Raw genomic sequence first — 140467 nt, 5'->3', positions numbered from 1 at the left:
ATCTTACCAATTACTGGAATTATAATTTGTATCCAAAATTCTGGGGCTGGAGAGATGACTAAGCAGTTAAGAGCTTTTGTTCTTACAGGGCGCCGGGGTTTGGCTCCCAGCACCCCTATAGTAACTCACAACTGCCTACGACTCCAGTTGCAGGGACTAAACACACTCTTGAACCTCTGAGGACTCTAGGCATGCATGTGGTGAACGTACATACATGCAGGCAAAACACAGGGTAAGTCTTTAAAGTCTACTCCAAGTCTGTCACATCTGTTTCTACGTCTCTATTCTTGAAGGAAAAGTGTCCCGTTGTCAGACTTGGGAAATGCAATGAAGAGCATGGCTGTCTATAGACACTGTTGAGAGAGCAAATACTAGGTGATTGGTGGATGGATTTAGTGCTGGCTTATCCAAATCTCATATAGACTTGGCCCTTTTGATTTTTCTTGACAGCGTTTTCTCTATGGCCTTGGCTGGCCTGGAACTTGCTCTGTAGACCAGGCTGACCTGGAAGTCAGATATCAGCCTGCCTCTGTCTTTCCAGTGCTGGGATTAAAGGCATGTACCACCACCACCCCACCTTTCTTATCACTCGGTAGATGTGAACATCTGGTATCCCCTTTTGTGGCCAACTTCATTTCACCTGCATTTCAACACTTGAATATGATAACATTCAAGATGATAATTAGGGTCAGTAGAGCTGTGAGGGGGGCCTAGAAGGCAGCCCAAGCCTGGTGTTCCTGTTTGTACAACTTGACAAGCTGATGTGAAACCCTGGACCCAACTTCCATAAGGCATCAGTTTTCTTTTTTGTTTTAAATGCTATTTTTGTTTTGTCTGGGACAATAGCCAAGACTTGACAGCTTGTCCAGAAATCAGACATGGGACCTTCAACAATCTCAGCAGATAAGTCACCAATGAGCTGCAGCTGAGTCTCTGGTAGCTATATTCTTGACACAGTGTCTTGTTAAGCATTCTTAAGGCTGCAGATAGGTGGTTCCTGCTTTACCAGATTAAGGTGGTACATTCTAAAAACATTATTACTATTGTGTATATAACTGGGGATCAAGGGCAGATGTGTGTCATAGCATGAATGTGGAAGTCAGAGGACAAACAGGATGTCTGTGTCTGCAGTTTTCATGTGGGTTCTGGAGATTGAGTTCCTAGACTTTTGTGTTTGAGCCATCTTGCCTACCCGCTTTATCATGGTTTTGATACATCCTCTTTATGGGTTTTTCTAGAGAATCATGGGAAAGTGCACCTAAAAGGAAGATGTGGCCTACCATGATTTGGGCATATTCATGAATATGCCTCTTACTTAAGTGTTTTATACAACTTTAGAAATCCACAATGCAGAACTTGCTATTCTCCTTAGGGATAGCCCACCTCAATTTCTGGAGTGCTTGCTTTACTCAGTAAATCAGCTTAGCCAGTGTTGACGGTGCACGCCTTTAATTTCAGCAAGGCACAGCAAGTGGATCTCTGAGTTCAAGGCCAGCCTGGTCTACAAAGCAAGTCCCAGGACAGCCGAACCTACACAGAGGAATCCTGTCTCTGGGGAATGGGGAGATGGCTCAGAAAATCAATTCTGCTCAAACATGAAGGCCAAACATTCTTCAGAACCCACACAAAAGCCCCTCAATGTGACCTGTGATCCCAGCACTGGAGAGGCAGAGACAGGTTTCCTGGGACTTATTGACTAGCCAGTCTACTCAGAGTGGCAAGCTCCAGGTTCATTAAGACACTATCTCAAAAAATGAAAAATTAAGGAATCTTTTTTTTTGTCCAACAAGTAGAATATTTAATGAACATTTCTTTAAAATATTTTTTTTTTATTTCCACTTAGTCAACCCTAAAAACAAGGAGATCTAAGTGTAATGATCTGCTCTGACCCTTTAAGAGACAAGCCATGCCCACTCCCCTGTCCGCCAAGGCAAGCTGATCTTCAGCTTCCAGCCCAAGTCCCTTTTCTTTTCCATCTCTCACCTGAAGAGGCAGCTTCTACCTTGTTCCATTCTCCCCCACTTCTCCCCTTCCCCTGTCTCTATCTCTATCTGTCTCTCTGTATTTCCTCTGCTCTTCCCCCTTCTTCCCTTACACCCTCTCCATCCCTTCCATAATCCACTAAATAAATATCCAGCCTCACTCTGCATGGCGTGTCTCTCACCGCCACGCGGCTCCCTGCCTGGGACCAGCCGCCTTCGGAGACCTGCGGCGTATTCTCATGGCATGCCCATCTGTCTGTTTCTCCTCATGGGACTCGCCCCTCCTGGCCCACTGCAGCCACTTGGGAACTGTGCCATCCCTGCCTGGGACTGGCAGCTCTCAGGACCTGCCCACTGCCACCACTTAGGGACCAGCGGCATTTCTGCCACTGTAGCCACTCGGATCCGCAGCATTTTACTTAATCCATTACATTGGTGCTGTGAGACTTGGGAGGCTCTCCTGCCCCAAGTCATTATCCCGGGATCAGGATCCAGAACCAGGTATTTTTTTCCACAACAACCACGTGTTCCATATGCCTGAGTGTAATTTCTATACAAACACCGGCTTCAATTGGTGAGTTTCCCCCATTCTGGTCACTTTAACCATTTCTCTGAACCTGAGGAATTGACCATTGAGCTCCCAGAAATCTTCTGGTGTTCCTAGAAATGGGGGACAGTCCCCAACCATGGTCTTTGGGCTATGGTTGCACCCTTCGCCAACATTCATCTGTGTATTGCTTCCCTTAACCTAAAATCGTCTTTGGATAGCCCGGGGTTGGTCCTCCCGTGACTGGGGGATCCAGGGTCCCTCAGATTCTTCTTTCTCTCTTTTTCTTTTTTTCTCCCCTGCCGTGAAAGGTCACTCGGAGCAGACTCTGGCCTCTCTGGCTTCTAAGTCACCCTGAGCAGATCCAGTCAGGCTGTAGCACTCCACCTGTAGGCAGAGGATACTCCTACAGGTCCTGAGGTGTTCACTGCCAATTTACACCCTGCCTATAAGGGGAGACATCCTGTTATAGGCCTTGTGGTGTCGCTGTTTTGCGGGTTTTCACGGTTTCAGCTATGGGTAGCAAGCCATCCAAGCCCATTAATCCAGCCTCCTCCCTGGGATGCCTTTTAGAGGCCCTAAAACCCCACGCCTTAATGCCCTACTTCTTCAGTTCCTACCCTCAATCCACTGGTGTCCCGCTAGCTCCGCTTTTACGGGAGCTTTCTAACTACTGTAAGCACACAGGCAAATGGAGGGAGTTTCCTTAAACTGTCCCTGTCACCACTGCTGCTGCCAACAAGATTGGTCGGATCTACAAGGCAACTGTTTCCAGTTCCAGCCTTTTGCTCCCCACCATGGCTTGTGGCAAGGTGACTCAGCAACAGGGCAGATCATGCCTCTATGTTTCTCTTATTAAACTTAAAATCCCTGCAGCTCAAAAATTGTGGCTTTTCCATACGTGTAACCACTGCCATTTTGTCTGAGATCAGGTGACCTTACCACCATCTTAAATGAGGTCAGGTGATTTCACTGCCATCTTAACTGGGTGGATTTTCCATATAACATGTGACCACTGCCATTTTGACTGAGGTCAGGTGACATTACCACCATTTTAACTGAGGTTAGATGACTTCACTGCCATCTTGGCTGAGAGCCAGGTCAGATAACCAAGTTCTGCCCTCTTTACTAAGGTATTCCCTGCCTGGTTCCCCAGTGTTAATTCTGTTACATGGGTAACTTTACCACCATCTTAACTAAGGTCAGGTGATTTCACTGCTATCTTAACTCAGAGCCAGGTCAGGTGACCAAGTCCTGCCATCTTTACTAAAATATACCCTGCCTGGTCCCCCAGTTTACTCATGTTTTTGTCTCTAAATTCCTCTTGTTGACTCTGTTGCATCTGTTTTGTGCAGTGGCATGCCTTTGGTAGGGCCCACCAAAAGCATCCCCTTCATCCAATTCCTGTTCACTCTGTGTGTGTGTGTGTTCATACATGTAACTTAAATGCACATGTTTACTGTTAAATGTTATAATGACTGTTCATTGTATCTCATTCCAGACTACAAAGCAATAAGTTTCATGTTTTAAATTGGTATGTACTTTTAAGTCTCTTACAACATTACAGTATATTTAATCATACCCTGCTTTAAAATATATTAAGATGTTCTCTACTATTGTCAGTTCTGCCGTTAACCTTCTATTGCATGCAGTGTTTTCTTTCTATCTTTTAACGAGTGTAAATCTTACCTGTTAAGTTGAGAGCCAGTACAGTCAAGCTTGGATCCAGATCTCCAGGCAAATTCTATACTGTAGCTGTACCTGATAAACAGCCCTCAACTGCTCAGAGATCTGGGGAATATGGCATTTAAATATTTGACTAGTAAAAGACTTTTTATAACAAAGAGAGACAGGTTGGCTTCAGCAGCAACCCTCTATTTCTTCCAAAGAAGACAGAAGACAAATAGGCACAAAACAACATTCATCTGCACTTTTCTTCAACTGCCAAGTGCTGACCATTGGACAAAACTGCCTTTCATCCAAACTGAAGCTCACCTGACAGTGAACAGAATCACTGGAATTGACAACCTCACTGCTCAGGTCAAGGTAGGCTTGTGTTCCTATAGATATCTTAGCCCACAGGATCTGCTGGAGCCTTGCAGACCCTGCGCTAAACAGCAAAAGGCAAATACAACCTTCAGCGACCATGGAGGACCCTGAGGAGTAGCTCTAGGTGCCAGCCAAAGAAATGTTCTGTCGTTTTTAATCAGTAACTCAATAAAAATTTTATCCTTCCCAAAGATCTCTGATGCAGTTTGACAGCTGAGAGGTTTTGTCAGTTTAAAAGGACAGCCTCACCAAACAAATTTTATTAGATTACAAATACAAGTTATTAAGGTGTGTACCTGCAAGTTATAAAGGTGTGAGGACAAGTGCATGCTATCAAATTCCTTTTCCCGCTGCCTTTCATAGTCTTAAAGATACTTTTCAATCTGCAAAAATATCTGTCACAATCATTCTGACATAAATATGCTACTGTTTATTATATATATAATTTCTGTTTTCACAAACCCAAAAAATTCTTGTGAGTTCCAGGTTGCCGAATTGAAGGATTAACCATAAACAAGTCAGGTACATTCCCCTCAATTCCCTGGTCCTCAAAATTTTTTTTTTCCTAAACTTAACTTTGTCCTCTGTTCTACCAATTCCTTAACCAGGTGTAAGATACACTAGACATTTCCATACTACAAACACCAGACAGGAACAAACAGATCAGCAACACCAGGATGTGACCAGTATCCAACTTTCTCAGGTCCCCCCAAGGCGACACCCACAAATAAACAGGAAGCAGTTTTAAGAATCTGCTACCCCAATTCCTTTAACCTGTTGTGCCTAAACTCCTGTCTTTTTATTATTAAAAAAGAGAGATGGGAGTGTAATGATCTGCTATCTTTTTATTATAAAAAAGAAATGGGAATGTAATGGCCTCTGATAGAATGCATTTTTATTTCTGGTCCCTAGAGTACATGGGCAGCTAACTGGAATGGAATGCCTAACATGAGTTCTACAGTCCTGGCACATGTACATTAGTAACACTTGTTTTCATACACTACACATCATATGATCAGTGCTTGCTCTATAGTGTATCTTTTGTTACTACATTTCTATTTATTTGCTGTGGAGGTCAGAGGACAACTTGTAGAAGCCTGTTCTCTCTTCCACAATGTAGGTCCAAATGTTCAAACACATGCTGTTGTGCTTGGCAGCAAGTGCTTTTAGCTGCTGAACCATCTTGCAGGCCTGTGGTGTTTAATCTTCTCATAGTTTTTTTTTTAAACAGGGGCTCTCCTGGAGTTAGAGGAAAGGGTCACACAAGAGCTTTCCCCACAAGACCAGGCTCCAGAGATTGAAGTTCAGTTGTCTTATCAGTGCACAAGAGGAAAACAACTAGCTAATTTACTTTTAGGAGATAAAGAAAGCTGTGCTTTTTGAGATTCAAACAATAGACAAAAAGTCTCTTCCATAGACTTAATAACAGATGGATGATTGGTTGGTATTTGTGGTCATCTACCTTGAATCAGTTTGAGGTGGTATCTTGGTTGCTATTCTATTGCTGAGAGAAACATGAGCAAGGTAACTCTTCAAAAAAAGAATGCAGTTGGGGACTTGCTGACAGTTTTAGAAGGTGAGTCCATGACCACCATGGCAGGGAACAGATAAGCATGACACTGGAGCAATAGCTGAGACCTTTACATCCTAATCTGCTAATAGGCAGGAAGGAGGAAGCCCGTTCCTCCCCAGTCCTGTCCCAACCACAGAAGGAAGCTGTGATTACCCCACTGAAAAAGGTACTGAGCCATGTGGCTAATATAGATTTTAAAAATGGGTTAATATAAGTTCAAACAGTTAATAAGAAGCCTGAGCTAATGGGCCAATCAGTTTATAACTAATATAGATCTCTGTGTGATTTCTTTGGGACTTAACGACTGCAGGACAGAAACCTCAGCCAACAAATGGCACCCAATGTGTGGACAACTGCATCCACATAAAGCCTGACAGCTTGGAAACTAATTCTAGACATAAAATAATAGAGTTAAGCACAGCATATTGATAGTAACACTCTCTTGGGTGGGCTCTTCTTGCTTGAGGCAAATGCTTTCATTTAAGAGAGGCTTCCTGACTCAGTTTTAGCTGTAAAACCTTGCAGCTATACAGAGAACCTGTCTCAAAAAGTAAAAGTAAAAGAAATAGAGGTTAAAGTAAAGCCACATACAGATGGAAAATACACAGAGAATCTGGATACTCTATGCTATTATGCTCTCTTTGAATTGTTTGAATGGTGAGAAAGGAGCAACAGCTTCTAAAAGATACTTGCTTATAAATGCTGCTGAATTAATCCAAGATTGGTATTTTGAAAATACCATGACTTCAAAATTGAAGTCAAAAGATACGTTACTTTGGAGAAGAGATCTTGCTTTTGTTTCCAAAGGAAAATGAGAGGCTGTGGATTCATTCTGAGTTAAGGAAAATCGGGTTTTATCAAGGAAGACCACCTGAGAAATCTCCAGTAGGAACAGATGTCCTAGGATGTCTGAGTTCTACATCCAGAACAGATTCAAGACTGCTGCCTGAGATGATCAAGACTCACAGGATACTCCAGTCATGACTTGATCATAATTCTAAATTTTCTTTAGGTCCCCATAAGATTATCAGTGCCCCTAACCAGCAGGAATTAGCCTGGAAAACTATGCCCACATTCCCAAAAAATGGACTATGGATTTTTTTTTTTAAAAAAAAGGGTGGGTGCAGGAGAATTGTCTGTATTCTGTCAATTATGTTTTAAATAAATGCTGATTGGCCAGTAGTTGGGCAGGAAGTATAGGCAGGACAACCAGACAGGAAGTAGGGATGGGTCAAGGAGAACAGGAGAATTCTGGGAAAAGGGAAGCTCCTTCTGCAGGCCTGCCCAGACACAGAAGAAGGAAGATGTGGCCTGCCCTGCTAAAAAAAGGTACTGAGCCATATGGCTAACATATACTAGAATAATGGGCTAATATAAGTTATAAGAGTTAATAAGAAACCTGAGCTAATGGGCCAATCAGCTTATCATTAATATAGACTTCTGTGTGATTTCTTTGGGGCTAAATGGCTGTGGGACCTGGTGGGAGGACAGAAACCAGGCAGGACAGAAACCCAGACAACAGGCAGTAATCAGAGAAAGGGAAAGACTGGGCATGGCTGTGGGCTTTTGAAACCTCAAAGCCTACTCCCAGTGACACACCTTTTTCAACAAGGCCACAACTCCTAATTTTTCCCAAACAGTTCCACTAAGGGGACTAAGCATTCAAGCATATGAGCCTATAGGGGTCATTTTCAAACCACCACAGTGGTAAGTACTTCATCTCTTAATAGTCCTTAATCACAGTATTTGCAATTTGTCATTAACACTGAAATTCTGAAATCATAAATGTATAGGTATATGAGAAACTAAATGTACACAGTAATATACATACACACGTGTGTGACAAATAAACTAAGGAAACCATTTGCAGCATAGTGAAGAAATGTGGATTTGGTAAGATCAGAATCCATGGCAAAAGGGCAATAGAAAATACTTCATTTTTGTACACCCAGGAAAATCAGGGTAGGTTACAGGAGGCCTTAAAATCTGGGCATGGAAATTCTTAGCCACTTGACTGGCCCAATTTTTCTTTCTTTTTTTTTTTTTTTTTGCCCCCTTTGATGGAGAATCTAGGTCCCTATGTAGACCCCTGGCTGGCCTGAAGCTTGGTATGTAGACCAGGCTGACCTTGAACTCACAGAAATTCTCCTGCCTCTGCCACATAAGTGTTGGAATTTACAGGTGTACCTCACCACACATTTGGTGTGTGCACATTTAGGGCACATATGCGTATGTAAGTATCCCAGTGCATGTTCATACAGATGTGTGCATGTGTATGTACTCCAGTGCATGTTCATAAAGAGGCCAGAGGAGTTAAAATGACATACCCTAGCTTCCTCCACCTTGTTCCCATGAGTGCTTGCTGAACCGTAAGCACTCTGTTTTTCCCAGACTCCCCAGATCTGTCTGTCTCTATGCAAAACCTGGTCCTCTAACCCATCTCCCTAGACACTGCACACCCAACTCATCATGGAGCCATTTAATGGTCTTTGTGGCTAAGAACTACAAAGAACAAAGCAGAAATATTCAAGAAAGGTATTTTTTTTATAAAACATTCAGATAAGATCTCAAATTAGGTTTAGGAGAATAGTTATAGGAATGAGAGAATCCCTGCTCAGGTACTCTTCCATGAAAAATCAACAGAGTCTGAAGTTCAGACTGCTAACAAATATGCCACCATTAATCAGAACCAATAATCAGCTCATGGTCACTGATGGGGTTCACAGATCAGCAGCGTTCAAGGCTGATGACACTCACAAATGGATCCAAATTCTTCATTCAAGTGCATGGGAAAAAGTAAAACCCTGATAGGAGTCTACTTTTATGACCAGAAATTTAGTTGGGAAGAAAACTGGCTGTGTAACTTCAACAGCTAAAAATGAATGAATGAAAATATACCAGCTATCCTTTGTGGCATTGCTAATTATGGAAGCATTTTAAATCCCTGCTGCTATGGGACATACTGTATGGAATAAAGTGAGAATCCACTGTGCTGTGGGAGCTCCTTCAGCCAATAGCCTTTAAGAAACCAGCCCATCCTGTAAATGCAGCTGTAAAGCGTGTGCTCACTCTCTCACTTTCAGCTCTTGCTCTGGCTGCTAGATTCAGTTCCTGTTCTCCATTCATACCGAGGACTGTGATATTAAACTATGATCTGTGAGTCTACCCCTAAATAAATAACCCTTTATTATATGCAATTCTGAACTAGTGTGGGATTATTTTGTAACTTCCATCATCATCTGTCACCCAAACGTGGGGACCAACTGTGTGGTGCATTGGGCACTGACTCTCCTGCCCTTGGCTCTAGCCAGCACTCAGACACAGCTGGCTGCTGCTCAGCAATCTCTGGCTCGTGGCCCACACGCTGCTGCTCAGTGCATTATATGCCAGCCTACATGCTGCTGCCTGCAGTTCCCTCAGTACACACAGTCCACAACTTACACTATGGAAAACTTTGGGTTTTCTCTTTATCCTAGGCCCCAACTCTCAGAATTGTTTGATTACCTTAATAACTGCTCTCAATTTGTTAAACAAAGCATATGTTCAGTACCTGAGTAAGCAGCACATGCTGTTCACTGCTGCTAGCGGCTCTTGGCCACACAGCTGGAACTGAGACACCTGCTGGTCAATAATGATCATTACACCTACTCCAATTCATTGTAATTGCCTTATGATAGGCAAGATCTGAAAAACTACAAAAATTACTGATAGCATAACTATCCAGGAGTTCAATAATTATTTTGCTTATATTATGGATGGTATTCTACAAGGCTTATGTGATTTTCCTTCTATATTCTTTTATTTGATTCTAGAAATTAGTTTTTTTCATATTATCTCATTAAAAATGGTTTGATAACAGGGCCAAGAATGAGGCATTTTAGAAATAATACAGTTTTAACAAACTAATAATGAACAGCTAGTTGAGAAGATCAATACTACAGCGAGGACTAGCACCAATTTGACAGAATTATCTGAAAGAATTTGTGCTGTTGAATTGAACAATCAGAATCTGTTGGAAAGTTAAGACAAATTATTGGATAAGGTATCTCTCCAGGAAGGTAATATGCACACCATCAAAATTTTTGTCCAAGGATGAGATGTTATCTTTACTGGGCAAGTTTCATACCTTGGAATCATCAATTAGGGCATTAAAACAGAACACTGAACAGGAGATTCAGACTTCACAAAAGGCAGTAGTAAAAAGAATTGAAAAGATTGAGGAATTTACTGAAATTGATGAGCAGGGACAGAAGGTACAAGGACAGAATTTAGCCTCATTAGTACATGCCAGACCCCAGGATGACTTACACAGAGTTTTAACTGCATATCCTGTAATTTCCTCAGAAAGAGCATCTGGCACAAAGTACCCTAAGATAGTCAAAGAATATACATGGGAACCAATACTTATGAGTGATCTAAAAGAAATTAAACAAGCAATAATTTCTTATGGACTATGATGGAGGAAGGTCATTGGTTAAAAAATAAAGAAACTGCTTGGCCCTGATAGGTTAGAAAATAGGAGGGTGGAGTAAACAGAACAGAATGCTGGGAGGAAGAGGAAGTGAGCTCGGACGCCATGCTCTCCTCTCTGGGGCAAACGCGATGAAGCTCCAACCCAGGATGGACGTAGGTTAAGATCTTCCCTGGTAAGCCACCTCGTGGGCTACACAGATTATTAGAAATGGGCTAGTCCAGGTGCGAGAGTTAGCCGAGAAGAGGCTAGATATAATGGGCCAAGCAGTGTTTAAATGAATACAGTTTGTGTGTTTTATTTTGGGGTATAAGCTAGCCAGGCGGCTGGGAGCCGGGTGGAACACAACCCGCAGCTCCTACTACAGGACTACATTCACCTTTTCTCAGGTAAATGGTGAAAACATGGGCTTCAAGCAATAGGGCTACCCCACACAATTGGCTTCAGTTAATCTCAGTGGTCTTAGAAGATGAACCTCAGCTGCTCTGGAAGTGTTATTGGAGAGAAGAGGCAAAAATTTTAGAAGAACGGGAAAGCAAAAGGATTTGAGACTGCCCAAGATCAAATTCTTGTTGAGGGTCATTACTTTGATCCTCAGGAACAGGCTCACTATGATGAATGCACCTTGTTCCTTTGTAGCACAGCAACTTTAAATGTTTGAGAAAGGATTCAGGAATTAGGAAAGAGACTAAGTCATATATTAGGGTTAAACAGGGCCAGAGAGAACCCTTTACTGACTTCTTACAAAGATTAACTAAGACTGTATAAGTAGGAGTGACAGACCCTGAAGCTAGACATGTACTTATTGAGTCTTTGGGTTTGAAAATGACAACTGAGAATGCAAGAAGATCCTTGGGCCTTTAAAGGGCAGATCAGCACCCATAGATGAATGGATCTTGCATACAATGAATGTTGAAATATTTGACTATAGTACTAAGGCTTGGGTAGGAGAAACGATTTCCAGTGGTATGAGAAGACACCAAAATGCCAAATGTTTTAATTGTGGTAGACTAGGACATCTAAGAAGGGACTGTAGACAAGGAATTCCTAGGAATAATGTCTCCTCTAAGAATGGCAAGAATAGGAGGACTCAGCCTCCTGGATTTGTTGTTAAAAAGAAATCTGGAAAATGGAGAATGATGACAGATCTAAGAGTTGTCGGCAAGGTTATTCAACCTATGGGCCCTCTACAATCTGGAATTCCTCTGCCTTCTCTATTACCAAAAGAATGACTTCTTATAGTTATTGATTTAAAAGATTGTTTCTTCACTACACCTTTACAAGAAAAGGACAGAAAAAAATGCTTTCACAGTTTCTACTTATAATTCTTAGCTTACTGGGAGATACCAGTGGACTATCCTCCCACAAGGGATGCTCAATAGCCCCACCCTGTGTCAATACTTTGTAATTTGTAAGTTGGCAATTGGAAATAATATGTAATCAATTTCCTAAGTGTGTAATTTAGCATTACATGGATGACATTTTGTTATCTGACTCAAATGCAGATACTTTAGAAAGAATGTTTGAAGAAGTAAAGAAAGTTTTGCCTAAATGGGGACTATAAATTGCTCCTGAAAAAAATACAGAGAGGAGATCCTCTCAATTACATAGGTTACAAAATAGGTTTACAGAAAATTAGAACACAAAAGGTACAAATTAGGAGAGACTGAATGCAGACTCTTAATGACTTTCAAAGATTTTTTTTGAGACATTTTCAGTCTATGACTGGCTGTTGGGATAACACCTGATCTAATAGTTCATTTAAACAAACTCTTAGATGATGACAAAGACTTGAATATTCCCAGGGAATTAACAGCTGAAGCGAAAAAAGAATTGACAGTTGTTGAAGAAAAATTACAGAGGCATATGTAGATAGAATGAATCCAAATCTTAATTGTATTCTAGTCATACTGCCTTCCAGAATTTCCCCTATAGGAATTTTAATGCAGAGGGAAGATATTATCTTAGAATGGATCTTTTTACCACATAAACCAAGTAAAAAAAATAAAAACTTATGGGGAAAAAGTCTCTGAATTAATTATAAAAGGAAAATTGAGACTTTGTCAACTAGCAGGTATAGACCCAGCAGAGATTATAATGCCTTTTACTATGGATGAAATTTAAAAATTATAGGAAGACAATGAGCCATGGCAAAGAGCTTGTGCTAATTTTGGGGGGAGAAATTAATAGCAATTATCCCAAAAGTGATAGAATTAACCTTATAACGAGAACTACTTGGATTCTTCCCCAAACTGTACATGATATACCAATAACTGGAGCAGGTACATTTTATACTGATACAAATAAATCAGGAAATGCAGGTTACAAATCAGAAGAATTAAGTAAGGTGGAACAAAGCCCTTATAATTCTGTCCGGAAGGCAGAATTATATGCTATTCTCAAAGTACTAAGGTATTTTAAAGAACCTCTCAATATAGTTACTGATTTGCAATATGAAGAAAGAGTTGTCTTGCATATTTAAACTATTGAATTTATACCAGATGATACAGAATTGACTTCATTATCCATTCAGGTTCAAGACATAATCAGGAATAGGCTTTGTCCCATATACATAACACACATCCGACCCCATACTGGTCTGCCAGGTCCTATAGCTCAAGATAATGCAGAAATTGACCAAAAATTGACTAGAAGTGTGCTGAAGGCCTCAGAGTTTCATAAGAAAAATCAGGTCAATAACAAAAGTTTAAAGAAAGAGCTTTCTATTACATGGTAATAAGCTAAGGAGATTATAAGGAGATGCCATACTTGCTCTTTCTATAACCAAACACCGCTATCTGCAGGGAGTAACCCAAAGGGTATTCAAAGAAATGAGATCTGGCAGATGGATGTGTTCCACTTTACAGAATTTTGAAAATTAAAATATGTACACCACACCATTGACATGTATTCAGGTTTTTTAATGGGCCACTGCCTTGAGCTCAGAAAAGACTAATTCAGTAAGCACACATTTATTAGAAGTTATTGCCATCGTGGGTATACCTGCATGAATAGACAGACAATGATCCAGCATATGTCTAAGAAAATGAAACAGTTTTTTGCTTATTATACAGGTCAGGCAGTTATAGAAAGTTCAAATCAAACTATAAAGAATATGCTAAACAAACAGAAAAAGATGGGAAATACTCCCAGAAATAGATTGCATAATGCTTTATTAACCTACAATTTTCTTAACACTAATGAGAGAGGAACAACAGCAGTGGAGAGACATTGCATAATAGAATAAAAACTTCTGAATTAAACCAGCCAGTATGTTTCAAGGATGTGTTGACCTCACAATAGAAACCTGGAAATTTGCTATGTTGGGGAAGGGGTTTCACTCTTGTTTCCACAGGAGAAGAAAAGCTATGGATACCATCAAAATGAATAAAAATTCAGTTTGAAAAAGAGAAACCTCTTGAGAAAGAAATATGACAGCTCACACAGAGGTGATGATCATGCAGGTGGTAAGAATACCTCATAAGGGTTAGGGCAGGAAAATATTTATCTTCAAAGAGCTGAGAGACCTTCAACATCTAGATACCTAAAGATGAAAAGATAACTATCTAGAAAGAATCGCCAAGCAAAGAGAAATCTGCCTTATGACACTATATCATCTACATGGTAAAATTTGATTATCTGGACATGTATACATCTCTACTTAAAAATCAGAGCTGGCTTTGGAGTTGGACAATGGCTATCCTTCTCTAAATCCAAGCATGTTGTTAAAAGAAAAATTCTGAATTTCTGTCTCATGTCAGTAGCCATCTGGTATGGGACAGAAAGAAGATAGATTTTAAGGAAATATTCTACTTTTCTCCATGTCCATTTTGTCTATATCATATCTTTTGTTGAATATATGTCTATATGAATAATGTTAAATATATGTTTATATGAATAATTAATTGTTTTCAACAATGAAGAGTAGATTTTCCTGCAGTAATCTTTGAAACTTCCAGGAAGTAGATGGGATCCCACAACAACAACTCCACCTGGTTGATATGATGTCATGATGCTGATAGCGCTACCATGAGACTGGTTTTTGGGTGTCAGCTGTAGAAATGGTGCACCTTTTTACAACATTCTGGTCAGAACTTCAAATAAGAACTTCAGAAAAACCCTATCGACTACTCAGAGACCATTTGCAATTATACAAAACAGCAATCTTGAAACTTAACCATCATTTTACTTTCACAGGATCCCATAGAAAGAACATCACCCCCATGACAACTGGAAGCAATTCTAAAAGACGATGTCCCCTCTCCCAACAAAGTTTGTCCTCATGGTTAGAGACACCATTTAGGGGTTGATTATTACTCGTATAGGATTGGGGGTTGAGGTAGAAATTATATAGGCCCAGAGAAATAAAAAAAAAAGAGGAAAACTGAATGGGATAAGAGGTAGATTAGGGTAAACTTACATTAATAATAATAGAATGAATATATGTAAACTATTATTTATGGACAATTTTCATTGGTATAGATTTTTGTATATTGATACAAGTTCAAATTATATTTGTTATTGTATTGAATATGCTCCTATTTCTGTTTACAATATTTGTACACCTAAGCAAAGTTATTTTGTCAGATTTTTTGCATGCATGTTTCTATCTCTGTTTAAGACATTTTGTATACTGATACAATTTTAGGATATATTTATCATATTGCATTATATATTTCTACCTCTGATCAAGATATTTATACATTGTGAGGTCATTGTCCTCCTTTACTGCACAGTTGTTTAAAGATTATTTAATATTATGATATGAAGCCTTAATCTTTAAGTTATATAGGTATTAAGTATTATAGGTCAATATTCATGTTTGTTATACTTTTAATCAGACTAATTATGTTTTTTTAGATACATAGAGATTGCATTCTGCATAGATAGGTAACCTTTAACCACTTCAAAGGTCTGTAGAACATGGCATTTAAATAACTCAGGATTCTGTTGATGTGAGTTATGTCTGCTCCTGACATCACCAATCTATTCCCAAGAGAGTGTTGAGCACCAAAGACACACTCCACTTGGAGTTTTATTTCTTCTTGGCACAACTGGCCTTTGGGCAAGGAACTACCCATGCCTCAACTACTGACAAAGTGCCTGATGTCCAGACTTGACAAGCAGGATACAAGAAAAGAACTGCCAAATCTTGCCAAGACAGGGTAAGATGGTTCTGGAAATTTTCCTGCCTCTGAAAATGGCCTGTCAGTTATATATAATTCTGAACTAGTATGGGATTATTTCATAACTTCTGTCATCACCACTAGATTACCATATGCTCTTACTACTAATTTTTTTAAGATGTAGCATCTACCATTTCAGAAAACATAAAAGATGAGGAATGGATATTAAAACTGACCATTAATTGATAGTTGTTGAAATGGTAATAAGTACATGGAATTCACCATACTCATTAAACTCTTTCAGCACTTTTTTTTTTACAGTCTCTTGTAGTCCAGGCTGGCCTGAAACTAGGCATGTAGCAGAGAATGACCCTGATCTGCACCTTCTCCCTTCACTTCCCAAGTGGCAGGAGTGCAGCACCACGCCGGGTTTATGTAATCCTGGGAAAGGAAGGATGGAGGTCAGATGTTGTGGTGTGCACCTATCATCCCAGCACTGGAGAAGCAGAGACAGAAGGCTCCCTGGGGGCTGATGGTTATCCAGCCTAGCAAAACATCTCTGGTGGTTTCTTCTGTGTTTACTCCTTTGTGGTCTTGTCATGGTTTGAGTGTGTCACTCATTTGTTCACGTGTTGCAAAATCGGTCCCCAGTGTGGTGATATAAAGGGCAGTGGATGCTGTGAGAGGTGGAGCACTGGCTCCCTCCCATCAGGAGAAATTGATGTCATTTATGAGGCCTCTGTTAAGCCTAGAAAAGGCTTGTTATAAAGATTGGCCCATGTCCCTCGCTCTGGCTTCCTGTCTCACCATCTGTTCTCCCCCTCTGCGGTCCCACCATGATGCTATCCATCACGATCTGATGCAGCCAGGAAGACCCTCCCCAGAGACCAAATTGATGAGGCTGCTCAATTGCTAAACTAATAAATCCCTTTTCTTTATAAGGTATCCAAACCGTCTTCCTCTCCATCCCATGAAAATTAGCTTCCTTGATGTTCTGAAATTTGGCAAGTGTGTTTCTGCTGCAAGGCCTTGCAAGGCTCTCCTCTTGATCTACAATGTTCTTCTTTCATTAATCCCCATGACTCACTCCATTGCCTCCTTCAGACCTCTTCCAGAAAGTGCCATTTTCACTGGGGGCCTCCTTGATTACCTTGTAAACTATTAAACAGCCTCACACTACTGCACCCTACTTTCCCTAGGTCTCCATCACTTCCTTCAGTTTTTCTCTAGCACTTTTGATAATGAATAATGAGAGTGTGGGGATTTTTACATTTTGCTAACTGCTGTATTCCCAGTGTCATTAACCATATGAGGCCCAGCATGATGACTAAGCAGGTCTTGCCACAAAGCCTAGTAACCTGAGTTCAGTCCTATTCCCCAAAATTGTCTCCTAACCACCTCACCGAAGCCATGGCATGTGTGTGTCCCACCACCCTTCCCTCCACACGTAAATGAATAAATGCAATAAAAAATTCAATAACAATGTGTGATAAATAAAAAGAACTCTGTTCATATGTTTGGAATGAATTATTTTATTGGTTGTCAGTACATCAAGATTTATAAAAATGAGAATCATAACTTATTCACCTTTGCAATAAATAATGACTAAGTGGAACACATAAGGAGAGATCTTTGGTTTACTCAGTGAAGATACTTTAAATAGACAAGATATTAGTCTCTCCATTCCTAAACAGCTTACCTCCAACTAAACTATATGCCCCAAAGTTAGCAACTGCTTTTTCTTCTCTCAGTAAAGTTTCATTAAACCAAGAACAAATGCAATGAGCAGGCACATGCAACAAAGACCCAGTTATTAGAATATAGCTCAGTGATAACCAAACAATCGGAGTGGGGAGGGAATGTAAGCCTTGGAAGTTGGCACAAGCATAATAGCTCAATTCATTTACGAGGCTTTTTCTTTCCGGAGAAAGGTTAAAGAAACAGATAAGACTCAAAAAGGAAAAATGAACAGATGTGCTAGCTTTCCCATATGACCTTGAAAGTCCACTAGGCAAGGTGAAGTTTGTTTCTTCTGGTTTGATGACCTCATCAAACAAACAAAACAAACAAATAAAAATCGTATTTCCATCCACTTAACTCATCCATTTTCTAGAGAAAATTTTAATCCTGGAAAATTCTAGAAACTTGTTCCCCCGGAATTGACAAGTCCACAGACCAATAGCTTGAATAAATTTCTATGAAAAGCTACAGCTCAGTTATATGAAAGCTTTTAGAGAATCTTGGCCATGAAGACTTGTGTCTTCTGTGAGGTGTTCCTACACACATCCCACAGGGCTACAGCCCCTCTTCCTTCCTCCTCCGGGAAGGGCCAGGAATAGTCACTGCTGACAACAGATTTCACCAAGCTTGTAACCACCCACCAGTCACCTTTGAGGTAAGGCTGGGAGCAAGAGGCAAAGGACTCAATATTACAGTGTTGGCTAAGTTTGTAGTGACAATACCCATTACCCAGGGAAGTCAATCTTTTTTTTTTTTTTAAGGAAATTGATTGCTCACTTTGAAATAGAAAATTCCACCAGCATGGTGATGCATCCCTTCCAGCACTGGGGAGCAAGAGGCAGGTGGATCTCAAGGCCAGCCTAGACTACAGAGCTAGTTCCGGGACACCAGGGCTGTGTGGACAAACCCTGCCTCAAAACCAAAAGAAGAAAAGAAATTCCAGTCACACACTAACTGTTAAGAGATGTGGGCTACAGTAAACGCTGGCTGAGGAGAGAAAGCCTTAACTGGATCAAGACTTGTTATAAACAGACAAGTTAACCATTGTAACATATTGATGAGAGCCTCATTCAAATGTCACGAGTTAACTTGTATATGATTACCTCTTCTGGGGACAGCTACACAGAAAGTCAGCTACACCACAGTCAAAGGTTCTGCCTATCGTTTTTAGTGCCCCTTGGTCATTACAGACTAGAATAACGCTGGGTCTTCAGAGAGGAAGAGGTTGCATAGGGGAGTGTATGCCTGTAAATTTACATACTTCAGCATTTATACATGTATATTTACACACGTTCCTGTGTCCCCCACAAGGAAATGCATGACCGACAGAGTGGCACACAGTGAGCCTGATGCTCCCGTCATGAAACAAAGCAGCTTTGATTCACAAGGTTTAAGCACAGTACACTCAGGCATCTTGGTTTAGCAAGACAGAGCTTACTTTCACTTCCCAGCCTAATCATTAACAGGGCAGCCTCTCCCCCACCAAAATGTGCTCCAGCAGAAAGGCCGCAGGTACAGGGTGGTAAGCCTTGGCCGTGACGCTACCATGCGTTTCTCCTAAAGACAATAGTGGTCGAGCAAGTTAATCACTCTGTCCTTCCCCTTATGGAAAAGTCAGGATGTGCCAATGTAAACAAAATTAGAAAGGCTTTCTATAATGAGAGCTCTGTGATTCAGTTTGCCATCTACACGGCTTGCCGTGGAGACGTTCCTGCCAGCCGCTAGAGACCGTCCTCAACATACGAAAAAAGTCTCACCCATTTAGATTGTTTCTGGATTCACAGATAACACTGTAGGGATGGGACTTTTTGGTTTGGATACTATTTATTTTAAGTTAACAGTACAAAAGGAGAGGGCTCTTTCCACTAAAGTTCCCTTCCAATGACAAACCCCAGGAATATTTCAAACAGTCTCAGGAGAGAGTCTCACAGGAAACCTCCACCCAAAATCTAGAGTTCCTGGCCATGTGTTCCTATCTTATTCTCCCAAATAACAGTAGTTCTTGTTCTGGTTCTGAGGAAGCAAGCCGAAGAGGGGCTCTTGGGGAGAATATGGCTGGAGAAGAGCCACATTCGCCAGCAGCAGCTCACAGTGGGCAGAGATCTACTTACCCAGGCTCCAATAGCAGCCCCCTCACTCTATTGGGCAATGGAGTCTAGGGCCCCAGGTGCCTCCCCCACCTTGCCCCAGTAAGTCCTGGCATTTTCCCGCCATACAGGCAGCAACTGTCTTGCAGTCTGTCTCACAGTTCAGTCCCATAGATGGCTTTGTGACGTAAATATTCCTCTAAACACTGAAGAACATTATCATCCACCTTTGGGTCAAACTTGTTGGCCAAGAGGTGATGGTTCTGAAGTATCCAGTGCAGGTCCCCAGACCCATAAATACAGACAGCCCGCTGGTGGACTCCTGAACAAGGTGTGTACGGCGCCCCATCCTCGATGTCTCCCTCATGGTCCTGCCACTTGGTTAGCCTTGCAATAGCTCTCATATCTGAGAGGTCAAATTTAGGGTGCAAGGGAGCTGATCCAGGCATCCAGGAGGCACGCTGGAGGGTGGCCCAAAGGTGCTCATCAGGACTGTAGGTGTCTTTTGCCCATTCGATTAGTTGTTGGGCTTTGGTGTTGTTTAATACATGTTCAATGAAGTCTCGAGAAGCCACCATGTAGGCATTTCCAGTAAACATGGTTATGTTATAAGGCGGAGGGGTCTTTCTCTTGCCGGTATTGTACAATGTGTCTTTTATCTCATAGTGATATTCCCAGCGAAACCTTTTATGTGGGGGTGGTACCTCTGACTCCATACTGTTCTGCCCATTCAATAGCTTGAGGGCCTGGACCATCTCAGCATTGGTCTTGATGGGAAAATCTGTCCCACAGGTGTTCAGGAGGTATTTCCATGGCACGGAGCTCTGGACTAAGTCTTCCATGCAGTTCAGGTCAGCCTGCACCCTGGACCAGGAAGCATAGACCACTGACACCAGCTTACTAGCTATAAAGACATTTGGGAAGCATGACACAATGGCCCTGACTGCCTGCTTGAAAGTTTCTGGGGACTTCTGATCCACGTGGACACAGTATATGTTTTGAGGGGTGTACACCGCGCGCAGCAGCCTTTCAAAGTTCTCGATCTTCTCATGAACCACCATGGAATACGCGATGGGGAAGTCGGCCTCTTCTTTACTCAGCGAGAACTGTATGAATTTCCTTTTGGTCTTGAATTGCTCACAGTCTGCTGTCATGCTAAGGTAGTCGGCCTCTGTGAGAGGCTGCCGCTTCTTCTTAATTTCCAGGTTATTCAGCAAAGCCTGGATCACTGCGTTCTGCTCCCCTCGAGTGACCCCGGAACAGTTGATGGACCTTTTTGCTGGCAGCTTCAGGGTCTTGTACAGGAAGTCCCTGCAGTGCTGGCTTTGAAATTCCTTCGAGTTAAGATCCACGACATCAAAGTCACACTTCAGTCTGAGGGACAGTTTCAGAGCAATGACGGCCAGCAGCATGTAGCAGCCCAGGGTCCACACATGATAGCGCCAACAGAGCTTCCTACATGAGATCATCTTCGCAGGGGGGGGACCGTCCAGCCTTGCCCAGCAGAGGAGGTCGGAGGACTTGCTGAACAGAACAAAGAACTTCTGATTAAAAACTAACTAAACATCTTCCCAGCAATGTCCAAACTGGTGGCAGAAGAGATTGCTTCTTTGGAGAAACAGCTTAGCAAAGATCAGGCAAGGATCCCATCCACCACGCTTGCTGAGGGAGACTTAGAATAGCCCTAAAAAAGCCAGACTGCCACCAGAACCGGCTCTACCCTTACCTCTGGGGAGAGGGAAGCCAGAGCCAGGCCCTCTGAGTTAAAGGTGCAGTTAGCTGGAGGAAGTCCCCACCCTTCATCCCTTTTCCTTCTTCCCAACCCTTGAAGCCGTAGAGAGAAATTTTATCTGGGGTCTAGAATTTCTGGGCTTGGAAACAAACGTGAAATTGACTCTATCATCAGGTTCTAGAATCAAGTCTCTTGAAAAGGCAACCCTTGCTTCTGTTTGTTAATCTCTGTGTTAAGACTCCCCTCACCCTTTAGCATTCAATACTCAGATACTATTAAATAGTCGGACAAGGCAGCACACACCTTTAATCCTAACACTCAAGAGACAGAGGCAGGCAGACTTCTGAGTTTGAGGCCAGCCTATCTACATAATGAATTTCAGACTAGCCTGGGATACATAAAGAGACCCTGTCTTCAAAAAGGCAGTGGGGTGGGGGAGATATAAAGCAACTCAATGTTATCCAAACATTAACAGCAGTCAGTCAAATTCTACATCAGGTTTAAATATATCTCTCCACAGACGTGAGCATGATTGTGCACACAGATCATTTACTGTTGTCTGTGAACGAGATTTACACTGTCCCATTTAATCTTCACAACCAACTAGATCACTGGGCTTATTTTATGACAGAAAAACAGAAACCGAGTATCTAGCAAATATCACAGGTTAAAAGACTAGAGAGATCCCTCCACTCTGCCTTCCTGAGTCTTTCTCTCTCTGAGCCTAATGCTTATTGCACAAACCATACTTGCCTTTTAAATACAACACAAGGTATTGAATACCATCAAAGAAAACCAGACTTACAAGGGAAGAAAATCTCAAAAAAAAAATTGAAAATATAACACATCCTTCCAGCAGGTTATTCTCCTCTGTCTCCTCTCTTTGTGAACATAAGATTGTACCCTCTTCAGTAATAACTTTTTAGGGTAAGATTTAGGAAGAAAGAAATGAAGGACACCCACCTTTTCTAGCTTCTTGGCTGCTCAGGGGAGCATTCTCCAACGCTGTGAGTCTGTGGACTGAAGGCTAGCTTGGTTCTGTGTAGATAAATATTAACAGTACAACCCTTCCCTCCTTACCTTCCAGTATGTATTTGTTGATGTTCACCAGACATCCAAAGAGCGCATCCAGCCTCCTCTTAAACCTATGCGAAGGAGAGAGCACCAGGTGCTTCTGTCACTCACCTTTGGACTTCCTGATTTCAGAAAGGGGAGTGAACTTAGGTAAACCATTCAGGTCTGTATTCTCAAGCACGAATCATTCTGGGAGGTGAAGAAGGCAGGGGGAAAAAACCTGGCTGCATCTGAGAAAGCAAGAAAATATTTCAGCCGGAAGAGCCCAGTTTCTGCCAATGCATGCCTGCCCTGACACTATTCACCAATGCAAGAACTGCCAGCCCTTTTCTCTCCCACCCAACACACAGATGTACCAGGCTTCTTTGATTTGGAAGTAAAAATGTCACTCTTCGTGTGCCTGCAACATCTCAGGAGGCAAAGACACTAAAAATAAACAAAGACTTTTTTTTCTTATTTTACACACACACACACACACACACACACACACACACACACACATGCACACCCGAAAACCAGTTCACCCTTGAAAACAGTTCCTGCTTAGTCAAGAGGAAGAAATAAAAAGATACAAATTAAAAAAGAAATCAAATTTCCTGTTTTCAAGTGATGCCCCCCTACACATTCAAGACCTGAAACTCACAAAGGAGTAAGACACAAAATCAACAACAAATCAGGGGCTTTTCTATGCACCAACAACTCATTGTGCAAAGGAAGCCAGTACCAATCATAACAGCCTCAAAAACAAACAAATCAGTGCAGAGGCAGAAGCTGTGGAGCTCTATGAGTGCAAGGCCAGCATGGGGAGGGGAAAAGGAGGGGGGGGAGGGAGAGGATGGGGGAGGGAGGGAGGGAGGGAGAGAGAGAGAGAGAGAGAGAGAGAGGGGGGGGGGGGGCTAGGGTTTCAGCACCAGATGTATGCGAGAGGGCACAGTTAAGAAACTGCAGATAGGCTGGAGAGATGGCTCAGTGATTAAGAGCACCGACTGCTCTTCCAGAGGACCCAGGTTCAATTCTCAGCACCCACATGGCGGCTCACAGCTGACTGTAACTCCAGAGTCCAACACCCTCCCTCACACATACATGCAGGCAAAACACCAATGCACATAAAAGTAGAAATAAGTTATTAAATTTTAAAAATAGAATTACTTCTTTTGTAAAAAGGAAGGAAGAAAGAAAAGGAGGGAGGGAGGGAGGGAGGGAGGAAGGAAGGAAGGAAGGGAGAAGAAAAACTGCTGCCATGACAGCTCCATGGTGTGGTTAAGGGGAAGGCTTTTTATTGTACATAAGAGAAAGAGAAAACCTCCAAAATCCAGAGCAGAGAGAAAAGAAAGCAGTCTGGACATGGCCATGACAAAGGAAATAATTAGATACATTTGGAAGAATTCAGAGCTAAGAAAAACTAACAGACTTTTTGTAGAGAAAGGTGAATAGCAGGGCAGAAGAGAAAATCTTGTTCCTTTTTAAAGAGGAGGGAAGCCTGGGGAGATGAGAAGAGAATATATAACACGTCCTTGTGAACAGCGACCTAGAGCCTGGAAGCCAGCATGGGCTTGGATATGCAACCACGGGTATGTCCTTTCTGCAGAAGTAAGGGGAAAGACTCCTGTTGGCAGATTTGAATCAGGCTTCACAAGTTTCTGAGGGATGCTGGCTTTTTAACTAACCATCAGGAATTCTTCTGTAGTCCATCCAGCTTGTGCTCAATTCTAGACACGGGATAGGCTGACGCCTACATATGGGCTGACTGAGACCTAACACTGAAGAAAGAAAGACACTTGGAAATAGAAAGAAATACTTCACATGTTTAGCAGAATATCGACAAAATGGCTCTTTAGAAAAATGATCTACAAATTCTTTGAAATCTTCATCTAAACCTGAATGGAATCCTAAAGAGAAATGGGGGAGAGCTCTAAAATTTATATAGAAATACAGAATACTCCAAATAGCCAAAGCAATCCCACAGTGAGGAATAGAAAGCTGTACTAGAAGTCTCGAGTACACGGCTTCAAAGAACACTACAGAACATTGTGACAAACCTAGCATGCTCCTAGCATGAAAACAGACACACAAAGCAAGGGAACAGAAGACTTAAAAATAAATCTACATTGATCTGGGTGTGATGGACACACCTTTAATCCCAGAGCACTGGAGGCGGAGGCAGGTGGACCAGCTTGGTCTACATAGCAAGTCCCAGTACAATCAGGGCTAGATAGAGAGACCCTGTCTCAAAACAAAACAAAAAAAAAAAACAATAAAAACAACACTAAAATTATAATCTGATTCTTGATAAAGGGGCCAAACACATGCACTGCAGAGAAGACAACCTCTTTCACAAGCAGCACTGTGCAAATACCATCCCCCTGTGCAAAAGCCACCTCCTGTGCAAAAACCATTCCATCTCAAAGCAGGTCAGATGCCTTCCTGCGAGACCTGAAACTCTGGAACTACTAGGGGAAAACACAAGAGCACCCCTTCAAGGTTTTGGAAATAAGACCAGAAACTGACAAACAGGACTACATTAAAAAGCTTCTTCGTGGGGTCTGGAAAGTTGGCTCAGTTGTTAAGACTACTTGCTATTCCTGAAGAGGACCAGAGTTTGGTTTGGATTCCAGCACCCACAGCTGCTTGTAACTTCAGCTCCACGGGATCCACTGCCTTCTTCTGGCCTCCAAGGGTACCTGTACTTACATGACTTACACTCACACAAACACACACATATACATAAAAGAAAAATAAAACTTTAAAGGGGTTGCAGAGATAGCACTGGGTGCTATTCCAGAAGTCCTGAGTTCAATTCCCAGCAACCACATCATGATTCACAGCCATCTATAATGAGATATGGCGCCCTGTTCTGGCCTGCAGGCATACGTGCAGGCAGAACACTATACATAATATATAAATAAATCTTTAAAAATAAAATAAATCTTTAAAAAGAAATTCAGCAATAAATAATTCCATCAACAGATGGGCAAATGAACTTAACAATTTTTAATTAAGAAACACAAATAGCCAATAAATGCATGAGAAAATGTAGCCATTCCTTAGCTATCAGAGAACTGCAAGGCTTTTGAGATTCAATCTTACTCCAGTCAGCATAGATAGCTATTTAAAAAACAAAAAGGCAAATGTTGGTAGGGATGGTGAACCCTTGTACATTTATAGTGGGAATTAGTCCAGCCACTATGGGAATGAGTATGCTGATTTCTCAAAAGAATAAAATGGAACCTCTATGTGACCTAGTTATACCATTTCTGAGTATCCACCCGAAGGTACCCAAGTCAGCTTACCATGGAGATACTTGCAGACTCATGTTTATTGTAGCACAGTTTACAACAGCCAACATAAGGGATCCACCTAGATGCCTATCGATAGATGAACAGAAAAAGAGTTGGGTACAGCATGTTTAGTCTGTGTACTCGGGCACGGGGAGGGGCTGCAGAACAGGGGTTTATGATTGTGACAAGGGGCTATAAGGAATTGGAAGGGGAAAGAGAATGTGGGGGAAACATGGAGTAATACATGAATAGGATCGAAATACATTATAGATACATGAATTGTCATAATAAAACTCTGTACCTCGCACAATGCTCAGTAATTTGAAAATATTATTTGTTCAAAGTCAGAAGTCCCTTCTGTGTGCCTGTGGTGGCCGTAGGAACCTGTAGGTCACAGAACTACCCACAGCCACCCAGAGTAGATCTCCATCACTATGACATCTGACAACAGTGCTGCTCACAGTCTGGAGAACGGGTCACACTATGGGATGTTGTGGTTTTTGCAATAAAGGGTGGGCGACATCTCCGAACTGCTGACATTTGCGCCACCCCCAGCTACCCCTAACAAAGGTTCCCTGGCAAATATACGAAGAAAACAACTGAATGTAAGGAATTTATCTAGGACGTGGGGAGTACAGATCTGCGGTGGAGTGCTTGCGTGGCATATGTGAAGTTCTGGGTTCGATCACCAGTACCCCCAACCCCAAAGGATCTAGGTTTAAAGTAATAACGAATATGGGGGTGATATTCAGGCAGGCGCCATTGGAAGTAGCGACTGCTTTACCAACTCCTTGGCTGGAGAAATCAAGAAACGGAAATTTGCCAAAACTGAAATTTGGATAGAGAGCTCCTAGAAGCTTAAACTCAGACCTCCGAGAAAGGGCCATTGCTCAGCTAGAGCTGAGGTTGCTGTCTAAGCTCAGGGACCCTAGACTGAGATCCAGACCTCTTAGAGGCAGTGGGAGTCGTTCCTGTGAACTGGTCATAGTGCAGGCACAAAAATAAAACGAACAGCCTCTAAGAGGTCAGCAGGCGTTGACATGGTGATGCTCACAGAAACAGGAACTAGGAAGAGAACCGGAAGTCCCTCCTCCGGTCTGGCTAGTTCAGCGCCTCCTACTGGCAGAAGCTGCCAAGCTGCTACTGGCAAACCAGACTGACTTCTGACCTGCCGCCAGCATCATAAAAAAAGGTCTGGAGATACTCACCTCATCTGAGAAGATAAATTGTACATTTCCACTACTTTAGATGCAGGGAACATATCTTTGTATGTTTGCTTTTTCTGGTCTCCTTGCACTTTATGACTGGTGATGGAAACCCACCAGAAGCTACAGAGGTGTGTAGGGCTCCCAGTGCCCCTCCTATCACTGGCCTGGTTCTCTGGGGTCTGTCTTCTTCCAGCTTCTGGGGTCTTTATTCTCATGATGTTCTACTGTTGGCCTGTGGAAATCTCTGGGGCAAAAAATACTAAAACATAAACATCTGGCTCCAAAATCCAAGTCTAGAAAAATCTCTCCAATATCTGTGTAGATGTTTTTTTCTCCGATAGTCAGTCTCCTCTAGTTCCTTCTCTCCCATAAAAACTTGCATTATAGAGTCAATAAAGGGGACATAATTTATTCTTAAAAAGGTATCCTTGTTTGTAAAATGTATGTGAGAATCTTGTTAGCCAGTTTTGGGTATATTTTGTAGAAATAATCTGCATGTTAATGGCCCCACGTGCAGAGTAGTTAAAATAAGTGTAGGCCTTGGCTGAAGAGGCTGGGTCTGAAGCGTTCTGCTGCTCTCTGCCTGCAGGAAATGCCTGTGCTCTGGTGACAGCTCCCTACAGCAGGTACTAACATCTGAATTTTAGCCTTGATGTTATGACTTATTTTTTTTTTAGATTTTCTTTTCTATGTGTGCATGTGTTAGGGGTGTGTAGTTGAGTGTAAGTGTCCAAGGAAGTCAAAAGAGGGTGTCAGAGTCCCCCCGGAGCTGAGTTCCAGGCAGTGGTGAGCTCCCAAGCCTGAGTGCCGGAAGCTGAACTCAGGACTTAAGCCAGAGCACTGTCTGCTTTTAACTGCGGAGTCATCTCTCCATCCCCTAAAGATTTTTTTTTGTAATTAAGTGTATGTACGCATGTCTGTGTGTGTGTGTGTGTGTGTGTGTGTGTGTGCACTCACATGTGGGCGCAAGTGCCCTGAGAAGCCAGGGAAGGGTGTTAGAATCACTCCTCTGCAGTGGGAGTTACAGGTTGTTCTAAGATACCTGACGTGGCTGCTGGGAACTGAACTTGGTTCCTCTGTAAGTGTACGCTCTAACCACTGAGCCATCTCTCCAGCCCCTGCTGTAAAGATAACACGTGTCAAGAGCTTGGTAGAGGAAGCCTGACACTGGCAATCCCTTCTTTATCAGTAAACTGGCTTCATTGTCAGCCCACAAAGACCAAATTTAAGCATAGAATTAGTCAAGAAGGGTACAAGCAGCATTTGTGAGTTGAGACCAGTGGTTCTCAACCTATGGGTTGCAATACCTCTGGGATTCAACCAGCCCTTTCACGGGGGGTCAAATAATCAGATATCCTGAATATCAGATATTTATGTTATGATCCATAGCAACAGCAAAATTACAGTTATGTCATAGCAACAAAAGTAGTTTTAGCGTGAGGATCACCCCACTATGAGGAACTGTATTAAAGAGACACGGCATTTGGAAGAACCACCACTCTAGACCAAGCTATAGTACTGGAAGTTGTGATGGTGAGGGAAAAGACCCAGAATTCACCTCCCTAAATGAGCCTGGAGGGAGTCTTTTAAGGTCCAGAATGACATGAAGGGACTTAGGATCTTTTCAAAAATACGATGGCACTTACCGCTCTAGAGTGTCTGAAATGGAAGCTGCGTGTGCTGAGTGTAAGGGCAGGGGCTAAGTTCCCCACTGGATTGCCACTCTGGTCCTGGTTATTGTTGTTGGTTTGGTGTTTCAAGACATAGTTTCTCTGTGTAGCCCTGGCTATCCTGGATCTCTCTCTGTGGACCAGGCTGACCTCGACTCACAGAGACCTGCCTTCTGGGATTAAAGGCGTGAGCCACCACGCCTAGCCTGGGGCTGTTTTTTGAGACTCTTCCTAGTCAGACTCCAAACTCTTACCTCTCCTTCCTCAATTCAGTCTGTGTGTCAGGGAAATGGCTTTGAATCCACATGTGATGTATTTCATCAGTCTATTTCCATGAGAGTTCAAGTTCCAGTTGTAAAACGCAGGGCCAATGGGCCAGGAGCATTATGGGGGATCCAGAAAGACAGTGAAGTTTAGTGCTAAGCTCCTTAGGGTCTTAGGAGACACCACAATACCAACAGAACAGCAGCCAAGAAGGGCCTAGGCACCAGGATCTAAGCAGTTGGAACTGAATTTATATATCAGCAATTGAGCTTTATATTTATTTTGTTATAACAGCATTTATGTTGGCCAGATGTGAGTTTCAGGGTCATGGTCCTTGTTTCCTTCTGTTCCCTCTCAGAACTTAGTCATAGGCAATAGAATTCTGAGGCTTTTCCGAACAAAACGGATGTTTGCAGGGTGGGTCCTGAGGGTCAAGGGTCATAAGTAGCAAGGGGAATTGCGCTTGTCTTTACAGAGGAGACTGTGACTCAGAGAGGCAGTACCTCAAGCCAGAGAATCGGCAAAACCAAGTTCGAGTGTTGCTGATTACACTGGAGCTGGAATTTTCAAGAGGGGACGGATGATGAAAAAGATGCTTTGAGCTCAGATCATAATGTCTCAGGGCAGAATCCCTAGCCAGAGAAGTACGTAAGAGACCCAGTGAGATCTACTTTGTTTTAGGTGGAAAGGCAAGATGTAAAAGTCCTAGCTCGGGGCTGGAATGGTGGCTCAGTGGTTGAGAGCGCTGGTTGATCTTTCAGGGGACCTAGGATCGATTCCCAGTATCCCCATAACAGCTCCCAAATTGGCTGTATAACTCCAGCTATGGGGATCCAGCGTCCTCTTCTGCCCTCTTTGGGCACTGCACACAAATGGTGCACAGACATATATTGAGGCAAAATACCCGTACACTTAACATTTTTTAAAAGAAAAAAGAAAAAAAATTAAAAAGAGCATGCCCAGTTGCCCTTTACTCAACATCAAGGGCGCCTGGCTTCTGCCCCACCCTCCACCCTCTGTAGGCACTCAACTCTCTCCACTCCTAACACGCCACGCCTAGGGTGAAACAGGAAGCGCGTGTTCATCTCAAAGAGCACACAAGAGGAGCCAGGGAAGCAAGAGAGTGGTTTTGGGTGGCACGATCCAACCAGCTCCTTCTTGCTGTGTTCTCTCCAGGGCCACGTGTTTCCTGGGTCACAAAGGGCCTGTTTTCTCCTCTCCATCTTCCTCCCATGCTGCTCTGCACCCTTCCCAGCAGCGCCTGTTGTTCTTGCATCGTATCCGGTGGCCGCTACAGTCCTGCTCTTCCTGCCCTCTCGTACCCCTCCTCGTACTCTCAGGGGCTTCCCAGGACAGTGACCTTGTGACCCTGTTTTGCCTTCCCCACTAGAGACCAAGAACTTGGTGGTGATGGATTTGCCTTGACTGTCTTGGGCAGCTGTGTCAGCACCCTGGGAGAATAAGCAACATTTTAAGGCCTGGAAGCGTAGCTTGTTGGGAGCTCTAGGAATTCAGAGACAGAGGCTCCCCGAAGCAAGCCATTCTTCAAAAACTTGGAGCCAAACTAATTGTAACTAACGCAACATTTAAGGGATCCACTTTGTTTAACAGACTTTTGTTTTGTTTTGTTTTTCGAGACAGGGTTTCTCTGTGTAGCCTTGGCTGTCCTGGAACACCCTCTGTAGATCAGGCTGGCCTCAAACTCACCGAGATCCACCTGCCTCTGCCTCCTGAGTGCTGGGATTAAAGGCATGTGCCACCTCCTAAGCCCTCCACCACCTCCCTACTTAACAGACTTTAAAAGACAGGGTCTCTCTCTTTCTCTTTGTAGCTGAGGCTACCCTAGAATGTTCCACCCTCCTTCTTTACTTCTGAGTACCGGGACCACAGGTGTGTACCTCAATGCCTGGTTCTGAACCAGCGTTTTCGGAAATCTCCTGAAATGGGATTTGAAGCCTTGTTAATACTGACACGAAGTTGACTTCTCTGGGGAAGCAACCTTCTGAACAGAAGCAATAGCAGGTGATGTGGACTGTGGATCCCTGCTCCGTCCCTTTGTCCACACCTGTGGCCTGTAGTGCTACTTGTGGAGGAAGCTGACAAGTTTGGCAGAGCTAAAAGACTGATGAAGACAGTCCTTGTCCCAAAGGAGCTCGGAGTCTTTCTTGCAAAGCAGAAACACTTGGAAACAGATCATCGCAATGCCATGTTTGCAGAGATGTGCACCGGGTAGGATGGAAGCCCAGAGGTGAAGAGTGAAGGGATATGTGAAAACATAAGTGCAGGGAGGGCAAGATGGCTCAGTGGTAAAGAGGCTTGCCTGACACCTGAGCTTGACTCCTGGGGCACACATGACTGAAGCAGAGAACTGATCCCGGAAAGCTGTCCTCTGACCTCCACCCAGGCACCATGGCAGAAGCATGTGTACACACACACACACACACACACACACAACATCATCTTTGTTGAGCAAAACTGACCGCTGTGCCAACTATTACATGGACAGAGAAAAATACATTAAATGAAATAATATACAGTACACTTTAGTCCTGTTTTCATTTTTTTAATTACTATAATAAAATTCTGCTAATGAGCTGGGGAGATGGCTCAGATTGCTATGCAGACAGGAAGACTTTAGTTCAAGTCCCACATGGAAAAGCCAAGCATGGCCGTGTGTTCCTGCAACCCTACTATTGTGGGTCAGAGGCGGGTAGTCCTGGGAATTCACTGGTCACCCAGTCCAGCCAAAACGGTGTCTGGTTCAATGAGAGAACGTGTCTTAAGGATAAAGGGCAGAGAGTGATAGAGGAAGGCACTATTGTCTCCCTCTGTCCTTCATGTGCATGCACACAGCTGAACACATCTGTGTGCTGCACCACACACACACACACAGTCACACACACACACTCACACACATGCACACACACTCACACAATGCATACACACACAGTCACACACATGCACACACACACATGCACACGCAAGTCACACACATGCACACAGTCACACATATGCACACACACATGCACACAGTCACACACACACATTCACACACATGCGCACACACAGTCACACATGCACACACACACATGCACACACACACAGTCACACACATACACACACACTCACACACACAGTCACACACATGTACACACTCACATGCACACATGCTCACACACATATGCACACTCACATGCACACACACACGCGCGTACGCACACACACATACAATCTTTTCAGTAGCCAATGAAGGAGGTATTTCTAGCGCTCTCTGGGGTCATGGGTCCAGCCTGCGAGGCACCATCACGGAACCCTCCCGGTCCCTGGACAGGCTGTAGTTACGGCAGGTGTGCTGTTATAGTGAGGACAAACAAAGCCTGGCCTCGGGTCCACACAGGACAATCTTGTTATGTCTGGGTGGGGTGCAGAGGGAAGGGGAGCTGGGAGCGGGAAGAACTGGCCCCCTCTCTCATCCTCTACACACCTGTCAAGGAGGTACAGGGTGGACTTGTGCTGGGGGAGAGGTCACGCACACTGACCAAAGTCCTTTTGTTAGTTTCTTTTCTCAATGCTGACACAAAATACCTAACAAAAGTAACCTAAGGAAGGAAGGGTTGTTTGGGCCACCAGTTCAAGGGTACAGCCCATCACTATAGGGGGTATGGCAGTGGAGCGGGAGGCAGTCAGTCATGTTATATCCGTGACCAGAGAGCAGAGAGATGGCGCTCAGCTCACTTCCTCTTTTATTCCGTTCAGGACTCTAGCGTATGGGATGGTGTCCCCCACATTTAGGATGGGTCTTCCCAACGCATTTAGCTTCATCTAAAATCCCTTTCACGGATGTGCCCAGACATTTGTCTCCTTAATGATCCTACATCGTGTCAGGCTGACAATCCATATTACCCATTAGAGATTTTGTCTCCAACTTGCCTTCAAGTACTAGAGCTTCAGATCAGGAGCTGTGAGCCTGACCTTGGAGCCACAGTCCCTGCTGCAGGCCTCTCAGGAACCTCTGGAGAGTCAACTGACATGTGACCATGGTGGGAAGCTAGAGCTCTGGTCATGGCCCCTGGGCAGCTCAGGACACTCTTCCTGCATTGGTCACCTTACTTATTTATGGCTTGCAGGAATGTGGTGATAAACATGCCACTGGGTTATAATAGCCCGCAGAGTGGCGGCAGGCAGAGAGGCAAGGAGCAATGAACAAACAATTTGGGGGCATATGTGTATTGGTGACTTTTCTTACCTCTGTGACAGACATTTGTTTAGGCTTCCAGTTTGGAAACTATAACTGACTTGGACAGGAAGGCATGGTGGCTGGGTTGGCTCCACCTGTGGTGGTGGGAGCTTGGGCACCACTTGTTCACATCTCGGTGGATCCCAGAAGAACCCAGGTCAGAACCAGAGGTAGATAACACCTTTCAGGCCAGCCCCTGGAGGACCACTTCAGAACATTTCTGCCAGCTGTTGAGACACATGCAGAGGCGAGGAGGGGCACAGTTCACAGTCAAACCAGAATGGTGTGGGTAGTATCAAAAGGACCAAGAATTCCTGTAACCAGGTGACCTCCATGGGGAACTAGAGATCCTGAAGGGCATCCAGGCAAAAGGAGGTCCGTACCTGACAGGGAAGCAGATGGCAGCCAGGCAGAGTGGGGAAAGGACCACCAGACTGCAGGCCTAGTCACACTCCCTTGCCCTCAAAGCCACTCTTCCTTTCTTTGCCCCCATGGGTACTACTGCCTTTTGTCAGTTTCCGGAAGTAACCAGGCTCTTTCTCAATACTGACCCTCATTTTGGACCAGTCTGCCTCCTCTGAGCCCCAGGGTAGGTTGTATTTCCACTGGTGGCCCTGTCGGTGTTTCCTAGGCTATAGGCTGTCTCTTTCCAGGGCTTCTGACTCTACCAATAAAGGTTGAATTGTATAACAGTGTGTGTGTGTGTGTGTGTGTGTGTGTGTGTGTGTGTGTGTGTGTTTGTCAGAGAGAAAGGGGGGGGGGCTGGGGATCAAATCCAGGGCCTCTAAGTGCTCTGTCCATAAACTTCACCTGCTGCCTACAGGTCAGTTTGGAGGCATCTTGTTGTCTCTCCCTCCCCCAGTGGTCTTGGGCTGTGCCCTGCCTGACTCTGTAGAAAGAAAGATCAAAATGTGGCATCTTGCACTACAGCCCCTGCATTTGGGAGGCTGTATCAGGATTGCTGTTATTTCTAGGCCAGCCTGGGCCAGACAGCAAGTTCCAGGGGAGTTTGAACTATAGCTGGAGAGCCTATCTCAAAGGAGAATGAGCAAGGCCTGGCAAGATGGCTCAGTGAGTAAGGGAGCTTGGCTTAAGTTTAATCTCCAGGACCCACCTGGAGGAAGAAGAGAAGAGACATCTGCCACCAGGGACCTAGTGGGGGACGTATAACCCTGCCCATAGCAAAGAAAGCAAACAAATCTGTCTTAATTGACATAAAAGATTTTATTTCCTCATTAGGAACTAGTTTATCTTGACCAAACTGAAACAGCACCTTGTATGTTATTTAAGCAAGATATTCTTTGGGCTCTATGTTCCTGCTCGCAACGAGGCTGACACAAACTTACTGTGACCTGCGTAATCACTCCAGAAGTGAATGGCACAAAGCAAGTACTGAGCTGTTATGACATAAGTTGGGTGGAAGTTTTTAATTAAGGATTAACTTGCTTGTTCTCTGTGGGAGAATAATAAAGGAGAGGGGAAAGGAGGAGGAAGAGAAAGAGGAGAAAAGCTAGGCAGTACTGTTAGTAAAGGAAGACAGAGTGTGACTGGGAGGTCAGAGGGAAGGGAGGGAAGCAGAAACACAGATGAAGGGCAAACAGGATTAAGGATGGGAGTACTGGGAAAGACCAGCCGCAGGAACAAAAGAGCCAAAGCTTTCCAAGCCGGAAGCAGGAAGGAGCCTGGGGTCGAGCAATGGGGGCCTGCCCTGCAGGATGTTGACTGGAGTCAGAAAGCCCCTAGCTGTTGGCACCCCTTTCTTCAGGCCTGTTAATGAGAATCTTGCTTATTGTGTACTTCCCAAAAGGAAACGAATAAGGAACCAGGTAATATCCAAGCCCAGTGTCACTCCAGGAGACCCTCTGCCTGCCGTGATTGGTCACCTCTGAAAACCTGCATTCTCGGACTGGGGATAAAGTGCAAGGCTAGATCGCTCCCATGGCGTCTGCAAGGCCATGAAAGGTCCAGCCTTAGGGTCTGTAGAAAGAAAACTGCTGAGCTCGTTCAAGATTTCCACTCCCTCCATGTGCAAAACCAAACTTCTACCTGTGAGCTGGAGGGACTGCTTCCTTCTCCTCACGCTTTGATCCTGCTATCCTACATCTTTGTCCCAGCCACAGTTTTAGAATCCTTACGTGACCTCAGAGAAAGAAAATGTGAAGGACCAGAACCGAGAGGTCTCCTGGGGAGCTAGTGCTAGTGCCGTAATCAGCATGGGCATGAAAGAGTGAGCATAAACAGATGAGCCATCCTGAGGATGAGAAGGGGGAGGGCTGGGAGAGGAGGACTTGTGCGAAAGCACTGCCCGGGCCTTGAGATCAGTGCCCAGCCAGAAATAAAAAGACACTTGTAAAATGTGACTTTCCCCAAAGTTAAAGCTATGACTTCCTGCATATTTACACCGGGCATGCCAAAGGCTGACTCAACTTACTAAGGAATGAAACAAGTAGTTAGCTGGTAGGACTGGTTTCAAAGCATGCTGAGAAACTGGATGTCTGTGGACAGTTATAGAGGAAAGTTCCTAGGTCAGATCCCAAACTGATAAATCTCCCGCAGGGTGACACAAAGGCAATGCTATCTGGTGAAATCTCTTCCGCTGGGCGGAAACCATTTGCTTCCCTAGCAAACAAGATTTAGAAGTTAACATGGAATTTTACTAAGTGTGAGCCTCAGTGTTAGTCAAAACTAACAGCAAATACCAAGTCATACAAAAGCATGTCTTCCAAGGTCAGTGGCTTCCCACGTGGGCAACTGCACCTCCCTAAGTACATGAGACGGAGACATTTTGTGTCCCAACTGGGGACTGGAGGGGTTATCTAGTGAGTGGCCCCCATGGATGATACTAAACATCACACAACAAAGGGGACAGCCCTGACAACGAAGAATTTTCCAGTACAAAAAATTCCACTAGTGTAATGACTGAGAAGCCAAGCCCTGGGCAATCAAATTATCTTTCAGGGATTTTTTTTATACCTTTCTTTTTAATTATGTGTCTGTGTATAGATATGTGCATGTGAGCATGGATGCCTGAGAAGGCCAAAAAAGGGTGCCGGATTGTAACTGGAGTTCCAGTGCTTGTGAGCCACCTGATGTGGGTGCTGGGAACCAGGCTTGAGTACTTACAAGACCAGGTCTTAACTGCTGAGATGTCTCTCAAGCAACCCTAAGGGACTAGGAAAGACCACCTCTGGGGGCCAGTGAGATGGCTCAGTGGGCAAAAGATCTTGCTGCCAAGCCTGACAACCTGAGCTAGATCCCCAGACTCCGTCTGGTAGAAGGAAACAACTGACTCCTATGAGTTAGTTGGGTGTTTCTAGGTTCTTGGCTTCTGTCTTAGGGTTTTATTGCCATGACACCATGGCCACAGCAGTTCTTATAAATGAAAACATTCATTGGGGCCGGCTTCCCATGGAGAGGTTTAGTCCATTGTCATCGTGGTAGGAAGAATGGCTTCCCACAGGCAGACATGGTACAGGAGAGTAGCTGGGAGTTCTACATTTGGATAAGCAGGCAGCAGGAAGAGAGTGTGGCACTGGGCCTGGCTTGGTCTTCTGAAACCTTTGAGGTCCACCACCAGTGATACACTTCCTTCAACAAGGCCATATCTCCTAATAGTGCCACTCCCAGTGGGCCTATTGGGGCCATTTTCATTCAAACTACTGCAGCCTCTTAGCCAAAGAATTGAAAATAAGTGTTGGAGGGAGAGGGCCTGCTTGTTCGTCCTGGTCGCCAGGCTAACTTAGCCCTGAAATAACCACACAGAAACTGTATTATTTAAAACACTGCTTGGCCATTAGTTTTAACTTCTTATTGGCTAACTCTTACATCTTAGTTTAACCCATTTCTATTAATCTGTGTATTGCCACGTGTCAGTGGCTTACCGGCTAAGTTTTGACAGCATGACTTACTCTGGCAACGGATCCATGGCGTCTCCTAACTCTGCCCTTCTTCCTCCCAGCATTCAGTTCAGTTTTCCCTGCCTACCAAGTTCTGCCCTATCAATAGGCCAAGGAAGTTTCTTTATTCATTAACCAATGAAAGCAACACATAGACAGAAAGACCTCCTACACCAAATAAAGTTTCACACAGATTGGTGAAAGAAGCAGAATAACGTTATAAATGATAATACAGATGAGAGAGGAGTACTCTCTCAAGATTGAAAGGGGTCATGTGAGTAAGAATGTTCAAGGGCTCCAGGCTATAACCTGGGATCTCCTTTTACGGGGTCTAAAGCAAGAGGGGGGGCTGGTTGCTAAGGGCCATAGTGGGAACAGCTTCTATTTTGATTGACATATTAAATAATATATTCACTTTTCCTACTGGGCATGTTCCTTCCCATATTGCATCTGATTTTAATCATTCACACACATAATCATCATAGGCCTAGATGGTAAATAGGGAATACTCCCTAAAAGGTGACTTAGAGGACATGGTTTTGCCTCACTGCGTATGCAGAAAAACTATTTTATGCCAGATCAGCCTGCCTGTTCTTTATACTTTTGAATGGAAAATGACTAAATTTTATTGTTACCAAGGACAGAGAAACTTATACTGTTTTTCAGAGATGGAAGTACGTATAATTGGATGCCTGTTGGGGTAGAGGAGGTTCTGAGGTTGTTAGGTGCATTGTTTAGAGAAGGGTGTGCATGCATATACACGCAGGTGAAGGAACTAGGTTTCCAATGCATTGTTATAAGGTGTATGGGTGTGTGTATGTCTATGAGACCCAGACTCAATAGGGTCCCAGTCTAAACTATGCACACAAGCACACACACATACACACACACACACACACAAAAAAAAAATTTTTAAAAAAGAATATTCTTGGGTTGTAGAGATGTCTTCTTTTAGAGCCCTAGAAACTATGGTAAAACACCAGGTGGATCTGGTGACCTGCCTGTAATCCCAGCACTTGGGAAGTGGAGAAAGGTCATCCCCTGTAGTTGTTTGTGTTTGGTTGGGGGCTTCACCCCAGCTCCTAGCATCCATTTTGGAATGTTGGGTGGAAAGCTCCATTTCAAGCCCCCTTCCCTGGGAGTTGCCTCAGTCCAAACTCTACTTCTGAGAAAGCCCTCCCCAGGGAGGGTCAAGACCACTCCCACAGGATATTTAAACTGCTCCCCCCAGAGACTGGTCTTTTTCAGTTCTCCTTCCCTCCTCTCCGTGTTTTCCTGGAGGACCACCCAGGAGCGCTGGCATCCATTAAACCTGCACTTTCCCATTATGCAGAGACTAGACAACAAATGATACAGCTACCTCTCCAAGGACTTGAACATTACACCAAATTTTTCTTTACAGAATCCCTTAAAGATGCCTTCACCCCCAGACAGCAGGAAGTAAATTTAAGAACACAAGACTCACATTCCCAAGAGGTGGAGCATCCGGTTTTTAGTCATTCAATAGGTTATGGATATTTGTCATCATTTAGGGGGGTTGGTTACAAGTTGTTATTGGTAATGGCCAAAAAAAAAAAAGCTGAACAAAGGAGTTTAGATTAAAGTTCTTGATTTTAAAAGGAATACTGGAATAGAGATATGATAGGATATAAGAATAGATTATTGAATCCACTCTAAAAAGAAATAAGGGTGATATAAAAATAGGATTAAAAGGTAGATTATTGAATCTATTTTTAAACCAGAAAAGCAATTACTAGTTTTAAGTATTTTACATTGATATGGATTTTTGTATGTTGATACAAATTTAAGATTATTTTGTTAGAACATATTGTACATACATTTCTGATCTTGTTCAAGGTATTGTACCTATACAGCTTTTTAACAATGTAATGCAAATTTCTAATACTTGATAGTTATTATTACCAACTGCTTAGGATAATAAGAAAATGCAGGTTAGTAATTAGTCAACTATTACAATTAAACTTGTAGTCACACCAGGTATGTTTTCAAGGTCAAACAGAGATATATTTTAGATAGACAGGTCATCTTCAAACACTACAGAGATAAAGAGAATATGGCATTTAAGATGTTAAAATAACATAGGTTCTTCTTTTTCTTTTTTTTTTTTAATGACAATGAGACATGTTTATTCCTGGCAGCACCAATTTACTTCAGAGAAGATGATGGACATTGAAAAAACACCACACGGGTTTACTTTCTTTGTAGCAAAAGTAAACCACTGGGAAAGAAAGGGCCCTTGCCTTGACTGCTGACAGCATGCTGTCATAATTGGACAAGCAGGACACAAAAGAGAGTGACTGCCAAATCTTGCCAAGACAATGCATGACAGTCCTTTAAAAATTCTGCTTCATAGACAAGTCTGTCAAATATTCTATGCTTTTAAGCCAAAGATGGATGCCCCCAAATTGCAGAGGAACCTTGGGTGACTGTCCAGACAATGATTTCTCACATTTTTTAGAAGTCACTCGTTTGCACTTCCTGCTTACTCAGTTAATATTATTTCCTTCTTGGGTCTCTGAGGGAGTTAAAGACTAGATAGTTAAAGTTTTCTTTGTTTATCAGACCCAGAAAAGAAACTCACTAAAGAGGTGTAAAGTGTATAAGATTGAGAGATATCAAAAGGTAGCTTGGGATGGTAATGCAAGTTATAGAAAGTGGATTGGGTACAAGACTTTGAACTAAGATAGGATAGATAATGGAGTATTTTCTCTGAATTTGTCAAATGCAAATGGACTAAACATTGATATATTTATTGCATGTATATATTATATATAGTTACTGTACCTACTGTATACATTTTTCTTTTATTAGTTATAGTCTTTTTTATTTTAGACAAAAAGGGGGACATGTGATATTTTGTTTGTGCTCTAACAACTAAAGCTTACCTGATGATCAAAGTGTGGAGCTAGCTGCACTAGTTAGCCATAGTGGCCAAGCAGTGGTGGTACACACCTTTAAATCCCAGCACTCAGGAGATAGAGGCAGAAGGATCTCTGTGAGTTCAAGGCCACCCTGGGTTACACAAGATTGAATCAGTCTAAAAGATAAATAGAGATCATATCTTTGATCCCAACACTTGGGTGTCACACCTTTAATTACAGTACTAGGGACATGGAGTCAGGAGTGATATGGCTGGACAGAAAGAGAAATATAAGGCAGGAGGAGACAGGAGCTCAGAGCATTAGGTCTGAGGATTCTTGGAGACAAGATCTTGCCCACTTTGGTCTGAGGATTCAGTAGAGATAAAAGGTCTCTCTAGTGCTGGCTCTTTTACTTCTCAGATCTTTCAGCATTTACCCCGAGAGCTGACTCTGGGTTTTTATTAAGACCAATTAGAATTTGTGCAACACCACCCTTTACATCTCAGCGCTCCTGGGTAATAATAAGAAGCATTATTGTTATCTAAGACAAGTGCTGCTGAGGAAAGTTTTCTAGCCACTGAGTATGGTTACTTTCTGCTTCCATGCATTCTTAGGTACCAATGGCCCAGAACCTGCTTGTGCTCGCTCACTCACTCGGCCTCTCCCTCTCTTCTCTCTCTCTCTCTCTCTCTCTCTCTCTCTCTCTCTCTCATCTATCTATCATCTATCTATCTATCATCTCCTCTTGACATCAGCAGTGTGATTTGGGGGTCTTAATAATACCTGGATCAACCTTACTAGACCTGGATGGAAGTGGGTGGTCCTTGGACTTCCCACAGGGCAGGGAACCCTGATTGCTCTTTGGGCTGACGAGGGAGGTGGACTTGATTGGAGGAGGGGGAGGGAAATGGGAGGCAGTGGCAGGGAAGAGACAGAAATCTTTAATAAATAAATAAATAATACCTGGAGCATAGTCAGAATTTTCTATTTGGTTGCACTTGGAATAGCCTTGAAAACAGCCTCCTGCTAGAAGTCAGTGGGCGTGTCTAACAAACTCATGACCAACTCCTTGGTGATGGCCTCTCCCAGTACGTAAATCAGCTGGTGGGAATGTCATCTTTCTTGCAGTTCTAGGGACTGTACATGTTCAGCAAAGCATGACCAGTGGGCTACTTTTCCAGAACTATGGAGTTTGATGGATTAAATGTTTTTGCTTTAGTAGGTAGTGCTGGCTATGTGCTGAGTTTTATGGCCTGAATGGAACTTCCATCATGGAGTCAGTTGTGCTAAGGCCTGGAGGCTTACTAAGGTCTGGGGGCCTGCTACCTTCTCCACACTTCTCAAGGATAACCCGTTCCCAAGTATGTCAACCTTCAGCTAACACGAGTTGTCCTGACCCGAAGCCTCAGAAGCTTACCCTTGTCCTGTGTTACTTGGGTTATGTCCTCTAGGCTGCCTTGGGGAACCACAATCTCCCATCTTTACCAGCTCTTCTGAATCTTTCACTAGCTAAAGAGCTGCTGAAGAGAGCCGTGCCCAGAAGAAGCACTACTTATATTTGGTGGTAAAGATGCAACCTCTGTTCTGGAATCCTTCCTAGTTACTTGGGAGTTGGGAAAATGAAGGTCAAATCCCTTTCTGAGTGGGGAAGGTCAAGTCTGAAAAGCCATCTTTCTTGAGAGGAAGCTGTAAGTCAGAGAGGATGCTGATGTGGAGAGGCAAGGATTTCTTCCTTCAGAGCAAAGGAGAGGAGAGACCTGGGCATCTGTGGAAGCAGAACAGGGAGGGAGGAAGCCTTTCTGTAATCCTCTGGCTAACCCCAAGGCTGTCTTTATTGGCTAAAGAGCTTATGTCTTTGTGTGGGGCAGGGATGTTTGCTGCTTAGAATGAGTGTTTCATGAAACATCCTTCCTGGAAAAGTCTGGAGTGGGAGGGCTCCCAGAGGAAAATCTAATGCCAGGATGGACAAGCAGGCCTGAGAAGACTCCATATACACAGGGAAAGCCTGGCAAAACATTTATTTTCCATATACAGCCACAGATGATAGCATCTAGGTGAAATAAGATGAGTGACTCCTACCACCTGGAGAGCTTAGGGGCTTCTGGGTACCATGCACCTTTATCTCAGACACCTGCCCTTTTAAAGCTGCAACGGGATCCTGTTTCAGGATTTCTATCCCCGGCCCCTGAACCCCCATTGCATGTTATAGAATCTGGATCGCCTTAGGTGGTTCTTTTAGTTTGCTTTCTGTGATAAACACCATGACCAACAGTTATGTAGGAGAAGAAAGATAGGTTTGTTCCAGATTATAGTTCCAGGTCCACACTGAGGGAATCAGAGCAGGACTCAAGCAGAAACTACAGCAGAAGCTATGGAGGAATGCTGCTTCCTGACTTGCTTGCTTCCAGGTTCACATTCAGTTAGCGTTTTTATACAGCCTAGGACCACCTACCCAGAGACGGCTCTACCCACGGAGAGCTGGGCCCTCCCATATCAATCAATCAAGAAAACTCCTTTTAGATGTGGATACAAGCCAATTTGATCTGGGTAATTCCCCAGTTGAGACTCCCTCAATAACTGTAGACTGTGTCAACTTTACAGCAGAAGCTAACTACGATATTGGTGTTCTTAACTTACCCGGAGTGTCTTTGTATAGGTTCATTGCCTAAGAATGATGCATGGATGGATGGATGGATGGATAGAATGATGATAGATGGTAGATAGACAGATAGATAGATAGATGATAGAAAGATGAGATAGAGAGACAGGCAGATAGATGGATGAATGGAGGGTTTATGGATGAATGGACAGATGGGTGGGTAAAAAAAGAAAGGAAAAAGGTAGATAATTAGATGATAGATAGATAGATAGATAGATAGATAGATAGATAGATAGATAGATAGAAAAATAGATGAGATAGGGAGACATATAGATGGATGAACAAATGGATGGACAGATGGGTGGGTGGGAAGGAAGAAAGGAAAAGAAAAAAGAAAAAGGGAAAGAAGAAATAAAGAAAGGTAGCTAGGTAGATAGATATATGATATGATATGATATGATATGATATGATATGATATATGATAGACAGACATAAGCCAGGGAGATAGCTTAGCAAATAAAGCATTTGTCACCAAACGTGATGACATGAGTTTGAACCTCATAGTAGAAGGAGAGAATGGACTCTTCATAGCTGTCCTCTACTTTCCACACACCTGATATGACAGGCAGGTGTCCCCTGCACATATCCATGCAAGCACACACAATAAATAAATAAATCTTTTAAAATTAGACAGTTGAGATGGAGCAGGGGAAAGGTGGAGGAGAAAACAGGGAGAGAGGGACTTACTCTAAAACCTTGGAACACTCATTAAGGACAGAGAAATAGAAAACTTCACCCACTTTCTCATGACCACAAATCATTTTTGTCTTTTTTTGATCCACAAAGAGAAACATCTCCCTGCATATCATAGCATGAAGACTATGCAGGTTTGACCAGAGTGGATCACAAGGAGCTCAGCCTGAAGCTATCCCTGTTCACGTTGCTCACCCTTAGACACACTCCTGGACATTGAACAGGTGAAAGTCTTGTCTTCTGGGCAATGAGAACTTTGGAATGGATTGGTTTTAACTTATAATATGCTGAGGAAGAAAAGCCATAGAAAGCCTACATTTAGTTACTTCAAGATGCCAATTTGTTTATTTGGTTTCTAGACTTCTGCCTTCCTTACTGTTCTATTGCTGTCACAAAACGCTACTTATAAAAGAAAGCAGTTAATAATTTGAATTATGGTTCCAGAGAGTTAGAGTCATGATGGAGAAACAAAGACATGGTGGCAGGGACAGTTGAGGGCTCACATCTCAAAACCGCACACAGAAAGTAGAGAGCACATTGGGAATGGCCTAAGTCTTTAGTGATCTCAAAGCCCACCTTCAGTGACATACTTTCTCCAGTGAAGCCATACCTCATAATTCTCCCCCAACAGTCGCCAACTGGGCACCAAGTATACAAATGCTTGAGATATATGGGGACATCTTATTAAAAACACCACAGCTTTCTAGGACACCTGTTGTTTGTTTACCTTGTCTTCCTCCACAGCCTTGGCCCGGCTGAGGATCTGCACAGACAAAATTGTTCCTCTTCGGTGCCTTGAGCAAATATATCAGCCTTAATGATCTCCTCTTGGTCAATAGGAAAGAACTAGACAACCAGGGCATGGCCCAATCAACTAGTAAATTATAAGAGCAACCGTCTGCAGCTGCTGCAGAATTCTTCCTCTCAGCCCTGCCATAAAAACATAAAGGAAAGGAAAAGGGAGTAAGACTAAGCCAACACACACAGCATCCCTCTTAATCACTCCAGCTTGCTGACCTAGTACAACACTCTAAGCCGTCCTTCCTGATCTCCTTGCTTCATACGGCATGCCTCTCCTCCCAGCCAGTGTCAGTCCTTCCAATGTGGAATTCCCAACCCCAAACTAAATCTAATCTTTTCTTCTTTTTTAAAGAAAGGTTTATCTGTTTTTATTTTTTATGGTGTTTTGCCTGCACGTGCACGAGCCACATGCTTTTCACGTCTGTAGAGGCCATAAGAGGGCATTGAGACTCCTGGAACTGGAATTGCACACTGTTGTGAGCTGCCATGTAGGTGTGGTGAATTGAACCCGAAGATCCTCAGAAAAAATCTTAGTTGCTGTGAAGAAACAGCACGGCAAAGGCAGCTTGTTAAAGAAAGCATTTGATTGGGGGCTTGCTTAGTGTTTCAGAGGTTAAGTTCATCACCGTCATGACTGCGAGCATGAAAGCGGGCAGGTAGGCACGGTGCTGAAGCAGTAGCTGAGAGCTTACATTGTATCTGGGCCCTTGAAACTTCAAAGCCCGCCCCAAGTGGCATACCTTCTCCAACAAGACCACATCTCCTAATCCTTCCCCAAACAGTTCCATCAAGTAGGGACCAAGCATTCAATTATATGAGCCTATGGACGCCTTTCTCATTCATACCACCATAAGCAACAAATTCCATTAGCTGCTGACCCATCTCTCTAGCCCATACTTTAGAGTCCTTTTCTTTTCTTTTTTTTTCTTTTCTTTTCTTTTCTTTTCTTCTAACAAAGGATTTATTCTTACTTTATGTGTATGAATGTTTTATCTGTATGTGTATATGTGCGCCATGTACATACATGTCTGGTGCATACAGAAGTCAGCAAATGGCATCAGATTCCCTGGAACTAGAGTTACAGAGGGTTGTGAGCTGCCACATAAGTGATGGGAACCAAACCCTGGGGCTCTACAAGAGTAGTAAGTGATCTTAACCCCTAAGCCATCCTTCCAGCCTAAATTGTATTCATTACTAGGGAATCTACCATTAGCTTCTTAAGTATCTATGTGATGGGAAGAAGATTAGCTAGCTGTTGAGATTCATGATAATATTCCTCCAAAATGTTGTGGGATGATCTTTCTGTATGCTGTGAATATGTATTCCTCTCATTGGTTAATAATAAAAGTTGCTTTGGCCTATAGCAAGGCAGAATATAGCTAGGCAGGAAAGCCAACAATATAAAGAGAAAGAAGGGCAGAATCAAGAGGGATGCAAGTCAGGCACACAAAAAACAAGATGCCAGTAGACCAGTAAAAGCCAAGGCCACATGGCAATACATAGATTAATAGAAATAGGCTCATTTAAATGTGAGAAGTAGTTAGTAAAAAGCCTGAGATATAGGCCAAGCATTCTGTAATTAATATTAAGCCTCTGCATGATTATTTAGAAGCGGCTGTGGGATGGGGCAGGACAGAGAAACCTCCCTTTATACCAAAAGGAGAAGGAAAGATCTCAAGAAAGAAACGGCCTGCTCAAAAGTGTCCTTGGTCTCTTAAGTAGAGAACATTGATGTTTGTGTCATGTGTCAACATCAGTAGATCATGTCGTACCAAGCAGAGGTAAAGCCATGTCTTCTTCCTTACCTAAAGGGCTGTTAGTGGGGAAGAAGACCAGGGAAGAAGGAACCACCACTTCTGATCAGCCCTGTCCACAGTGGGCACACTTGAGGGCACATTCTGCTGGCACGGGCGCAGGCACCAAGAGACCGGGCTCAAAACTTACCTTGCTACTTCTCAGGCAATGACATCGTCGGCCAGGTCCCTGAGCTCTTCTGAGCTACCAGTTTCCTCATCGAAAATGGCTTCCAACTTCCTTAAGTTATAATAAAAAAAGCCAGTATCTAGGAAGCTGTTAGATCCTTTTTGAGTAATACATAGTGGTATGGTCCATCAAGGTACTTACCGAACAGCTGTGCACTGAGCGACTATAAATAAAATTACGCCACAGTTCATGCCATATACTAATATACGCTTCCAATGGACTGGAATGAAATAAAACAGGGAGTAACCAAGCACAAACACAAACAAAAGACTTATCAGGTTTCATTAAACCCTGTTGAAGAGAGACCACGTAGCCACAATAAAGACAAGCACTATGTCCTGCTGCTTGTTGGTTTTGTTCCTCCAGCACTGCTTGGACACACATAGGCAGTGAGTCAACAGCTAGGTTTACCTGGGGTTCAGGCCTCTGAGGTTGAAAAGGAAGTCAAAGGGGAGAAGACAAAAGGAAATTTATGAGCGCAGAGAAGTAGTTAGGCGGAAAGTCCGGATGAGAGAGAGAAATGAGGGAACCCTGAGAGAGACTGAGGCTTGAGGGTGGGATGAGGGAAGGTAGGGGCCACTGGCTGAGTGGCCGCCTGCACTGAAGGAGGCTGCAGGCAAGACAAAAGGGGCCACTGCTGGAGAAAAGAATCCAGGGCTTGTCATTCAGGTTTGGCAAGGGAACCCAGATTCCTGGTTGTTGAAGTTGGGTAGAGATGAGGCCACAGTGAGGCCAGGATCGGGCGAATCTCTAGACACACTGGGTGACTGTCCAGAACAGACTCTGGGGCAAGCCTGAGATCCAGGGGCCAAGATGCTCATGGTGTCTCTCCGGGAGAGATCTTGAAGTAGTGATAGCACTGGCTGCTCTGAGTGGGTCATCAGACCACCAAATGTAGAAAGGGACAGGAAAAGGGAGGGTGCTACCATACTGGTCCAGCATGCAGGGAGTGAGAGAGGGAGACACTGGAAAAGACAGAGAGCTGTGGGGCTGTGACAGTCTTACTTTGGAGCCCAGGCTGTCCTCCAACTCTCAGTCCTCCTGACTCAACTCCTGAGTGCCGGAGTACAGATACACACACATGTCCAACAACTATGTTGAAGTGTGTGGTTCAATATATATTACATATATTAATAATTTTCCACCATCTAATTCCATATCTCTTTCCAGTCTATAAAACTGAGGTTTGAGGCTGGAGAGATGGAATAGTCATTAAGAACACTTCCTGAGCCAGGTGTGGTGGCACACGCCTCTAATCACAGCACTCAGGAGGCAGAGGCAGGTGGATCTCTGAGGTTGAGGCCAACCTGGTCTACAGAGTGAGTTCCAGAACAGCCAGGGCTACACAGAGAAACCGAAACCCTGTCTTGATAATCTCCACCATTACCACTACCAATAACAAGAAAAAGAGAACGTCCTGATCTTCCCGAGGTCACTGATTCTGTTCCCAGCATCTGTGTTGGGTGACTCGTAACTATCTGGAACTCCAGAGCCAGGGGATCTGATGCTCCCCTTTGACTCTCACAGGCACCTGCACACATGAGCACACCTGGTAACACCAAAGCACATAGTCAAAAATAAAATAAATCTTTTTGTTTGCTTGCTTGTTTTTAAGACAGGGTTTTTCTGTATTACATCCCTGGCTGTACTGGAACTCACTCTGTAGACCAGGCTGGCCTTGAACTCACTGAGATCCACCTGCCTCTGCCTCCCAAGTGCTAGGATTAAAGGTGTGCACCACCTGGCCCAATAAAACAAATGTTAAAAACAACAACAACTGAAGTTCTGTGTCCAGCGAAAAGCAACACCTCTTTCTTTCCCCTCTGTGGTCCTTGGTAGCCCCTGTGCTGCTCTGTCTCTGTGGATGTGACTACCCGGGCTCCTTCATATACATAGACTTGCACATTACCCACCCATCCCTTCCTGTTGTGTATTTGACTTAGCACAATATCCCTGACGTTCACTCATGTTGTGAGGTAGATCAAAGTTTCTTTATAAAGCCAAATAAAATTTCATTGTATGTGCGTAGCAAATTTTGATTTAGCTTGTGGTTTTGCATATGTTCTGTCCTAGAAAAAAAAACCCACAAGGGCTTAGAAGATCTGTATGCTGTGATGGCCACACAGAGAATCTTATGTCAGTTAGAGCTACTTGGCTTATCATGTTGCTCCTGCCCCGTCTTTCTTCTGCTGTCCTTCCCATTGTTAAGCGGGAGCTCCAGAAGTCCCCCACCAGCACTGCCATCTTGCCTTTTTCACCTAGTCTTGTCTGTTTTGTTTCGTGTATTTCATGGTCTGCCCTGAGTGTACAACTGCTTGTAATTGTAACTCAACACATCTTGCTGTGCTGAGTCTTCCTTCTTTGTCACAGTCTTTTCCTTTTGCTTAAGATCTATTTTCCCTTTAAAACGCTGTGTGTGTGTGTGTGTGTGTGTGTGTGTGTGTGTGTGTGTGTGTACATGGTCATCACATGGCGCACACAGAGGTCAGAGGATATCCTGCAGGAATTAATTTTCTCCTTCCATCATGTAGGCCCAGGGATCAAAGGCAGGCCATCAGGTTCGCCAGGAAGTGCCTTTGTTCACTAAGCCATTCTGCCTGCCCTAGGGTCTATTTTATCTAGTATTAGTATAGTCATCCCTGATATCTTTTGCATACTATCTACATGGAACATCTTTCTCCATTCTGTCTGTTTGGGATCTGAAGGGAGTCTATATTCACAGCATATAGTTGGAGTTTGTCTGTGATGGGATCTCACTATATTGCCGAGGCTGGTCTTCTTGTGAGGTAGCCACCAGAGAAGACTGCCTGGATGTGGATTTAAGCCAATAGAAAGTCTTCATCAGCCAGCCAGAAACTACAATGGGTGTTCAGGATCCCAGCGTAGCAATGAACCTTTCTCAGGTGAGCTTTAAACCATCAAAAACCATGTTCTGGTGCGACATACTTCAGATAGCAACAACAGTTAGCCAAAAACAGAACTACAGAACCAAAACGGGAAGGTTAGAACATTTAGAGACTTTCCCAGAACTATGAACTTTGATAGATTAGGCCTTTTATTTTTGGTTGGTAGTGCTACATACCAAGTTTTATATCCTGAATGGCACTTTCATCATGGAGTCAGTTGTGCTAAAGTCTGGGGCCTACTAAGGTCAAGATTCCTGTTACAGTTTTGAACACTGATCTTAAATGATCCTCCCCCTAAATCCTTCCAAATGCTGGGATTATAAGTGTGTACTACCATGCTAGGTAAACTGGATGATTTTTCTATCATTAAGGCACTTTTGCCAGACATGGCAGCACACACCTTTAATCCCAGCATTCTGGAGACAGAGGCAGATGCGTTCCAAGTTCTAAGTCAGCCAAGGCTACATATTGAGATCTTATCTGAAGACATACAAACAAAACAAAACTTTCAAAAAGTTTTTAGGTTTGTATTTAAACGTGTATGTGTCTTGGCATGGATAGGCACATGGGTATGCAGATGCCTTCAAAGGCCAAAAGAGGACATCGGATCCCATGACCTGAAGTTAAAAAGATGGTTGTGAGCTGTCCCTGTGGATGCTGGGAACCAAACCTAGGTCCTCTGTAAGTGCAACAAGTGCTATTTAGTGCTGAGTCACCTCTCTAGCCCTGGAGAGTTTTTTGTTCTTTTTCTTTAGTGTGTGTGAGAGAGATAAAGGAAGGGACACAAAATGAGAGGTAAGGGTGGGGGTAAGACAGAGAGAGAGAGAGAGAGAGAGAGAGAGAGAGAGAGAGACGGAGAGACAGAGAGAGAAAGGAAGATTAGATTATACTTTTGTTTGTGGTGCAAACCTATAGCCTTCTACAGGTCAGCCCTAGATTAGATTTTTATCCATTTTGTCAATCTATTTTTTTACTTATTTAATTACTTAATTAATTTGGGTTTTCCAAGACAGGGTTTCTCTGTGTAGCCTTGGCTGTCCTGGAACTCACTTTATAGAGTCAATCTATTTTTTGTTAGAGTTTAATCTGTTCACATTTACCATAATTACTGATAAAAGGGGGTTTCCGTCTGTCTTTCCTTGCTGTTTGCTCTCCATCGGCTTGAGAGTTAGCCTCTTGCCCTTTGTTTCCTGCCCCACTGACTCCTTTCTGATTTAGTTAACTCTTTGGTAGTGAAACACTTTCGCTCCTTTCTCGATTGCTTTTACGTGTCCCGTGACTGTTCTCTTGGTGCTGACTGTAGGAATTCCATCTAGTGTGCTAAAGTGATAACCCCTGAACTTGAGTTTCTGTCAACTTAACTTTTGAGCAAGCAGATGCTCTGTTCCCTAACAGTTCTTCACAGCTTGTCAGTGGTTTTCCTGAAATTACATTTTGTGATCAAAATATAAGCTAATAATTATTTGAAATGCATTACCATCCTAAATTAATAAAAAGCAAAGTGTGGAGTGAGGCACCAAAGTTAAAGCAATATAAATTTTTTTTTATTACTTTTACTTATTTGTGTGTGTGTGTGTGTGTGTGTGCTCAAACAGAAAGAAAGAGAGAAAGAGAGAGAGAGAAAAGAAGGAAGGAAGGAAGGAAGGAAGGAAGGAAGGAAGGAGAAGGTAAGGTAAGGTAAGGTAAGGTAAGGGAAGGGAAGGGAAGGGAAGGGAAGGGAAGGGAAGGGAAGGGAAGAAGGAAAAAAGTGAGCGGGGAAAGAGTTCCTGTTCTTTTAAATCACCTGGAAGTCCCTGTCGCTGGAGGAAATGGCCTGTAACCACTGAGGATTGTAACTCTAGAGAGTGCAACAATTGCTATTATCTTTGTGCGTCTAATATTAAAAATGATAAATAGTAATCCTCATCACATATGCTCAACAGCTAAGCTGTATGGTCCTTTCATTCACCCTGGCTCCCGCTAGCTGAAAGCCAGATGCCATCAGAACTTGTTAATAGTTGCTTGCCAGGGAGCTACATAGTTGCTATAGTTTCAAGAGTTGAATTTGACCAATACTAACTTTGAACTATCATCCAAGCCTTCTCCTAGAACTTTCAAGCCCTCAACAGATTCCAGAATTTAAGAATAGTCACCAGCAGATAGATTTCACCAACTCATGGTGTTTCATCTCTGCAATAGAAATCCCAAGACAGATGGTGACATAATTTAGAAAGCTTTGTCCTTTTCTGAGACAGATATGTAATGCTATACGTGTTCCTCTAAGACAGAGGAACAGCCTTACAGAAAATACTAGAAGGAAAACCTCAACCCAAGGAAGCCAACAATACCCACAATAGTATAGACATCTGACAACCCTCCACCAACACAACTCAAAGAAGGAAAAAAGAAAAACACTACCATCAAAAAAAAAATAAATAACCGGAGTTAACAACTTCTGGTCATTAATATCACTTAATATCAATGGCCTCAACTCACCTATAAAAAGACACAGGTTAAGAGAATGAATACGAAAACAGGATCCAACATTCTGCTGTTTACAAGAGACACACCTCAATCTCAAAGACAGGCACTACCTCAGAGTAAAGGGTTGGGAAAAGGTTTTCCAAGCAAATGGACCTAAGAAACAAGTGGGTGTGGCTATCCTAATATCTAACAAAGTTGATTTCAAACTAAAATCAGTCAGAAGAGATGGAGAAGGACACTTTATACTCATGAATTGAACAGGAACAATTCATCAAGATGAAGTCTCAATCCTGAATATCCATGACCCTAATTCAAGAGCACCCACATATGTAAAACAAACATTAATGAAACTTGAATTGCATATCAAACCCCACACACTAATGAGATTTCAACACTCATCTCTCGACAATGGACAGGTCAAACAGACAGAAACTTAACAGAGAAATAAGAGAACTAACAGATGTAATGAATCAAATGGACCTAACAGACATCTATAGAACATTCCACCCAAACAGAAAAGAATATACGTTCTTCTCAGCACCTCATGGGACCTTCTTGAAAATTGATCACATTCTTGGTAACAAAACAAACATCCACAGATACAAAAAAAAAATTGGAATAACCACCTGTGTCTTATCAGATCACCAGGGAATAAAGCTATAATTTAACAATTCCACCCCCAGAAAGCCTACAAACCCATGGAAACTGAACAGTCAACTACTGAACCACCCCTGGGTCAAGGAAGAAATAAAGAAAGAAATTAAAGCCTTCCTTGAATTCAACAAAAATGAAGACACAACATATCCAAACCTATGGGACACTATGAAAGCAGTGCTAAGAGGAAAGTTCATAGCACTAAGTGCCCACATGAAGAAAACGAAGAAAGCTCACATTAGAGACTTAACAGCACACCTGAAAGCTCTAGAAAAAAAAGAAGCAGACTCACCCAGGAGGAGAAGAAGACTGGAAATAATCAAACTGAGGGCTAAAATCAACAAAATAGAAACACAGAAAACAATCCAAAGAATCAATGAAACAAAGAGCTGGTTCTTTAAGAAAATCAACAAGATTGACAAACCCTTGTCCAAACTAATCAAAAGGCAGAGAGAGAACACTCAAATTAACAAGATCAGGAATGAAAAGGGGGACATAACAACAGATACTGAGGAAATCATTAGGTCTTACTACAAAAGCCTGTACTCCACAAAATTGGAAAATGTAAAAGAAATGGACATTTTTTAGATAAATACTATGAACCAAAATTAAATCAAGACCAGGTGAGCAATTTAAATAGACTTATAAGCCGAGAGGAAATAGAAACTGTGATCAAAAGCCTCCCAACCAAAAAAAAAAAAAAAAAAAAAAAGCCCAGGACCTGATAGTTTTAGTGTTGAATTCTACCAGACCTTCCAAGCTAATACCTATACTCCTTAATGTATTCCACATAACAGAAACAGAACAGAAGAGTCATTGCCAAACTCTTTTTGTGAAGCTACAGTTACCCTAATACCAAAACCACACAAAGACTCAACCAAGAAAGATAATTACAGACCAATCTCACTCATGAACATCAATGCAAAAATTCTCAATAAAATACTGGCAAACCAAATACAAGAACACATAAAAAAATCATCCATTATGATCAAGTAGGCTTCATCCCAGAGATACAAAGCTGGTTCAACATATGAAAATCAATAAATGTAATCCATCTTATAAATAAACTGAAAGAAAAAAAACCATATGACCATTTCATTGGATGCAGAAAAAGCATTTGACGAAATTTAACACCCCTTAATGATATAGGTCTTGGAGAGATTAGGGGTACAAGGATCATATCTAAATATAATAAAATCAATATACAGCAAGCTGACAGCCAACATCAAATTAAATGAAGCAGGAATACTGCTTTAAGTTCAAGGCAGTCCAGGCCACATAAAACAAATGTTCTACGTCAATAGAGCAAAACAGAAGGACCCTGACACATTCCAAAAGTGTTGTTAGGATATTTTGTCATCTTGAGATCTTAGAATGTGCTTCACAAACCAAGTGGCCAGACCTCACCAGACAATGTCACATGGGAATAGTGACTGTATAGATTCAAAGCAATAAATTCCAGTAAAAAAAGCTCAGCAATGCAATGGCTAATATGGCTCTAGATTTCAATATCAAATTTACAAGATGCAGGGAAAGGGACTCTAATAGCAAAAACAAATTTAAAAAGAAGTTAAAGGCAGCATGCAAGGTAGCAGATTCCCTTACAATGTAATGTTCACCAGTTCGATCTGTTTCTCCTAATTTCATCTTTCTTTGTGGTAGAAGGCAATCCTATTGTGTTTTGGCACCATATTCTCATGATCTATTTGTCTGCTGATGTACACCTGGCATGATTCCATTTCCTTGTTACTATGAATAGAGCAGTGATGAGCATGACATGCCAATATATCTGTGGTAGGACATACAATCCTTTGGATCCGTGCCCCGGAGTGGTATAAAGGGTAATACAGTGGGTAAAACAGTTTCCTTAAACACTCGCACAATGGTTCTCAAGGTGGCCCTGTCCATCCACACTTCCACCCGCAGTGAATGAGGCATCACCCTTCACCAAATTCCTCGTCAGATTTCACTGTTTGTTTTGTTGATGACAACTCCTCTGACTGGGGAGAGATGGGATCTCAAAGCAGTTTTAATTTGTTTTTCTATGATGGCCAAGGACATTAAACACTTTAAAAAACTACTGATTGGTCATTTGTATTTTGAAAACTGTTCAGTTCACTAGCCCATTTATGGACTGACAGTTGGAACGGAGGGTGTTTAATCTGCATGGTCCTTTAGATAGCCTTTATATCAACCTGTTCTTCAAAGTATATCTAGCAGAGATTTTTGGTGCTATTTTGCTGTCAGTTGTTGGTTAATTCTGTTGATAATTTCTAAAGCTGACCAGAAAATTTTTAATGTTATACAATTTCTTTTGTCAATTTTTGGGACTAGTTCATATTTAACTGGGATTCTAGTAAAAAAAAATTGTCCCTGTGATTTCTTCTAACATCTTCAACATTTCAAATATTTAAATTAAGGTCTTTTAGTCAATTTGAGTTGGTTTATATGCAGATGGATATTAATTTTGCCATATTATTCATTGTTCTTTTTCCCCTGTGTATGTTTTTGATATATTTTTCTCAAAAGTTAGATGTCCTAAATTAGTTATACGGGCTTATTTTGGAGCCCTCTATCATGTTATATTGGTTAACACATCTCCTTTTGCTCTAGTACTGTCTTTTGTGCTATTTTGGTGTCTTCGTTGCTATGACTCTGTAGAACAGTGTAAGGACAGGAAAGTGATAGCTCTGACTGCCCAAACTTATTCTTACATTGCAAGAATATTGCTTTTAATATTATTTTCTATAAAATGCAATACCAATGTGTTACAACTGTAAACCCATATGCTTAAGCAAAATGAAGATTACATTATGAATATATGTTTTCATTGGTTTAATGGATGTGGCCAAAGTAACAAACAAGCTACTTAAGCCAGGTCAGGCCTAGAGATTATAAAGTACAGTCCCCGAAGCTAGGCCAGTTTGTTGTTTTGTTTGTTTTTAAAGTCTCTCTTATCTACCTTCCTATCTATCTATCTATCTATCTATCATCTATCTAACATCTATCAATCATCTACCTAACCTACATTGTTACATTTTGTCAAATGGGTGTATCTTGTTTGGAGGACATTGAGTTGATAAACAGATACTTAAAGAGAACTTTCTCTATCCCAGGGCTATCACTAGTAGAAAGAGAATTTTGAAAATTTTGAGTTCTACTTAAAGTTTTTTGATATTTATGTGTATAAGTGGTTTATCTACATGTATGTATGTGTACTAAATGTATGCCAAGTGCCCATGGAATTCAGAAATGGACACCAGATTCCCTGAACCTGGAGTTAAAGATCTCTGTAAGTTTTAGAAAGATAAGGCCCACCAGGCCCAGGAGCCAACCTGGCGTCTGTCTGGAGCTGTCAGAGGTCCCGAGTGTGCCTAGCCAATAAGAAGCAACCAAGCGGTGTTTCCTGAGTGCCTAGCAACAGGCACTGTCAGAGGTTCTGATGGTGCTAGCCAATGAGGGACGAGCATGAAATGTCAACTGTCAACGGATCAGAATGCCTGGGTGCTGGGAGGGTACATAAGTTTTTCTCCATTGTTAAATAAATGAGTCTGCTGTAAGCCTTTTACCTGACTCCCAGCGTCTTCCCCGAGGAGGAGGTTAGGAACCAGCAACAGTAATTTACCATATAGATGCTGGGTCCCCTGCCGCCACAAGTACTCTTAACTGCCAAGCCATCTCTCTAGCCCCTCTGAGTTCTCCCTTTTGCTCATGGAATAAACCAAGTCACTTCCAGTCACATCCTATCTTCAGTTTGTGGGCCACATAAGGTCAAGGATAGCTATAAAACACACACACACACACACACACACACACACACACACACACACACACAGTGTAAGCTTGCTTAAACATTCTGAGGTTTTGTTTTGAACATTTCTTTTTAATTTATTTTATTTTATTACTTTTATTTGCAGGGGCATGCATTTCATGACACATGTATAAAGTTCAGAGCACAACATTCAGGAGTGGGTTCTCTCCTTTCATCACACAAGTCCTGGGTATCAAATTCAGCTCATCAGACTTTACCATTTGAATCATCTCATTGGCTTCTTCCTTTTCTACCTCTTCCTCTTATTCTTCCTCCTCATCTTCACCTTCTCACTCTGTTTCACAGTTCTTGAGTATAAACTTTGTAGATGACAGCATCACTATGTCAGAGGCTGGGCCCTGGTTGCCTCCCTTATAACAAGAAATAGTTTTTCCACTATAGTGACAACCAGTTAAGGGTTGAATGAGTTACAAGGCACAAAATTTTCAAATTACTCAGTCAGGGTGGAGAAAACCGATGGCATCTTCATTTTACCAGATAGAAAGGGCCAGTCTGGGCAGGTCTGGGGTTTTAGCTAGGTGGAGTTCCATTAGAATCCTAACTTATCAATGCCAATCTCAGGGTTTTAACCAAGTTGCCATGGCACCAGCTGTGAGTGGGTTGGTAATTAAGCTGGGACAGTTTCTCAAGCAGTCACTGTTGTGGCAGGGGCCAGGTCACAGATGCACTCAGACATTGTCCACAGTCACTGGTTGGTCTGCCCTGATTTCCTTATCCATCCAAGATTGATCCCGATGGATTCCACCTAGGCCATTGACGGTAAGCCTTGCTTCCCTTCTGAACCTGAGAGTGTCGTTCTAGAGGAAGACCACACAGCCTGCAAACAATTATGTTCTGAGATGGTATCTGTTTAAGTGTCTGTGTGTATATGGGGGGAGGGGTTGGGTGCACAAGCCAGCTCACACATGCGGAAGTCAGAAGGCAATTCTGTGGAGTCCATTTCTATTATTACATGAGTCCAGGGATTGAACTCAGAGAGCCAGACTTGCAAAACAAATGCTTTTACCTGCCGAGTCATCTCTCCAGTTCCTACAATATTATCTGAAGGCAGATTCTCAAATTCACACAGACCTATTACTAAAGGCCGTAGAATAAGCAGATTATATAAGCCCCTAGCCCCATTCTTATCTCTCATAATTTCCTATGGCTTTCAATCAAGTGCAGATTCTTTTTCCTGACATTCGAGATTCCGTAGTCACCAGTCACTGTCAACACTCTGAGGACATGTACCAACTTACTTGATTTCTTGTCCTCAGCCTGGACCTTGGTCATCCTCCACAAAGAATCTAGAGAGACCAAGCTAAAATATCAATCAGATCACACCTTTCCTCCACTGACAAGCATCCACTGATTACAGTCCCAAACAAAGAAAGCCTGGGGTTTTACACAGCACTGCTTCCATAGTTGGCCCTCTGTCATCCTACGACCATATCTTCTTTTCCTACCTCTCTCCCCTCAGCTCTGAGCATGGCTCCCCTGGACATCCCTTCCCACACCAGCATCTCCTTCCTCAGAGCCTCTGTACTCACCTGTATCCTATCCCAGTATCCGGCTGTCTGCAGGCTCTCTCTGCATCTCTGTCTCTCTATCATTCTGTCTCTGTATCTTCTCTCTCTGTCTCTGTCTCTCTGTCTCTGTCTCTGTCTCTCTCTCTCTCTCTCTCTCTCTCTCTCTCTCTCTCTCTCTGTGTGTGTGTGTGTGTGTGTGTGTGTGTGTGTACGTAGGAGTCAATTCACTCTACTATGTGGGACCCAAGGATTAAGCTCAGATCAAGAAGCTCGGCTGCAAGAACCCACTGAGACATCTTGCTGACCCCTAAATGCTTTTTTTCCAGTAAAGAAAATGACTTACTCCTTAGCCATCACCTGCACAGACTCTCCACTGTCTGATCGCCCACTTTATAGTTAGCCCTCTTTTGCTATTAATTTTACTATTCATTGTGTTTGTTGCTTACCTCCTCCCATTATGATTAGATTGGTTTTTTTCGTTCGCTGATGTAACTGCAGTGCCTAGAACAGAATGTAGCACACAGTAGGTGTTTTATAAGCATTTCTTGACTGAATTATGGCCATAAGACCTCATGGATAGTAAGTGATGGAATCTGTTGAAATACTTTACCTAGCTACTTGCCCAAGAATAGACAAGATGTAGGTAGACCATCCTGCTTCTGAGGGATATTTTCAAAACTGGAAGAGTCTGGGAGGGGACAGCTGCATAAAAGTTTATTTAAGGAAATTAGGAAGAGAATCAGCAAGAAAAAGCAATAGAATAATTCCCGAAAGTGAGCAAGAGTTTATGGGCAGGCCTGAGTCACACAGAGCTACCCATGGTTAGGAAGAACCTGCAGCTGTCAGGGCTCAGCCCTAAACGTCAGCATACAGAAGGAAGATGAAGAAAGAGTCATGCAGCCAGCGCACTCAGAATCAATAGAGGCATTAAAATAAATACAGATATATGGGTGACAGGAGAGGAGAGATTAAACATTTACCCTGTCCTTCAGTATTGACAGAACACCAGAGGCTGGGGAGACATTGAGAAATTTACTGTCAGTCGGGCCAGATGGGAAGCAGGGACCGCCTCTCATCTGGTAAATATCACTGGTCCCTCTTCCTTGCCTGGCCTCATAGTAACTACCAGATTTACAGCTATGTCTATTACAGCTCATGGATGAACATGTGATTGTATAAGTTCTGACGAGATATTAATTTCTGGGAGTGCACTATCAGGATCTACATTTGTCTTGGACAAGTCATTTCCCTAAGGGAATGACAAAGTCCAGGGTTGCTGTTGAGGGGGAGGAATCTGATGTGGGAGTTCCCTCTGTATGCTATGAATATGTTTTATTATCATTGGGTAATAAAGAAGCTGTTTCAGACTAGCACAGTCTTATAATTAATATAGTTTCTGTTTATAATTAATAATTAATACAGATTGTTTGGGTCTGGGTGATTGGGAACAAACAAGCAGTCTCTGTCTACAGGCATCAAGGGGAAAGGAGCATTATACACTCCCCATCAGTCAGATAAGAGAAGCTGTACTGCCTCCAGCCCACTGAGTATGCAACACCTGTGGTCTGTTGAGTCACTGTGGAAAGGGCTTTTCGTTGCTTGGGGTCTGGGCTCCTCTTAAGGGAGAAGTGGAGTTTAGCTACCAGACAATAAAAATTTCATTCTGCCTTGAGGAGTTGTCATGTCCTCCTTTCTCATCACAACCCTACCTTCCTCACTGCCTCTTCCATAGCCTCTGTCGTACCCTTCCCCTCTTAGATCTCAGCAGGGTTTTTTAAGCTCACTTCTATCTCTCACTATTCTGTTTGCAGGGACCATTACATGGAATATCTTTGGGTAGAAGGATGTTCATGTGAAAAAAAAAAAGATTTTATTTCTTCTGGAGTTTTAGAAAGTCAGTATTCACTCAGTTCATTATCTACCCTTACACCGAAGCCTGTCATCAAATGGGGATTCCATTAAAAATACACATCAAGCTTGTAGACATAAGAGTTGAAGGAAGAGATGGGAAGGCGCCAATGCAAGAACTCCTCCAACATCCTAAAAAGCAACATGGTACCACCAGAACCCAGCGGACACACAACAGGAAGACTTGATCACCCCAACCCAGAAGATATAGAAGAAAACTACTTTAAACATTACTTAATGAAAATGATGGAGACTTTTAAAGAGGAACTGAAAAACTCCCTTAAAGAAATGGATGAGGGGCTGGAGAGATGGCTCAGTGGTTAAGGGCATTGCCTGCTCTTCCAAAGGTCCTGAGTTCAATTCCCAGCAACCACATGGTGGCTCACAACCATCTGTAATGAGGTCTGGTGCCCTCTTCTGGCCTGCAGACATACATACAGACAGAATATTGTATACATAATAAATAAATAAATATTTAAAAAAAAGAAATGGATGAGAAGACAAACAAAAAACTGGAAGAAATTAATAAATCCCTCAAAGAAACCCAAGAAAACCAAGAAAAAGCAATCAAACATGTGAATGAAATAGTTCAAGATTGGAAGATTGAAATAGAGGTAATAAAGAAAACACAAACCGAGGAAACTCTGGAAATGGAAAATCTGGGTAAACGAACAGGAACTACAGAGACAAGTATAGTCAACAGAATACAAGAGATAGAAGAAAGAATCTCAGGTGCTGAAGATTCTATTGAGGAAATAGACTCATTGGTCAAAGAAAACAATAAATCCAACAAATTCTTAACACAAAACATTCAGGAAATCTGGGACACCATGAAAAGACCAAACCTGAGAATAATAGGGGTAGAAGAAGGAGAAGAATTCCATCTCAAAGGCAGAGAAAATATTATCAACAAATTATAGAAGAAAACATTCCCAACCTAAAAGAAGGATATACCTATGAAGCTACAGAAAGCTTACAGAATGCAAATAAACTAGATAAAAAAAATCCCCTCGCCATATAATAATAAAAACACAAAACATACAGAACAAAGAAAGAATATTAAGAGCGGAAAAGAAAAAGGTCAAGTAACATATAAAGGAAAATCTATCAGAATTACACATGACTTCTCAATGGAAACCATGAAAGCCAAAAGGTCTTGGATAGATGTGCTACAGACACTAAGAGACCATGGATGCAAACCCAGCAAAGCTTTCATTTACCATTGATGGAGAAAACAAAATACTCAATGACAAAAACAGATTTAAACAATACATATCCACAAACCCAGCCTTACAGAAAGTACTAGAAGGAAAACAACAACCCAAGAAGCTAACCATACCCACAATAACACAGGCATCTGATAATCCCCCACCAGCATAACCCATAAAAAGGAAACAAACACTACTACCAAAAGATAACTGGAGCTAACAACCACTGGTGATTAATATTGCTTAATATCAATGGTCTCAATTCACCTATAAAGACACAGGCTAAAAGAATAGATGTGTAAACAGGATCCAGCATTCTGCTATTTACAAGAAACATACCTCAACCTCAAAGACAGACACTACCTCAGAGTAAAGGGTTGGGAAAAGGTTTTCCAATCAAACAGACCTAAAAAAAACAAGCAGGTGTGGCTATCCTAATGTCTAACAAAATTGATTTCAAACTAAAATCAATCAGAAGAGATGGAGAAGGACACTTTATACTCATAACAGGAACAATTCATCACGATTGTCTCAATCTTGAATATCTATGCCCCTAATTCAAAAGCACCCACATAGGAAAAGCAAACATTACTGAAACTTGAATTGCACATCAAACCCCACACACTCATCATGTAGGAGATTTCAACACTCATCTCTCGACAATGGACAGGTCAAACAGACAGAAACTTAACAGAGAAATAAGAGAACTACAGATGTAATGAATCAAATGGACCTAACAGACATCTATAGAACATTCCACCTAAACAAAAAAATATATACCTTCTTCTCAGCACCTCATGGAACCTTCTCGAAAATTGATCACATTCTTGGTAACAAAGCAAACACCCACAGGAACAAAAAAAAAAAAAAAATGGAGTAATCAACTGTGTCTTATCAGATCGCCATGGAGTAAAGCTAGAATTCAACAACAATACTATTCCCAGAAAGCCTACAAACTCAGGGAAACTGAACAGTCAACTACTGAACCACTCCTGGGTCAAGAAAGAAATAAAGAAGGAAATTAAAGCCTTCCTTGAATTAAATGAAAATGAGAACACAACATACCCAAACCTATGGGACACTATGAAAGCAGTGCTAAGAGGAAAGTTCATAGCACTAAGTGCCCACATAAAGAAAACGAAGAAAGCTCACATTAGAGACTTAACAGCACACCTGAAAGCTCTAGAAAAAAAAGAAGCAGACTCACCCAGGAGGAGAAGAAGACTGGAAATTATCAAACTGAGGGCTGAAATCAACAAAATAGAAACACAGAAAACAATCCAAAGAATCAATGAAACAAAGAGCTGGGTCAACAAGATTGACAAACCCTTGTCCAAACTCATCAAAAGGCAGAGAGAGAACATCCAAATTAACAAAATCAGAAATGAAAAGGACATAACGGACACTGAGGGAATTCAGAGAATCATTAGGTCTTACTACAAAAACCTGTACTCCACAAAATTGGAAAATGTAAAAGAAATGGACAATTTTTTAGATAGATACAACCTACCAAAATTAAATCAAGACAAGGTGAGCAATTTAAATAGACCTATAAGCCACGACAAGATAGAAGCTGCCATCAAAAACCCCCCAACCAAAAAAAGCCCGGGACCAGATGTTCTACCAGAACTTTCAAGAAGAGTTAATACCTATATTCCTCAAAGTGTTCCACATAAAAGAAACAGAAGGCTCACTGCCAAACTCTTTTTATGAAGCTATAGTTACCCTGATACCAAAACCACACAAAGACTCAAACAAGAAAGAGAATTATAGACCAGTCTCACTCATGAACACCAATGCAAAAATTCTTAATAAAATACTTGCAAACCGAATACAAAAACACATAAAAAAATCATCCATCATGACCAAGTAGGCTTGCTGTTCTTGAGGAACTAATCTGAGATTCAGTCCCAGCTCCCATATCAGGTGGCTCACAATCACCCCCTAGCTCCAGCTCTAGGACAATCCAATGCCTCTATCCTGGTCCCTGAAGGGACCTCTATGCATGTGTACACACAGACACAGATATACACAGTTAAACATAGAAAAAAATAAATTAGTCATTTTCAAAAAATGATTAAATAAATCTCTCTGAGAAATACATGTCTTCCCGGTGCCACCCTGAGAAGTGTTTTTCAGGGAGAAGAGGATGGACATATTCAGAAAGCCCTAGGTTTCTCGGAGCTATGCCTACAGGGTCCTCTAAGGAAAGCCCAGAGTCTCATCCCTGAGTCAGTTATTAACAGTACACACCCAAGTTTATAAACACAGAGAATTTTTGCTTAGCCTGGACTTTCTGACTTTTATGACTATTGTTTCAAGGTCAATGAGTGCCCTTGGCAGACAAGAGCATGACTCAACACTTCACCCTCTGCTATCCCAGCCCACCCACTTTGTGTATTATACAACAGGACTAGCCCATGAAGACATCCCACCACTGAGGACCCTCCATCTATCTTGACGTTGAGGGGGAGAGCATGTGGCGGCAGAGGTCCTTCGAGGGGAGAGGAAAAGAAAGGGGAGAGGGAGAGGGGGAGATGGAGGGAGAGACATACAGAGAGAATATGGCCATCAATCTCTTAATTGGAAAAAAGGGAACAGAAATTTTCCCACAACGGTGACTTCTTGCAGACTCAATAGCAGAACCCCCCAAGGCAACAAGGCAAACACCGGACCTGGCACCGTTTCCAGGAATGCCAGGGGATTTAGCTGGTAGACCTGAGACCCCAAGAGCCTAAGCTGAGGAAGAAACCAAGGAGATGCCAGGTCTCCTGCCTGTCTCAGCCCACTCTACCAGATGTGCAGAGGCAGAGGGTAGAGAACACTCTTTATGCAAACTGCAAGCACTTGTGGCCGGAAGGCAGGCATCCAAGGAGCCAGGGTAACAAAGGTTTATCTCTGCTGCCTGTGGGACACAAGTCTAGGCAGTGACTTCCTCATGAGCCCTCCAAGACAAACCATCAGCAAACCAACCAGAAAGTAACTGAAATCAATGGCAAGCTTCCTGGAATTAATAAATAATGATCAACTACGAGAAAACGAACTCAATGTCAAGGAGCCTTGAACATGGTAAGGGCTTGGAGAACAATACTCTTCTTTTTTATCCAAAAGTGAGGGACTCCCTGGGTAGAAAATGCTCACCACAGGTGGCCCAAGACTCTGAAAAGGCCCTGATGAGGAAAGAGTCCCCCACCCCCAATATCCTGCCACTCACTAGAAGGGCAAACTCATCTATAGTGTGGGATCTTATAAAGAGTCTATGAGATTATAAAGGTAAGAAACCCCTCTATGGTCCAGTTCCTTCTGTCTGATAGAGGCTGACCAAAGCAAGGACCCAAGCAGAACCCCATCCCTCTCTCCAACACAGTCTGCAGATTTTCCTCTGACTCCCATCTTTCAAGGATGGGCAGAGGAAGCCAGAGTACTCTTGCCTGTGAGCAAGGTCCAGGAAGCCTACACCAACTTAAGGATGCCCTGCCCGTTCCCCCCCCCCCCCCCCTCCCCACACACGGCTCCCTTCCCTGCTTACTCTCATAGACACCCCCACCAAGGAATAAGGGAGCACCCAGATGGCCACAGAAAACACTCCGGAGGCCAATCTAGCTAAGTTCTCATGAAAGTCCAGGCACCTGGAAACTTGAAACTGGGGGAGATGATCCCTTATAGTTTCCATTTTGTCATTTTGTGTGTGCATATGCACATACATGTTTGTATACATGTTTATATACATGTGTGTGTATGTGTATAGGCCAGAGGTCGGCACTTGCTATCTTCCTTGCTCACTCGCTCTACACTTTTTATTTGCTTGTTTTAAGACCGGGTTTCACTATGTAGCCCCGGCTGGCCTGGAACTCTCTCTGTGGACCAGGCTGGCCTTGAACTCAGAGAGCCACCTGCCTCTGCCTCCCAGGCGCTGGGATTAAAGTAGTGCCTGGCTACCTCCTTCTGTTTGGAGGGAGTCTCCCACTGACTCAGGAGCCTGACAGTTCAGCTAGGTTGGTTGGCCAGTGAGCCCCGAGGATCCTCTTCTCCCCCAGCGTTGTGATTAGAGGCAAACACCACCACTACACGGGGAATTGTGTACATAGGTGCGAGGGACTGAACTCAGGTCCTCATAGTTTTGTGGCAAGCACTTTGTCCACGGAACAGTCTTCTCAGCCCCTCTGAATTTTTCTCTACAGCTAAGTTAATGCAAGGTTGTCTAAGGAGCCTTATGACTCAAAAACACAAGTAGAACAGACATTTCTTCATGCACGAGAAGCATTTATCATGGGTTTTTAATCTGCAAATGAAACCTCCCTGGGCAGAGGTAGCAAGAGTGCCCAAGATCTCTGATAAGCTGGGAGAGGGAGGAATTTGGTACTAAGGGGATTTCTGCAGGCTGGTCTGGCTATACAAGACACAAGCGTTGTTGGGAACTAATGGGATGGGGAGGGATATAAGATGCAGGCGCAGAAAGAGGGAGTGAGTCATATGAAAGATGGTGCTAACACGAGAGATCTAGAAAGCCATGCTCCTGAAGTCTGTGCAGACATTTCTCCTCAAGGTCTCCTCACAAGGATTTTGTGTTCCCTGAAATCACTTGCTGATGTCCCTCCAGTCCAAGCTGTCGTAGTCTTACCTTCTCTGTTTTAAGTTGCCAGCACCACAGCTACTATGAACCATTGCCCTACTGGCTGCTGAAAATCAGCCCTGAAGTTCATAGTCTTGTGAATCCTCTCTGTCACAACAGCCCACAGGTCTACTCAGCTAGACAGGGAGCTGTCTGGAATCTCCTCCCACACACGTTTGTCTGAGGTACTTAGCACTCCTCCATGAACAAGGACCTCATCACTGAAGTTGGTTTTCCTCAATACCGGTCCTCTTCCTGACCCCAGCCCACTGTGGGTGGTGCCACCTCTTAGGTAAGTGGTCCTGGATTGTCATGGGGAGCAAGTTGGTAAGCAGCATTTCTCTGGAGTGTCTGCTTCAGTTCTGCCTCTGGGTTCCTGTTTGAGTTTCTGCCCTGACTTCACTCAGTGACAGACTATGATTGGGACATGTGAACCAAATAAATCATTTCCTTCCCTAGTTGCCTTTGGTTGTGGAGTTCGTCACAGCGACAAGAAACCAAACTAAAACAACCAGGGAGGCTCAGATCCACTGATGATGACATTGAGAGGGTCCCCCTGAGTTTCCAGCACGTCCCTTGTGTTAGGGAATGGTTCTTAAATGGCTTCCAAATGGGTTGTGCATTGAAGGTTTCGTACCCTGCTGATAGTACAGTCTGGAGGTGACAGAAGCTTTAAGAGAAGGGACCTAGTGGAAGGAAGTTAGGTCACTGGGGGTGTGATGAGGTAAGCACTTTCCTCTGCCACACATCCTCCCAAAAGATGTTCAGCCTCATGTGCCCATGGCAACCAAGCAACCACAGGCTGAAGTCATTAGCCAAAATGAGCCTTTCTCTTCGGCTTTCTCTCAAGTCATAGCCACACATTTCAGAAACCCAGACCAGTCAGTCCCCTTACTCTCTCTCAGCACCCATCCCAGGACTGGCGTGCTTATCCACATCTCTTCTCTTCCTCTCCTCTTCTGGGTTGATCATCTTCAATTCCTTCTATCCTTTCTCAGGTAGTTCCCTTCTGAACCCATCCTTCTTCCTACCCGCACAGATCTCAGAGCAGCGCTCGCCCTACCGCGCACAGAAATTACCTGGTCTCTTACATTCATCTAGGGACCCTCAAGGTCTGATCTGTAGCAGAGAGCCTGAGCTCCTGACAGTTCCCAGGGAGGCTGCTATGCCCCTCGTCCTCTCCTCTGAGTGGCCAGGCTTCCAATTAGAGCCAGCTGGAGCTTGTTAGCAGGCCCCCTGTATCAGATGCTGCAGTTTAATGGAATCGGCAGATGTTTAGGGGATCCCTTGGAGGTCTGTGACCTGCTGCACATCAGAATCCCCCAGGAAACTGGGAAGCAATCCCAATACCCAGCAGTACCCCAAATCAGTTACATCGGAAGGGATGAGGGAAATGCCAGCCACTCCAAATCTTCCCAGGGGGTTACAGGGTCAGCCAGGACCGAAAACCCTGCCTTGGAGGCTTCGAGTGCAGGCCTTACCACTGAGAGCCCTGCATAGCTCAACAGAAGGCATGCTAGATTACCTTGAGCTTCTCCCGCCCATTGCAGGGCCCATTTGTTCTTGGCAGCTGCCTCTACTGCTGTCTCTTTTGCAGCCAACACAGAACAAAGGTTACAGATTATATTCTGGGCTGGCGTGATGGCTCAGTGATAAAGGTGCTTGTGGCCAAGCCTAACAACCTGAACTTGACCCTGGACCCTACGTGGTAGGAGAGAACTGACTCCTGAAAGGTGTCCTTTACCTTCTCTGCATGCAGCATGGTATACACATGATGTGGGAGGTCCTTCTGTCTATGTGCTGCTTTTATTGATTAATGAAGAAAGCTGTTTCGTCCAGTGACTTAGCAGAGTACAGCCAGGCAGGAAATCTGAACAGAAATAGAGAGAGTAGGTGGAGTCAAGGAGATGCCGTGTAGCTGCCGAAGGAGTCAGATGCCAGACACTTACCAGTAAGCCACAGCCTCATGCCGATACACAGATGAATAGAAATGGGTTAAGATGTAAGAGTTAGTTAATAAGAACCCTGAGCTAATAGACCAGTGTTGTAATTAATGTAGTTTCTGTGTGATTATTTGGCTGGTAAACAAAAGAGCAGTCTCCATTTACACACACACACCCCACTATTTTTTTTTTAAAAAATCGAGTGGGAATAAAGAGTGTGAGGTGAACAAATCATGTCAATGATAAGGTAGATGAGTAGTTGGGATAGGGAAGGGCAGGACAGTCGCTTATATTTTGAAATGTATAACAGGTACTTGTGATACTAAAGGAACCTGAAGGCCAGCAAGAGCTTTGATATGCTGATAGATGCCACAGGTAGCCTATGTCCCTGTAGTAGGAATTTGGGTGGGGACACCTGATCACAAAGACACAAAGAGAATTATTAATTATGAATTCTTGGCCTTAACTTAGGCTTGTCATACCAGCTCTCCAACTTAATTTAACCTGTTTCTCTTTATCTGTATTTTGCCTTGGGACTTTTTTTTTTTTTACCATTCTTTCATTCTGTTTGTCATACTTTCCTGCAAAAAGCGCTTTAAATTTGTATCAATATAAAAAAATCCATACCAATGTAAAATATTTTAGATGAATAGTTGTCTTATTCTGTATATCTATATTGTCACTAAATGATGACAAACACCCATAATCCACCGAATAACCAAAATCCACCCACCTTACCACTTGGAAATGTGGCATCATATTCTCTAAACTGCTTGCTGTTGTCTGGGGGCAAAGGCATCTCCAGGAGACCCTGAGAAAATTGAGATGATAGTCAAGTCCTAAGAAAACTAGCTATAACATTTGTTGTCCGGTATCTCTATAATGGGAAAGTACAAGGCTTATCTAAAGTACTGGCTAAAATAGTCTGTGAGGCTAGACCATCTCAGCTAGCAGCCTTGAGGTTGCTACAACTCTGAGGAAACTGAAAGACACTCTGAAAGACTGGGTTACCTGGGCCACCCATTTTCATTGGTGTCTGGTCCCCTTACTCTGAAAACACAAGCTTTCAAAGAATATACATATCTGCATTAACACAAATCTGAGCTGTACATTGTACATAAGCCAGTCAAAGATAATTTTTGTTTTATGTTTGAGTAGATAAAAGACATCTATCAACTTTATAAGTTTGTTTGTACTGTAGAATCAAACCTCTACCATGCCATATGAAAGGATGACATGTAACAAGAAGTCATAAGGACTCTGTAACCAGCAAGATCTATCATGTCTCATCCAATCTCAGAGTTGTTCTCATGTTAAGGGATCAGCATATAAGTCACCTGTCTTGTAGTTTTTCTGGATTTATTTCTTTATGTCTGTAGCCAAGATTTTCAGGACCAATCAAATATGATCTCTATCAAATTTGAATAAATCCACAGCCTTTCATTTCCTACAGAAACAAAAGCATAACCTCTCCCCCAATGCAATATTTTCTGAGTTCCATTTTAAAATTAAGAATCCTGATGTGGGAGTGTCATATATCAATCTGTTGATTTCATTGGTTAAGTAATAAACAAACTGCTTGGGCTCATAGCTTAGAACATAGGTGGGTGGAGTAAACAGAACAGAATGCTGGGAGGAAGAGGAAGTGAGGTAAGATGCCTCAGACAGAGACGCCATGCTCCACTCTCCCGGGCAGACGTGATTCAGCTCTGACCCAGGATGGACGTAGGCTAGAATCTTCCCGGTAAGCACACCTTGGGGTGCAACACAGATGATTAGAAATGGGCTAAATTTATATGTGAGAATTAGCCTAGAAGAGGCTAGATAGAAATGGGCCAAGCAGTGTTTAAAAGAATACAGTTTGTGTGTTGTTATTTGGGGCATAAGCTAGCCAGGCGGCCGGGGTGCTGGGGATGCAGCCCCACCGCTCCTAATACAACAGAACGGCACCCAACGCTCCAATTACAACAACATCCCTAAAATATCTAGGCTGGTCTAATTCAGCAATTCCTTTTACAGTTTCATGTCTCTCTGTAGCTATTGCTGCTCATCAACATTCGAAAATTTCAAAGTTAACAAATAACATACAGGAATCGGACTCCCTGTATATTTCCCATCTTCACATCGTTGAATTCTTTTATATTCCTTTAATCTTTTCTTTAAAGATTTTACTTAACTATTTTTAAGCTATTCTTTGCTATGACTGTCTAGGCTATAGCACATAGTGAGATGTTGTCTTCAAAACAGTGTGTGCTTCTCTCCACAGCCCTAACTACTCTGGTGTCATCTTAGGCCTCTCTCTCTATCACCATCTGCCCCAGCGCTGGGTTTCTATCCTTCTGTCCTCAAAGCAAGTGTTCCTTTAACCATTTATGCCTCTTCCTCATATTTGACAGCTGAACAAAGCCTAAGCCTCCACCCACCCATGGAAATGCTTTTACAGTCATGTCTGGGCTCTCAGAAAGTTCTCCGCTTCTCTTCTACAGCTGTAAACATTTATCTCACAGTATCAGTTGGCTACCCATTAGTTATTACCTGTTGAAATAACCTGAGTCAAAAAATACCAGGCTAACTCCAAGGCAAACAAAATTATGTTTTGTTTTTATTATAAGGGGCAAACTCATGAAACAGGAACAAGAAGTCCAACATCAGCTGTGTAACATAGGTACGAGAGAGAGAGAGAGAGAGAGAGAGAGAGAGAGAGAGAGAGAGCGCAAACCCTGAGCCGCCTGGTGTTTTTCTCCAGGTACCAAAAAGGTCACACCCTAACCTGGTCCCACTTCTTAAAGATTATTAGCTGACAAAGATTCCCCATTACCTCCCCTTTTGTCTAAATAAGAGTTTTCCAAACCCAATACAAAGCTATGTACAATAGGAACAGATATTAAGTATAAAATTACAACCAACATAAACAATATTAAGCAAGGAATACCTGTTAAATGTATAATAAACATTCTAATAAAGAGTTTAAGTCTTGCATCAGAGATGGCTTGGCTAAATAATAAAAGAAAGGTAATTAAGACTATCTAATCTTCAACCCCATTGAAGACCTGAGCAATCATCCAAAGTCTCATTTGCAATGTTGATAGCAATCAACTTTTGCAAAGGCCTAGAGTAACTGACAGACCATTTTCAGAGGCTGAAAAATTTTCAGAACCATCTTACCCTGTCTTGGCAAGGTTTGCAGTCTTTCTTTGTGTGTGCCCTGCTTATCTAGAACAGATACCATGTACTTTGTCAGTGGTTGAGGCATGGGCAGTTTCATGCCCAAAGGCCAATTGTGCCAAGAAGAAAACAAACTCCAAGTGGAGTGTCTTTGGTGCTCAGCATTCTCTCAGGAATAGAATGGTGCTGTCAGGAGCAATCGTGTTTCATGTCAACACAATCCTAAGTTATTTAAATGCCATATTTTACAGATCCTTGAAGTGGTTGAAGATTACATATCTAGGCAGAATACAATCTCTATGTAGCTAAAGAACCCAATTAATCTGACTATATGTATAACAAACATGAATAACTATTGACCTATAATATCTAATACCTGTATAACTTAAAGGCCAAGACTTTATATCATACTTGTAAACAACTATGCAGTGAATTCGGAAAATAACCTCAAAATGTAAACAATGTATAAGTATCTTGATCAGAGGTAGGACTATATAATAAAATATGAAAATATACTCTAAAAATTGTATCAATATACAGAATGTCTTAAACAGAGGTAGAAACATGCATACATATAATCTGATAAAAGAACTTTGCATAGGTGTACAATATTGTAAGCAGAAATAACAAATATAATTTGAACTTGTATCAATATACAAAAATACAAAATATAAACTATACAAAACCATACAAAAACTATACCAATGTAAATTGTCCATAAATAATAGCTCACAAGCATTTACTTTATTAAGACTATTATTATTATGAATAAGTTTACACTAAATTATCTATTATCCCATTCAATTTTTCCTCTTATATATATATATCTGAAAATCTTTTGCTTTTTTTTATTTAATAACATTTTTTAAAAAGCTGCAGTCCATTTTCTAGGACCATTGAGATCAATTAAAGCCAATCTTATAGGGTTGCCTTATTGCTTGAAGCCCATGTTCTGACCATTTTCCTAACAAAGGGTGAATGTATTTCATAATTAACTATTGTTTGTTTAATTTTCTTTGATTACTCATACATATGGGCTTCCATGGCGCCAGATGGCCTTTTTGAGATTACTGGATAGGCAGTTAAAACTCTGGGTAAGCTATCCCAGAGTTTGGTATGTACTGATGAGGCTAAATTTTGTCTTTGTACCTTTTGTTCCTGGTCATTAAATTTATAAATTTTTTAATCTTTATAAATCTTTTTATCATTGCCTTTTGTAAAGTCTGGATCTCCTGTTTGGTGTTTTGTTCTAATGTCCTCATTGAGGATTTCAAGATATGAAGTCTGTCCAGTAAAGATAACGACACATCCTTGGATGTAATTTTTATAATGCACATATTACCTTCCTGAAGAGATACTTTATCAATCAATCTATCACAGCTGTTCAACAGATTTTGATTAATATATTTAACAGCACGAATTTTCTCAGACAGTATCTCAGTACCCTCTGTCATTGCCTGGGTTTTGTCCGTCAAATTGGTCCTATCCTTCTCCAGAGTGCTGATTTTTTTCCTTTTAGTTGGTCATTTTCAGTCTGTAAAGACTATATCACTTCTAAAAGTGTCTCATTCTTGGCCCTTTTATCAAACCATGTTTGTAAGGATAAAATATGAAGGACAAAGCTAATCCCCAGAATCAAATAAAGGAATATAAAAGAGAAATCACATAGCCTTGTATAATACCACCTATGGTATAAGTAAAACAGCTGTTGAACTCTTGTATTGTTAAATTATCTGTCATCTTGACCTTTTAAATTATAAATTTGACCTTATAAATCTCACCTGCAATGCATTGGAGTAGGTGCAATAACTGTTACCAGCCAGTAGATGTTGCAGTTGTAGCTGCATGGTCAGATTGAACAGTTCAAATTGTTTTTAGCGCATTAGATACTGAAAAATATGCTCAAATTAAAAGCAGTTATTCAGTGTATATCACAGACTGTGTGCTCTGTGGAGATCCCTGACTGGTCAGCAGCAGTGCAGGGACAGCAAGGCAAATTGGACCCACAAACTGCCTCAAGACACAGCCAATGCCATAGTCTGTTGCAGAATGGCTACTCAGGGCTACCCAAATACCCAAATGCACCATGTAAAGTCTAGCAGCAGCTAGCTGGAGCCACGGGGTGGCAGGGGGTCCTCAAACCCCATGTTAAGCGCCAACTATTGAAATAACGCAGGTCGAAAAATACCAGGCTAACTCCAAGGCGAACAAATTATGTTTTGTTTTTATTATAAGGGGCAAACTCACGAAACAGGAACGAGAAGTCCAAGCTCAGCTGTGTAGCATAGGAACGAGAGAGAGAGAGAGAGAGAGAGAGAGAGAGAGAGAGAGAGGGAATCCTGAGCCACCTGGTGTTTTTCTCCAGGTACCCAAAAGATCACTCCCTAACCTGGTCCCACCTCTTAAAGATCATTGGCTGACAAAGATTCCTCATCAATCACCCACTTTCTAGACTCTTAGTCAATGTTCTATTGCTGTGAGGAGACACTATGACCATGAAAACTCTTATAAAAGAAAGCCTTTTTGTTTGTTTTGATTTTTGAGTCATGGTTTCTTTGTGTAGCCCTGACTGTCCTGGAGCTCACTCTGTGGACCTGGCCTTGAATTCAGGTTAAAGACCAAATAAATAAATAAAAGCCATTTAATTAGAGCTTGCTTATAGTTTCAGAGGTTTAGCCCATCATCCTCATGGAAGGGAGCATAGTGACAGGCAGGTAAACATGGTAGAAGAGAGTTCTACAACCATATCTGCAGGCAGCAGGCAGAGAGAAAGTCACTAGGCCTGTTAGGCCTGGCTTGGACTTCTGAAACCCCAAAGCCCACCCTCAGTGACAGACTTCCTCCAACAAGGAACACTACACCTATTCCTACAAGGCCACACCTCCTAATCCCTGTCAAATAGTGCCACTCCCTAATGACTAAAGATTCAAATATATGAACCTATGGGAGCTGTTCTGATTCAAATCTCCACATAGACACCAGATAATAGCTTGCATTCTTAGAGGGAGTTAGGACTTGGAGTTGACAGTTTAAAGAGGAGCCATCTCTCTATCAAGCATTTTCAGTGAGAGACATTCCAAATAAAAGACCACTTGAGAGGCTCTATTTACAGTGACCAGTAGAGAACACATGGCAAGAGGGGCAGTGAGAGAAGAGGAAAGAAGTGACACCTGGCAGACAAGGACTTAGATGTGTGGCAGCCGAGGACAGCTGCTTCTGCCTCTTGGTAACTGTGCCTAAAGGTTGGCTGCGCTTTTGTGGCTGAGCATCCTTGAAGCACGGTTATGTAACTGCTATCTCTGAAACCAAGGACCTTGGCATTTTCCTGATATCAGAGAGCTGTGTGGGGGGTGTGTGTGTGTGTGTGCACGCGTGCACCTGCCTGCCTGCCTACACAAATGGAGGTCAAAGGACAACGTGAATCTGTTCTCTCCTTCCAGTGTGTGGTGGTTCAGGGAATCAAACCCATGTAGGCAGATGTGGTAGCCAGCATGTTTACCCACACCCAGCAGGCTCACATCTTGTCTTTCTAAAGGAAAGTGCTAAGTCAAAGACAGTCTCAATATAAGCAGAAGTTTATTTAGCAAAGCTAAGCAAAGCAGACTCTCTAAAGATAGATTGGAGTGGGCTTCCCCAAGGCAGGAAGTTGTCCTGCGAGTTCTGCATTGTGGATTGTAAAGGAGTTTTTATGAATATTTATGAGGTGGGTGATACATTCATAGTATAAGGTGATTGATTATCTGCCATGTCATGGTGGACCGGATCCACCTTTTCAGTTATTTCTTCCCATGAACCTCTAGAAAAGGCCACAAAGGGAGCTCACCAAACCCACAATGCAAGTGGCATTATTAATGATGTCAGGTCTTGTGAGGATTCGGTCCCTTTGTTTAGCATACAGAGGTTGAAGAATGCCATTCATTCTGACCATCAGGAGATACAGCCACCAACACACTGTTTGCTATGTGTTTCTTCTGCTTCATGTGTAACTCCCTCCCTCCTGGTTTCACACACAGATGTTTCAAATTCTCCTGCTTGCTTTCTGTAGCTCTCAAAGTCTAAGAAATGCAGACCTGTGTGCACTGCCCCACAGCACAAGGCTCCAACACAGGGCTTTTTTCCTAGAAGTGACCAGAATGTCATAAATTGTGGTAGAAAACCACAAAGCCTGAAGCCAAGAGCTGGGTACTCAACCCCTCTAGACTCTCTAAATACCCAGAACCGAGCTAGAGATTTCATTTTCCTATTGTAAAATGGAGGCAGGAATTTCTTGCTCACTGGGCCATAAAATGAGATATGTACTTTAACGTGCCTGTCAAACAGATGACAATCAATTAACATGAGTAACACTGGGGCCACCCAGATGGCTCAGCTCACGAAGGCACTTGCTGCCAAACCTGAGTTCCTGAGTTCCCCTGGATCCACGTGGTCGAAGGAAGGAACAGACCCCCAAAACTTGTCCTCCATTCATGAATGATCTCCATTCATGCTGCGGCATGCTCACCCCAGCGCCCCCTCCCCCCCCCCCACAACAAATAAATGCAATAAAACTTTAAAATCAAATAGACTTAGTTTCTCTTTCTAAGAATGGGAATAAAGACAGTAACACAGTGGTGTGAGAAGGGCTCTTGGTGGTGGGGGGGGTGAGTCCCAAAGTCCCCCGCCTGGATCATCCTTAGGACCTTTGAAAAAGGGAAGAGTGGCAGCTGGCTCATGAAATTTTAACGTCTTTCGCCATCTGGTGGTAAACACTGGCTCCGGATTCTCAGCTGAGCTGAGATTTTTCTGGTTCCTGGGTCTTATGAAATCAGATACATCTACTCTCTCTAGATTTTGAAACAACTGTAAGAGAAACCTGCAAAAAACGTATTTTTCACCTTACACAAAATAATACATGGAAAAGGTGAAATGCCCCCAAATTGCTTTGGAGGGGTTTGGAAGGCTTCATTTAGTGGTCCCAATTGTCTTATCTTCCTTTTGGGAATTTAACCCCCAAATACAGACTCTTCAGAAAGATTATTTAATAAAATTGCATTAATTAGTTCATTTTGTTCTTTTTTCCGTTATTTTTTTAAATCACATTTAATTTTTTAAGGATTTATTTTTTTAACTTATTTGTTTCTATTTTATTTATATGAGTGTTTTTGCCTGCATGTGTGTCTGTGTGCCGTGTGCATGCCTGGTGCCTTCAGAGGTGAAAAGGGGACATTGGATGCCCTGGAACTTGAGTTGCTGGTGATTGTGAGCCACCATGGACTGCTAGGAATGGAACCCAGGTCCTCCGCAAGAGCAGCCAGTGCTCTTAGCCACTGAGTCATCTCTCCAGCCCCAACTTATTTTGTTTTTACTTATGTGTGTGTGAGTGTATGCCTTGTTTATATGGGTTCCCACAGAGGTCAGAAGAAAGTAAAGTAGGGTGCTGGATCCCCTGGAGCTCCCCTGGAGCTGGAGTTTCAGCATTCATGAGCTGCTTAATATGGGTTCTGGGAGCTGAACTTGGGTCCTCTGCAAGAGCAGGATATACTCTTAATCACTGAGCCATGTCTCCAGCCTCCCTAGATTACATTTATTTATTTTGTGTGCATATGTGTGGGCTTGCATGTGCCATGACGGAGGTGGATGTCAGAGGGTGGCCTCCTGGAGCTGGTGCTCTTCTCCCACCACGTGAGTCCTGGGGACCAAACTCAGGTAATCAAGCTTGGCAGCAGACACATTTACCCACAGAGCCATCTCTTCGGAGTCAGTGTATTCTTTTTAACGAATAGCTTGTGTGTGTATAACTGTGTGTGTGAGCACAACATGCACGTAGGTGCCCGTGGAGTCCAGAGAGGGCATCGGATCCCCTGGGTGTAGTAATATGGGCGGCGGGGCTGCGTCCCCAGCACCCCGGCCGCCCCCAAGGCTGGCTCTAGCTTATGCCCCGAAATAACAACACACAAACTGTATTCATTTAAACACTGCTTGGCCCTTTAGCTCTAGCCTTTACTGACTAATTCTGATATCCCGATCAACCCATCTCTAATAATCTGTGAGAACCGGTCTTACCAGGAAGATTCTAGCCTAGTCCATCCTGGGTCGGAGCTTCATCCCGGGAGCGGGGCATGGCGTCTCTCTCTGAGGCGTCTGCTCCCGAGAGGAGAGATGTGGAGTCTGACCTCACTTCCTCTTCCTCCCAGCATTTTGTTCTGTTTACTCCACCCACAGGGCCAAGCAGTTTCTTTATTGCTTAACCAATGAAATCAACAGATTGATATATGACACTCCCACATCACCTGGGGAACTGAATTACAAGCAGTTGTGAGCTGCTGATGTGGGTGCTGGGACCCAAATATGAGCTGGATGCAAGAGAAGCAAGCCGACACACCTCTTCATCTTTCCAGAGTTTGTATGTGACTTCTCTTTTTTCTCCCTTCACCCCTTCCTCCTTTCCTCCCTCCCTTCCTCTCTTCCTCCCTCCCTTCTTCCCTTTCTCCTTCCCTGCTTGTGATGGCTAATACTGATGATCAACTTACTGAGATTACAGTCTGCTAGGCAGCAAGCCCCTGGTCCTGTCTGTGAGGGAGCTTCTAGATTAAGCCGGTTGAAGTGGGAAGACACATCCTAGGTGTGGGTGGCACAGTTCCATGGGCTAGGGGCGTGGACTGAATAAAACAGAGAAAATAAGCTGGGTACCAGCATTCCCCCCTCTTTCCTCCTGGCTGCAGACACAGTGTGACAAACAGCCTGGCCTCTGCTGCCCTGGAGGCCTATGTCTTTACGAACTGTGTGTGAGCTGTGAGCCAAAATAAACCTTCCATCTTGAGTTGCTGCTGGCAGGCATGTTGTCAGGGCCATGTACCAAGTAGCCAATACACTTCAATGTTTTTAGTTGGCATGCAAAATACTGGGTTTCCGTAAGCCGTTTCCACGCATTCATGTCATTGTAGTCATTCTAATCCATGGGCCTCCCCACCCGCCTCTCCCTCAGTCCTCCCCTCCCTCCAGCTGGTTCTCTTCTTCCCCCAGACAGTCCCCACTTCTGCTTTCATGTCACGCATGTTTCATTACCCGTCTCCGGATCTCTCCGTATATCTCGCAATCTCTAGTTTCTAAGTCTTTTTATTTATTACCATGTGTGCACGCCACAATGTGTGTAGAGGTCAGAAGACAACTTTGTGGAGTTGCTTCTTGCCTTCTGCCTTTTACCTAGGTTCTAGGGATGAAACTCAGTTGGATGGGTTTGTGCAGCACCCCACTTGCTGGCCTCTCCCCCTTCTAGTTTTATGACCTGCACACACATACTGTTTTCCTCCAAAATGAAGGGACTCTAGCCAGCCAGAGCATAAACATGGCTCTGGCAGGTCTTGCACTTTCCCCCATTCCCTCTTCCCTGCTAAAAACCGTTAGGTTACATTCCTAAAGCTAGCTACCAAGGTCTATTTCTTGGTTTGACCACTTCCTCTCCCTAAGGCTGACTGCCAAGGTCCAGCTATCAAAGTATTTTAGTCCAATAATCAAAAGCCCCTTTTTGCTGCTCTAAGTAACATGTTCAATCAAAGCTAAACACCTCATCCTAACACGGGGTTTCCCCTTTTACCTTTATAAACTGCCATTTGTCTCTGGGCCACTCTGTCTCATCTCTAGTCAGAGGCAGTCCTCTGTCCCCTTCTCCCTGGTTCCTTCCCCCCTTCTCACTCATCCTCTACCTCCCATCCTTGTCTCTTATCCCTGCCCTTTGTCCCTCTGGGGCACATAAATCTCCTTTGTGCTGAGAACTTGATCTTGGAGTGTCTTGTGCTGATACCCGTCCACCTCCTGCCAGGCCTGGCGCACACTTGTTTGTTTTCTGTCACCTCCTGTGAGACCCACACCCTGTAAGGGGAACTGTGAGTCTGCAGAGCTGGTCCTGCCCACACTGCAGCTAAGGACTTCCTGAACTGCCAAGCGGATCTCCTCAAAAACCTGCTTCTACCTTCTCTACCCTTAGTTTGATGCTCCAGAAAGAGCTGAGCCCAACGATTCTCCCAGGTCTATTCACTGAGGCAGGAAGGCGGGAATTAATAATGAATGAAGGCCTTGCTTCCAGGCTCTCCCAGGACAGAGTCCTTAACAGTTTCCATTGCCGTGTAGGGGCAGCAAACACCTTTACTCTCTCTCTCTCTCTCTCTCTCTCTCTCTCTCTCTCTCCTTCCCTCCCTCCCTCCCCCCACCTCACCCCCCTCGCCTCTATATCCTACAGGTGTCACAGTTCATTCAGATCTTTGTGACTCAACCTAGTCCTGAGAAAAGCTGAGTCCACAGAGTTTTCAAAGTAAACCAAGAATGACAGGAATAAAAAAACAGACCAGACCATCCAAAGCCATCAGATACGTCCGAGACAAGCTAATCATATTTATTGATTGCTGCATTTAGTCCCAGATTTCCATATAGCTGGTCAGGGTTAGGGTCAGGGTATGGTGAGAGAAGCCCTGAACTTAATGCAAAATGAAAAGGAGGGAGAGCCAGAGGTCTCAGTTATCAGGCTAAATAACACTTGGTTAAAATGTCTAAAATTAAAAATTAACCAAAAAAACCTCGATAAATAAAGTGTCCAATATTTATAAATTGTTGCATCAGAGTATGAATAATGGCCTCAGATGACACAGACTCTATTTAAATTTTTAAAAAGTGTTTTATGGGTGTTTTGTCTGCTGGCATATCCATGTACTACATATGTGCCTGGATGGCCATTGGATTCACAGGAACAATTCCAGTTGGTTGTGAGCCACCATTGAGATGCTGGGAATGGAACCTGGGTCCTCTAAAATAGCAGCAAGTGCTTTTTAATGCCGATCATCTCTCTAGCTCCTGGCCTTTACTTAAGATAACTTTGTTCAAGTGTGTGTGTGTGTGTGTGTGTGTGTGTGTTTGATGCATGTACACATGGGCGTGCAGCTGCACTCACTCTTGTATGTACGCATACAGAGGTCAGAGGTTGATCTCAGGATGGACTCCACTGTCACTCTCCACCTTACTTTTTGTGACAGTTTCTCTCCTGAACAATGTCTCTCAGTTTCAGCCAGACTGGCTGGCCTATGAGTTCCTGTGACCTGCCTGCCTGCCCTCTCAGAGATGGAGTTACAGCACATGCCACCAAGCCTGGCTTTTTATATAGGGACTGGAGATCCAAACTCGAGTTTTCCTGACTGTGAAACCACGGAACTACCTCTCCAGACTCTGGTCAATAATTTAAAATTACTATACATTAATTGTACAAGCCAGTAAGTATCATGAAATTTTCACACAAATATAGAACGTACTCAATTATATTCATCCCCCATTGCCCCCTTTCTTTCCCACTCAACTCATTGGTCCTATCTTCTCCCCAAGCAGTCTCCCTTCTACTTTAATGTCTTTTAAACAAAATTCTACATTTTATATATAAGAGAAAATAGATGATATTTGCGCTTAGGAGTCTGACTCCAGTGATGAACATGATCCTCTCCCTGCAAAGGGTGCAACTCTACTCTCCACTATGGTTGAAGATTATGCCACCTTCCCTTCATCCGTTTGTACAGCGATGGGCTGGTCCCATGATTCCACTGTTGCACACAGCACCAACACAAACATGGACGTGCGGGCACTCTGGTCTCATGTGAACTTTGACTGCTTCCAGAAGCAGGATGATTAAATCATATGGAAGTTATTTCACCAACGTCTACGTTGATTTACAGAGTAGGGGAACTAGTTTACATCCCTATAGCAGAATGTGTTTCTTTTAAAAATTACTTATGAGCATTTACTTATTTTTATGTGTATTTTGCCAGCATCTATGTCTGTGCGGCACCTGTGTGCAGTACCTACAGAGGCCAGAAGAGGGTGTTGGATCCTCTGGGACTGGAGTTATCACCATGTGGATGCTGGGAACCAAACCTGGGTCTTCTGCAGAAATATGAAGTGCTCTTTACTGTGAGCCATCTCTTCACTCTTTTACCCATGTTCTCGCCTGCATTTGTGTTGTTTTGACCTTTGAGACAATTTCACTGTGTAGCACAAGCTAGACTTGAACTTTCCGTCCTCCTGCTTAGGGTGCCATGCCTGGCCTATTGCTTGGCTTCTAGTTTTTATTATTTTTTAAGTCGTGTGTGTGCAGAGGTGTTGGATCCCCTGAACTGGAGTAGTAGACAGTTGTGAGGTTTTTTATAAGGGTGCTGGGAATTGAACTTGTGTCCTCTGGAAGAATGGTTAGGTACTCTTCACCACTGAGCCATTGTCTTGTTCCCTTTGTCTTCTTAAGAACAGCTATTCTCGCTGAGATGATATGGAGCCTCAATGTACTTTTGATTTGCATTTCTCTGGTGGCTAATTGTGGCTTTGAACACTTCTCACGACTTTATCAACCATTTATTGGATTTCTTTTGAAAATTCTATTGAAGTTTTGATGGATTTGTTCTTTTGGCATTTAAACTTTTAGTTCCAATTATTAATTTAAACAAAGTTGACAGACAATTTTTTTCTTATTCTTCAGGCTTTTCACTCCAGGAATTGATTCCTTTGTGGTGTAGCTTTTTTAACTTGATGCAATATCTATCATATGTCAATTATGTGTCTGTTTATTTATTATTTTTGGACAAGGTCTCACCGTGTAACTCCACCTGGGCCTGGAATTTACTATGGAGACCAGACTTGTCTCAGACTCAGAGATCCACCCTCCTCTGCCTCCTGAGTTCTGGGCTCAGAAGCACACACCTGGCCTTTTAAAACATGTTTTCATTTGTTGGCAGCCACCCCTGCAGTTGCACAAATGTGGAGGTCAGAGGCAATTTATAGGAGTCGGGTTCACCCTTTCCAGTATGGGGGTCCCATGTCATCAGATTTAGTAGCAAGCACCTCCTTCCCGGCAGTTAGCTTTTGACAACTTGACACAAGCCAGAGTCATATGGGAAGAGAGAACCTCAACAGAAGAATTGCCTCCGTCAGATAGTTCTGCGGGCAAGTCTGTGGAGCACTTTCTTGATTAATGATCGATGAGGGAGGCTCCAGCTCACTGTGGATGGTGCTGTCCCTCAGCAGCAGCCCTGGGTGGTGTAAGCCAACGACAGGAAGCAAGCCAGTGAGCAGCCCGTGGTGTTCTCTGCTTCCATTCCTGCTTGGTTTCCCACAGCAATGGGCCATGAATGAGCTGAAGGCTGTCAGCCGAAATAAACCCTGGCTTCCCTGCGTTGTTTACGGCCATGGTGTTCATCATGGTGGTTGCTCTTCTATTCAAGGTTGCCTTTGCAGTTCAGGGTCATTTCTGCTTCCGTGAGGATTTTATAACTATTGTTTTGTCTCTGTGAAGAACGACTCGGGAATTCTGATGGGAATGCGCTGGGTCAACAGAATGCGACTTCTTTCACAACCTTCATTCTGCCAAACGTGAAGTCTTACTTCCTTTTCTCGGTGTTCTATAATTTTACTGTACAGGTCTTTAACATACTGGTTAGATTTGTTCTCAGGTTTGCGGATGGCTTTTCAAGACAAGCTTTCTCTGTGTATCCCTGGCTATCCTGAAACTTGCTTTGTAGACCAGGCTGGCCTTGAACTCAGAGATCCTCCTGCCTCTCCCTCCCAAGTGCTGAAATTAAAGACTTGTGTCACCACCACCTGGCCTGATTTCCTTTTTGATAGGTTAATTATTGCTATACAGGAGTTAGTGAATTTAGGACTGGGGAGATGCCTTGACTGGTAAACGCTTTACAGCAAAACCCCCTGAACCTGAGTTTGAGTTTCCAAACCTGTCAGGTTCAAAGGAAACTCTAATTCCAAATTCCAAATATCCAGAAATGGGCTCACCTGAACTGTAGGAGGAGTTCTGGGAGTCAGATAAAAGCCAGAATTCCTCGGGAACTTGTGACGCTTGTTCCTCTCCACCAAAAGAAGTCCTCTCCTTATCTCTGGCATAGGGACCTGTGGTCACTCACTACCCAATGTGCTTAGTAGCATATCAGAGCTCATGCTAGCTCCCAGGTTTCTTCTGTATCTTAAGTACCTGTTATACTTTTCAAAGTCCATGCTAGCATCCTAGCTCTTCTCACCTCCCCCACCAACCCCTCCAGCTCGCTGGCTTTAAAATACAAAGGTAATGAGATAGCAGGGCAGAGTCAGGCTGCGGTGAGGGCTTGGCAGATGGGGAATGCCAGGATATATAATCCAGGTGCCTACCAGAATCAGGTCTCCTACTAACGAGCTGTAGGATTTGAGGCACGCTGCTTCCTTTTTATGTGACTTGATTTTCTCCATTAAATGGGGGGGGGGACAAATGGTACTGAACTAGACACTGTCAAACAAAAGGAATGAGCACACACGAGTCTGAGCACAGGAGCTGAGGAGAAGGTACAGCTGAGATCACTTGTTGCTCTTCCAAAGGACATGAGTTCAGTTCCCAGCACCCATGGCAGGTGGCTCACAACCATCTGGAACTCCAGCTCCAGATGACCCCGTGCCCTCTTCTGACATCCTCGAGCCAATGCTCATGCGCACACACACACACGCACACGTGAACGCATGGGGTTAAAGAAGGATTCTGTAAAAACCTCAGCACGGGTCCATGGCACACAGCCAGGAACCGCTCACTGGCATGATTCCAGAGGCAGCAGGGACCTGAGACCCTGGTTCCCCGTGGGTGATGCCATCAGCAGTGGCCTTGGAAGGCCTACCGGGATGTCAGTGTCAGATTGCTCAAGAGAGCCAAGTGGTTCAAATTCATGGGTCCCAGTAAGCTACCCTCACCTCAATAACCAGAGGAATGATGGGTTTTAATTCTGACTTGTAGGCCAGGCCTCCACCATCTGTTTAAAGATTCCCATTTGGAAATATGGAGTTAAATATTTTTTTTTCAAAATTAAAAAAAAGAAAGAAAGCCAAGTGGTATCTTTACTAAGGCAGGTGGCCTGCCAAAGTTTTCACCCCACACTCAAAAACTTTCCATTTAAAAGTCCCATGCCACGTATATTTGGAAATTTTATTCTTTTTATTGCAAATCTCTGGTAAAGGAAAAGACAGGATAGCTGATTCTCCTTTAAACTTTGGCTAGAAGAGAACTCTATTGTCTTCACTGGATGGCTGGCCTCCCAGCTACACACCAAAACACTGGGGCTTAGCGGGGGGCGGGGGAGGGCACTGATGCTGGTGACTGCCTCCCAGATGCTCTGACTAAGTCTGGAGGTTGCTCAGCATCTGTGACTCTTCAAACACCCTGAGGGACCCCACGCGGCCAGGGTGCAGAATCCCCGTCTCAGGTCTGCAGCACACACTTAGGCAGACCTAAGTGAGCACCTAGGTGATTCCACCTGCATACACCACCTGCTGGGCCGGAGTTAGCTGGTGTCCCCTGTGCCCCTCTTCCCAGGCGACATCTGTGCTCATCCTTCTCCCTCAGAGCCCCCAGAGGACAGAGACACTGAGGGGGTGTGGCCCTGTCCTGATCCTTGTGCTTGATCACTCCATGGAACATGGCTAGCCTCACACAAAGGGGAAAACGGGCTTTCTGAACACCAGCGACTTCTCCCAGGCGGAAAAATCTTCCTTTCTAGAGATGCAAAGATGCGCGGGGAAATGAAGAAATGCACGATGGATACATACTCCTCATACAACCTCTCATGAGTCCAAATTAAAACAGAATTTGTCAAGCTACCAAGAGTGAAATATTAGGTACTTTAGCAGCGTCCCTTACATGGGTCAACAGTAAGAGCCAGTTAGAATCTCATTGTGATTTATTCTAGAAATAGAAAACGATTTTTATTTTCCTGAGTCCTTGCAAATGAGAGAGGAGAGGAGAAGACAAGGTGGCATTCCGGGAACCTCAAAGTGCTCCTGCTCTCTCTCCTGGGGTACCCTCACACTTCACCATGCTGTCTTCTGTCTGCTATGACGTACTCACAGGCGAGCAAACAGCACAGGCTCCAGTCTTTAACAACTCACACACGGTGATCGAAAAGAAAACATCGACCAAGGTGCCGGGACACACGTCTCTTCACGGTACGATAAATGTAGCCTCAGTTTGCTCTGCCCATACAAAAGTGTGTGCAACCATCCAGTGAATGATGCCGAATGTGTCCCGTCATGACAGTGAAAACATCGTTAGGACGCTTAAAAAGGACATACATAGGATCCCAGTTTCACATCATAATCTGATGTGTTTACCACACTTTCTGTTTTGTTGGTAATGTTTTGTTTTTTCAGGGGACAGTACAGTGACGTGATAAAAACCAAGGCACAAATAGACAGTTACAAAAAACGTCTATAAACCCTAGCACTTAGTGTCTGTTTGGGGAACATTTAGGTGAATCGTAAAGTCCGAACAATCCTCACGTCCATTGCGATGGATGAACAGTTAACTGTGTGATAAGCATACTGCTCTGAGTCACCGTCCCATTATTAAATATATGGCTATTGGCTATACCGGCTGTGCATGGGTCCCAAAATAGCTTTAAATATTAAAAGCTGGTACTAGGTGGATATAAATATTGTGCCTTGAGGGATCTAGATACATGTTGTAAGTTTCCACTTAATTTGCAATTTATATGGCAGTTATCAGTTCTTAAAAAACTATTTTCATTATATAAATGGCAAGGTTTTTCCCCCCCTCCAGTGTTAAATCTCTTCTCTCTACAAAAGACAGGTGATTTACAAGAAAATAACCCAACATTTTTTTTAAATGCATAGACAACAGTAAAACAATCCAGATGTGGACTTCAAGTTGAATTCTAATCTACCAGGCCATTCTCTTAATGTAGGGTGAGAAGCAATACATTATTCATTTCTTAATTAAAAAAAACACCATGGCAGGTTTTTTCCCCCCAAAATAGTAGTCTTGGCTAGAGCATCAGGCATTGAAAATAAATTCTTTTCATTCATAAAAGCCTTTCAAAATCTGAGGGCATAGGGCTCAACTGCACTTAGATAGGGAAATACAGTTGTAAAAATTGTACTGAAGACTTTTGAATAAAGGTGTTTTCAATAAGGTAAACGTTTAGACCCATGAGAACATGTTTCTTGGCACATGCACACCCTGGATGGGATCCAGAACGCAGCCATGGTCCAGCTGCAAAGGTGTCTGGTTCTTAGTCCCACAGGCTATCTCTTCTCCTGCCAGGTTCTCGTCCCAGCCCTCTTCACATGGAAGTTTCTGGCTTCTGCATCTGCTGGATCTGCTTCTGTAGCTGGTCCCTGTCCAGCTTCATCTTGGCCTCCAGCACTTGCCTCAGGGATCCTATGCTTTCGTAGATGGCTGTAAACCCTTGAGGAAGAGGCAAATGGCAAATGTCATGGGAGTCAACAGTTTACAGGCAGGGTCCTGCCAGAGTCTACAGCGACAGGGACAGTGGGTTCCTACAAACGCTGCAACTCCAGGGGTCAACCCTGGATGGAGAGCCCCATGGAAACTGCTTTTTAATGACAAAGGGGGCTATTACAGTCAAGAAATAGGGCGGCTGTAGCTTTAACCACGTGATCAAAGCTGAGAGAAATCACATGTGATCAGATAGACGGACAGGGCAGGGCATCCATCTGTCCTGCAGCACCTCTGTCCCAGGTCACATCATAAGGAAGTAGTCGAACCCCAGCTGAAGAACTTTCTGCAAAACACTGCTCTGTAGTCTAAAACTACTAGATCCAGGGGTTTCTGTGGGTCAAGAAAGCCCCGGGCACGTAGGCCTCCAGCTTCCATGGGACCAGACAGAACTCTACAGTGAAGCCTTCCAGCCCAGTGGCCCCAAAGGTCAGCGCAGGGCCTGAGCCTAGGCTCCAGGGTTTCCAGGATCTCGTGGGGTTATGAGTGAAGGGTTCTGATTTCTGAGGCTCCAGTCCTCACTGCAGGATCTGACATCTAAAGGCTGTGTTCTAAGAGGTTACTTGGGGCCTGTCACCCTAAATGTGGACCCCAGATAGGAAACAGACTTTGTTGAGAAAAATGCTGGGTTCAGTCAGGCATTGTATGGCATATACCTGCATTTCAGTACTTGGAAAACTAAGGCAAGACTATGAGCTTGAATTTGAGGCCAGCTTGTTCTTCATAGCTAGACTCCATCCCCCCTGCCTTTTGTGAAACAGGGTTTCTCTATGTAACAGCTTCGACTGTCCTGGAACTTGCTCTGTAGACCAGGCTGGGCTTGAACTCACAGAGCTCCACCTGCCTCTGCTTCCTGCATTCTAGACTCCATCGTAGAAACAAAACAGCAGCACAGAGGAATTGACCCAGACACATGATACTAAGTAAATGAGCACAAGAGCTAATAACCATGTGTGGTCCTAGAGAGCTGGAGATGTGGTTCAGTGGGGAGAGTGCTCACCTAGAGTGCACAGAGTCCAGGGCTCCACCCTGATAAAGCACCGCATAAAATGGGCTTGGCAGTGTATACTTGTGATACATGCACTCAAAAGCTGGGAGCAGAAGGATCGTAAGTTCAAGGTTATCCTCAGCGACCTAGAGAGTTTGAGGCCAACCTGGACCAAAGACCTCATCAAAAGAAAGAAAATGGAAGGAAGGAAGGAAGGAAGGAAGGAAGGAAGGAAGGAAGGAAACACAAGAAAAGATGTTGAGCATCAGAAAGCAGCTACAGGTCACTGAAGTGTCAGCTAACACTTGCAGGGAGGCTATGAGAAGCAGGAGACTAACCAGTGCTGAGAATGTGGAGAGCAGAATCCCATAGACAGTGGTGGGAATTAAACACAGTGTAGCCAAGGCCCAGTGCAGGCTTATGCCTTTAATCCCAGCACCTGGGGGGCAGAATTCTCGGCCAGCCTGGTCTACAAAGTGAGTTCGAGGCCAGTCAAGGCTACATACATACATACATATATACATACATACATTTAAAAAAAAGTCATAGCTTGAGTGGAAAACAGTAGAGAGACCCCTAAAAGACATCAAAAGCAGAGCTATCCTATGACCAGCAACGCCACTACTAGACACACATGGATAAGAAAAACTACCACCTAATAAAGAGTTCCTCATACTCATGTTCCACCTCTCTGGCTCCTTTTTTGGTGCTTTCAAGACTTCCCTGGCTGTCCTGGAACTCTCTTTATACACCAGGCTGGCCTCGAACTCACAGAGATCCTCCTGCCTCTTTCTGTCTCTGTGCTAGGATTATAGGCGTATGCCACCACACCCAGCCCACCATTTTTATTTGTTTGTTTATTTTTGAGGTGGGGGTCTCACTGTGTAACTGCTGAGCCATCCCTCCCACCCTGGCCCTCTGATATTTATTGCAATATTACTCCCCATAACTGAGGTACAGAGGCAACCTAAAGTGTCTGTCAAGAGATGCGAACAGACAAAGACAGTGAGGTGTGTGTATGCGCCATCAAAATTACTCAGTCTTACAAAGGAGCAGATCCTGCTGTTTGCCACACCATGGCTGAGACTAGAGAACACTGTGCTAAATGAAGGAAGACACACACAGAAAGAAAGATGTTGCACAGTTTCATATGATCATCCACAAGGAAAAGAAATTAAATATATAAAAACAGAATAAAATGGCAGATACCAGAGGCATGGTGTGGCAGACAGGGGAGTAAGAAGACTCAGGTCTTAGGGTAAAAACAGCAGAATAGGTAAAATGAACAAGTCTAGAGATCTAATAGATATTGTGAAGAAAATTCAATATATTGCCTGGGGTTTTTGCTGAAAGAGTTGAGTCAAGGTATACATACACACACACTAATGTCCACACACACACTAATGTCCACACACACACATACACACCATACACATATACATACACACATATATATACAATATGCATACACACACATATATATACATACATTTACACACACACATATATATATATAGCACACACAAACACACATATATCCCCTCCATGTGAGATGATGGGTGGATTTACATGAACACAGTAACCATTTTGTTACATATATTAAAACATAAACTTTAAATATACAAATAAACTTTTTTATTTATAGAACATTTGAGGGCTGAAGAGATGAATCAGTGGTTGTGCTGGCTAGTTTTATGTCAACTTGACACAAGATAGAGTCATCAGAGAGGGGGGACCCTCAACTGAGAAAATCCCTCAATGCCACTGGGCTGTAGGCATTTCCTTAATTAGTGATTGATGAGGGAGGGCCCAGCCCATTCCAGGCGGTGCCAGCCCTGGGCTGGTGGTCCTGGGTTCTGGAAGAGGGCAGGTTGAGGAAGCCATGAAGAGCAAGACAGTAAGCAGCACTTCTCCATGGCCTCTGCATCAATTCTTAACTCCAGGTTCCTGCCCTGCTTGGGTTGCTGTTCAGTGATGAACAGTGATGTGGAAGCATAAATCAAATAAACCCTTTCCTCCCCACGCTGCTTTGGGTCATGGTGTTTCATCACAGCAATAGTAACTCTCACGAGGACAGTGAGCGAGCACACTGTACTGCTCTGTCAGAGGAATGGAGTTCAGATCCCCACACCTATATCAGGTGGCTCACAAGTGCCTGTTGTTCCTGCTTCTAGAGATCTAGCACATCCCCTCTGGCCTCTGTGGGTACACACACACAAAGAGAGAGAGAGAGAAACAGAGAGAGAGAGAGAGAGAGAGAGAGAGAGAGAGAGAGAGAAGAAAACGGGTCTTTTAAAAGAAATTTTGATTAGGAAAAAAGACTTTAAAAAGTAGGAGAGAACCACCTCCATGTTCATACGGCAGCAGCAGTGCAGAAGTAGCCCTCAATAGCACCTCAAGGGTGCATTGATCTTGGCCATGAACGGAAAGAAATCAGTGGGGGACACTAAAGACAATGCCCAACATAAGCAGGTTAAGCATTCGTGGAGAGGCTTCATAGACCTGCAACTGAACTAGGACTTTGGGTCTGAGAGAATAGCTCCCTGGCAGAGGGCTTGCCTAGCGACTGTGAGGTGCTAAGTTCAATTCTCAGTACTATAATAAGTAAGTAAGTTAGCTAGCATCTTCATTCAATACTGCACAGATACTTAAAATAGAAAGTAAGGACGTTTCACTGGGTTTTTTTTTTTCTATCAAGCTCAGTCTGTTTCAGGGGAAATCTCAGTGAACAGCTTTTTAGCTAAAGAGGCCACGCGAGCTGTGTGGGGTTTTGGCCTACCAGCATTAACCTCTGCTTTCATTTCCTTCATGTCCTCATTCATCTGTAACTCCAGTTTGCTGATCCGTCCATGCACCTTCTCCTCTTCCGGCTTCGTTCTCTGTCCTTCCACGTTCTTCTTCTGGCTCTCTTCGATTTTGTCAAGCCTGGCTGACATCTGGCTGAGCTTTTTCTCCATGTCTCTTTCACTGGCTCCCTAAGGTCACGACAAGAATTACACTTGGTCATTGCAAAAGAAGAGCATATGTCTTGTCTCACATGGGTCATAGCCCTTAACCATCTGCAGGGACCAGAACCACAATGGTGTCTCATTGTCCATCCTGTATCCAGTCTCAAAGGCCACTCAGAGTAAAAATCTACATTTTCTTCTGTGTCCTGAGTTTGGTGTGGTCATGTGATCTAACCAATGAGGTATAAGAACAAGCGCATGTAACTGCCTCCAGACAAAGTTAGAGTACACTTGCTGGAGATCTTCAATTCCTCCCTTTTCCATTCAGTCAATGGCTGGAACTCTTGCAGCCACCCGGCACCGTGGGGACAAGCGCTACTCTCTGAGCCTGGCAGAAAGCAAACCTAAAAGAATTCTGGATCACCGAAGACTGACAAGCCCACACCTCATGTTTGTCCTGGAAAAGACACACCGGGATTTGTTTTACACGAGCGAGAAGTAGGCTTCCATCTTAATGACTTCACCGCTATCATAGGGTTCACTGTTAGCCTAAGCCAATGCAAACATCAATCCGTAAACCACAGACTCAGAACTCCACAAATGCATCAGGATGCATCAAGGCACAACAATGAGTAGACCTGAGAAAAGCAGGGGAAGCGTCAGGGAAAATATTTGGAAAACTGAATACTTCCTTGTCTTTGCAGTCCCCTATACTATGTTTTGTGAAACTCTGCATCCAGAGGCTTTAGGGACACCAAGCTCTCGTCAGGGGTGACAGGACGACACTCCTGTGATGGCTCTGATGGAAAACCTACAGCTCAGTGAATGGCTCTGCACCCAGAACAAGCAGTCAGACCGGCAAACCAAACCGCACCAGCCACTTCTGCTCAGTCAAAACCCCATGGGAGGAAGCTGGGAGAGAAAAGAGAACCCAGCACAATTTGCCTGCCTAGCACCAGTTCCCAAACCTGCTGGTTTTAAATGCACGACTTTTTGAAGATATATATATATATATATTTTGGCAGTTCTGCAAACCTTAGCTGTTTGAGAGAGGGGGGTGGAGGCAGAAGTAGATGGAAAGAAAATGGTGAATTCTGATCCGTTGCCCTGGGAGAGGAAAGGCACACTGGCGTTACTGTGCCTTGACCTGGAGGGACAGCGAGTCACTCAACACTGGTGAAAGCAAAAAGTAGGTCACAACATAAACAACAAACAAAACCCAGAAAAACAAGTTCAAGTAGGTGACTGATGGCTTTATTTAGAAATGGGTGCTAGACAATTGGGCACATTAAAGTCTTGACTCAAAAGCCATAAACTGAAGTTGTTCAATTTGCCCTTTGCTAACCAACATCAATCAAAGCACTCCCCGTCTTTATGAAGACTATGAAGAAGAGGGAATGGCGGGTGCTTGGCTGGGGGCTTTGGCTGGGTGGTAAAGTTCAAGATCAGCAGATATGATGGCCAGTACTAATTTGTCAATTTAACAGAATCTAGAATTAACTGGTAGTCAGGCCTCTGTGTGTGCCTGTGGGGGGTTATTTTGATTTGCTTGAGTTGGGAAGAACCAACCCTTGTGGGTGGCACCATCCCCTGGCTGGGACGCCGAACTGTGTAAGTGGGAAGAGAGCTGAGCAGTGACATTTAGTCACCCCTCTCTGCTTCCTGTGGTGGAGGCAACATGACCAGCTGTGTCGCGTCCCTGCCACCTTGACTCCCTCGCCGTCCCGAAGTGGACCCTTGACCTATGGACCAGAATAAATTTCTTCTCCCTTAAGATGCTTTGCAGAGTATTTTCTCATAGCAACAGGAAAAGGAACTAAGATAGCAGGTATGAGAATCCAAGTTTGATCCCCAGAACGAAGGAAGGAAGAGAAACAGAACAGGAATGGGAGAGGAAGAAGGGAAAGAAGCGGGGTCTGGGTGGGGGGAGAATGTGGAAATTACTCAAAGGCAGAAATGCCTGAACAGCTTCTGATGGTGCCAAATGAACGTGTTCTGAGTCCTTAGGTGCTAGTGAGACACTGCAGGCCCCCTCTCAGTATCTATTATTCAAAAATATTAATACCTACACTGTTTTCCTTAACAATCAAGGAAAGATGTTCGATTTTCTGTAAAAGTTCTTTCTCTATCCGTTCTTGTTCTTGTTGCAGCCAACTCCGGGCAGATAAAATCTGGTTGCTGAGCTCCTCGACTGTACCTTTAAATCTAAAACATAAATAAAAGAAAGGGAAGAAAAGGTGTGTAAAGAAGTTGGATGTAAACAGTTTTGGGTATGAGAATGGCATTACCTTCTTTTAGGACCATGTGCCACATGGAGTGAGTGGAGGATGGAAACATACAACAGAAACTCATCTGATGGTGTTCCTGCCCATGATGGTGCTCCTACCCATCTGATGGTGCTCCTGCCCATGATGGTGCTCCTACCCATCCGATGGTGCTCCTATCCATCCAATGGTGCTCCTACCCATCTGATGATGCTCCTACCCATCTGATGATGCTCCTACCCATCTGATGATGCTCCTACCCATGATGGTGCTCCTACCCATCTGATGGTACTCCTACCCATGATGATGCTCCTACTCATCTGATGATGCTCCTACCAATCTGATGGTGCTCCTACCCATCTGATGATGCTCCTACCCACCTGATGGTGCTCCTACCTATAAGAGCTGGCAGCGCAGGCACTGAGGTGACACAGTAATGTAGAGATGCCAGGGGCTAATAACCCTTACAGTTCTAAGGGTCCACAGTTCTCATTGCTCAGAGAACACACTATCCTTCATCTCATTTTTCCAGAATCCTCCCCCCTACCAGCACTCCCCCTCCTTGCATCTCCCAGGACTAGAGGCTGGCTTGCTTTCTCTCTCATGTTTTCTATTGCTCTTTCCCCATATGGACATAGCCTAATTTAAACCAGGAGGAAACAAACTACATAGTGAACATGACTGCAATCCCAGAACTTGGGTGGTAATACCAAGAGGATCAGGAGTTAAAGGTCATAGTGAATTCAAGGCCAGCTTGGGGTTACTTGAGACTTTTGTTTCAAAAAAAAAAATCAAAGAGAAAAATGGAAAGTACCCTTACAACATTCCATTCCTCAAGAGGCCTCCCTTCCACAATGCTTAAAAGAACTGCCAATGCATGCTACTTCCCTTAATCATTTTCTTCTTATTTATATTAACATGTAATGAAAGCATAGAATATATAAAGATATATGTAGGTGTGTGATAGGTGTAGATATGTTATTTAAATAATTGAACACCCATTAAAGTAACTAATTGTTCTGAAATGGCTATTTTTTGTTTTCTTATATAAGGAGTCTTCACATGTCACTGGAGCACATGGATGCCGAGCCAGAGATCACATGCACTAGCCTCCCTTGCAGCTAGGTGTATGTGATGGTTAATCTACTGTATTATCTTGACTGGATTTGGAATCTCGTAGGAGACACACCTTGTGTGTGAGGGTGATTCCAGGGGAATTTAGTGAAGATGAAAGACCCACTCTGAATGTGTAAAACACCATCCTATGGACTGGGGTCCCAGATTGAATAAAAGGGGGGGGGAGTATACTGAGCACCATCATTCATCTTTTTGGCCTCTGACTATGGATTCAATGAGACTAGCCACCTCATGCCCCTGTTACCGCATGTTCATCACCATGGTAGATGGTATCCCCACAATCTGTGAGCCAAACTGTCATCTTCATTCCTTAAGTTGCTTTTTTCAGGTCACAGCAATGAAAGAAGTGACAGTTACAGCACAGTGCACCAGTAAGTCAGGTGACTGGCAGTGCACAAAGTGAGAGAAGAACATGGCTCTGGTCACGTCTTCACAACAGAGCTGTTGTCTGGATTTTCCCTCTGTAGCAGCTGGGGAAGAGCAAGGACTGGAACTGGAGAGGCTCCACACTGAGTCGTCAGAGCTGCCCTGTCTGTTCTGGAACACTGACCACAGAACACTGAACCATCCTGTAGCTGAATTAATACAGCTATCTGTACAGACTGAGACACTGGCCACCACCAGGACTTAGAAGAGGCAAGTGTCAACCAGTCACACTTCCCTAGAAGTCAGCCTTGCCAGGATTTGCTATTCTTTACCAGTGCCTTCCTCCCAGGACTCTAGTGATGACGTCAGGCATGCTTGGATGACCTACTCATTTAAAAACCTTCTTTATGGGGGCTAGGAATAGGGCTCAGCAGGTAAAGTCTTTGCTGTGCAAGCATGAGGACCCGAGTTCTGGGCCCCAGAACTCATGTAAAGCCAGAGGTGGTCTATAATTCCAACACTCCTATGGCATGATGGGAAACAGACAGGAAACCCCAGAAACTCTCAGGCCATCTAGCCTGGAGTACACAGTGGTCAGCAACCACAGACCCTCTCTCAAACAAAGTGGAAGGTGAGAACTAAAGCCCCATGTTATAGTCTGACCTCAACACCTATACCATGGTATGCACATGTGTGTGACGACACACACAGATTTTTTTTAAGGCATGTTTTTCTAATACTGGGGATTGAACCTATGGCCTCACTCATGCTAGGCAAGCACTTTACTCCTAAACTACAATCCCAGATGAAGATATTTGGTCGCACGATCAAGTTCCTTTCCCTAAAAGCTAACAAGCATCTTCACATGGAGAATTTGGGGGAATCATTATTTAACCTAACATAACCACATACCTACCCCCTGAAGCACCATTAATAATAACACAGAGCACCCTAGTCAAGCCCTTATCTGACACCTGGCCATCAGCTCCCTAAACTGTAGACCCTACAGGATTAAAAACAAGGTCTGTTTTATTTTGTCTTCTTCTTCATTACTAGACCCGTGGCCTCTAGGGAAGTGCTCAGCGAACACATACTAGGGGAGGGAAGATGACTCATGGGTAAAGTGCTCACTGCACCAACAAGAGGGCCAGAGTTTGGATGCCTAGAATCCATGTAAAAGGTTAGACATGATGGCTTGCTTCTCTAGTGCCAGCAATGGGGAGATGGAATAAGAGTCTCGCTGGCCGGTTAATCTGGCAGAATCAGTGAGAGACTCTGCCTCCAAAAAGGAAGGTGGAACAAGATAGAGGAAGATGCCCGATGCTGACCCTTACCTCCACACACTCAGGCACCCATTTGTCTCACCCCCCGCAATATACACGCATGTATATAGCACATATACACACCAAAACATAACAAATAAGCCAAATACACATTGAATGAAGAGATGGACCATCATCCAACTGCTAGAAGCAGTGATTATGAAGGAAAAGTGGCAATATGCCATATGGAAACCTTTTCTTTTAGCTTTCAATATTGTTTTCACTCTGTGTGATAAATAAAAACCAAGAGGTGGGCAAGAGAGATGGCTCAGCAGTTAAGAGTGCCTGCTGTTTTTCCTGAGAATGGGAGTTCAGTTCCCAGCACCCATATATAGCTGCTCACAACCCCCTGCACCTCCAGCTCCAGGGGACGCAGTGCCTTCTTGTGGCCTCTGTAGGCACTGCATTCATGTGCACATATTCACACAGACATAAATAAAAATAAATCTTTAAGACAGGCAAAATTTAAACATTATATTTTAAAATCAAAGCAAGAGGGAGAAAAGGTGAATTTCACAAACTCAGAAAGAACTTGAGAAAAACCCTTTTACAAGCTGATGACTTACTTAGTATCTAGGAGCTGAAGCTGGTGGTTGCTGTCTCTGTGGGACATCTTCAGTTTGGTACTCTGCTCTGAGATGGACAAGTCCACTCTGCTCAAAAGCTGAGAAATCTGGAAAAGAAGACTGGATTATAAAGATCTCACATCATGCCTTCAGGGACCATTTCAGAAGACATGCCACATGCTCTATGCTGGCCAATGGCATTAAAAGTCACTTTTCTAAGTCCATTTCACCTCCTCTTTCCACGTGTGTGTGTGTGTGTATGTATGTGTACATGTGTGTGCATGTGCACACATGTACACCTGGAGGCCAGGGGTCAATAGGAGTTGTCTTTCTCAATCATTCTCCACTTTATCTTTTGGTGCAGGGTCTCTCACTGAACATGGAGCTCACCTATTGGCTAGAATGGCTGTTCTGGGTGTACCACAGTGGCCGCCAGGTTTTTTAAACGTTTTTAAAAGATTATTTTATGTGTGTGAGTGTTTGCCTGAATGTATGTACTCCAAATGTATATCTTGTGCCTGAGGAAGTCAGAAGAGTGTGTCAGATTCCCTAGGACTGGAGTTACAATTGTGAGGTCTTATGTGGGTCCTGGGAACTGAGCTCAGGTTCTCTGGAAGAACAAGGGCACTTAACTGCTGTGCCATCTCTCTAGTCCCCACAGTGTCTAGCTTTTAGGTGGGTGCTGCAAATCCAAACACAGGTGCTTTGGCTTGTGCTCATGGGCACTTTAACTATGACACCGTCTACCTAGTCACATACACACCCAGCGAAACTCAAGACAGGGGGCACTACCAAAATATTCATCATGCAATGAGTGCTAAACTCCACAGTTCTCCAATGGGCAAGCCCAACTCCTGCCCAAGGCTGGCACCTCTACCAGCAGTCATGTGCCGCCATCGTTACCTTGGAATTCCACCAGCACCATGGCTGCCAGTCATGGAGGGTGTGATTTTTATGGCTTACAAATGCATCAAGGTTCCAGGTGGACCTCCTTGTCCACTGAAGCCCGGAGAACAGACTGTGTGAGCTAGATTCCTCTACTCCTTTCTCCATTACCTACTGTGGTCTTGGTGTTTATTTGGGTTTTGTTTACAGCACAATTTAAAGTTAAACTAGCCCTGTATGAAATGATCACATTTTCCAAATGTTAAATGTTGTTCAACACTCCTTATTTAAAGAGTCATGATATTTGTAAGATCTGGATCGATAACAACAACAACAAACAACAATGCCTCTTTTGGTGGATCTCTGTGTGGTACCCACTGCGGACACCAGAAAGCATTTCTTCTTGTGTAACAATCTTGTTCTCGCCCACCCACCTCCATCCTATCCATCCCCCACTCACCCCCACCTTCCCCACCCTGGTACTAGGAACTGAACCTCAGGCTTTGTAAACACTGGGAAAACACTCAGTCTTAGCCTTGTCTTTAAACTTCTTTAATGTTCATTTCTTTTATGTGTATGCATGTAGATGTGTACACGCCATAGCTCATGTGTGGCGGTCAGAGGACAACGTGCAGGAGTCAGCTCTGTCCTTCCATTACGTGGGTTCCACAGCTTGGGTTCCAGTCATTAGGCTTGGCTGCGAGGACCTCGGCCCACTGAACCATCTGTCTCTACTTTTTATTTTGAGATACCTAGATTGCTCAGGTTGGTCTAGCTCATTCTTTAATTCATCCATGACTTGATTGTGGGATCCTTCTACCTCAGCCCCCATAGTATCTGGGGTTGTAGGCCTGTGCTGTAAAGCAAGCCCCGTTCATCTTAAAAGAAAAAACAAAACAAAACAACCACCACCACAACAAAAGGCCTGCCTGCCTTTCAAAGTCTTATAATACCCTTGGCTTTCTTTGTTTTCTGTTTTTTAACATAAGTAGCTTTGGTTCCTTGCTGAAGAGAGGTGAAGGGGTAAGTATTTTTTTATCTAGTAAATTACCCAGATGCCTCTGTTTTTCTCTGACCTCTGGGGACACCTGCACTCATGTACACACACACACACACACACACACACACACACACCACATACTGGTGAAATGCTGAGAGTTTTGCCTTGTGAAGGAAATTATAAATTTCAAGGTGAAACACCCTAAGATTCTCCTGCCAGCTCACTCTCCAGCTTTGGCCTAACTGAGACCACGTGATGAGTCTGCACACACAATGAGTCCCATTACATGTAAAGAAAGTCAGTAAAGAATGTATTTCCCGCATCAGACTCTGGGATAAACAGCTTGCAACGTTACGCTGGGTCACTCACCTGTGCAAGAAGCAGACTGGGGAATATCGTTTAGAATGTCTGGGGTCAGGGGGAAAAAACTTTAAATTGGCACTGTACCAAAATCTCTCCACGATCTGGCTGCCAGATTCATGAAGGGCCATGCCAGCAAGACAGAGGGAAGGGAGACAGAAAGAGCCGATGATTTGCATAAACCCACACTGGGGACTGGGACTGGCTGCTCTGGCTACAACCAAGCAGCACCCTGTTCTTAGCGGAGAACAAACTCCCGGTTTCTTCACTCTTCTTCTGTCCCAGCCATACCTGTCCTTCTGCATCTTTGATTTTTGTTTCCAGGATCAGCTTGGCTGCTTGCTGCTCCTTGTTCAAGTGCTGGAGGCCTTCGTAGGTCGTCTTATGCTCTGCCGAGAGTCTGGCTATGCTGGCGTCGCACCTATCCAGGCAAACAACGCACACCCATTAAAGTTGAAAAGCACATGAAGTAGCTGCCTTGCTAGTTCATCCTATAACACGCACTGGGAGATGCAAGGCCTCCTCAGAAACTGTGCTACTGGGCTGTGGAGAAGGCTCAGACAGTAAAGCACGAGGAACAGTCTGATCCTCAGCAGCTCCTGCAGAAGTCCCGGGCTCAGTCCCCGACATCCATGTCAGGAAGCTCACCACAGTCTACAACTCCAGCTCCAGGAGATCCAATACTCGGGCCTCAACAGATACCGGATGAGACAGTGTGCCCTTGTAAGCACAGAAGGGGGAAGGCAGAGACGGGTGGACCTCTTGGGCTCTGCCAATCTAACCTACTTGGTAAGCCAAGGCCAGCAGGGATCCTGGTGTTTTGTTTGAAAGTGGCTAGTGAGATGACTCATAGGAAAGAGGGATGTGTGTCCAGACACAAGAACCTGAATTCAATCATAGGGTCCCACCAAGTGGCAGAAGAGAACCAACCCCCAAGAGTTGTTCCCTGACTTCCTTCCACATTGGCACCATGGTGGGTGCGTGTCTATGTACCTAAAAATACACTTGTGCGCGCACACACACATACAGAGAGTTTGGGGCCAGCAGGAGGGATCCATGGGGAAAATGCTTAAGTCTGAGAATCTGACTTCAATCTGCAGAACCCACAGAGTGGAAGGAGATCTCTATCTATCTGTCTGTCTGTCTGTCTGTCTATCTATCTATCTATCTCGTACACACACACACACATACACAAAGTTTAAAAGCAAAAACAAAAGCAAAAGGCTAGGCTCCGGAGTTAAAGCCTGAGCTTCCCCTCTGGTGCACACACAATGACAGAGGGAAGTGGGCAGGGGAAGGGAAGGGAGGAGGAAGGAACTCACGTGTCCCTACCCCCAGTGATTTCTAAGTCTGGTGCCAAGACAGCCTGGTGAGGGATAGAATGGACTTCTGACTAACGATGTTGAATGATAACTAAGCATGCAAAAGAATGAAGTTGGAGCCCTACCTCGCACTATGTGTGAAAGGCTGCCTCGGGGCCGGAGAGATGGATCAGTGGTCAGGAACACTTCCAGAGAACTGGAGTTCGGTTCCCAGCATCCACATAGGGCTGCATACCCCAGCTCCAGGGGACCTGACACCCTTTTCTGGTCTCCATAGGCACTGTACACACATGATACATATACATGTATGCGAGCAAAATACTCATATACATACAAAAAATAAAAATAAATAAATCTTTAAAAATGTAAACATACAAGGCCTCCATAAACGATATTATCAGCTACATTATTTATAATAGACAAAAAGTAGAAACAGCACACCCACTCAGTTTATAAAGAAACAAAACGTGGTGTCTCTTAGCCACAGAAAGTAATGATGTACCCACACACCTTCACAGCTGACCCCTGAAAACACTGTGCTAAGTGTAAGGAGCTGCTCTTAAAGAACCGTGTGTTAGGGATGAGTCCACTTAGAGGGAACATCCAGAGAGGCAAATCCTAGAGACAGAAAGAATTTTCTGGTTGCCATGGATAGAGGTTGACGGGGTGGATGGGGAGAGACTGCAAACACCGTGGGACTTCTTATTGAATTGTTCAGATGTTCCGAGATTAATTGTGATGGCTGCACAGGGAATACTCCAAAGCCCACGGAACTGCATGCTTTAAAGCTTTATTTTTAACTCTCTGTGTGTGTGTGTGTGTGTGTGTGTGTGTGTGTGTGTGTGTGCGCGCGCCCATGTGAGTATAGTTCCTGCAGAGTTTGGAAGAAGGTATCAGGTCCCCTGGAGCTGGAGTTATAGACATGGATCCTGGGATATGAACTGGGGTCCTTTGAAAGAGCAGCAAATGGTCTAAACCATCTCGCCAGCTGCTCTGCCCCATTGTTGCTTATGTGTAAATTATATCATAAAACTCTATAAATAAAATTATCAGAAAAGTATATATTTAATAAAATAAAGACTAAAATATAAAATTATATAACAAGAATAAAGAACAATAGAGAGACAGAGGAAGGGAGGGAGGAAGAAAAGAGGGAGTGAGAACGAGAGGAAGGGGTGGAGTATGCTGTGTGTCCCTGTATTTCCCACTCACTCTGATTCCCAATTTGCAGGTTTGGGGAGCTTATGCCTTGGCACAGGGGTGTTTCCTTTATCACTCTGCCTCTAGACACACCCCAGAACCTCTCAGAGAAGAAAGAGGAAGTGCCCACCGAGTTTTGGGGAAATACAAACAACGTGCCAAACACAGGACCAAACATTCCAGTAGGAATCGGGAAGCTAAAAGTGAGATTTTCTTCAAGAAATAATGGAAAAGTCTCTGGCCACATCCTACGTGAGGTGCACCGTGCTGAGCAGGAGGAGTGTCCCTCCCCTTCAAGGAGAACCTGCCTAACCTAGATCAACGAGCGAGAAGCAAGGACCTGTTTGCTGTTAACTTGATTACTAATAGATCCATAAAAACTACACATTCAAATAGGAAGTGACAGGCCAGCCTAGTCATTTAGCAATGCCACTTTAAAAGCTAGACTTCTGCAACACAGTTATGTAATCAACGCACGAAAGCCGAAATCTTGCCAAAGAGCTTTTAGTCTCACTTGACTTCATCTCAGCAAGGTCTCATTAGCTTTCCGAGAGAAAGACAGATATAGCCACCAAACAAAACTAAAATATCTGGTGCTTCTAACAAACACTTCGGGTGGGCTCGGAACCGAGGTGTTTGTTAACGGGGAGGAGCAAGCTGGGTGGAGAAGCTGATGAAACGCTGAAGCAGAATGGAAGATTCCTGAAGGTATTTCCCTAGAATTCAATGTCTAGGTACAACGTCAGAAAGATGACGTCAGTTTCCACGGTTGGGTGAGGCACAGAGAGCCGCCTTTTGTGACACACGTCCTCAGTCTCCACCTGCACCACAGTGGTGCGGTGGTTAACTTGGTTATCATCTTGACTGGATCCAGCCACTGAACACCCCTGTGAGGGGTTGATCTGATCAGGCCATCAGAAGTGAGAAGACCCCTGCACCAAGTGTGGGGCACCTTCCTGAGGCAGCCCCGATTAAAGGAGTGCTTTTTGCCTTCTTTCCTTTGCATCTTACTAGCAAGGTCATCTGCCCTCTTGCTGCTGCTGCTGCTGCTGCTGCTGCTTCCTCTCCCACTGACATCACACTCAGGCTTCTTCGGGTTTCCAACATGGACAGAAGACCAGTGGCTCTCCTGGAATCCTGGGGTGAAACTGCTGAGGCACCCAGGCTCTCAGGTTAAGAGGTGCTCAGCCCTTCCTGCATGGAGACTACCATTATCTGACTGTCAGGCTACACTGTATAAACAATCTAACCAACACACACACACACACACACGCACGCACACACACACGCACGCACACACACACACGCACACACACACACGCACACACGCACACACGCACACGCACACACGCACACACGCACACACGCACACACGCACACACGCACACACGCACACAAGCGCGCACGCACACACACGCACACACCTGCTCTACCTTGTGGCTCTCAAGCCCTTCTAAGGTCCTGCTGTTCTCTGAGTTTGGAGTCTTTTAAAAGCCAAACAAGGACTCCACAAACAAGAACTCAAAATCTTTTCAGTCCTACCCCGGCAATTTTTTTTTTTAGCTCAAATCACTCACCTAACATGCATTTATTGAGCACCTACTGTTTTCAACAGGCTCCAGGCACTTGACTCCAGAAGCGAATGACATAGAGCCCCTCTCTAAGACAGTAAGGAAGACAACAGAGTGACGGGATGGAGCTTAAGTGGAGGGGGCGCTCTGCGGAGTGGGGGTGTCAGGTGGACGAGGAGAAGAGGAAGAGGAAAGGTATTCAGCGTGAGAACAGCACGTGCCAAGGCCCAGAGGTAAGAGAACGGGCTTACAAAGGATGGGGCGTGGCTGAAGGTGCAAGACAAGGGTAGGGAGAGGTGAGGCGATCAGGGGTGCCCACCACCAAGAGTCAGACTATGGAAACTAGACTGGGGTTCATCCTGCTGAGAACAGCAAATGACAGACAGGCCAGGCATGGTGCTACACACCTGCAATCCCAGCACTCAGGAGACGGAGGCAGGACAGGATGCAAAGCCTGTCAGAGCCACAGAACAAGACACCATTTCCACTGCCAGTAAAGAAAAAGAAGGGGCTGGAGAGGTGGCTGGGCGGTGAAGAGTGCTCGCTGCTCTTGTAGAGAAGCTGGGTTCCCTCCCCGGCACTCACACTGTGGCTTACAACCTCCTGTCCCTTGAGTTCCAGAGGAGCTGATATCTTCTCATGTCCACAGGCCCCTGCATGCACATGGTGCATAAATACACTCAGGCACACAGGGGCACATTACAGATAAAACAGAAAGAACGGTAACAAAGAGCACCGCAGAGTGGTCACTGTCTCCGTCGTCCTGTCCTCACAACCCTCCTCCAACCGTTACCTGACCTTTAGCCAACAGCTGCCAGCACATATACCCAACACACAAGGCGCTAGGTTTCTGCACAAATACACCCTAACACGGCTCTCTCTGCTCTGAAGATGCCCTGGACTCTGTGTGTCCCTGTCCTTAGCCTAGTCCTGTGCACAGGGTCACCTGCGCTCATTGTCACCCCAAGCTGGCTGGAAATGCTTCTTTGCTCCAAGTATTAGCTACATACTTGTACTTGGCTCTCGGCAGCAGCAGAGGGCAGAAGAGGCCCACACATAGTCTGACTACTTCGTCCCAGCCAGCTAAACATAATCCGGGCGACAGGCCTCTCGCAGCAATTCTTAAACATCAGTGCACCCGGAAGCCAGGGATCTCATTAGAATCAGGCTCCAATTCAGCAGCAGTAGGCTGTGGCGACCGCGGACATTGCTAGCAAGGTCCCAGGGAAGAGCCAAGGAAAATGGTTCAACGGGCAAAAGCACGTGCTGCCAAGCCTAAGACTTGGGCTCCCCGGGACTCGTGTGGTGGAAGGAGAGCATCGGCTTCTGCAATGATCCTCTAATCTCCACACGTGTGCCACGGTACACACACTTCGTAGATGCACGCATGCAAATACGTGAGTGCAACTGTCAATAAAATACATTTTTAAAAATCCCAGGGAATCCTATGGCTCTGGGTCCATGGAACACACCCAAGTAAAGAGAAAATCACTTTCCACGCTGACAGAAAAACACACTTCTTAAATTTTCCAGCCTATGAAATCCAATACTTTCAGTAAATAAAACAAAAATAATTATACCAAAGATGAACATTTTAGAAGGCATGATTCAATGACCATACATGACAAATGGCAATGACCAAATGACATCAGCCAGCAGAGGGCGCTCTCTGTTCATTTCCTCCCAGGAAGACCTGGCCAGCTTCAGGAAGTGTGTGTGTGTGTGTGTGTGTGTGTTGTGTTGTGATGTGTGCGTGTGTGTAGAGAAGAGGACAACTCTGGAGCTGGTGCCCTCCTTCCACCCTTCCACCTTCATGAGGATGCTGGTATGGAACTCGGGCCAACAAACTTCTACAGCAAGCTCTTTACTCCCTGACCATCTCAGAGCCAACTAAAAACTGTTCTTAAAGAGAAAAGTCTCCAACATTTGAACACCTGCTGTGAATCACCTAGGAGACACACCTCTGGGCCTGGTTGTAAGGGCGTTTCCAGAGAGGACCAACTGAAGAGGGAAGACCTACCAGGAGTGTGGGGCTGGGGTCCCAGGCTGAATAAAAAGGAAAACAATGAAGCCTAGCACACCAGTCACCTCCCTCTGCTTCTTTCTTGACTGTGGATGCTGCGAGAACAGTCACCTCATGCTCCCGCCGACATGGTCCCCAGCTGATGGCCGCGAACTGTGAGCCGAAACAGCCCTTACATTCTCAAGACGCTTCCATGGGGCACTTTGAGGGCAGTAACTGGTACACCTACCTCGCAACTCTTCCTCGAAGATCTCCCAAGCCAGAGAGCTGGCGCATCTCCAGCGTCTTTAAGGCAGAATTAGTTCCATAGCTGATGTTGTCCCTGGCACGGATTTGCTCCTGGAGAACCTGGGCAACATAAAGGTCACTCGGGGTCACTGGCAAATTCACAGCTGTCCTCGGAACATTTCATAATTCGGGAAAGTACGTGAGTGTGCCACCCATTGTTTTATAAGGGAGTTTTTTTGTTTGTTTAAAACTAAGGTTCTCACTGCTAGCCCTGGCTAGTCTGGAACTTGCTATGAAGATGCAGGCTGACCTTGAACTCACAGTGATCTGCTGGCAGAAGGTTCTCTTTTTAGCAGTGTACACAGCAGACCGTAGAAAACCAGGAGGCATAGAAAGAGGTATAACTCCCAACTAAGAGTACCCTAATTCGCCAATAAAACTATGCTCTTTGATTTGTTTATTATTTTTCCTTAGTATAGAAGAAATTTTATTTTCAGTACAATATCTGCTATGCCTTAAGCTGAGTGTAGACTTATTTGTCTTTTGAGACAGCATCTCACTGGCCTCCGATTTGCCCTCCTCCAGCCCCAGCCTCCACAGTACAGGAACTACAGGCATATGTCACCATTCATTCACAGCCCCTGTTGTTTTGTTTTACATTGTTTTAATTTCCACTTTGAATTTCTCTTTGATTTTAGGATGTCTGGGTTTCTAAGGATTACTTAGCACTAGAGGGCTGGCCTGGTGGCACAGGTGTGTAATCCAAACCCTCAGGAGGCTAAGGCAGGAGGATTCAGAATTTGAGGCTAGCCAAGGAGACGTCACCAGATTCTGTCCTAAAATCTAAAACTGAAAATACAATGAAAATCGTGTTTATTTTAAGATTTTTTTTGGGGGGGGGAGTTGTTTTTGTTTATTCACAATTTTAAATTACATTTTATTTGGTGGTGAGTGAGATGTGTGGTCAGGATACAACTTTTAGGAGCCGATTCTCTGTCTACCACATGGGTGCTGGGGATCAAATTCAGGTCTTTAGGACTGTGGCAAGTGCCTTCTCCTGCTCATCTGTCTCACTGGCTCTGTCTTTATGACTTAAGTCTCACTGTACTGGCTTATGATAGTCTGTAGGACATTTCTTATTTTTAATATACTAAGTTTTGCTTTGTGGCACATGACTGAGTTGTTGGATTTTGATTTATGTATGTGTGTGGGAGCCTATGCCTCACGTGTGTGGGTACCCATGTGTAGCTGGAATTTTACTGGGGCCACCAACCAGCTCCCAAATAAAGACATGGAGACTTATTATTAATCATGAATGCTTGGCCTTAGCTTAGGCTTGTCCCACCAGCTCTGTTAACTATTTAACCTGTTTTTATTCATCTATGTTTTGCCTCAAGGATTTTTTTTTTTTTTTACCTTTCCTTCATTCTGTGTGTCCTACTTCCCTGCTTACTCCGAGTCTGTGTGTCTGGACCCTGGTGTCTCCCTGTCATCTCTTTTTCTTTCTTCTCTGAGTCTAAATTCGTCCTCCTCCTCCTTTCCCTTCCTGTCTAGAAATCCTGCCTATATCTTCTCCCTCACTATTAGCTTTTTATTAGATCAACCAGGTGTCATAGGTAAGGCAAGGTGAACAGCAACATGCCTTACACACTTAGACAAATGCAGAACATCTTTACACAATCAAGCATTGCGCAACACCATGAACTCCAGACTCGGGTCTCCAGGGCTTTGGAACTGGAGTTATAGGTGGCCATGATCAGACTGAGGCAGGTGCTGGGAACTGAATGAAGTGGAACCCCAGAGCCATCTTTTCAGTATCTACAACCCCACTCTGCTTTTAAAAACCCACTTTAACCCGGAGCTTGGTGAACTTTTTAAACTTTTTTTCAACTCATGCATAATTCGCCTAGGTAACTAATGTTTCCTCTCTTCCCTGCCATTCCTGTTTTGGCACTTGGCTGCATCCAAATTTGCCCTTCTTGACAGTTCTATTTTGAATTTAACTGTCACCTCTCTGAGGTTCCTTCTACTTTTTCCTGGAACTCACTAAACTCCTAAGTTCAAGGCAGAGGTTTTACACTGCACTCTCGGGGCCTGAATATGTGAATTGCTTTTATTCCTGGCCCACAGGTTTCCTCTGTTGGAAGACATGACTTTCCTCCTCTGGATACTAGGCCTTTGGATGAGACGCAGCCTTTCTTTCTCATTGGAGTACTTGGTGGGAGTTCCTGAACATAGGGGAAGCATCAGTGGGCTGGAGGTACAGAGAGTAAGGGACCAGTGCCCAGGTCCTAGCCAAAGGCTGAGAGGTGAAGCTGGTCTCTGCTCTGGAGCTGCCTCTACAGTGTCTCCTCACTTCCCTCATAGGGTAAGAGACTGGCTCAGTCACGTAGAGGGAGGCAGTGAGCCTGGCTCCTCTTCAACACGTAAGGCCTCACTCTGTGACTTTGCCGGATTCGCTACCACTGCCAGGCCCTCTTGTCTGTGCCGTCCAGGTTCTCAAGGTGCTCAAGAAGGTGGCACAGAGTGTGGCTAGCGAGGAGGCAGGCATGGAGTGACCAGTGTCCCTTGCCTCCTGTGCCAATATAGGGGCTTATTTCCCTGGCTTTGTTCAGTTTGGTAACAATGGAGTGTAATTTGCATTGGCACTGAAAATGGAATTTGCAATTGCCAGATCCATTATTTCCTAAGGTTCTTAATTTTTAATGAATGAACCTGCTCTATGAAAAAAAAAATGTGAACCAGCTACAATCACCTATGAATGACAAAATGTTACTCATCTGAGCACTTTCCTGCAAGGAGACTTCAGATCTGACTAATTCGTCTCTGGCACTCTCCCACTGATGAAAGGCACTGGTGGAGCTCTCTCTCTCTCTCTCTCTCTCTCTCTCTCTCTCTCTCTCAATGGGCTCAATGGGAAGTGACGCCTATTAGAAGCAGTGAAGAGAGAAAAATACTCATGCTTTCTGTTTGGGCTTTTTCAAACTTTTGTTGAGAATAATAAGACACAAGGCCATGATGCTCAAATGCCTTCGGGGTACATACTTGTCACCCAGAAGGTCCCTTCCACATGCAGAGTCCCAGGTCCTGTCCCCAGAAGGACAAAGCTAAGGAATGAGCCTGAAAGTGGATGCAAAAGATTAACAGGGCTCTCCTAGGGTAGCACCGCAATTAGACGCTAAGAAACTCTGGCTTCCCTTTGGTTTTCTAACCCTTAATAAAGAAAATGGAAACGAATTCACAAAAGAGGTGCTTAAAATAAGTAAACACAGTCAACATTTCTGGTAACCAGAGAAACAGAACCCATCCAGCGTGGGCTGGGGTTGGAGTTCAGCTGCTAGAGTGCCTGCAGATAGTGCTCAGGACGCCTTGCAATCATCCAAGCACTGCGTGGCAGTGGCAGGGCAGGTTCCCCTCCAAAACCTGACATGGCAGCAACCCTCTGTAATCCCAGCACTGGAACGGGAGGACGGAAGATCAGAAATTCAAGACCTTTCTTGGCAACTAAGTAGTGACTTTAAAAGATCCCAAACCACTCTGATGCGGATGCTAATAGTGGGCGTGGCTGAGGGGGGTGTGGCTTGGAGGAAGCTGAGGAGACAGGGGTGCTAGATATAAAGGCAGGGGCTTAATGGAAGCGTTCAATGCTTTCTGTTCCATTGTGCTGTGAGCCTAAAATAGCTAAAAAACAAAATAAAAATAAAAAATCTTAAGGGCCACGCTTTATCACTTGATTTGCTACAGTGGAGACTGAACACAGAGCCTTATGTACTATACTTACCTATACACCCAGCCCAAAATCTGCTTTAAAAAAAATAGGCCAGGCAGTGGTGGCACATGGCTTTAACCCAGTATTTAGGAGGTAGAGGTAACGTGAGTTCAGGGCCAGCCTGGTCTACAAATTGAGTTCCAGGATAGACTGTTACACAAAGAAACCCTGTCTCAAAAACAACAACCGAAAGAAAGAAAGAAAGAAAGAAAGAAAGAAAGAAAGAAAGAGAAAGAAGAAAGAGAAAAGAAAAACCATTACTTATTATGGCTCATTGGTAAAGTGCTTTCCAGGCAAGAAAAATAACCCTGGCTGGGTCCCCAACACCATGTCACAGCCAGGCGTGTCCACACAAGCTGTGATCCCAGCCCTGGGGAGGCAAAGACAGGAGGATCCGTGGAGCTCGAGATTCAGGGTGAGACCATGTCTCACAACTATGATAGAGATGGGTAACATGAATTCTAATTGTTCTTAATAATATAAAACCCAGAGTCAGATACAGGGGTTAATGCTGAAAGATTGGAGAAGCAGAGCAGTCAAAAACTAGAGAGTTCTTAACTCTACCAACACCTGGACCAAAGGGGGTGACCCTGTCTCTATGAATCCTATCTCTATCTCTACTGTTGCTGTCTCTTCAAAACCTCAGACTGCATCCATCTCTGTGAATCCTCAGACTGCATCTGAGCTCCTGTCTCCTCCTGCCTTATATTCCTCTCTCTGCCCAGCCATATCCCTTCCTGTTTCCCCCTACCTAGTGCTGGAATTAAAGGTGTGTGATCCCAAGGGCTGGGGGCACCTTTGTGTGATCTCTATTTCTCTCTTAGACAGTAGACAGAATCAATCATGTGTAGCCCAGGCTGGCCTTGAATTCAGAGATCTGTCTGCCTCTGCATCCCAAGTGCTGGAATTAAAGGTGTCACCACTTCCTGGCCTCTATGCTAACCAGTAGCTTAGCTCTGCACTCTGATCTTCAGGCAAGCTTTATTTGTTAAATCACAAACAAAATATCACTACAGAGATGGATTCAGAAAAAAAAAATCCATGTCAACCTCTGACTCTACATACACATGCATGAACATGTACACACATACATACGCTTATTTTTAATAAATTAAAAATGAAGTATTTTAATTATAATCCAAAAGTACAACAAAAAATCCAAGAGGTATGTTTGATGATGTAGTCAAAATTCCATATTGGTCAAAATTTTGACCAAGTAATTCTGTTTCTTAGAATTAATCTTAAAGTAAAAATGATAAAACTGCTGCATAAAGATGTTTTTACGCATGACATCCACAGCATCTGTTACAGACGTTGCATCTTTACGCAAACACGAGGCGATTCAAAAAGGGTATCTCCGAATTTGTTTATTTAGGGACCGCTCTCAGTATGTAGCCCTGGCTAGCTAGAACTCGCTATGTAGACCAGACTGGCCTCAATTCATACCAATCCACCTGCCTCTGTCTTCCAAGTGCTGGGATTAAAGGGATGCGCCACCATGCCTGGCTGTCATAGAGAATTTTAAGAACAAGGGGAAACTGGGCAGTGGTAGTCCATACCTTTAATTCCAGCACTCGGGAGGCAGAGGCAGGCAGATCTCTATGAATTCAAGGACAGCCTGCTCTGCAGAGTGAGTTCTAAGACAGCCAAGGCTACACAAAGAAACCCTGCCTCAAAAAAAAAAAAAAAGGATGTGTGTGTTGTGTAGAGTTAAATAGTGAACAAGAAGAAAGAGTATAAAATAAACACACAGGTTGGTTCCCGCTGTGAGCTAAGAACCTTGTAAAATAGGGCAATGTTAACATCTTCCTTATTATATCAGCAGATTCCCCTTGTATTTCCCACATTGTGTTTATAATCAGGGAAGAAAAGGATGCGGCTTTTCTTTTACAGCTTAGAGATGAAAAGGTACATTAACTTTTAGAGTTCTTATGCAGCTGAAGGAGGCACAGCATTAACAATGCTGTGAAGAATCCAGGGGAAACATCTGAGCTTTACACCATATTCACAAGACTAAACGTTTACGTGAAGACGGAGACCATTAGAGGGCTGTTGTTTAAAGAAATTCTTGAGCAAAACCGCAGAAGCCCAGTAATGTAAGAAAGGTGCCCTAATCTGCCATCTCGGAACTTTTAGTTTAAGTCGCTTTTGGCCTTTGGCAAAACATGAATTGTCCTTCGTTGTCAGTTTGAGAAGCTGTCTTTGGTCTGTGCAGATTATCAGATGTGCCCTTAGGAGACAGGGTTATAGCAGCAATGACTCCAGAGTGGCCAAGTATACGGCCAAGTCCTTCAGACAAAGACGTTTCCCACTCCAAGAGAGAAGAGGCCAGCCAACTTGATAGACACATGTCTTTTTCTCCCAAGACATGGGCAATCACTGAAGAAGCTCCCTTCCCCAAAGCTAGCACTGAGTATGGACTCTGTGGGAGTCGTCACGTAATAGCATTTATGCACACACGGAGACAGTCCAGGCCCTCAGAGTTGCTTAGGAACTGGCTGCAGAGAGGTCTCTACGAGTCTCTGTCTCCACCTCTTCCTAGACGGAAAGGGATTTAAAAATGAACACGCAGCAGAGAGAGGCCCCGCCACACGGAACCGCGCTTCATCAGGTGGGACCTCCCTGCCTGACTCTTCACCCAAGCAGAGGCTGAAGTTTTCCAGGTCCAGCTTGATATGTGGAATGGATTTTTCTGGTATTTAGTTCCACCTGGTGTTTAGTTTCATCACGGGCCCCTCAAAACCTCTCAAATCCCAAACGGAAGTCTCTCCCTCCAGCGTGCAGAAGGTTCTGTCATCCCTACCTTCAGAATAACTCCAAATCTACCCAATAGTCTCCACATCTGCAGCAGCTCCCGAAGCTGAACTGCTGCTGTTACAGCTCTACTTATCTGGGAGCTGCTGCCTGCCTCCTGCCTCCTAGGGAGATCAGACCTGAAGTCTGGACAAGCCAGGCAAGCATGCTACCTCTGAGCTCTGTGCCCAGGCCCTTCGCTTCTACTCTTGGTCCCGAACAACCTTTTTCTTTCAAGTAGCCAGCGCGTGTCCATCTGTAAGCTCTACCAGGGGAAAGTCCGTCTATTTGATTATCTACTAACGCATCCTCAGCACCATGAATATGAATGAATTGCTCTAGCATTTAAAAGTAATGAAGACAGGGCTGGAGAGATGGCTCAGTGGTTAAGAGCATTGCCTGCTCTTCCAAAGGTCCTGAGTTCAATTCCCAGCAACCACATGGTGGCTCACAACCATCTGTAAAGAGGTCTGGCACCCTCTTCTGGCCTTCACGCATACAGACAGAATATTGTATACATAATAAATAAATAAATATTTAAAAAAAAAAAAAAAAAAAAAAAAAAAAAAAAAAGTAATGAAGACAGGTGTGGTGGCACACAACTATAATCCTAGCTACTTAGGAGTTGGGGTGGAATTGTGAGTTCCAGACCAGCCTAGACTACATAACAAGACACTCAACTCAAAAAAAAAAAAAAAAAAAACCAAAACACTGCGATCCCCTACCCCCAACAACAACAACACCAAAAAACCTCTACATGATGGCTTTAAAAAAAATTGTGCGTATATATACATAATACACTGTGTATGTATCTGTCATGGTGAACTTATGAAGGTCAGAGGACAAGGTTCAGGCATGGGTTCTCTCTTTCTACCCTGTGGGTTCAAGGAACCAAACTCAGACCATCAAGTTGTATTAGTACCCTTATCCTCCAAGCCTCCTTAAAAGCCAAACCCAAACATCATATCCTGGCTTCAAGGCTTCTGAGTGGCCCCTTCCTTCACCTCACGGCCCTCCAGGCTGCTGGCTGGTCCTCAGTCTACCCCTTTCTGCCTCTGGCACAGGCCCCTGGGTCTCTCCTCCATTCCAGCCTGGCTGTCGTCTGCTGTTTTCAGTCCCAATGTAACCATCTTTTCTAAATAGCCCTATAGCTACTCTCCATCCCATTGTCTTATGCTCACCGATATAAGCTAGTGTTGCTATGGTTACTTAGCCTTCACCACCCACATGCTCACTGGAGTGTCGTGTGGGGCTAAGGGAGAACCTTCTATCTCTGGGTAAACATGCTAGCTCCTGCCACTCTAGCAGTTCCTGCCTTACCCTAAATCCACTACCACTGAATGTAGCTCCTAGCTGTATGGTTCAGGCCTGCTCTTCCAGGTGGAAGGCTCACAGATTGTCATAGTCTCTATGGTGATCAGGACCTCGAAGATGAACTCAGGCAAACTGAAATGTATAGGAGACAGGGGTTGGGATATAGATCAGTTGGTAGAGTGTTTGCCTAGTATAAAGTCCCAGGTTCAATCCCTACCATCATAGAAACAAAGTTTGGTGACACCTACCTGTAACACCAGTAATCTAAAGATGGCAATAGGAAGACTAAAAGTTCGAGATTATCCTTTGTTTCCTAGGGAGTTCAAGGCTACCCTGGGTTATATAAGGTGCTGTCTCAATATACATATTATTATGTATAATTATATATTATTACATATATATAGTTGGAAAAGGGAGATAGTTTGGTGAGTAAAAATGCTTGCCACCACGCCTGATGACCTATGTTTGATTCCCAAAACCTGCATGGTAGAAGGAAGGAACAGACTTCTGAAAGTTGTCCTCTGATCCCCACATATGTATATATAAACATAATAAAAATAAAATAAATGTAATAAAAAATTTAAAATACATATGACAACATAGAAACTATACGCTATTTTAAAAATTAATTTGTGCAACACTAAATGGACTCAACAGGTAATATTTATGCATATACTTGTACACATATATGTATGCGTGCACACACACTTATGGATATGTGACAGTAATAACTGAAGAAAAAGTCATGAAGTTAGACCGAGTGGGTGTGACATAGGAGGAGTTGGAGAAGGGAAAAGGTGCGGTGGAAATGATATGTAAATATAATACTCGTGTCTAAAATTCTCTAAAAATTATAAAATGCTAAAAAAAATTAATTAGTACTCAAAATGTAAAATGCTCTGTCAACGGGATGAACGGCTAATGAACACTCAGTCTTGTTTCTCTCCTCTTGGTGAGTCAAGTCTAATGGGCAGGGTAAAAGCAACATGAGTTTGGGAGCTGGAGAGAAGGCTTAGTGGTTAAGAGCAGCGGCCATTCTTCTAGGGGAGGGTTTTCTTCCCAGAACCCACATGGAGGCTCCCAACCATCTGGAACTCCAGTTACTTAGGATCTGATGCCCTCTTTTGGCCGCTGTGGGCACCAGGCATGGGATGCAGACATATATGCAGAAGAAACCAATAACAACAACATGCATCTGGAGGGCTGAGGACATAGGTCCGCGGCAGAACGCTTACCTCACATGTGCAAGGACCTAGGTCCAATCCTCGGGGTCCTCTACCTCCAATCTTTTGTGGGGGGGTGTGATAATCAATCCCCAAATCCCCCTAACAGGGATTAGACTAGAGCCAGCACACAAAACCGCAGGCTAGAATTCCCTTGTCAGGTAATACATGAAGCCCAGGAACCAAATCTCTCGCCCCACTGGTGCTGCTGGGTGCTCTTGCCTGTCACTCACACAACTCAGTAGCTCCCCTGCCTCCCCTCAGATCTGACATGTCAATAAAGTCCAACACCACACTCCAATACTCTGATTGCAAATCATTAAACTGTACAGTCTACTTTGCTGCATGTGGGCTTGACTGGGCTTTCCATACCCAGCTAAGTCAAAGTCAATGCCCCAAGCCGGCAGGACACCATGAAGTCTGAGCTTGTAGAAACCAAGATGCGGGTCCGTGGATTCGAACCAACCAGATAACAGATTCCATTGCATGGCTCCCCACAAGCCAAAAACAGAGCAAACGCCCTAAGGGGACTTGTGGGGGCATCCAAGCTGTTCCTCCCAGCCCTCAGACTGGCAGGGAAGAGTATATTTATCACCAAGAAGAGGCTCGCCAACAATGCACAGGACTTAGTTTCTGGGGAGTGAAAACGGCTCATGTTAAAGGCAGGGTGGAAAATCCAACCATGCAGAACTCACGCTTGACTATATTATAACTCTCCTGCATGAACAAGGATGCTGCTGATGATTTGTGGGAAGTTTCTGAGGAGTACGTAATTGATGACATGCTCCACATCACAGGGGGAATGCTAACGGGGAGACTGCGGGCGGGACACGCAGAAACAGGGGACTGTCTCGCTCCACGCTATCAAGTGCACACATTGTCCTGCTAGCCTAGAGGCTGCCATTTTATTTTTTATTATCTTTATTTGTGTAGGGGGGGGCATGCCACAGGGCTAGTGTGAAGGTCAGCGTACAACTGGTGGGAGTGGGTTCTCTCCTTCTACCGCGTGGGTCCCGGGGCTTGAACTTTGGTCCTCACACTTGGCGGTGAACACCTTTACCAAATGAGCCATGTGATGTGGAATTCACTCCTAGAACATGAGTGATAATGACAGGATTCTTTATTGAGCTCCTACCATACATAAACAGTTTAAGGGGACTGAAAACATGAAAGTTTACAATTTAGTTCTGGTTCTCTGAGGGTGACCTAGGCTAGTGGCGTGATGTCATCCTTCGTCCTTTCTCCTGCCTGTGATGGTGTTCAGAGCCGCAGGACAAAGATGTACAAAGACTTCTCCAGGCATGTTTACCAACACACAGAATGAACGTATCTCCATTTCCCCAGCTGCGCCGAGAGACTGGAGTGCGCTTCAGCTATTGGCACCGACTTTAGCCTCAGTTTTACATTATTAAAAAATGACCTACAGTCACAGTTCTTAACAAAACAATACCCAGTAAAAATTTTGAGTGAACTGGAAAGCAAATATAAAACATTAATAAAAAATAACAAAAAGCTAAGCAATTTACAGAAGAAACTCTGTAAGAATCTAGTCCTCCAACACAAATACACAAATAAAATGCCAAATATTGTACTTGAATACAATCTAAATATATTAATGTCTCTTCATTTTAAATATGCAACTATCATCTTTTAACCACTCTCATCTTCGGTGTAATAACTTTTTAAAAATATTTTTTTATTTGTGTTTTGTGTGTGCATGCGTGTGTGTGTGCACATACATACATGCAGGTACCCAGGATTTGGGTCATCCGATGTGGGTGCTGGAATCTGAACTCCTAGTCTCATGATTAAGCAGCAAGTGCTCTTAAGTACTGAGACCTCTTTCCAGCCACCCTACCCTCCCAATTTTATACTGCTGATAAGCAAAGAGTTTCTTTTAGGACTTTAAAGTTTGTATTCTCCGTCACACTTATCCTCCTAAAATGCATATGCTGAAACCATAGCCTCCAGTGTTAGGACGAGGTCTTTGGAATATAATTAGGTTATAGGGATGGGAAGCCTAATGGTGGGATCCCTAGCAAGGGCTTCACATATAGCACTGTGCTAATACAACACGCCAGCCGGGGATGTAGCCCAGCTGGTAAAGCTGGTCTCGCATACATGAAAACTTGAGCTTGTTCCCTAGCAATGCACACACTTGGCATGGTGAGGCACATCTGTTATCCCGGCACTCGGGAGGAGGATGCAGGAGGATCAGCAGCTCAACTCATCTTTGGCTAGATATCAAGTTTGAGACCGGCACGGTCTACATGATTCCTGACTTACAAAAAAAAAAAAAGAATAAATAATAAAAAGGAAAGAGCTTGCTTCTGCTCTCTCCCTTGATGGCGGGAAGCAGGGCTTTGGACCTTGAACCTCCTACTCTCTAGGATGGCAGGAAATAAATCTCTGCTATCTGACCACATAACCTGTGGTCATCTGTCATAGCAGCCCAAACCGGCTAATAGAGCCATGGTTTTCCTTTGAGGGAATTAGGCTAGAGTGCAGCAATCTGAATGTCTCATCAAGCGCCTTCATTTTAGATGTGTCTGGGCAGACACGCTTAGGTTAAAAATATATACAGATACATATAATTGGCATTCCACGGTGGAATCTTAAGTTTCTAAACGTCCTTGCCATTACTTCGGCATGATGCATAATTATTGCCAGTGACAGGAAAGTAAACATTCGGATACCCCAAGCAAATTTTCTGCCCAAATTAGATTTTATTCAGTTTTCCACCTCTACAACAGAAATCGTCTTTTCATTTGCAAAATTTGTATACTCTTAAAAATGCATGGAAATGAAAAAGAGTGTTTTCTAGCTGAGGCAAGAAACATCATTACATAAAATGTGTTTCAGAGAGTGTAGAAAAACAAAACTGTGATTTCAAATTCACTACACCATTAATTGTTCAAATTTCCAAGACAGGGTCTCATGTAGCCAAGGCCAACCTTTAACTTCCGATATAGTCAAGGGTCACCTAGAACTCCTGACTTTCCTGTCTCTACTTCTCAGGCCCTGGGATTATAGGTGCATACCACCGCACCCCGTTTCTGTTATGTTTGAGATCAAACCCCGGGCTTCACACATGCTAGGCTGGTTCTCTACCAACTGAGTTTCATGCTCAGCCCCTAGAACCCTGAGTTTAGAAAGCTACCTCTGAAATGTTACTTTCTGGATTGTGCAGTCAGCACTTGGGAGGTGGAGGCCAAAGGATCCCAAGTTCAAGGGCATTCTCAGCTACTAGCTACTTCAAGGTCAACCTGGACCATAAAAGACTACGTCTTCAATACAAATAGATAAATCCAGTTCAGGGTTCTAGAAGGGGCAAATGGAAAAGGGAAAGGAGTATATTGGAGAGTAGGGCTGTTCTTATTCTCAGCACCCCTGCGCATGGGCTACAGACTGTGGATCACTTTTATGGTCACGTGAAAAGGCGTTGAAGTTCCAGCAACCCCACAGCTGTCTTTGATCTAAACTGAGCATCGATTCATTTCCTAAGCTTTGTCCTGGGTTAGATAAGGGTGTCCCCTCCCAAATGGTATTGAAACTCAACCCTCATCGCAGCAGTGCTGGGAGGGGGGACTATTGAAAGGTAACTGGGTCACGAGGGACAGCACCTTCAAGAATAGATCCTGGATCTTTCTAAAAGGACCCGTGGAAACTGGGGGACAGCTTAGTCACTGAAGTATTTGTTTGAAACATGAGGACTTGCAGTTGATCCCCAGAACCCATATAAAAATAATCTGGGCACAGTAGTGAGTAGCTGTAATGCCAGTGCTGGGGAGATGGCAGCAGGAGGAGTCTGTGGGCTCACTGGACATCCTGCCACCTTGCTTGGGGAGATCTAGGTCAGTAAGAGACCCTGTCTGAAAGAAACAAAGAGGTGCAGAGCTTGAGGGAGTACAGGAATGACACGTGAGGCTGTCTTTGGGCCCCCACATGCATTCACACCCATCTCCACATAAACACATTACCACAAGTGCACACACATGTTAAATAAATTCCTATTCTTTAGAAATGAACCATTCTCCAGTATTCTATTCCAACATCACAAACGGGCACTGACAGCCTTCCCAAATTGCCTTCCAACACTGCTTGAACACGGGAAGATGAATAGGACAGGCTTTTACTTGAGGAGCTCACAGTCTGTTCTAGTCGGCGAATGTCTTACCTCATGCCACCCCATTTACCAAAGCTAACTCACAAAATCAAATATGAAAACTAAAAGTTTGGCAGAAAACACCAGAGAAAGCCTCTGCATCCTTGGGCTGGTAATCAAACAGTTATTAGGCCATACCACTAAAAGCATGAACCATAAAAGAGAAAAAAGCTAAGGCGGACTTCGCAGACATTAACAGGCGGGCTGTGCGAGCGGCTCAGTGGGGAAGAGGAGCAGCCGAGCAAAGCTTTGAGCGTGGTTCTCTGCTCCACAGTGCGTGGGGACCAGCCTGGGAAACGTGGGAGGTTGTCTGAAGTGCTTACATGGATTGCTTGATGCTAGGGTGACAGTAGAGTTCCTGTGAATTTGGGGAGGAGGCAATGGCAGTGTCCTAAAATGAGGGTGCACAATTTTATAAATTTACTAAAACTCATTTGATTGCATACTGGTCACTGGATTTTTTTGTGACATTTAAATTACACTTCAATAAAGCTATTTAAAAACACACACACACACACACACAAATCTAGGGTCTGGAAGATGTAATCCAGTTGGTAGCATGTTGACCTAGCATGCATGAAGCCCCGAGTCCAATCTGTATTACACAAACTGACAGTACACATCTGTAATGCCAGTACTCAGAAGGCAGAAGCTGAAGGTCAATCTGAAGACACTATCAACTCCAAGGCCAGCCTAGGCCCCATGAAATCTTGTCTCCAAACAAATAAACAAAAATACAAATCTGCCTAGGAAAGCATGATTGAAACACAGCACCCGACAGGAAACAAAGGTTTCCCCGTCTGGCCGCCCTTTTCCTCACGTGGCTGAGAATGACATGTGAAGGAAACTGACCTTTTGTGGAGCTGGAAACCCAGGCCATGCCTGGTGGGTCTTATGCTTTCCGAGCTAAATTGCATGTCCCCTGTGATTACTGAAAACTCGAAATAAACTTACAAATTCTAAGAAAGGCAATCCTGACCTCGCCAGAACAAATAAAAAGGAATGTGAGAAGCCATTCAAACACCTGAACTGCCTGAACAATACAACATGCACTGTGTAATCATTTCAGTCTAGAAACATCTCATCTGGAGCAGCCAGGGCTGGTCGGGTAACCTAGGAAATAACCATCTTCTAAGGCATGAAGGGGTTTACAGGAAAACTTTCTGTCTAGTTCTCCATCTCCACGGAGATGCAAACAAAACAAAATGATTTAATAATCAGCAAGGTAAATTTAGAATAAACACAAACAGCACTGACAGTAACTGCCATCAAATACCACATAACTTTAATGTAACTCGGATATTCCTGCAAGCAGTTTCCTTGGTGATCATTAAGACAAGACAAGACAGGGCAGGCGAGATGGCTCAGCAGGTAAAGGTGCTTGCTGCTAAGGCTGATGACTTGAGTTCGATCCCCAGGATTCACATGGTAGAAGGACAGAATTGACCCTTGAAAGTGCTCTCTGACCTATGTGCGTGTACCATAGTACATGAATACACACACACACACAAATAAAAAAAACAACTGTAATTTTTTAAAAATTAAAAAGAAGAGACAAAGCATTTTTTAAAGATTTATTTATTTTTATCTTATGTGTGTGAGTGTTTTACATGAATGACTGCTGTGTGTGCCTGTGTATCTGAGAAGACCAGAAGAGGGTACCAGATCCCCTGAAACTGGTTGTGAGCTGCCATGTGGGTGCTGGGAACCAAATCCAGGTCCTATGCAAGAGCATCAGGTAATCTTAACTGCTGAGTCTCCTCTCAGTCATGTGGAGTACATTCTTAATCCCAGAATTAGGAAACAGGAAGATCAGGAGTTCAAGGACACTGGTTGCACAGTGAGTCTGAAGTCAGGCTGCAAGTGGGACCCTACCCTAAAGTAAACCTAGGGCTGGGATGGATCTCAGTTGACGGAGTACTTTTCTAGTGTGTACAAAAGCCTAGTTTTGGTCTCCAGAATGCCATGAAGCTGTGCATGGTGACACACACCTACAATCCCAGCATTTAAGAGGGAGAAACAGGAGTATACAGTGTTTAAGGTAATCCTTGGCTACATAGAGCACAAGGCCAGCCTGGGCTACATAAGACACTGTTCTAGAAATATCTAGTAATAGACAAGGCAGATAGTTCAGATCTGGTGCCAAATGCCTGAAGTTCTAGCATTTGGGACGTGGGGGCAGGAGGACTGCTACGAGTTGCAAGTTCAAGGCCAGTCTGGGCTACACTGTGAGTGCTCGTCACAAAAGCAGAGAAGGGCTGGACGGATGATTCAGTTGGCAGAGCAAGGGCTACGCAAGCTGCTGAGCTGTTTGGATCCCCAGCACCCACGTAAGAACCCAGCATGGCGCTGTGTGTATGGCCGCAGAGCTGGAGGACAGACAGGCAGATTTCTGAGGCTTGCTGGCCAGCCAGCCTAGCCAAAAAGGCCAGTTCCAGGGGCAGTAAGAGATCCTGTCTCAAAAAATAAACTAGTGAGACAGTTCAATTGTCTATTTGGCACAACCTAGACTCACACAAGGAGAGACTCAGTGAGGGACTATCTACACTGGATTGGACTGTGGGTGTGCCTGTGTGTGGGTGTGTGTCTTGGCCTGTGGGGTGCCTTGTGGGGGTGTGTGTCTTGGCCTGTGGGGTGCCTTGTGGGGGTGGGTGTCTTGGCCTGTGGGGTGCCTGTGTGGGGGCGGGTGTCTTATGTTAATTGATGTGAGACGAGCCAATCCACCGTGGCTGGATGTGAAGTACTGGAGAAATCAAGCTAATGGGCAGGCAGACTGTACTCAAGAGTTCATTTCCCTTTGCTCTGAATGTGACGTGACTGGCTACTTGAAGTTCTTACCTCAACTTCCCCACAAGGATGGGCTGGAACCTGCAATTTTAAGCTAAAATGAACCCTTTGGTTGGGGCTGGAGAGATGGCTCAGCAGGTAAGAACACTGACTGCGTTTGTAGGTGATCTGAGTTCAAGTCCCAGCACTCACTTGGCAGCTCACAACTGTCTGTAACTCCAGTTCCAGAGGCTCCAACACCCTCACACAGACACACATGCAGACAAAACACAATGTACATATAATAAAAATAAATAAATGAATAAACGTTTTGTCTTCTGAGTTGCTTTCTGTTGGGTATTTTACACAGCAACAGAAATGAAACCAGAAGTGGAGAACGATAGAAGAAGATCACCAAAGTCAACCTCTGTTCATGCATGAGTGGGTGAGTACACCCACCCACCCCGCCCACCACCACACACCAAGCATGCACACATGACTGTTTGACAGTTGGGACTCAGACTTGGACAACCTGACATGGACCAGGTCTGGGGAGATGACCATGATCGCCGGCTTGCACACCCCTTACCTCGATATCCCGATTCAGTTGCTTCACGATAGCAGTTATATTCCTGATATGTTCTTCCAAGAACAGCCTGGCTAAGCGGTCCCCTCCCCCTTTGTTCTGCATCTTCTGCAAACTGCTGACGATGTCGTCTTTGATGCGGAAGGCATGCTCCACCAGGGCTGCCGTGGTTTTCTCATGACAGAGGATCCTGTCTTCCAGCTGCTCCACCAGGCTCACAGAAGAATAGGGTGCCATGGTCAGGGACTGGCTGTGTCGGGGCATGGTCCTCACTCGCCTGTGGAAGGGAACCACAGGATTACAAGTGGCTGGTGGGGAAATGGAAATCTTTCAAGCCCGACTTTAGACTCCCCAAAGAAAGAAATACAAATTGTCTCCATTAACAAATGAGATTCAAGGAAAAGTTTCTACACAAAAGAGCTTTCTTTGGGAGCCAGACAGGAATTTAAGGTGACTATGCCCATGGAATTAAGAGGGCTGTTAGCAGGCTCCGTGGCCCCCAGAAAGCAGGGGGCTTCCCCTTATCCCGTGGCCCCCAGAAAGCAGGAGGCTTCCCCTTATCAGGTATGATAGCCAGAGCAAGCTGACCCCAGAGGTCTGTTGACCTACTGCCTCCCTCTCCCGGTCCCCAAAGCATGAACTCCAGAGTCTCTAGGGGTCAGGCAGTTCCAGAAATGAGGAACAGGCATCTTACAGGAGACAATCACAAGGGCTGGGGACTCTGGAGAGTGAGAATATCCCCTAGGGTGCCATGGTTTTGTTTCACCCATAAAAAGAAATGAGGTCCTTTATAAAATTTATTTGTTTTGAGGGGCTATCCAAATGATACTGCAGGATGAGCTAGGAAAAATCAGACGTGGCTGTGAGATCACCTCACTCTTTAAATGATGGCTCATTTAGCAAGCACTTATGATATGCAGGTTGCGCAATGCCTTTCTGTAAGTCAGTGTTTCCCCACAGGCGTCCAATAAGCAACTCCCGATTTCAAAGGGCTAATGGGAACATTTGCCTCCAGCTCCACAGTGATTTCACTGTTGGCAGGAAACCCAAATCGATTGCAGAGCCACTGTGAAATCTCTGCCTTTGGGGGTCATGGAGTGGTCCACAGGAGCCAGGATGTTAAAATACTTTTCTTGCCCTTAAACAAAATGACCTTTTACAACGTGAGGGTCAGAAGCTCTCTCTATCATAACCCTCACACCCTCTAGCAACCCTTGTGGGATGGGTGGAAAGAAAAAGTATACCTTAGATGCATATTTTCCAGATAGTATACCCTTCCTGGGTGACAAGAGAAGGAAATACAGTGTCCTGTTGGGCCATTTTCTTTTTAATAATTCACATCTGTTGGGGAAAAAATAAGTGCTAAATTATTAAACAGTTTATACCTAGGATATAAAGGACCTCAAACTCTGATTATTTAAGATACCAGGAGGCTCCTAAGTTATGTGGCTACACCAATCAGCTGCAGTTTGTAAATGCTTTTGACTTTACACATGAAATAAAAACCAAGTGCTTCCCAAGAAGGAGGAAAAGGCTTGAAAACCAAAGGCTCCTGACACTAGGGCAGCCAATCCTTATCAGACAGAGCATCAAGGACCATTAAATGGAGTGTTCAGAAGTTTCCTCATTCCCTACCCTCATCTTGAGCTTGAAAACAACTTTCCCAGAAGCAAGACCCTCACCTCACCTCCTGAAATACCAGGCCTAGAACCCAGCCCTTTGCACATGCTAGACAATTGCTCTGCCACCCAGCGACACCTCCAGCCCCCAAAGCAATTTCCTTAATAGATTTATTCAAGCTTGTACTTCTCTGTAGAGATTTTGAATAAGCCACTTTAGTCAATCTGATCTGGTGAGCAATTAAGAACGCTTGTTCTTGTTTCTAAATGAATCAAAAATAAAAAAAGCAATGCATGTGTAATGGAAGCTGATTTGGGGGAGCCTATCTATCCACGAAGAGAATAGCATGGCAATGCTTAATTGAAAAACTTGGTTATAAAAGATAACCATTCATACCAAATCTTACCTCTGCACAGTATTTGGCTGTCGCGATTCATCAGGAAACGGGAGTTTTTCAAAGGTTTTAGAACTTAGGTTTCTCAAGCCCGTGGTTAATTGGCTTAAACAATGAGTGTGGGTACCAAGGCGCTGATGCTGTAATTAGCCCCATTCCGAGGCTGGGTTGAGAAGCATTTCTGACTGACACCATTGTTTTGGCATCGGTTCTCCAGTGTTTTATTTTTAGACTTTCAAAATGTGAACATTTCACTTCCCCAGACAAAGAACTTCAATTTTTAAACAAATTACATTTAAGAGGACAAAAAGTAACTTATGTCAAACAGGCTATGATGTTCAACGAGGTCTTGGGTGAGGAAGAATTTCTACCATTTCAACAAAATAGAATCATAGAACGTGGAAACTTGGACGCATAGAAATACTTACACTTTTGAGGCTACATGACACTTTTATGGGATTTTCATTAATGAAACAGCCCAACTAAAAACTCATTTAGCATCTATTAGAAACCATCCACTCCTGTCTGGCACCCCCGAGTCAGAACTGCCGGCAATTAAGGAATTGTCTTCAACTGTAGAGTTCTTTACTGAGACTATCAGTCCCATTCATTATAAACCAAAGGCCGGATGTAGACTTTGGCCATCCTTTCACTGAGGCTGATGCCACCCACCTGCCTGAGCTACGGAAGCCCCACCCAGACAAACCGTGTGAAAGAGGAGAGGATACACCCTTGACTCCTAGACAGGCTCGCTCAACCCCAACACTTCCATTATCCGGCACAGACTCCACGATATTAGATTCCCTATGGCATAAGTTTATAAAACATTCCAGCATACGCTTGGGGTTGGCGACCTTCCGTGGGTGCTGCAAGAATCTGCTCATCTGTTTAGTCACCTGCTTGGTTGGCACCAGGACTCTTTGCCACAGTAGTGGGAGGGAATCTTTATTTCAGCTGAAGTAGAGGCTGCTAATCAATCACTAGATTAAGTCCCTTCCCAGGCGGTATTTCCAGATCTTCCCATGGTCAACTCCAGTGTGCCTGCCTGATGTTAGCATCTCCCATTAGTTTATGGATCTGCTCTCTGACAAGTGGGTCTATGGTGTAAACAGGAAGGTCAGGGTCCTGCGCTACTCTGATTGTGTCTTAAGTCCCTGAGGTTTGCTTTTATGGGGGTGCATTTTATTTTGAGATGGGGTTTTATCCGTCTTGGAAGCAAACAGTCTTAGCCACTGGGCTATCCCACCAACCCTCTTAACTTCAGGTTTTAGAGATCCTGCAAATTTTCCATTCTTGTGGCCACAGCCCCAATGCCTGCTTGCCCTCCAGCTTCCTATGGTGAGAAGCTGCCCTAACCTGGCTCAGCACAGATGCCTGGGACAGGACACCCAAGAGCAAGAGCAATCTCACCACCATCCTGCCATATGCACAGGCCAACAGTTTCCTGCTCTCCCTCCCTCTCCCATCTGACCCCACAGCCGCCCTTCTTCATATATGACTTGAACAGACCTAAGGCTGCTTTGAGGTTTTTGTTTTGCTTTATTGCTTTTTTTTTTTTGAGACAGCTCTATGTAACCTAAACCAGCCTTGACTTCACTAGGTAGCCAAGCATGACTGTGAACTTCAGATTCCCATGCTTCTACCTCTGAGTAGATGCTAACATCACAGATATTCACCACCATGCCCGGTCTACACAGAACATGGGAATCCAACTTAGAGTCTGTCTCCAGGCAGCATTCTACCAGCTGAGCTACATCCCCCAGTCCCTGTTTGAGGCTACTTTTAAACGTCATGTCCCTCTTCTCTTATCTACCTACCCCCTGTGCTAGATTGCTGGATTTGCCTCTGTGGTGTGAAGGGTCACTATCTGGCTTCTATCTCTCTTGGTGAGGGAAGAAGGGCTGTGCAGCTCAGAACAGGATACCTAATTTTCAGACCAAGGAAAGACCATGAGAAACAGCCATAGCTGTCCAAGACTCCCCAACAGGCCTCAGACAGCAGGATAACACAAGAAATCAGGCCTGGCCTTCTTTATAGGCAGCCGACACAGCTCACCCCAAGATCAGAAGTTTGGAGACCAGGTGAGTCATTCCTGGAAAAGAAATTATCCTAACTCAGCATATTCAAGGATGGAGGTGGCGTTTTGGTTGCAAGGTGGACCCAGGAGAACTAGTGAACCATTTGGACCCTATGTGGTCGGTGAGGCTGTGGATCCTCACACCCAAACGTGCAGTGTTGTTCATACCTGGCCAATGGGCGATGACTTCCCTTCACCACTCCTTGACACTATCCGGATCCTAAAGCACCCCCAGAAACCTCCACTGCCTTGGAAGGGACAATACAAAGACTTAACCACTTTAAATGTTGTGACAGTAATCTTGTTTGCTTCCCTGTTTGCCATAGGCTCTCTCTGTTTAGTCCAGGCTGGCCAATAAATTTGCTATGTAGCCCAGGGTGGCCTCAGAATCTCAATCCTCCAGCCTTGACTGGGCGCTGGAATGACCCGAGTGCAACCCTCCTGCCCTGTTCTATAGTACATTTTTAAAACAGTAGAAAGAAATCTGCGAAAATGCAACCAGTAACATTAAGCGCATTTTCATTCTGTTCTCATTTTCAAAGCACTTTAATAAGCATGTTATTTTCACGATTGCGGAAATTTGAACAAGTACTTCTCAAATAAAACAACAAACTAAGGAGCAGTAGCGAATGTAGAAAGTGTTCACTTTGAGCTGTGAAAACAGACGCAAGCCTCATGCTGGGTTCAAAAGACACCATGGTTCAATTAGAACAAACACGCTGTCGGCTTCACCTCCTCGTTCTCCTGCAGGCACCTGAGTTATGAGACCTGAGCCTGGTGCCTCTGTCCCAGTCACAGCTGTGATCGTGGCCTGGGTTACCTGTTCGTGGGGACTTGGGCATCCGGCACAGACACAGCAGCACGCCACTCAGAGCACACCACCCGCAACACAGGACCCGCAGCATGCCACCCGCAGCACGCCACCCGCAGCACGCCACCCGCAGCACGCCACCCGCAGCACGCCACCCGCAGCTCGCCACCCGGAGCACGCCACCCGGAGCACGCCACCCGCAGCTCGCCACTCGCAGCACGACACCTGCAGCATGCCACTCGGAGCACGCCACCCGCAGCACGCCACCCGCAGCACGCCAACCGGAGCACGCCACCCGCAGCACGCCACCCGCAGCTCGCCACTCGCAGCACGACACCTGCAGCATGCCACTCGGAGCATGCCACCCGGAGCATTTCCAAAGCCCCAATTCCAGGAGATGGGTAACGTGCTTACAGGAGACCCAGGCAGACGTTTCCAGTGAAATGGCTTTGACACACTTGCCAAGGCTTGTTTTATTCCCCTCGACTCTATTACACTCACAACGGGAATGCTGATGCGCTAGACAGGTCAGGGGTGATTTCTATTGGATTCATAGCACTGAGTTTCAGAGGACTGGGGTGTAGCTCGGTTGGTAGCAAGCCTGCCAAGCATGCAGAAGCTCTGGGTCTCACCTCCAGCACAGCATAAGCCCAGTGTGGGAGGACATTTCCAATCCCAGCACTGGAGAGGTGCAGGAAGGGAATCAAGAGTTCAAGGTCATCCTTGACTATACAGAGTTCAAAGCCAGCCTAAGCTACCCAAGACCCTATCTCAAATAAAGGGGTGAGTGGGAGGCCTGGAGAGAAGGATCAGCAGTAAAGAACATTTGTTGCTCACGTAGAAGGCCTAAGTTCAGTTCCCAGCACCCACACAGCAACTCAGAGCCATCCATAACGTCAGTTCCAGGGAATCCAGCCCCTTCTTTTGACCAACTAGATCATGAGCATGACCCACATTACATACACACAGGCAGGCCAAACATCATACGCATTAAATAAAAATTTAAAAATCGGAAATAAGTAAAGTTTAAGGAGTTCTAGGATGCTGAACACATTTCCTGGCTGTCCAGCCAACTCGGTGAGTTGCCGGCCTCTTCGGTCACATGGATTCACAAACAGCCCCCAGAGTGCAAGGAACAGTTTGGTGGCGCTACCTCAGCCCACTCGCCAGGGCTCAGATGATGCCAGTGTTGTGAGGAGAATCCCTGCAAAAACAGATTGGTTTTGTTCTCGTCTACTAATAGCAGTTATTTTGAAATGCTATTTAAATCTCTGTTGTTTATTTGAACCGTTTGTGGATGAGGGGCTTTAGGGCAGCAGGGACCGTGCCCTATAGGAGTCTGTAGCACCTAGGAAGCCAGGCATTCTACCTCTTCACAAATGCTCATAGAGGCTCATCAGCCTTTTCATTTCTCTAACGGGGAAAAGCCCATCTTTTTTAATTATTGAGGTGCTTGTGGTGGCTTACTAAGAACGGCCCCAGAGACTCATTTATTTGCTTGCTTAGTCACCAGGGAGTGGCACTATTTGAGAAGATCCGGGAGGTGTGGCCTTATTGGAGAAAGTGCCTCACTGGGGACGGGTGTAGAGGTTTGTTTGTTTGTTTGTTTGTTTAATGACTTTTTAATTTTTATATTTGTGTGCATTTGTGTTTTGCCTGCACATACGTCTGTGTGAGAACCATCAGATCCCCTGGAAATGAAGTTACAGACAGTTGTGAATTGTCATGTGGGGGCTGGGAATTGAACCTGGATCTCTGAAAGAGCAGCCAGTGCTAACCACTGGAGCCATCTCTCCAACCCCAGGCTTTGAGGTTTTAAAAGCCCAAGCCAGGCCCAGTTGTAATGGTTTGTCCTGTCCCTTTAAAAGACAAGCCCCGCCCACTCCCCCTCCCCTCCACTGAGTCAAGCAGATTTTTCTTCAGCTTCCAGCCTGAATCCTTTCTGTCTCTCTCCCTTCTCCCCTCTGGTTCTCTTTGTCTTTCTTTCTCTCTCTCTCTCTCTCTCTCTCTCTCTCTCTGCCTCTCTCTGCTCTTCCCCCTTCTCCCTTTCTCTTTTTTCCCTTCCCTTCCATAACCCACCAAATAAATATCCAACCTCACTCTGCATGGTGTGCCTATCCATGTCTCTGTCTCTTACCCGCCCTGTGGATCCCTGCCTGGGCCTGGCTTCCTTCATGAGCCGCAGTGGTCTCATGCCTGCTGCCCACTGCCGCCACTTGGGGACCTGCGGCATTTTATTTTTACCATAACACCAGTCCCTCTCTTTCCCACTCTCTGTCTCTCTCTTGGCCTGCAGATCAGGATGTAGCTCTTAGCTGTTTCTCCAGCAGCACACCTACCTGCATCCATGCTCCCTGCCATGATGATAATGGGTTAAGCCCCTGAAACTGTAAGCAAGCCCTCAGTTAAATGCTTTCCTTTATTTATAAGAGTTGCCGCGGCCATGGCGTCTCTTCACAGTAATGAACAGTGAGTAAGACAGTGCTCTACCCAAGTGACACACCAGTGGCTATCTCAAGATGCCCCTCCATCATGAGTGTGGCTGCAGCTTTAGGTCACCTTGCAGGAGACCCATGCACTCCTGCAAGCATGTAGCTGCACCCAAAGACATATCTTAATATTACGTTCTCCAGTAGCTATATTTAGTGACTTCTCTTTCTAGCATTAGCAAAGACACATTACCAAATGTTAAAAAGGGAATCTGCCAAGTGCAACAGCAAGAACAGAAAAAATATTATTAAAAGCGGGTATAAACTCTCTACCTACACCCGAGCTGCACCAGGGTTCACCCACGAGTGGAGAAGGCACGACTTCTGATTCTGCAGGCAGAAGGCTGGCTGTGTGTGACTTTAGGCTTCTACCTTGCCTGACTTCCTAACTGAAAGACTAAGGATGCGGGCTTGGAAGAACCCCCAGCCTCCAGCATGTGCCCTTGTCTGGGTGCTCGGGGGACACCACTGCCATTCTCTGCCTACCCGGGAATCTCCTTCCCAGAGATCCTTCCATCCGGAGTGAATGCAGCACCGCACATTAACACTCTGACTATTTAGAGAGAGCAGGGGAGGACTCTTGAGTCCTTCCGCAGATAATTAAAAAACTGGGAGAAAAGCAATATGACATAAACAAAAAAACAAGCTCAAGGCACCAGGGGTTTCTGAATAACATCTTCCCGGTTAAACAATTTTAAGAATTCCATAATTCAAACAGCAGCCCCACACATTCTCTCCCACACAAACACGCTCTTTATTAAGCCATACTCCAGCAACAGGATCTCTGCCTCACCCATGAAGGGTGTCAAGGGTGTCGTTACCACAGCCACAAGCTATCAGGGGCTGGGAGCTGGCCGCCAGTCAGCAGGGAAGACAGTAGCACCCAGAGGGAGGGTCCTATGGGACCCAGTCACTTCCTGTGCACACCATCCATGCTAAAAGCTAAGTGTTGCTTCAGGAGACACCCAAGTGTTCATTCAAGCTCTCTGATGCTTCTCAGGCAATGTATTCCCAGCCACTTTCCTGGTGTGACAGAAAGAAGTAACTATAACCCACTAGATCACTTGTTTTAAACCACTGAGTAGAACTACATTTCTAAAATAAAAATCAAAGGGACTGGGGGAGTGTAGCTCAGTGGCAGACTGCTTCCCTAGCATGCTCGAAGTTTTGACTTCAATTCCCAGAACCATAAAATAAAGGGCAATAAGATCACATCAGTTAACTGCCCAGCCACAGAAAAGAAACAAATAAAAGATCATTCAACAGTAAAAAGCAAACAAGTTTCCCCTTTCTCCAAAAATCTGTCTGGTTTTATATGAGAGAGTCATGAAGATCCTGGGAACGGAGCGAGGGAAGTGAGAGAGAGTCTGGCTGAAAGCCAATCATCAGGCCAGCCTGTGAGGCCATGGGCCTTGGTCAGAGATGCTTTCTTTTACAGTGATCAGGGCTGAATGCAGACTCCTAAGTGGTCAAAGCACTGAGAATAGATGATGGCCAAATACACAGCCACAAATAGGACATTTCTGTTTCACCCCTCCAAGACGCAGGAACCGTCACCCGAGAGCTGAAGAAAGTGGGCATGGGTGTGGAGGGCCGACTTCTGGGGATGACAAATAGGTGGCATTCATAGCAGCTGTGGGTGCCAGCACAGGTTAGGCCCATACACATCCTGTCATGGAAGCCCAGGATGCCCTGATCCTCTGCAAGGATCTATGGTTGCTGGGGGAAGGAGATGCCTGGGAAGGTGCCCATACCCCTATGATAAAACCTCTACCCACACTCCTGTAAGCAACCCTAGTGAGACCCTTGAGGATACACACACATGCATACATGCATGTACATATGTATACATATATGCACACATACACACATGTGCACACATGCAAGAAAGAGAGGGACATGAACACAGAAGTGGGTCTCACTAGAAAGAGGAAAATCAGCAGAAAGGGGGAGCGGGAAGATAGCAATATGAGGGAGGTAAGTATGATCAAAATACATTATGTACATGTATGAAAATGTAATAAAATCTGACATTATGTATATTATGTATAATTGCTACATGCTATCAAAAAGAAAGTCACGCAGAAGAACCCCACCTCTGTCTCCTGTCCACCATGATATTACTCACTCTGCCTTGAGGGACAGAAATCTCTGAGTGTCTCTTGAGCCCCGTGGAAGCTTGGTGTCCACAAGCCTTTTGTTCCTGGACCTGGCTAGACTCTAAATCTGGGATCTGGCAGAGACACCCTGAGCGCATGATGGCTCTGGGCATCAGCATCCTTCTTGGTCAGGGCAGGGAGACGTTCCTGACTGCTCAGAGCTCCAGATCTTGCTCCAGACCTCTGGCAGCAACCATTCACTGGCCATCTCACCCCCAGCTGAACTAGGGTCTGAACACAGACTTGATCGGTCATCTCTACCAGCCGGGCCAGTGAGTTCAAACACTTCATTCAATTTTGACAATTTCCCCCAAAGAAAAAGAAAACCCCATCCAAGAAGTCAAAAGCTAAAACCATCCATGTAGAGAAAGGAAGATGTAGGAATGATTGACAGAAAGGAACTAGCAGACAGGAAGGGAAAAGGGGTGGACGATGACTGGGAGGAGGATGGGAGGGGGAGCCCATAAAGAGCTGAGAGGGAGAGGCCAGACCATGGAGGGAGCAGGCATCTGAGAGGGAGAGGCCAGACCAGGGAGGGAGGACGCATCTGAGAGGGAGAGGCCAGACCAGGGAGGGAGCAGGCATCTGAGAGGGAGAGGCCAGACCAGGGAGGGAGCAGGTGTCTCACTCTCCGGGAGGAAACAAGAGCGAATCCCTTCTCTCACTTTCAGCTGCTCACTTGAGGTGTGAAGAACCACATGAGCCACTTTAAATATGCTGGTCGGTTTCTCTACTCCTTTTTCCCAACCACACGTGCTCGCTGTCTTAACACACACCCCAATTAAGACGTTATCGGAAGCATTTCTTTCATCTACAGCATAGAGACACCTCCTCAAGCTCTGGGGAAGGTGCTCAGCTGGTACTTGCTTCCCACAAACAAAGCCCATGACCCCATCCCCTGAGTCACAGAAAGCTAGGCGTGGGGCTGCACAGCTGTGGCCCTAGCACTCAGGTGGTAGAGGATGAAGGATGGAAAGTTGAAGGGCATCCTTGGCGACATAATGAATTTGAAGCCAGCCTGGGTCACATGGGACCCTTTTCAAGGATGAAGAGGGAAAGAGAGAAAAAAAATAGAGATTGGGGTGATGGTTCGGTAAGTAAAGGCTGAGCACCCAGGTTCAGATCCCAAACAGTCATGTAAATGCCAGGTGGGCATAGCAGTACAACTGCAATCTTAGGGCTCGGGGAAGCAGAGATGGGAGAGTCACGGGGCAAGCTGATTAGCTAGACCAGCCCGTCAGGGAGCTCTGGCTTTAGTCCAGAGGCTGCCTCAACAAACCATCAAGACACCAAGGTCAAGTACTGGTCTCCACAGGCATGAGCCCACAAGCATGCAAACACATATCTATATCACACACAGAACGAGGGAGGGAGGGGAGAAGAGAGGAAGAGAGGGGGTGTTGATACTCAAGTGACCCACCATTTTGCTAAAGATTCAAACCGCACCTGACTCTTGGGATGGACACAGGTCTCATACCCACCAGCCACACCACCGAGCACCTCCGTGGCTCTGAGAATGTCCTTGCTTAATTACCGAAGCAAATCCTGTAGTGTGAGAGGGGAAAGGGCGCAGGGGCTAAAGCCCTTCTCTCTCCCAAGCATTAGGAGCAAAGTTCAGATCCCCAGAACCCATATAACTATGCCAACCCACTGTAATTCTGCCTATAAAGGCAGAGACAGGATCCCCAGAGCAACCTGGCTAACCACATCAATAAGCTTTGAGTTTGATTGAGAGACCCTTCCCCGGTGGACATGGTGAAATAACAACTGAGAGCCTACATCAGACTCGGGCCTACACACACACACACACACACACACACACGCAAACCCACACACACATACACACACACGAAATAAATAAAAAAGAAATAACAAATCTAGTTAACAAATATTCACTGAGCTTCCAAAATGCTGAGAGAATGGAGCCCCCATGCCACAGGATCATCTATTAAACAGGAATTAACACTAGTAAGCCTCCAGCAAATGTGGCTGAGAAACACAACACAGTAGCAGGAACCAGGCTAGGCCATTAAGCAGATGGCAGGGTGTGGGAACCAGGCTCTGAGGAGCAGGCATCTGAGCCAGGTATTCCAGGGTAGTCGTTGAACTGAGGCAGCCTAGGGAGGATAAGGATAGGGCAGAGTGGAGGAAATGGTGACTAAGAGCCAAGAGCAAACACAAGGGGTTCTGCCAGAAAGCAGCTGGTGAGAGAAGCAGAGTCACTGAGGTCACCATGCCTGCAGAGGCTTTGGACTCCACACCTCCCCAAGCAGAAGGACAGATAAAAGAAGGGAGGTTGTGAAGGATACACCTCCACACATAACAACTACCATCCCTGAGACTTTGACAAGAAGCAGAGTCAGCACAGCCTCAGGGGTTCAAGAACTGTCTCAGAGAGGGTGAGATCAGGAAACCCCTTGGGTGGCCCTGGGGACAGGACACAATATCCCCATTCAGACCATAACCACAAGCCAAATCATAGAGCTACAACACACACAGGCTGGACCCTTCTTAAGTGTCAACGTCATAAAAGACAAAACAGTTGGGAAACTGACCCAGATTAAAGAAACCAAACTAAACCAGAGGCAGGAGGATCAAAAGTTCCAGGTCAAACCAGACTACTTGGGGGACCCTCTGAGAAAGAAGGGAAGGAGGAAGAGGTGGATAGCTAAGGCAACACAATACTCACCTGAAGAGCCTGGCAGGTTGGGTCATTCCTGGAACCCCAGTATTTGAGAGGCTAAGGCAGGAGGATTGCTGTAAGTTTTGAGACCAGCCTGGGAATATGATCTTATCTAAAAAAGGGGAGGGGGCAGATAAAGGCACCTACTGAAGCCTGAGAACAGGAATTTTGTCCCTGAGCCCTACATGGTGGAAAGAGAAAAGTTGCCTGCACAAGAGGGAAATCATGCCTGGTGCTGGAAACATAGCTAACTATCTGGGGCTGGTGAAGTCACGGATCCTGGAGGAGAATCTGCAACCTCTCCTTACTATACCAGCAGCATTCCTAACTATATTCTAAATATTTGTCCTTTGACCCACAGGTAAGTGTGGCCCTCACTCTCTCATCAAGGAAACTTCTCTCTGAAAATGACGGAGAAAACCATTACAGAAAACTACAGCCAATCAAGATGCAGGATTGTGGAGCTCCGTTCCAGGGGATACATCTACAATATAGCTCCTGCACCTAAGGCTCAGGGAACATGGTGAAGGAAGGGGGTGGGGAAAATAAAACATTATAAGAGACAGAGCTTCAGGAGGGTTGCCATGAGATTCTGTCTCCAGGTAATGTGGGAAGCTGCACCCATAAAGTCTCAGCAACAAGGCTGCACAAACCTGAGCTGAACAAGGAAAACAATAACAGAGATGCTAAAGTGGATGGGGAAAGCCCCTGAGGCCTCAGCCCTACACAAAGAACTACAGGCAGCAAAGGAATGCTGGGAAGGGGAGAAAATAGTCTGACCCAGGGAAGAGCACACCGATTGGCTATCCAGTACCAAATGGTCAGCTCTATAAACATACACATAAGTAACATTATATAAACTAGCAGGTCACATTTAAAAGTATAAATGTATATGTATACACACACACACACACACACACACACACACACTACCAAATGGAGTGCTTTGAACCCTAGATTGGATCCTGATCCCTAAACCAAAGCCTTTTGAAAAGATCTTCCTCTTCTTCTGTATAAAGATACTATTAGGACGCCTGACTAATATCTGTAGATTAGAGAGTAACACTGATTCAAACTTAACTTCTTGATTTTGACAAGGGCTGTATAAGAATATGTGCTTTTAAAAGAAAGGAACACATGCCTGAGTATTTGGGACAGCACAGGTACATTTTCTTCCTGTTGCTCTGACACGGTGCAGGAGAAATTACAAGTTAAGTGTGTGTCTGTACACACACATCCACAAATAGGTGCAAAGAGAGAGTGGGAGAAAGTGCCAGAAAGATAAAACAAGTGTGGCTGAAAGTTAATATTTATAGAATGCGGCTGAAAGAGAGATCAGAACTTTTCGGTTTATTGTTGAAACATTTCCATAAATCTGAATCAGCTTAAGACGAAAAAAAATTACAGGGGAAGGAAATCGTTAAGGAAGCCAGAGTGATAAAATAGCCACGTCAGGGACCTGAGCCAAGCTGGGGTGGAAGATCTCGCTGGGTCTGATGGCCAGAGCCCCTGTCTTAGCTCTGCCCCTAAGAACTGCCTTGAATCATGCTGTGTTCCTCCACTCGAATCCCTTCGTCCACAAAACAAGGATAAGAAGTGTTGGCCCCCCAGCCAGAGAAGGCATTGGCTCCCACTGGGGCACAGGAGGGTGGGCTCTGAGTTGATACTGAAGCTGGGAAGGAGAACAATTCAAGTTCAGAGTCCCCTGTACAGCTAGGGGCCAGCAAGAAAGTCACCGAATGAGGGATGTGAGGACCTGCGGAGACAGGGCAGGAAGACAGAAAGAGGGGCACAGGAGGAGGGCGGCAGGGGCACCAGCAGGGCAGGGAAAAGGCTCAGTTCTACAGCCAAGACTCCTCTAGGAGGCCCCGTGGGGAGGCAGCTTCCCCTGAAAGATAAAGGAAGTGATCCATCAGAGGAGAAGACCTCCACAGAGATCAACAGAGCAGCCTGAGCACAGGCTCTACCCTCCGACACAGCAGCCAACCGCTCCCTGTGGCTGTTTCAATTGAGTTTAAGCTCCCCTAAAATCCACATAAATTGAAAACTTAGTTCAAGCCAGGAGTGATATAATCTCAGCTCCTAGGAGGCTGAGGCAGGAGGACCGTGAGTTCAAACACAGCCCAGGCTGGACAACAACGCCCTGTCTCAAAAATAAGTAGATAAGAGAATAAGAACTCAGGTCCTTGGTCATAGTAGTCACATCCTGAAGCTCTGTAGCCACATATGGCTATTAACTACCATCACTTCCTTCACTGGAGAAGGTTCTAGGGGACAGAATGGAGACTCTAGCAAAACAAGATCCCAACGAGGTAGTAAGGACAGAGTGGGGGACTGAGGGTGTGGAATGGCTTTAGGCTAGACACAGAACAGGCACAGAGATGTTCCTGAATTTCAGACCAGAAACACAAGGACACAGAGAGGTAGAGAAGGAAATACTTGGAGATGTGAAAGTGGGCACGACTGGACTCACACTGAGGTGGTGGGCAGTAACGGAGAGTGTGGACACTCTCATCTTCTCTGTCAAAAGCCACTTTCTGAAAGGGAACCTAGGGTTTAAGGGGTACAAAGCTGTGGCACAGGGCAAAGTGTATGCAGTCTGAGTTCATGACATGGAATTCTTGTGTTTCATAGGAAAGCAAGCCTCCATGAAATTAAAGCCAGCATCAATTTAAAATGGAACCAGTCCAGGGATCTCTGTGACTGGCAGGCTAGGAGAAGAAAATACAGACAAAGGGGGTAGTTTGGGGATTGGAGACTGGAATCCAAGGAATCCAAGGATGACAGCATGGTACACGCCTTTAATTCCAGCAGGCTGGAGGCAGAGATAGGCAGCTCTTGGAATTTGAGGGTAGCCTGGTCTACAGAGTGAGTACCAGGTTAGCCAGGCTACATATTGAGACCTTGACTCAAAAAAAAAAAAAAATCAACATGTCAAAACCAAAGATGTGGAGCCCTGCAGATAGGCTGAAGCATTGCAACGCCAAGGATGCAGGCCTGGAATCCTCGGGGATGGTGAAAGCCACAGTAGGTAAACAGAGATGGTGCAGTGGGAAGAAGCTCAAGTCCTAGCTCCTGAAAGGGGAAAACCGGCCCAAACTCAGCATGTCTGTGGTATTAGTGGTTGAAGGGAACTGCAGGCAGAGTCCTGGGGGTCAAGACTGAGCCATAGGGGTCAAGGCTGGGGCATAGGGGTCAAGGCTGGGGCATAGGGGTCAAGGCTGGGGCATGGGGGTCAAGGTGGAGACACAGGGGTCAAGGCTGAGCCACGGGGGTCAAGGTGGAGACACAGGGGTCAATGTTGAGACATAGGGGTCAAGGCTGAGCCACAGAAGTCAAGGCTGAACCATGGGGTCAAGGCTGAACCACGGGGTCAAGGCTGAGCCACGGGGGTCAAGGCTGAGGCACTGCAAGGTCATTAAGTGCAGCAAGTCTCCATGTGAAACACCAAGTCAACCAGCAAGTTCATGACTTCTGCTTACACGCAAATGAAGTGGTTTCCCTGCCTGAGCCAGCATCATATAAACTGTTTTTTTCCTTCCTCTCTCCTTTTGTTTTAATTTTTAGACAAAACAAACAATTTTTTAATTGTGTACATTTCGGCACACATGTGTAAATCAGAAGACAACTTAGAAGTGTCCGTCTTTCCTTGTACCGTGTAGATTCTGAGGCGCAAGCTCAGGTTGTCTGTCTTGGTGACAGGTGCCTTTAGCTGCCGGACCATGTTGCTGAGATAAGCCTTGTCTTTTGTTGTTGTTGTTGTTGTTGTTTTACAGAAAGGGTTTAGTTTGGTTGATTGGTTTGGGTTTTTTATGGTCTTAAACCATCCTAATGATTCCATTTCAATATTTGAGAGAGTCTAAATGAGCCTGTCTTTTTCAAAACGTGTCTGGCGATTCTGAGGGGCTATTAGGTTTGGGAAGTACTGAAAGCCAGAAACATAAGGAGAGACTTGAGGTCAAGAAGACAGTATCACATTCTAAGACTTGGAGGTGACATGAAGGAGTTAGGGCCAAGTCATCCTGGTTCTATGAGTAGATCCCAGAAAGGGGCGCTCTGGGGAAAGTCATGTCCTTAGACTCTGGTAGAAGGGGAGAAAATAGAGATGAACTCAGAGACAGAAAATGAAAATACAGAAGAAGCGTGTCTGCAAGACACAAAAGAGGAGAGAGCCCGAGTGTCAGAAGTCACATGGGTGAGCAGCTGCAGGGGCAAGAGGATGAGTCCTCTGCTGATGGAGGCTTTAAGGTCGAGGACTTGTCCTTAAAGGGCTGTAGGCTGGTTGACGGAATTCCTGGGCAACAGGGATTTTTGTATCTGCATGGGGGCAGATTTCTAGCAGGTAACCCATTAAGAACTTCTAAGCCCTCAGATATACATATCTGAGGTATATCTGGCAGAAGTTTGCTCATTAACTGAAAACTTAGCTTCCCAGGCGACCTTTTTACACAGAGGAAATCAGATTCCCACAGATACCAAGAGTGTCCTTGAAACACAAAGTCAGAGATATCTCAACTGTCCAATGACAAGAATCCTGGGCACCCCTTGTCCCCCCTTAAAGGAAAGAGTTTATGGATGGAAAATGGAAAACGGCCTCCTTGTCATTTTTAGTACCGGTCAGTGCTAAAATTAGAAGAAATACCACAGCCTGTAAGTCACCTCTACACACACACACACACACACACACACACACACACACAGAGAGAGAGAGAGGGGGGGCACTGTACATTTCTTAATAAAGAACATATTTACTCTCAGAAACCTAATTCGTTGATTTCATTATATTTATTTGTTTAGCTTGTGTGCCTTGTGTGGGTGTGAAGATCAGAGAACAACTTACAGGGGTTGGATGGTGCTCTCCTTTCACAGTGTGAGTTCTGAAGATCAAACTCAGGTCATCAAGCTTGGTGACAAGGACATTACCCCACTGAGCCACCTTGTCAGCTCCCCACCACCACCACCACCAGTCTTTAAAGACCAAATGCAAAATATTTGTCCCTGCTTCCAAGAGATTCTCTCTGGAGATCCAAACCAGCCCAGCAGAATTTCTGTGAAAAAATCTCTAACACCAGCACACACAGACTTTAAGATGAGTGCACGCATGCGCAACACACACACACACACACACACACACACACACACACACAGCTTCTGCACATTGAAGAAATGACTCACTTTAATTTGCCACTGCCTGCCACTACTGGGTTTTGATTTTACCTGTTCAGACACAAAGTTTCCTACCAGATCAACTACTGGAAAGAAGTATTCAGTAGCTTAAGCCTGAAATGGATTTAGGATTTAGGAGCACCGATGGGATTCTGATCAATGCATTTAACCAGCCTTCCTGGACCACAGAGTGTTCCTTCCATAATCTTCCAGAAAATGGTAACACATTTCTGGCCACTTTGGGAGCCAGCTCATTGGAAATCCCTTGCAGAATAAACATGATTAAAGAGCTCACAGTACCAGCAAAACAGCCTTGCGCTGCAACTGGAGAGACAGGGAACCCGCGGGGAAGCAGTGTGGCTAACCCACCCAAGGTCACTCAGCTCTGACTGGGGGTGATAGACTTGTCATAGTCCTGGCAAACTCTGCACACCCTTGGCTCGCCTCAAACAGTCCCTCGGGGGCTCTGCTGTCTGCTAGCTTGCAGCCCCCGCGAAGATGCAATGCCACTTGCGCTCTGCGCCCAACTTCAGCCCTGCGCGTCAGCATGCAGTTAACCCTCTCGCGTCCAGAGTGTCACACGGGGCACGCGCAGCTTCACCCCTCACCCCCTTTCCCCAACACCATCCCATGCCTATCAGTGGAGTGATTGCCCCAAGGTCACATCAACGGTCCCTGCTGGTGCTCCCGCTGCTTGAATCCAGAGGATGCCCGGCCGCGTGGAGAAGAGAGGCACCCCTGGAGACTCACCCGCGCGCGGATCGGGCGCGCCGCGGCTGCCCATGTCGTCGCTGGCGCTCTGGATGTGGTGGCCGCGAGCACGGGGCTGTGCGGGGCGAACCCGGCTACGGGCCCGCGCTCCAGTCGGCGCGCGCGCGGCCCGGCCGGGGGTTCGCGGTTCCCCCACCCGGGGAAGGGCGCGAGCCGCCGCGCGCCGCCCAGAGCTGCTTCCGGGCGCGTTGCCTGGACGCGGTTGCCGTGGCAGCCCGAGCTGGAGGCTTTCCCCGCGCGCCCGCGCCCAGCCCGCCGGCGCCCCTCCTCCCTCCGCGCTCCTACACCCAAAATAGCCTTTCCGCAGCACCGCGGGTCCCCACCCAGTTCGCAGCAAGGAGTCAGCGGGCGGGGACTTGCTTTCAGGAACCTCAGTCCCGTCGTAGGGCGCGTCGACTTGGAGGCAGAGGTAGGTGTAAAGAAGGATGCTTGAATGAGAGAGCCCAGTCTTCCAGGTCGCAATGTCATCCGTCACCCTCCCGAGAATCCTAGCATCCCTTAAGTACCAAGCCTGGTTCCCACCAAAATAGTTATCTGTGCTCTCCACCACGAACTGGAAAGAAGTTAGGGGTGAGATCACAGTCTGGTAAACAGCTCCTTCCGTCGCCCCACCTGCACAGGTGATGGAACCCTCCAGGCGACAAGTGTCTATGAGGGAATCACCGTGGTTCGCACATATCGGTCCAAGAAACAGCACCCCAGGAAGAATGCTAGCTACGCTGCTTTTCCTCCCAGCCCTCCTACCTCTGCCGAGCTCCCAGAGAATCCTAGCTCTCTCTGTCTTCCTTCGCATCGGTGCTGGATTCTCAGCAGGATCCACTCACAATTTTGCTTCCTCTCCGTGGGTGGGATTTAAGCAGAGTGGGGGATCCCACCTTTGCTTGCCTCACCGCGTCTGGTTCGGAGCTCTTACGTAGAGGCACAAGCTTACCCAGTGCAGGTGCTCCCGTCTAGCGGCTCCCTAGCCCTCACAGCCCCCCAATTCAGGGGAAGCTGGAAAGAACATAGACTGTGCAGCCACTTGGATAGGTCTGGCCTTGGAATTCACCATCCTGAAGTAATTTGTGTGTGGTCTTGGGAGTTCTGCAATTTCCTCGTCTGTAAAGTAATAACTCTTTCAACACACACACACACACACACACACAGCTAATGAATATAGCATTCATTCAGCCAACAGTGTTTATTGAATGTCTGCCAAGTGCTAGAAACTATGCTTTATCTCCAAGGAGAAATGGAGAAGATGAAGATGGAGAAAGGAAGAGGACTCTGCTTTTCTCCTGGTCGTTACAACCGAACACACATTAATTAAACATGTGTAAAAAGAACATGGTGACCAAGAGGGTCCTGGCCTGAGTCCTGTCCCACAGCAATCTGACCTAACATTGTGCCTTTCGTGGGATGGCTTCTGTTTCCATATCACCTGCTGCACAGGCTGTAAATGCATATTGGATTCAATCCTAAGGCAGGGGAATTGCTGGGAATTTCCACCACTTAGCATATTTTTGAGGGGGGATGAGGAAATGGCTCGGTCGATAAACTGCTTGCCTTACAAGAATGAGGACCTGAGTTCTAGCCTCAGAACTCACATTTAAAAAAAAAAAAATCAGCGCTCTTGTCGTGCCCATATCCTCATGCCGGCTCCTACACATGCACTAAATAAATGAATATTTTTTAAGTCAGACACGGGAATTTGATGTGCACTTGTAACTCAAGAGCTGGCGAAGCAGAGACAGGCAGGTAGATCAACCAGACCTCCCTGGTCATTCTGCCTGGCTTTCCAGGTGAGTTCAAAGACAGAAAAGAGACCCTGGCTCAAAAAGACAGATGTCACCTGATGAACGACATTTGAGGTTGTCCTGTGACCTCCACACACCCACACCATCACACGCACACACACACACACACACACACACACACACACACACAAACAAAGCATCGCTTGCCACAGTGTCTAGAAAAGCACAGCTTCTACCATAAAGTACAAGCACCTATCACGGTGAGGCCACAGACGGGCTCAAATACCTGTCGCAGGCTGCCTTCCAGGGTAGGGTGGGCCTTTCAGAC

At 44.6% G+C, this 140467-nt stretch overlaps 2 protein-coding genes across 6 annotated transcripts; both read right to left on the bottom strand.

Moving 5' to 3' along the window:
* Positions 1-19293: 19293 nt before the first annotated feature.
* Positions 19294-44098, bottom strand: Gcnt3 (glucosaminyl (N-acetyl) transferase 3, mucin type). 3 transcript variants are annotated; one of them, XM_041679445.1, is made up of 3 exons: positions 43896-44098; positions 22271-22452; positions 19294-21099 (listed from the first exon to the last, which is right to left on the bottom strand). In XM_041679445.1, exon 3 carries the CDS (start codon positions 21042-21044, stop codon positions 19731-19733), a length of 1314 nt encoding a protein of 437 aa, XP_041535379.1. In that variant the 5' UTR covers positions 21045-21099; positions 22271-22452; positions 43896-44098; the 3' UTR covers positions 19294-19730. The 3 variants fall into 3 exon arrangements, with proteins under 3 accessions (XP_041535379.1, XP_041535380.1, XP_041535378.1); XM_041679446.1 differs by lacking the exon at positions 43896-44098 and adding an exon at positions 22493-22551 and having other exon boundaries at positions 22271-22345; XM_041679444.1 differs by lacking the exon at positions 43896-44098 and having other exon boundaries at positions 22388-22466.
* A 40737-nt stretch (positions 44099-84835) lies between these two features.
* On the bottom strand, positions 84836-139210 carry Fam81a (family with sequence similarity 81 member A). 3 transcript variants are annotated; one of them, XM_041679599.1, is made up of 9 exons: positions 139148-139210; positions 121478-121574; positions 120237-120510; positions 103619-103737; positions 97565-97694; positions 95029-95135; positions 91443-91578; positions 89205-89400; positions 84836-85386 (listed from the first exon to the last, which is right to left on the bottom strand). In XM_041679599.1, the coding sequence occupies exons 2-9, from the start codon at positions 121486-121488 to the stop codon at positions 85262-85264; spliced, it is 1098 nt and encodes a 365-aa protein (XP_041535533.1). In that variant the 5' UTR covers positions 121489-121574; positions 139148-139210; the 3' UTR covers positions 84836-85261. The 3 variants fall into 3 exon arrangements, with proteins under 3 accessions (XP_041535533.1, XP_041535534.1, XP_041535532.1); XM_041679600.1 differs by lacking the exon at positions 139148-139210 and adding an exon at positions 138383-138702 and having other exon boundaries at positions 89215-89400; XM_041679598.1 differs by lacking the exon at positions 139148-139210 and adding an exon at positions 138383-138699.
* Positions 139211-140467: the final 1257 nt, after the last annotated feature.

This window comes from Microtus oregoni, unplaced genomic scaffold, assembly GCF_018167655.1.
Source record: "Microtus oregoni isolate MIOR12 unplaced genomic scaffold, Mior012 000032F_ref0000030, whole genome shotgun sequence".
NCBI classification, from domain to species: Eukaryota; Metazoa; Chordata; class Mammalia; order Rodentia; family Cricetidae; genus Microtus; species Microtus oregoni.
Note: the sequence above shows the minus strand (reverse complement) of the source record. Positions and strands in the feature narration are given on the sequence as shown.

What these genes read in the sequence shown, in the direction of transcription:
- Gcnt3 (XM_041679444.1), bottom strand. Translation starts at nt 22,422, where the DNA reads ATGTCTGGTGAACATCAACAAATACATACTGGAAG. An exon ending in CAACAAATACATACTGGAAG is followed by an intron (nt 21,100 to 22,387) that starts GTAAGGAGGGAA and finishes TGTTCTGTTCAG; the next exon opens with CAAGTCCTCCGACCTCCTCT.
- Fam81a (XM_041679599.1), bottom strand. An exon ending in TCAAAGATGCAGAAGGACAG is followed by an intron (nt 95,136 to 97,564) that starts GTATGGCTGGGA and finishes CTTCTTTTCCAG; the next exon opens with ATTTCTCAGCTTTTGAGCAG. An exon ending in TGATTGTTAAGGAAAACAGT is followed by an intron (nt 89,401 to 91,442) that starts GTAGGTATTAAT and finishes TCGTGACCTTAG; the next exon opens with GGAGCCAGTGAAAGAGACAT.